This window comes from Zalophus californianus, chromosome 1 (genome assembly GCF_009762305.2).
Source record: "Zalophus californianus isolate mZalCal1 chromosome 1, mZalCal1.pri.v2, whole genome shotgun sequence".
In the NCBI taxonomy this organism is placed as follows: domain Eukaryota; kingdom Metazoa; phylum Chordata; class Mammalia; order Carnivora; family Otariidae; genus Zalophus; species Zalophus californianus.
Genome location: NC_045595.1, coordinates 13,329,010 through 13,465,476, shown reverse-complemented (window position 1 = coordinate 13,465,476; position 136,467 = coordinate 13,329,010). Strand labels below are relative to the sequence as shown.

At 54.7% G+C, this 136,467-nt stretch overlaps 7 protein-coding genes and 1 non-coding gene across 15 annotated transcripts in view; 2 read left to right on the top strand and 6 right to left on the bottom strand.

Annotated features, from left to right (window-relative positions):
- The window catches only part of SLC5A5 (solute carrier family 5 member 5), a 12,124-nt gene extending 5,658 nt beyond the window's left edge, over positions 1-6,466 (bottom strand). The window contains exons 1-10 of the mRNA XM_027585850.1: positions 6,110-6,466; positions 5,229-5,294; positions 4,836-4,887; positions 4,573-4,640; positions 3,638-3,792; positions 2,682-2,822; positions 2,471-2,600; positions 1,310-1,398; positions 468-580; positions 321-391 (exon numbers count right to left, since the gene is read on the bottom strand). Of these exons, the coding sequence (XP_027441651.1) occupies positions 321-391; positions 468-580; positions 1,310-1,398; positions 2,471-2,600; positions 2,682-2,822; positions 3,638-3,792; positions 4,573-4,640; positions 4,836-4,887; positions 5,229-5,294; positions 6,110-6,466 (1,242 nt within the window). The remainder of the gene's footprint in view (positions 1-320; positions 392-467; positions 581-1,309; positions 1,399-2,470; positions 2,601-2,681; positions 2,823-3,637; positions 3,793-4,572; positions 4,641-4,835; positions 4,888-5,228; positions 5,295-6,109) is intronic.
- Positions 6,467-12,802: 6,336 nt separating this feature from the next.
- Positions 12,803-16,274, bottom strand: RPL18A (ribosomal protein L18a). Its single transcript, XM_027583305.2, has 5 exons — positions 16,182-16,274; positions 14,696-14,875; positions 13,944-14,073; positions 13,178-13,287; positions 12,803-12,958 (listed from the first exon to the last, which is right to left on the bottom strand). The coding sequence occupies exons 1-5, from the start codon at positions 16,197-16,199 to the stop codon at positions 12,866-12,868; spliced, it is 531 nt and encodes a 176-aa protein (XP_027439106.1). The 5' UTR covers positions 16,200-16,274; the 3' UTR covers positions 12,803-12,865.
- LOC113919097 lies at positions 13,431-13,563 on the bottom strand. The gene has a single exon (XR_003518827.1). It is a non-coding gene; the product is annotated as a small nucleolar RNA SNORA68 (small nucleolar RNA).
- An 8,434-nt stretch (positions 16,275-24,708) lies between the features above and the next one.
- Positions 24,709-42,142, top strand: JAK3 (Janus kinase 3). 4 transcript variants are annotated; one of them, XM_027587168.1, is made up of 24 exons: positions 24,709-24,841; positions 27,549-27,741; positions 28,200-28,323; positions 28,613-28,745; positions 28,925-29,070; positions 29,457-29,751; positions 30,328-30,450; positions 30,549-30,706; positions 31,348-31,459; positions 31,702-31,888; positions 32,409-32,536; positions 32,755-32,886; positions 33,816-33,900; positions 34,675-34,802; positions 35,517-35,649; positions 35,725-35,876; positions 36,019-36,169; positions 36,831-36,970; positions 37,050-37,239; positions 37,686-37,810; positions 38,063-38,235; positions 38,820-38,937; positions 39,323-39,433; positions 40,812-40,948. In XM_027587168.1, the coding sequence occupies exons 2-24, from the start codon at positions 27,558-27,560 to the stop codon at positions 40,917-40,919; spliced, it is 3,336 nt and encodes a 1,111-aa protein (XP_027442969.1). In that variant the 5' UTR covers positions 24,709-24,841; positions 27,549-27,557; the 3' UTR covers positions 40,920-40,948. The 4 variants fall into 4 exon arrangements, with proteins under 4 accessions (XP_027442969.1, XP_027442970.1, XP_027442971.1 ...); XM_027587169.2 differs by having other exon boundaries at positions 24,771-24,841; positions 27,545-27,741; positions 40,812-42,142; XM_027587170.1 differs by having other exon boundaries at positions 24,771-24,841; positions 27,545-27,741; positions 28,634-28,745.
- A 2,454-nt stretch (positions 42,143-44,596) lies between these two features.
- INSL3 (insulin like 3) lies at positions 44,597-46,255 on the top strand. Its single transcript, XM_027586713.2, has 2 exons — positions 44,597-44,802; positions 45,742-46,255. The coding sequence occupies exons 1-2, from the start codon at positions 44,613-44,615 to the stop codon at positions 45,942-45,944; spliced, it is 393 nt and encodes a 130-aa protein (XP_027442514.1). The 5' UTR covers positions 44,597-44,612; the 3' UTR covers positions 45,945-46,255.
- Positions 46,256-48,560: 2,305 nt separating this feature from the next.
- On the bottom strand, positions 48,561-64,627 carry B3GNT3 (UDP-GlcNAc:betaGal beta-1,3-N-acetylglucosaminyltransferase 3). 3 transcript variants are annotated; one of them, XM_027585331.2, is made up of 4 exons: positions 64,500-64,627; positions 53,522-53,581; positions 51,545-52,137; positions 48,561-50,161 (listed from the first exon to the last, which is right to left on the bottom strand). In XM_027585331.2, the coding sequence occupies exons 3-4, from the start codon at positions 52,115-52,117 to the stop codon at positions 49,610-49,612; spliced, it is 1,125 nt and encodes a 374-aa protein (XP_027441132.1). In that variant the 5' UTR covers positions 52,118-52,137; positions 53,522-53,581; positions 64,500-64,627; the 3' UTR covers positions 48,561-49,609. The 3 variants fall into 3 exon arrangements, with proteins under 3 accessions (XP_027441132.1, XP_027441131.2, XP_027441133.1); XM_027585330.2 differs by having other exon boundaries at positions 64,532-64,604; XM_027585332.2 differs by lacking the exon at positions 64,500-64,627 and adding an exon at positions 63,538-63,631.
- Positions 64,628-78,971: 14,344 nt separating this feature from the next.
- On the bottom strand, positions 78,972-106,390 carry FCHO1 (FCH and mu domain containing endocytic adaptor 1). 2 transcript variants are annotated; one of them, XM_027587817.1, is made up of 30 exons: positions 106,343-106,390; positions 103,133-103,237; positions 101,407-101,526; positions 101,161-101,250; positions 100,654-100,724; positions 96,427-96,518; positions 95,332-95,406; positions 94,312-94,453; positions 92,414-92,566; positions 92,065-92,169; positions 90,510-90,608; positions 90,321-90,417; positions 88,842-88,886; positions 88,650-88,728; positions 88,128-88,152; positions 87,742-87,799; positions 87,120-87,298; positions 87,006-87,030; positions 86,564-86,615; positions 85,922-86,013; positions 85,286-85,561; positions 83,337-83,449; positions 83,136-83,223; positions 82,863-82,971; positions 82,013-82,168; positions 81,548-81,680; positions 80,892-81,091; positions 80,197-80,252; positions 79,660-79,824; positions 78,972-79,212 (listed from the first exon to the last, which is right to left on the bottom strand). In XM_027587817.1, exons 5-30 carry the CDS (start codon positions 100,678-100,680, stop codon positions 79,190-79,192), a joined length of 2,664 nt encoding a protein of 887 aa, XP_027443618.1. In that variant the 5' UTR covers positions 100,681-100,724; positions 101,161-101,250; positions 101,407-101,526; positions 103,133-103,237; positions 106,343-106,390; the 3' UTR covers positions 78,972-79,189. The 2 variants fall into 2 exon arrangements, with proteins under 2 accessions (XP_027443618.1, XP_027443620.1); XM_027587819.1 differs by lacking the exon at positions 85,286-85,561.
- Positions 106,391-116,590: 10,200 nt separating this feature from the next.
- On the bottom strand, positions 116,591-135,965 carry MAP1S (microtubule associated protein 1S). 2 transcript variants are annotated; one of them, XM_027586654.2, is made up of 7 exons: positions 135,324-135,740; positions 134,393-134,494; positions 132,878-132,960; positions 131,936-132,076; positions 128,976-131,328; positions 120,117-120,352; positions 116,591-119,424 (listed from the first exon to the last, which is right to left on the bottom strand). In XM_027586654.2, exons 1-7 carry the CDS (start codon positions 135,349-135,351, stop codon positions 119,269-119,271), a joined length of 3,099 nt encoding a protein of 1,032 aa, XP_027442455.1. In that variant the 5' UTR covers positions 135,352-135,740; the 3' UTR covers positions 116,591-119,268. The 2 variants fall into 2 exon arrangements, with proteins under 2 accessions (XP_027442455.1, XP_027442454.1); XM_027586653.2 differs by lacking the exon at positions 135,324-135,740 and adding an exon at positions 135,835-135,965 and having other exon boundaries at positions 116,592-119,424.
- Positions 135,966-136,467: the final 502 nt, after the last annotated feature.

Here is a 136,467-nt window from a genome sequence, read left to right as displayed (position 1 = left end):
TTTCCCTAAAAGGGACGGGACTCCCTGTCCCTGTGTCTCTCTCCCCTGTGTTGGAGGCAAAGACGCGGATTCTCTCTCCTGACAAATTCTGGTCCCACCTCTGAGCCACGGTGAGGCCCTCCCTGCCTCCAAGCCACCCGCCCCCCCCACCCCCCATCTCCATTGCCACCAGGCAGGTGGCTGCAGAAAGTATCAGGCTGGTGGCATCGGACAAAACCCAGTTCTGCCACGAAAAGTAGGACCCTCTCTGGGTTTCAGTTCAATGCAGACGTTGCCCCGTTTCTTGTGGAGATGGGGCTGGGTCAGGGCGGGGGGCTCACCTGGAGGACGCCTCCCCCCAGCAGTGAGGACAGAGCTGCCACGGTGAGACAGGCTGAGCCATAGATGAGTGCTGTTGCAGATGGGGGGTGGCATGGTCAGCGGGGAGATGCCGCCCTGCCCCCCCAACCCGAGTTCCTCCAACTCACAGAGCCCCTTGGAGACCATTACGAGTCTCTGGGGTGCGAGGCTGGGCAGCCGGGGTTTGATGAGGTCCTCCACGGTGACCGCAGCCATGGCATTAATGCTGGTGGAGGCGGTGCTGAGAGTGGGGTGGGGCGAGTGGTCAACAGGCCTCATCAAGGGACTGGCCACACCCCCCCCGGGGTCCACCTGCTGTGGGAGGCCCCAGCTGCTCATACCATCTGACTTGCCAGGACCCCACGCAGTCCAAGGGCAGAGGCATGGGTGACAGAATTCCCCAAGAGTGGAGAAGTCCACCACCCCACCATCCGCACCCCCAGATCTGAGACGCTCCCATGAGAGCAAGGACACCCCTGACCAAGGACACAAATGACACAATTTCTCATGACATAGCAATCATAGAGTGCCAAGAACTGCTTGGGACCCTGGTCACAGCAGGAGCAGGGATGTGCCAGAAGTCACAGAGTATTTGAAAACACTAGAATATGAGGCCCCTGAGGGCAGGAGTGGGGGACCACTTGGTCACAGCTGTGCCCTGGGATTTAGAACGGCAGTGCCTGCCACATATGCACATAGTAGGTGCTCAGTGCGTAGTAGGTGCTCAATAAACATTTGTTTGGGGGCAGAAGGCAGGAAAGAAAGAAGGGAGAGGGAAGTCGGGTGTGGCCCTGCCAGGTGTTAAGAAGGTGAAAACCCCACAGCTGGGGTCCTTGTCCCCAGGGCGTGCCTTCTGCTGGAGCCCACCTGAGCTGCCCACTGGGGACCAAGCAGGAACTGTAATGATGAACGTGCCCAGAACGTTCTATCCCACAAAGGGGCAGCTGGGTGAGCAAGGAGGGCTGCTTACCTGAGGGTGCCACTGTAGGCACAGGCCAGAAAGAGCCCAGGGACTCCAGGCAGGTCCTCGAAGATGTCCAGCACCAGCAAGGGCATGTACTGGCGGGGGTGGGGTGGGGTGGGGTGGGGGAGAGTCAGGGGTTGGCGTCCAGGACAGCAGCACCCCGAGCATGAGGGATTCTGTCTGTCCTCGCACTGCATGTCCCCAGGGCCCAGTGCAGACTGGGCTCACAGTGGGCACTGTGTGTGTGTTTGTTGATTGACTGTGTGCCCTGGGATCCCAGTGAGGCAGAGTCCCGCGTCATCTCTGCTTTACTGATGAGGACAGTAAAACTATAGGTGCAGCCCTTGGCTGAGGTTGCAGAGTCAGGTAGTCCAGGAGCTGACCCCAGCGGAGGACAGCAGATGGGACAGCCTTCCCTCTTCTGCCGATTCTGAACTGACTCTGAACCAGGCACGGCTGCTGGCCCTGGTGCTGCCCCTGCTCACATTTGACCTCAGGCAGTTGCTTCCCACCCACTCCAGCCCCAGTTTCCTCATCTGTAAAATGGGGGCCATGACAGCCTTGGCCTCATCACATGTTGAAGGGTTTTATGGGAGACTAACTGCTTGTGAAAGGAACAGCATAAGGCACAGAGCAGGTGCTTAGGTCATGAGAGCTGGTGATTATTTTTACCAACACTATCATTTCATGCTGAACCATGGTCCCATCTCCTCCTTAATATCCCTCAGGGAGGGCCCCTGGGTGGCTCAGTTGGTTGAGCGACTGCCTTCTGCTCAGGTCATGATCCTGGAGTCTCAGGATCTTGAGTCCCACATTGCGCTCAAGTCTGCTTCTCCCTCTGACCGTCCCCCCCTCATGCTCTCTCTCTCTCAAATAAAATCTTAAAAAAAGATATCCCTCAGGGAGTCTCTGACTCCAAATCTGAATGTGCCCCTCCCCTGCGCGCCCACTTCCCCTAAGGCTCCCCACTGCCTCCCAGCCTTGTCTTCCCTGCTCCTTCCAGATCCTCCTCTGTGCCAAGCTCTTTGCTGCCCCTGGACCTCTGAGGAGGCTGTTCTCTCTTCTAGGAATGCTGTTCCACCCTTGCTCCCAGAGGTTCATCCATGCATAAGTTCAGAATGGGGGTGGGGAGGGCAGGAGTGGCCTAGGAGCCTGGGCCAGACTTACCTGGTCTGGGGCAGAGATACGCCCTGCAAGGAGAGGGTCACAGTCTACATAGATCGTGAACATGATGATACCACAGCCAGCAGCACTGAGCACGATCAGGAACAGGCCCAGCTGGTTGATAAGCAAGGCCCTGGGGGGAGGGGCAGCCTCAGGCTGGGGAGGGGGGCAGCTGGTCCCAGAGGCCCCCACCCTGCCCCTCCTAAACACTCACAGCTTGGCCTGCTTCTCTGTGCGACAGGCCACATAGCGCTGCACCTGTGCTTGGTTCACACCATACATCGAGAGCCAGACCAATGTGCCACCCACCACAAGAGTCCAGAATGTGTAGCGGCTCCGCGGGTCCAGGTCAAACCTGGATAAGGGTGGGACAAGACAGGCATATGGGAATGCCACATTGACTTCACCCTCCCAAGGGCCCCAGATGGCCATTCTGAACCTTATGGGCCTTGAGGGGACTTTTGGGGTGGGTTTTGAAATGTGAGTAGGAGTTTGCCAGATCGAAAATTTATTTATTTACTGAGTCGTCCATGTATGCATTCAAAAACCTTTCTGGGGCACCTGGGTGGCTCAGTTGTTAAGCATCTGCCTTCCGCTCAGGTCATGATCTCTGGGTCCTGGGATCGAGCCCCGCATCGGGCTCCCTGCTCAGCGGGGAGTCTGCTTCTCCCTCCCCAGCTCCCCCTGCTTGTGTTCCCTGTCTCGCTGTTTCTGTCTCTCTCTCTCTCTGTCAAATAAATAAATAAAATCTTAAAAAAATAAACAATGGCTGAAAAATTCCCCAAATTGGGAAATATATGGAAATCTTGGGACATGAAGCTTAAAGTCCCCTGTAAGACTGAATCCAAAAAAGACTTCACCAAGACGCATTATAAAAAAAAAAAAAAAATTGTCAAAAATTTAAAAAAGACCAAAAAAAAAAAGTGTCTGTGCCCAGCTGGGACCTCAGAGAGTCGTCAGTCTCCAGTCTGGGCTGGGGGACATGGTGAGACAGATGGAGGGATGCGGGCTAGGGCAGTCTAGAGAGGGGAGGGACATGTTTGGTGTGTGGGGAGTCTGGGAAGTGAAGCAGGGAGGGCTTCCTGGAGCAGAAGCATTGGTTGGCTTCTCCCAGGGCAGAGGGATGTCAGTTCCACCTCTCTGTAGGACCCTCTCTACGGTTTTACTCACTCTATCTGGTTCATCCGGGAGTGGTTCTGGGCAATCTCAAACACGTGCCGGGGCCCACCCACCAGCATGATCCCTCGGGCCAGGACAGCCCAGAAGCCAGTTAGCATCACCACGACCTGGAACACATCAGTCCAGACCACAGCCTTCATGCCGCCCTGCAAGATGTGACAGACGGGGAGGCAGGGGGTCAGATAGGGATCTGTCTGAGGCTAACCCAGTTTAGCTTACAACAGTGGCTGGACTGGTGCCTCTCTCTGCCGGTTTCCTCATTCGGAAAATGGTGTTGTGAGGATTTAATTAGTTCGTATGAGGAAAATCTTTGCAGTAGCACCTACCACATACACGTTCAGTGAGTGAATGAGTGATGGCTGACAGCATTATCATTACTACTATGACGATTGTTCTTAGCTATTGCTTTTACCCTTCCAGCCTCCATACCGCTGCCTTCCCATGGGAGCCCCTTGATTTGCCTTTGGAGAAGCCCCTTCTCCCTCAAAGGCCATCCACTGGAAGCCAATCGACTCCCAGCTCCAGAAATAGCCAACCAGAGTATCTTCGCAGCCCCCCAAACTTCTGTGATTGGTTCATCCTGCACGCAAGACTGGGGCCAGCCAACCAGAACCCTCCTAGGACTTTTGCCAGCCCATCCTGAAATAGGAACTCACTTTCTGAGCTGATGGGACCCCAAGAGATGGGAGAGGGGCCCAGAAGACGCTGTTGTAGCCCCTGGGTCCAGCCAGTCCTGAAGCTAGCATATCCCTGGACTCTCAGCAATAAGCCTTTCAAATGACTTGTTATTAAGATGAGGAAACAGAGGTCCAGCTGAGATGCAGGTTTCCTCAGCAGAAAGGGCAAGTAAGGAGTGGATGGTGGCTTCAGGGTCTCCCTGACCCAGTGGGCATGGAGCCCCCACGTGGGGTGGGGGTGTCACTCACCACAGTCGTGTAGAAGGTACAGATGGCTCCAGTGGACAGGAGCGAGGCCCAGATGTGCAACCCAGTCACTGCACAAGGAAACCGCCCCACCATTATGCCTCCAGGCAGGGTGCAAACTTGGCCCCTAGTGTCTAGGGTCTCATCTCTTCGGGATTCTTCCCTCCCCAAGTCTCTCCTGGGGCTGCCCCTCCCCTCTCCTTCGGTCTAGTCTCAAAGCCTTTGCTCCCTCCCGGTCACCCTCCCGAGATCTCCCAGAGTCAAACCTTGATTCAGGATGAGGGCGGGGGCGTAGATCACGATGCCAGTATACAGCACCTATGGGTAGAGAGCCGGGACCAAGTGAGGCCCGCGGAGGACGGGGAAGGGGGTAGGAAGAGAATAGCGGTGGCGGAGCTTGCGGTGTCCGGCCAGTAGGGGATCCGGAGCTCGGTGGGGGCGGGGTCAGGCCGGGCGTATAGGGGCGGGTCTTTGGGCCGCAGGGGGCGGGGCCAGAAAGGTTGAGGATGGGCCTGAGAAGGGCCTTACAGGATGGGGGTGGGACCCTAAGGGCGGGGCCGTGACGGAAGGTGGGGCTGCGGGCGGGGCCGACGGAGACCCGGACCCGAGCTGGATCTGAGCCGGACCCTGAGGGCGAGGGCGGGGCCGAAGCCACTCACTGTGGCTACCAGGTACTGCAGGGTCCCGCAGAGCCGCACACTGCGGCTGAAGCGCAGCTCCAGGTACTGCAAGGAGGAGCCGAGGCTCGTGGTCACCTGGACAGGTACTACCCAGGAGATCGAGGCCTCTGGGGTACTTCACCCGCCCTCGTGGCTTCTGCCCTCCCTCCGGAGGCCAACTTCTCTCTTCACCCTTGTCGGTGGGGGGCCCCCGCCAAGCGCACAGATTCCGATCAGTGTGCACACATCTGTGCACACGCGCCATCCCCGCTCCTGGGCACACTTCGTGTGCCCAGGAAGACGGATCGGTCAAAGGTATACGTTCTTCCGCCCCCACTGGTGGCTCATTGGTCCCCGGGGCGGTGTCGCTCAGAGTCAACAAGCGGACTCTACACTGCCTGTGGCCAACTGTTCTTGGTCGCCTACTGTCTACCGGTCATGATTTTAATCACTTTACCCCCTGCCCTGGAGGGAAGTCCTCTTATTAGCCCAGTTTGACACTTGGGAGGCCCGAGCAGAGTAAGCGGGGAAGTCGGGTTTCGAACCGTTGGCCCACTGTCCGACGATCGCTCAGCTGTGCGCACGCCCAAGCATGTGGGGGGAGGGGGGCATGTTCGTGCCTGTCCACACTTGGTGCACACCTGGCTCCGCCTTGCGCGGGCTTCCACCGAGGAGAACCAGGACGGCGGCTCCTCTTCTTCCTGCCCCTCACCCCGCTGCCTGGGGCTACTTCCCAGAACCCTCCGCACCTGTCTAACTGTTAAAGCCCCAAGGAGCCCGCCGGCCGCCCCCTGTACAGCACGTCAAAGCCCCAGGACCTCCCCGCCACATCCCTGCGTTCTCAGCCAGGCAGGTCCTGCCTCCGGGCCTCTGCCCGGTACCTGGTAGGTGCTGGTGAGGCCCAGGCGGTAGAAGACCGGCATGAAGAGCTGGGCGGTGAGCAGGGAGTTGAGCAACTGTCCCAGGCACATCCAGAGGAACTTGAAGCCAAAGCGGTAGGCCTCGGCGGGCACGCCCAACACCTGTACCGCCGACATGAAGCTGGCGGCCAGCGAGAGGCCAACGGGCAGGGCGGCCAGGCGCCGGCCCCCGGTGAAGAAGTCCTCCGCGCTGCGCTGCCCGCCCCGCGCCAGCCCGACCCACAGCCCGATGCCTGTGGACACCAGCAGCATGAGGGCGAAGACCGCGTAATCCCAGGCTCCGAACGTGGCCCGCGCTCCTGCCTCGACGACCGCCATGAGGTGCAGGTGCGAGGGCCAAGCGCGTCCTCGGCCCTTCCAGCCACCCCGCGTGCCACCCCCACCCCCCCACCCCCGGTAAGGGAAACTGGCAGCGACCGAGGAGGCAGGGCTGCGTGGAGATGGGAGGATGCTTGGCCTCTGCAGCGAGGCCGCACACCTGTCTCCTGCGGCCCCTGGAGGGAGGGAGTGGAAGGGACTCGGGCCGGGGCTCCCTGGGCAAGGAATCTGTGGATCCTCGCTGCGGCGGTCTGCCTCCCTGTCCCTCCTCTTCGACGCGTCTTCCTCTGCCGTCTGTCCGTCGGTGCCCCTCGCCTCCCGCTCGGTAAGGCTGGCTCCTTGCAGCGGTGTGTCGGCCGCCCAGCCGTCGGTCTCTCTCCCTGGGAGCTGTGCTCGGCGCTCGGACCTCGACGGGAGGTCTCCGTAGGGCTTAAAGGGGTGGCTCCCGGCGACCGGCTGTGGATTTATTGGGCTCCCGGGTCCGCGAAACCCCGCCCCTGGAGTTGGGGGCGGGCAGGACCCGCACCCTTTCCGCCCGGGACTAGGTCAGATAGGCCAAGACCGGCCACGTGGGTGGCTGCTGGGGGTGGGGGTGGGGATGGGTGTGGCTCCCAAATACCCCCTCTTACTTCGGTGGCACTTTCCCCTCACCCCGAGCTGTTAATGTCTCCCGTTGACAGGTAGGGAACTGAGGCTCCGAGATGGCATATCACGCTCACCTGGGGCCACACGGCTGGAAGCCGAGCTTCAGCATTCAAATCCCCGCTGTGCTTTTGTACCTTAAGCTGAGGGGAGCTCACTCTCCCACAAGCCAGGGGTTCATTTTCTGGGTTGCCCTGCCGCTTGAGGAAAACTCGTTCTGCTTGAACGCCCCTCCCCCCAACTGGCACTTGCAACCATTCCCTTTCTTCAGAACCTAGCGGGAGGAAATCACCAAACCCCAGCCCCAGGCTAAGCTGAGTGGGAGACATTGGGGTTCAGGTCCTAAATGCAGACATACTTGGAGGAGTCTTTGCTTGTCATTGTACCTCAGTTTCCCTATCTGTAAATGGAGATAAAGTAGCCCCTGCCCCAAGGAATAAATCGAGCCTACATAATGCGAGCCTGGCACAGAAGGCCTTCATTCATTCGTGTCTTCATTCATTTGTTTCCTGTGCCAAACACTCATGGAGCGTCTGACCTGGGCGAGGTGTTAAATGTATAATGGAGGTCATGGGGGAGGGACTGTCAGGGGCCTCGAATCCGAATAAATGGGAGGCCCATGACTCCTTGGGAGGTAGTGTCTGACATGTCCCCCATCGCGCAAATGAGGAAATCCAGGTTGGGGAGGGGAAATCCCTTGCCTGGGGTCATGCCACCAAGAGACCCAGACACTGTCGTCTTGGGCCCTTTGCTGGTGGACTTGAGGGACTTTGGCCTCTGGAGGCTCTGACCTCTGGGTTCCAGTCCCGAAACGGGGTTCCCTCTTCCACAAGCGGGAGGGATCTAAGACCTCCGCCGGGTTGAACCCGAGGGCCCTGGAGTCCTGTCCAAGCCTCTGCCGCCTCCTGGTGGTCTCCGGCCAACTCGCGTCACTCCAGTTTGGTCCAGCATCTCCCTTGCCATCCTTTCGTGCCCCCTGCCACCCCACCCCCACCCCCACCCCCCGGCTCTCCCTCTCCGCGCGCTGGGCGGGGCCGGCCTGCACCCCCCCGCCCTCCCCCGGGACTGCGATAGGGCGGCTGACACGCGCCGTTGCCCGCCAATATGCGCTCCGCCACCCCGGCCAGGAGAGTGCGGAGAGGACCTGAGTTCCTTTTCCTTCCCCCGCCTTCATTTTTTTCCAGGCCCGGATGCGTGGCGCCCATCTGGATAATCTGATGGGAAAGGATAAATCCTGGAGGGGATCCCCTTCCCGAAAAGCCATGCAAGCGAATGCAAATATATGCAAATTGTTGCAGCGCGCACAAACCCGATCCTCCCTCCCCAGGGAGGTTCTGGGAGTGGTTGCCATCCCCACTGCCAGCCTGTCTCTTCCTCTGTGAGGTGGGAGGCTACAGACTGACGCTTGGGCTGAGGCCCGATCATTGAGCACCTACTGTGTGCAGGACCATGCACCCGCTGCTGGGGACACAGCAGGATCACAGGCACTTGACACTGACCGAGCCAGGAGGTGAACACACATTTCTGAAGCTGATGGTTGAGTGAAGCAAGGTCAGAGAAGGAGCTGGCCTGGGGGACGACTTTATGTGGGTCTCTGGGAGGGGAACTCTTGGAGGAGGTGAGTGCAGACCTGGCAGGGAGAGGAGGAGCCAAGCTTGGAGAGATGCAGGGGGAACAGCCAGGGCAAAGGCCCTGACGTCAAGTGGAGTGAGCAGAGCGAGTGAGGACAGCGAAGGCCACAAGAGACCTTGAGCCTTGGCCAAGGGTGGATTTTATTCAGAGGGAGCTGGGGGAGCACTGGAGAGTTTGGAGCCAGAGGGACCTAATGAGATTTATAGACTCTGAAAAGCCCGCCATGTCCATGGCAGCGACTGTGTGGTGGGAAGAAATGGGTGGATTCAGAATGTGTTCTGGAATTCCAGGATTTGACAGGAGGCCCAGAGTTGGGAACCCTGAGGGGTGGGTGGGACCCTCTTCTCTGGGGTTGGAGGGGTACAGGAAGTGGGTTGGGGAGATGCAGTGGTACCTTCCCTGCCTGTACAGTTCCCATATGGGCAGAGGGCAGGCAGGACCCCGTTGGTGAAGGGGGAGGGGCAGGGAGAGCCCTGACGGCCCGCAGCTGCAGTCTGAGCACCAAGGGCAGGAATGTCAGGATGCTGCATGGCTATTTGCTGTGCCCACCCCTGCCTGCTGCCCGGGCACCCCCAGGGCTCTCATGGCTCCCTGGTGACATGGCAGGGGTTGGGGTGAGAGGCTGTGAGCTACTCCGACTCCAGCATGACCTTCTGGGTGTCTGGCCTTGAACTTCTCCCTTGCACTCAGTACAAGCAAACCATTTTTTTTTTTAAGATTTTATTTATTTATTTGACAGACACAGTGAGAGAGGGAACACAAGCAGGGGGAGTGGGGGAGGGAGAAGCAGGCTTCCCGCGGAGCAGGGAGCCCGATGCGGGGCTCGATCCCAGGACCCCGGGATCATGACCTGCACCGAAGTCAGATGCTTAACCCACTGAGCCACCCAGGTGCCCCAAAAGCAAACCATTCTTACTAATGGTGCTGTAGCTTCCTGTGAGAATCCACCATTCTTAAGTCCTGAGGATCCCAACTGTGATTCTAGGATTCCATGATTCTCGGGTAGTCTCTCCTGGTTTCAGGATCCGGGTCAGGTCTTCTGAGGCCCCTGCCTGTCTTGTCTTGCCTTAGGGCCTGCCTGCCCTTGCCCAATGGTCCTGACTCAGGAGCCCCTGGGGTACAGGGAGGGGCAGCTTGTGATCTCTCCCCCAGGGCTCCCAGTCCTGCCGGGCATGGCACTCGGCACCTGAACAAACACAGGGACAAGGCCTGGGAGCACCCAGACAACCAGAGGGGTGTCAGTGATCCCGGAGGCAGGGGCCTCGTGGGCCTCACACTGAAGGGCTACCTTATCTCCAGTTTTTGTTGCTCTGCTTGGTTCACGCACCTCAACTATCTCTGCAGAGTGAGAGCTCAGCTCAGCAGTCCCCACCTCCAGCCAGCGCCCTGGCAACTGCTCTGTGCAGGGTTGTGGGGGGGAGATTCCCAGGTAGATGGTTACATGGTAGAGGGGTCCATGGGCGGGGTGGGTGGATGACTAGATGTAAGTTAGGGAGCCAGTGCTCACTCATCCTCAGTTCAAAGATGCCTCAATAACGGACTGACCCCACCCTTTGGCTGGTTGGGGCAGAGCCCTCCCACCTGGTTCCCAGGCTGTAACATAGATGAAGCCTTGATGAAGACCCAAGGTGTGGATGGGGGTGCACAGTGGGCCTTTTGTAGGGCCAGGGCCTTCCACTTTCCTGGTGACATATCCTATCTCTAGTTCATCTGAAGGCTTCCCACACCCAGAACCAACCCCACCTTACACAGGAAGAAACTAAAGCTGAGTGGGTAGTGACTTGCCCCAAGCACAACCATTAGGGCCCACCTCAGGGCCAAGTCACGAGAGTGACAACGAAAAGCCTCCATTACAGCCTAAGCAGGACTGGTGTTTCCTTCTCCCCTTTTCTCATCACATAGTCACAGGGTCAGATACCCAAAGTCCTTCTACCTTGCTGCTCCAATGTGTCTTCTTAATGGCCAAAGATGGCTGCTGGAGCACCAGACATTGTGCCTATATTCCAGCCAGATGGGTATTTCCTGGAAATGGCACACATTGCAACTGCTAGTATCACATGGTTACCCCTAAATGCAAAGAAGGCTGGGAAATGTATTTTTTTTGTGTGGGTGGCATCTAGATACGAAGATCCTATTACTGAGAAAGGAGTATTTGGGGGCAACTAGAAGCTTCTGCCTGAAGCCATAAAAGATTAATGATACCAACAAGGCAAAAAATTAAAAAATTCTAGCCTGGCCCCAAAATATACCTTAAAAAACGTCAAGTGCCCTGGAAGAAAAAATTTGCACCGTATTTGGGGGGAAACGTATTTTTTTTTGAGGTTTTTGCACCACATATGAAAGGAATTTTTACAAAATAATTTTAAAAATGACCAGCAGCCCCAGAAAGGAGCCGAGGCCAAATTGAGAGAAGTGCCTACTTCCTAAGAACAAAAGGCAAATAAAAATCCCCAAGATGGGATTTTTTTTTCAGCCATCGAAGTTTGCTTCTTATTAAATGCTATTGGGAGAGTAAATCAGTATGCTTACGGGGTGGTGGTAGGGATCTCGGCAGGGTGAAAAAATAAAAAACCTGGGTCCAGGAATGCCAGACCCAGGAAGGAACTGTCCTTCTGCCAGGTGGTATGAACAAAGGGAAGGATATTCATTGGCTGTCCCTACCCTTTTCTGGGTCTGACTTCTTGAACAGGTCCTGGGGCCAAGGAGGGACACAGAAAGGCCATTGTCACTGGAATACACGTGTGAATTACAAACTTCAGGGAAGCCAAACCAGTGATCTGGAACAGTCCAGCCAGAAGGCTCAGCCAGTGCGAAGGTGTGGAGGTGGGAAAGAACTGTTTCACAGCAGTAGGCAAAGCAGCCAATGCAGGTCCAGGAAGCCAGGTACCCTGTCCTCGGGTCTTTCTGGGGAAGTGGCTGGCTATGCCCCAGCTCTGCCTCAGGTACCTCTCCAAACACAGGTGGGGTCTGAAGTGACCTGGTTTTCTGGAAACCACTGAGACTGATCATGCCAACGAGCCACCCCCACCTCAAGTGGGGGAAGAGAGGCTATACCCTGGCCTGGGACACTCCAGGCCTGACTGCTCCCCAAACCCCCACTCCACGCTGCCTTCTTGCTCCCTGGTTTCTTCCCATTCCACAGCTCTCTGGAATAGAAGGCAGATCTCGACTGACCTTTTGCCCCCAGTGCCTACAGTTGTGACGCTCCAAGTATCGTCAACTGAGTAAACGTGCTGAGTGCCCTAACTTCCTGATGAAGACTCACTCAGTGGGCCAGGGCTGCCCAAGGTCACACGCCAAGGGCAGACGCTTCCCAAGATCTGCCCTCCTAGCTGTGCTTCATCCTGATTGAGGGGCTCAGCCAGGGTGGGATTAGCTTCATGCCTGGAATTCCCCGGGGCCTCAAGTGGTTTCCTGGAGACAGATACCCATGGTGAGCCCTTGACTCTCTGGGGCAGGATCAGGGTGTCCTTCAAGCCCCCCCACTCCCCCAAGGAGAAACCACCACAGCAGAGCAAGCTCATGGCCTTCTCCGGCGCCCCCTGGTGTCTGCTCCGAGGATCCTGGAACCAAAGACAGGTTCTGAGCCTGGAAGGGAAGAGGAGAAATCCCACAGGTGGACCAAAACCATCCCCATCATCCTGACTTCTAGGCATCTGATATCTGATGGCCACATCTTACCCAAAACATGGGGGCTGGGAGCAGGAAAGCCGGGGCCTCTGTCTAACAAGGAAGATGGGATAGGTTTAGGGGCCAAACCTTGTGGCCTGCAAGGCACCCCAAAGCTCACAGCAGAGGGCCACCTGATGGGGCTGAAAACCAGGCCTTCTGGCTCTAGGACCCTGCCCGTGACAGCCCCTTGCTGGATGAAGCCCTGGGGAGCTAAGTGGGCAGGAGAGAGCTTGGGGGTGTGGCCTTTGCCATTCCTGGGGCTCCCCTTCTGGAGAAATCAGGTGCCTGGGCCCCACTTTGAGAGAGGAGGACCCCTCCCCAAGCAGAGAACTCACAGCTTGGCTGAGCCCTTTTGAGTTCTGCAGGGCGTACAAAGAAAACAAGAGTGTCTGAGCACCTTGGTTTTCCCAAAGAGTTTATTTGAGCAGACTTGGAGACAGTGAGGCTCTGCATCTAAAAGAAGGTGTTGGGCCTCTTGGTGGTGAAGCGTGGCTTGTGCTGGCGACGCAGGACCCGGTGGGGCAGCGGGAACTTGATCTTGGAGTCCTGCAGTAAGGACGGGTGGGTGAGGGGGGTGGAAGCCTCTCAACCTTGTCTTCCAGGGGCCACTGAGGTGTGGCCACCCCCCACTGGGCTCCTGCGTCAAACCCAGTGCCTCCCTGTAGCTCCCGAGGCTGGGGGATAGAGGAGCAGCTGGGCCAGCTCCATGTTCCAGGGGAGCCCCCCTCAACCAAGCCCACCCAGCACGGCCCCCAGGGCACTCACGTGGAACTGCTTGACAGCTGGTCGGCGGCACTTGCTGGCTGCAATCTCCTCCACCTTCATGATCTGGATCGAGTGGGCCCGGGCACGGTGTCGGGCGCCCATGTCTCTGTCTGCAGGGAAGGAGGCAGGGCGAACGTGTACCCCGGGGTCTGGGCATTCCTCAAACCTCCCACCAAGTGCTGGTCTAGAGGAACCCCAACTTGGGGACTGGGTGGCCATAGTCTCTGGCCCCAGCAGGCACTGGCTTTATCAGGCATGTAGAACCTCCGAATTCACTTTGAGGGGCACGGCCACAGCCCCCCAAAGGCGACGAGATCCACTTGCTGTTAGCACCGTTGTTTAAACCGCTGCTATGAGAAACAGCAGTTCTTGGGTTGAGGTGCTTGGGTCTGGGCCCTGGCAGGTAACCTGCTCTAGGAGCACCCGGGGCTACTACCAGCACCAGATCCCCACAGACAAGGCCTGGGCTAGACTCTGGCTGGGAATTACACCTGCACAAGCGATGGACCCCAAAGGTCCACCTGCTGCCAGGTTCCAGAAAAAGATGCACCTGGAGCACCCTCTCCACTCCTGCCCCTATGCAAACACCTCTTCTGTGTCCCCCATTAGCACCCCTGGACTGACTCCCCACCCCCCCTAATCCCAGAAGCCTGTGGCATTTGCCCTGCCTCAGTCTGGGGGGAGAGGGGGGCGCAGGCCGACGGGGTTGCAGATGCCTGCAACAGGGGTCTAAGGGGGGGCCTGGGTGCAGGACCCGGCGGCTTACAGCACTGGGTGACGGCGCCCGCAGTGGTCAGGTCCCGGTACTCCCGGTACATGTTGTGGGTGCCGCTGCGCGAGTCATAGCGCAGCCAGATGCCAAAGTTCTTCACCCGCAAGGGGGACTTCTCAAACACCTAGGTGCCAAAGACACTGGCTGAAGCAAGGGTGGCGAGTGGGCTTCGACCTGGCTCCGACCCGGCTCCGACCCTTGCTGATCCTCTGCCTTCTTGCGCTCTCAGATTCGAGGACTGGGAAACGGGCGCAAGAGAGGCCTGGGGCAATCTGCTGTCCTGGACAAACTCCCACAGCAACAGTAGGGCGTACACAGCCGTCCAGGCCGGCACACTTCCCCCGTGTGGACCACCAGCTCAGCTCCTCCCAAACATTACTCTCCCAAGACTATCTGGGCCCCAAAGCAGCTGCCACCCAGTGCAGCAGAATGATGCAGAGCCCAGCGCCCATCACAGCAAACGTGCCCTGGTGATAGCACCTCTCCCCACTTCACACACGAGGCCAGGCGAAGGTGCTGGCCTCGGCCAAGGTGTCCAAGCATGCCAGCCACACACTTCCTGGGCCTTGGGCTCTCTCATTAGGAAAAGCGCACTGAGGTATCCATCCCATCCCAACCTAGGGCTTAATTACACAGGCGAACAAGGCAGGGGTTATGAAGTCTGGGAACTCTGTGGGGTGAGGAATGCCCCCACAGGAAGGTGTAAATCCACTCCAGAACCCCCCCTGTTCTCAGACTCCCCGTACCTGTCCACAGTAGACAATTTCCCCCGAAGATTTCTTCATCTTTTTCAGCTGAGACACAAAGTACCAGAAGCGGGATTTGGCGACGACGTGATTAGGTGCAAAGATTCGCATGCGATACAGGGGCGGAGTGCGACATTTGGGGGTGGGCAGGCAGCGCCCCACCACCTTGTACTCTCGCAGCTGAAACAGAAAGAGGGGTGAAGTGGGGCCCAACCCAGAGCCCTGAGGCAACTGTGAAGATTCCCCTTGCTCCCTTTCCCAAGCCTGGTGATAACTGGAATCAGGAGAGCGTAAACAGACTGTCCCATCACAGGGCATCCATGTGGGATCTGGTGACTGCACTGTCCCAGCCTTCCCAGAACAAGGATCGAGGGTGGGGAGGATTAAGATGCCTGGGTACCCTTTGCCTTGGCTCAGGAAAGCTGGGCAGGGCTGTCAATCTCGCTGTCCTTCCCTTTCTGTTTATAGTCATGTGAAAAAAGCCGAAGACTAAACGTTCAGGCTCCTTCCTCCACAACAACTTTGCAACTCACATCTTCCCAAAGTCCTCTTTCACTCTGGGGCCCTAAGACAGTGAGTGACCAGCCTAGGATCTCACAGCCCACCCCAGGCAGAACGAGAACAAGAATCCAGTTCCCTCCCCAGCCCTGCTGCCATGGGACCTGCAGCTGCTCCAGTATTCCCAGCAGCAGCCCAAAGGGGTTTGGACTTCCCAGTGGATTCTACCTGTTTACACAGATGCAAAAACAAAGATGTAAGCCAGGGCCAAACACTGCAATATAGTACAAAGAACCTGCCTTCGCAAATGACTCGCCATGTTACTAATATGAGGAGATAGCCCCAAATATCGTAAACTTGTCTCCTGCTCCCACCTCTCAATGGGACTAATCAGGCCCGCGGACCACCTGTTCAGGAGGGGACCGATGTAGCTGGCCCCTTTCCCAGCGTGGAAACAGGCTGGGGAGCTGTACAGGACCCACCCTGTTTCTCTCGAGGGCTTGTTCTTCCATCTCTGCGCCACAGCGCCCTCGGATTTTACCAAACATTAGTCACAGCGATAAAGTTCCCCGTGTCAGCTCAGATTTACGGTTTTCTTCTACTACTCACAACCCCGCCGAGGGAGAAGAAATATTAACGTTTCCTCCCACCATGTCCACTTTGCAAATGGGGAAACCGAGACTTGGAAGATCGACGAAGTCCCGTTGTTCGGAACGTCCAAGCCGCGCAACTTGTCCCTTCCCCTGGAAAGGAGACCCGGCCTCTCCGGCCCCCGCGATTTCCCAGCGGGCCGGGACCATGGCACCAGACTCTCCACGCGGCGCCCGCAATGGCCGCCATGTTGGCTGCACCTGGAGGCGATGGCGCGCGGTGGCGCGGGACCCAGCCAAGAGCGCGCTCCTGCTATGCGGCCCATGCCACCTGCCGGGACCCCCGATTCGATCTGCATTGCCCTCCCCGGCCCCCTGCCCAGCCGCGCTCGCCTTACTGTTCCCGAAGCCTTCATGGCGCACTCCCCGCTCTCGCCGCCACACGAGAAAGGAAGTAGCCGCCCTCGCGCAGCCGCTCACCAAGACTTCGTTGCCGGAAGTCCCGCCTCCTAGAGGCCGCACGCCCATTGGCTTCTCTTTCCGACGCTCAACAAGATTTGCCTTTTCATTGGCTCTAGGTCCATCCACCTTTCACAGCCCTTCCTTCCTCGGCGGCGAAACTACAACTCGCAAAAGGGAGTTCCACTAGCCCCTCCCTTTCCACCATGGCCGTAAGGGAGCGTCGTGCGCCGCACGCCGGGAGTTGTAGGCACCCCAGGAGGTCTGGGTGGTAGTTTGAGCTCCACTTCCAGGGGATGCTCGCGTGTAGAATTTGTTTATTTCCTTACTGCTTTATATTCCATGAAATGACTATTTTCTAGTGTAATATTTTAATTCTTTTAATGATTTTTTTCTATATATATTTAATATTTTTTCTTTTAAGATTTATTTTTTTAAGTAATCTTGACACCCAAGATCGGGTTTGAACTCACAACCCCGAGTTCAAGAGTCTCATGCTCCACCCATGAGCCCGCCAGGCCCCGGGACCCTACTATATTTTTTAAGTTATTTCCTTAGTGGTTGCTCTAGGGCTTAACACATACATCTTAATTTAGAATCTCCTTCAAATTTATGCTGCCTTAATTTTAATGAGATTTAGAAATGTTACTCCTATATAATTCATTTCCTCTGCCCCCTTTTGTCTCATTGTTATTATCGTGTTATTATTGTTATACATATTACATTTATATGTGTTACAAACCTAACAATACATTGTGGCAATTGTTACTTAAAATTGTAGGACTGTTAAAGAATGTGAGAAAATAGAGGAGGGCAAGTATGTGTTGTTCACAGAGTTTGTTATATTGATTTTCTCCGTTTGCATTTCTGGTTGTCTTCACTTGTTTTTGTGGATTAGTGTTACTACCTGGTGTCATTTCCTTATTCCTATACTTTGCTCACTTCCTTTGTAATATATATATATTTTCATACAATTGCTTCTTAAAACAGTTAAGAGACCAAAAAATGCATTTGTGCTGCCTTTTTTTTTTTTAAGATTTTATTTATTTCTTTATTTGACAGAGAGAGACACAGCGACAGAGGGAACACAAGGAGGGGAAGTGGGAGAGGGAGAAGCAGGCTTCCCGCGGAGCAGGAATCATGACCTGAGCCGAAGGCAGACGCTTAACGGCTGAGCCACCCAGGCGCCCTTGTGCTACCTTTTATAATTACAGAATTATCTTTGTGGTCTTTCATTTTTCATGAATGTTAGAATTAACGTCTAGGGTCTTTTCGCACTTAAAGAAGACGCGAGCCAAACATGGGCAGGAAATGAGTTAGTCAGTGCCTTCTTGAAAAATCGGAAAATTGATGGGAGAGGAGGATGAGGGATGGAGTGTAGTCAGGGGACCAGGCCTGCCTCCTCCCGGCTCTGGCCCCTTCCACGCTCAGGACAACCGGCAATAGGCGACTCCCTCCAAACGACACTGCCGCGAGTGTCCACCAGGCGGCAGAAGAGCTCTTGCCTTGGCTGCCGGGCTGCCGGGCTGCCGAGACGGGAGGCTGGTGCGGGTGCGGAAGGCACAAGTTCATAACCCACAAATAGTTCCCAGGCACATCATCTCTTTGGGCCTCAGTTTCCCCAACTGTCAGATGAGGCTGATAAGTCCCCAGCTCCTGGAGTTATGAGATTTAAATGGCGTATAATGTTTGGACTGGGGGAGGCAGGGGCCCTAGCCCTGGGGCTGTAGCGCCCCAGTGGGCTTGAACTGTTCCAGCTGGGCCTCAGTTTCCCCAGGCTGCAGTCAGGCAGTGGGAGAGTAGAAAGAGGTACGGGAAAACGAGAGCAGGCCCACCACACAAATCGAGCTTGGGAGGGCCAGAGAGGGGCGAGAGGAGGGGGAGCAGAAGGGAGAAGGGAGGGGTAGGGAGAGGGAAGGAAGGGCCCCAGGCCCAGCCCCAGCCTTGGAGCCAGGCGCTTGTATCTCCAAGGCCTGGGTCAGGGTGACACCCTCAGCTGGAGCTGAAGGAGGAACCCCCGGGCGAGGGGGGGGTGGGGTTGTCTAAAGATTGTTAAGAAACTTTTCCCCCCCTTTTTGGCTCTGCTTGGTGAGTGCTGCCCTGGCCCCTGCCACGCCCCTGACCCTCCCTCCCAGATGCTTGGCTCCTGGCTGCCTCCGCCTGGCCTCCAGCCAAGCAGGGAGCCCAGCTGGGTCAGCTGGTCTGGGCTAGGCCCTCTGTCACTCACTGTCATTCAGTCAGGCCGGCCACCCCGGGCTCCCCTGTCCTCCCAGTCTTTCTTGGACCTTGAAGGTGCCCTTTCTTAATCCAGGCTCCTGGGCCACACCCGGCCTCACCCCAGCTTGGATCACCACCCTGGTGGTCATGGCCTGAGCTGCCCTGCCTTCCCCATCTGGGCTACCAGCACCTCCATCTTTCCAGGGCTCCATGCACTGGCCCAAGATTCTGCTCCTGTCTCTTCATCCTGCAAACGCCCCCAAGACGCTCACTGCCCTGGACTCCAGATGCCACAAGGCCCCGGCCCTGGCCTCCTGCCCCTAATTGTTCCTGCTCCCAAATCGCCTAAGGCTCTTCCTCTGAATTCGATCATTCATTCATTCATTCATTCCAATCATTCATTCATTCATTCGAGTACCTCCATGTGCCAGGCACTGGGGACACACAGCAGTGATCAGGACAACCAAAAACTCCAGCCCGGCGAGAGCTGACATACTATTGGGAGAAATGGACAAAAACAAGAGAAATAAGAAGAATAGGCACCACAGCAGAATGTGAGAAAAATAAACAGGAGGGGGGGGTCTCTATAGGCTCCATGCGACTATTGTCCCCCATCCCCAGCCAGGGGCCAGACCCCATTTCCCTTTTCTCAGCCTAATTGGGGGAGAATCCTAGAGCATCGTGAGTAGGGGAAGCAAGCCAAGCTGGAGACTCTTCTTTCTCATCAGTGGCCCCTCCTGAGCCTGTTTCCCCCTCGCCCCCCACAGGGGGGCTCACAGTCCACGCCTCTGGGGTGGGTACAGGGATTAAATGGATTGCTCTGTGTGCAAAGCCATAGTGCATTTGTGAGAACTTGATGTGTTTGCTCTTCTCATGATCCATATGATTGCTTTGGTTCATGGTCAACTTCTGAACAGCCGCTCTTATTCCTATTTCCTCTCCCATCCCATGTTCTTACATATGTTCCCTTTTTTGATTAAACACTTACCTTTCAACACTATTAACAAATACAAAGTTCAACAGGCATGAAAATGTGAATGACAACTATCTCCCTCTTTTGCCTACCAGGGCTCCCAGGTGGCCACCACGGGAACAAGTTATATAATTATGTTTATGTTTCCCTGCAAAGGGTTTCCGCATCCTCAACATCTCTTTCTACACAAAGCAAAGCTTCCTGCCCAGGCAGGTGTGCGCCTTGCTGTTTCCTTCGCCAAGTATCCCGGAGGTCTTCCCACATTGTCGGCATTTTGCCGCCCTGTTCTTTTGCAAAGCTGCATAATATGCAGTGCTGAGAATGGCCAGAGTTTATACAGCAAACCCCCTGTGGCTGGGCATTCAGGTCATTTGCATCTGGTTGCTGTTACAAAGAATGCCATGGTGAATCCACAGCCCTGTAGAGTAGGTATTACTCCTGGGAGGTTGATTTGCTGGAAGGAGCCCTACTGGGTCCCAGGGCATTGCCTTCAGCTTCCGCCTGATTCTCTCTGTAGGGCTTGGCCATTTCCACCCCTGACGGCAGCAATGAGAATCAGTGCAGACCCCTGAGAATAAACTGAAGTCTTACACTTTTCATCTCTGTCAGTCTAACAGGTGGGAAACAGCCCCTTGTTATTCCATCCCACCCCCCACCTTTTCAACTTTTTTTTTTTTTAAGATTTTGTTTATTTTTATTTGAGAGAGAGAGAGCAGGTGCGCACAGGAGTGGGGAGGGGGGCAGAGGGAGAGAGAGAGAAGGCAGACCCCCCTGCTGAGCAGGGAGCCTGCCGAGGGACTTGATCCCAGGACCCCGGGATCAGGACCTGAGCTGAAGGCAGACGCTTAACTGACTGAGCCACCCAGGCGCCCCCCTTTTCACCTTTATTAAGTGTAATTGGGGTAGACTAAATTGCACATATGTTAAGTGCACGCCTAGTGCAGTTTTGACAAGTGTGTAAATCTGTGAGATCATGACCACAGTCAAGATGATGAACATATATCATCACCCCCACCAGTGTTGTCCTGCATCCCTTCACAGCGCCCCCCTTCTCTGCCCTTTTCATTGCCAGGCAACCTGATCTGCTTTCTGTCACTAAAAATAGTTTGCACGTTCCCGAATGTTATACTAAGCATTGAGCTTGGCTTCTTCCACTCAGCATGATGATTCTGAGATTGTTCCAAATTGTTGCATGTATCAGTAGTTCATTACCACTTTTTTCTTTTTTTTTTTTAAGATTTTATTTATTTATTTGAGAGAGAGAATTAGAGAGAGAGAGAGCATGAGAGGGGGAGGGTCAGAGGGAGAAGCAGACTCCCTGCCGAGCAGGGAGCCCGATGCGGGACTCGATCCCAGGACTCCAGGATCATGACCCGAGCTGAAGGCAGTCGCTTAACCAACTGAGCCACCCAGGCGCCCCTACCACTTTTTTTCTTTGAGGTGGGGGAGAGAGCGCGCATGCGCACTTGTGCATGCGTCGGTAGGGGAGAGGCACAGAGAGAGGGATAGAGAGATTCCCAAGCTGGCTCCACGCTCCGCACCCGCCCAATGCCAGGCTTCATCTCAGGACCCTGAGGTCATGACCTGAGCTGAAATCAAAATCTGGATGCTCGGGGCGCCTGGGTGGCTCAGTTGTTAAGCATCTGCCTTCAGCTCAGGTCATGATCCAGGGGTTCTGGGATCGAGCCCTGCATCAGGCTCCTTGGTCAGCAGGGAGCCTGCTTCTCCCTCTGCCTCTGCTGCTCCCCCTGCTTGTGTGCTCCCTCTCTGGCTGACAAATAAATAATAAAATCTTTTTTAAAAATGAGTTTGGTTATTCTAGGTCCTTTGTAATTCTATATAAATTTTAAAGTCAGTGCCAGTTTCTGCAAAAAAAAAAAAAAATCCTGCTGAATCAGAGATCAATTTGGGGAGAACTAACATCTTAACAACACTCAGTCGGCCAGTCTATGAACACGGTATATTTTTCAATTTATTTAGATCTTCATGAATTTTGCCCGGTAATATCTGTAGTTTTTAGTGCAGAGATCTTAGACTTCTTTTGATAGATTTACCCCTAGATATTTAATTTTTTTTGCTGCTGCAAATAGGATTTTTAAAACAATTTAAAAAAATATTTTTAATAAAAAAAATTGCATTCTCTCTCCCTCTCCCTCTCCCTCTTCCCCTACCCCCGCCCCACACACTCTCTCTCTTTCACTCTTTCTCTAAAATAAATAAATAAATCTAAAAAAAAAAAAACGCCAAAAAACAGAAAAAGATTCTCAGCCTCATTCGTATTAGGAGAAATATAAATTTCAAGCACGGTGAAACCATATGATCATTTCAAAGGGTATAGGAAAGATTTGACCAAATTCAACACCTATTCATAAAAACTTTTAGCAAAGTAGGTATAAATGTGAATGTCCTCAAACTGGTAAGAAGCATCTACAAAAAAAGCTATAGGTAATATTTTACTCAATGTCAAAGACTGAATTGTTTCCTGATGAGATTGGAAAGAATACCAGGATGTCCATTTACACTTCTATTCCACATCCCTCTGGCAGTCATAGTTATTACAATGACTACAATTTTTTTAATAAAAAATTTTTTAAATTACATTTTCCAGTTGTTTGCTATTATATAAAGATATATAGTACAGGGGCACTTGGGTGCTCAGTCGGTTAATCGTCTGCCTTCAGCTCAGGTCATGATCTCAGGGTCCTGGGATGGAGCCCGGCGTGGGGCTCCCTGCTCAGCGGGGGTCTGCTTCTCCCTCTCCCTCTGCCTACCTACCACTCTGCTTAGTATGCTCTCTCTCTCTGGTGAATAAATAAATAAAATCTTTTAAAAAAGAATATATAATATATAAGAATTCAGCTGTATTTTGTATATTAACTTTTTAACTTGTGAACTTGCTAAATAAATTTATTAGTTCTAGTAGTTACCATAGATTCCCTTGGATTTTTTACATATAAATAATCATATCATCTGCAAATAGGAAGAGTTTTACTTCCTCGTTCCCAATCTTTATACACTTTATTTATTTTTCTAGCCTCATTGCAATAACTATGACCTCCAGAGGGATGTGGAATGGAAGTGGTGAGAATGGACATCCTGGTATTCTTTCCAACCTCAGCAGGAAACAATTCAGTCTTTGACGTTGAGTAAAACATTACCTATAGCTTTTTTTGTAGATGCTTCTTATCAGTTTGAGGACATTCCCAGTTATACCTACTTTGCTAAAAGTTTTTATGAATAAGTGTTGAATTTGATCAAATCTTTCCTATATCCATTGAAATGATCATATGGTTTCACTGTGCTTGAAATTTACATTTCTCCTAATACGAATGAGGCTGAGAATCTTTTTCTGTTTTGGGTTTTGTTTTTTTTTTTAGATTTATTTATTTATTTTAGAGAAAGAGTGAAAGAGAGAGAGAGTGTGTGGCGCGGGGGTAGGGGCAGAGGGAGAGGGAGAGGGAGAGAGAATGCAAGCAGACTTCCACACTCAGTGTGGAGCCTGACACAAGGCTTGATCTCACAACCCTGAGATCATGACCTGAGCCAAAACCAAGAGTCAGACGCTTAACCGACTGCGCCACTCAGGCACCCCTCTTTTCCTGGGTTTAAGAACCATTCATATTTCATTTTCTGTGACTTCTGAGTTCATAGCCTGCTAAGTTATTGGCATTTTCTTATTGTTTTCTAGGAGGTGTTTGTATAATGAAGATATTTTATCCATGATATGAGTTCACATTCGTTTCCAGTTTCATTTGTTTATTCTTTGACTGCATTTATGGGCTTTTTGCCAGCAGAAAATTTGGGATGTTTATATCACTAAAGTTTCCAATTTGTTCTTTTTTATTTTTAATATTTATTTATTTATTTGAGAGAGAGAGAGAGCAGGGGGAAGGGACAGAGAGAACAGGAGAGGGAATCTCCGATAGATTCCATGCTGAGTGTAGAGCCTAACGTGGGGGTCGGTCCCAGGATCCCGAGGTTATGACCTGAGCCAAAACCAAGAGTCGGACACTCAACCGACTGAGCCATCCAGGTGCCCCTCCAGTTTGTTCTTGAGCAAGCTTTCTGGGCTCTGCCTCCCTGAAACTTCCTGACGGAGCCTTCACAGACCCCTCTCTGGGGCCAAGCGTGTTACCTTTGTCCTAACCCTGTTCCCTTCCTGCTCATTCTCAAAAATACCACAGTGACCATCATACTGGAGTTGTCAGGGGCCTAGAAACTCACTGTGCTTCCCGGAGGGCTGGGGTTCCACCTCAGGGCCAGGGATGGGAGTAACGTTTGCATTCCTCTCTGCTGAAGCCACACAGGAAGTAAAAGAGAAATGCTACAGCTAAGTCCCTATGCAGCACTTCCTGCCTCTAGCCGGCTGTGGCTCCAGCCGCGCCGAGGTTACACTTATCCCCTCCCTCCACCCACAAACCCCACTGATGCTTCCAAGCAAGTCTCAGAGCACTAGGTCCCTAACACCCTGCCCTTCAGAAACACTGTGACCTGGCCCAGTCTCCCAGCCTTTTCCAGGGCTGTTCCCTCTGCAGGAACTCCCCATACCTCCAGATCACTCTTTGGCTCATCCCACTTGTCCTTGGATTTCAGTATCAAAGCCATCTCCTCCAGGAAGCCCTCCCAGACTCAGGGCCTCTCCTAGCAGCCTGGCCCTGAGGGGTCACTGGGACAATTATTGGGTTTATTTTTTTTAAGTTTATTTATTTATTTAAGTAATCTCGATACCCAACGTGGGCCTTGAACTCACAACCTGGAGATGGAAAGTCGCATGCTCTTCTGACTGAGCCAGCCAGGCGCCCCTGGGTAATAGTTTAATATCATCTCCCCCACTAGACTGTCAGCTCCACTAGGCAGAGACTGGTCTGCTCTGGTAGGTGCCCCATAAGTGTCTGTGGGTGATCGAACTAAAGTCAACAAAATACATACATACCAAAGCCATTTTTGTGCCAGGACATGTGATGGGGTTACGGAGATGAAAGAGTCCTCTAAAATCTATCCCCCAAACTCTACTTTCTCGGGTAAGGGCACTGGGCTGGGTCTCGCCGGGATGCTGCCCTAGCCTCCTGCCTCCTCCACTCACGACAACTTCAGGGGCGTGAAAAAAATGATCAGACCTGACCCCTGCTCACCGCTCTACTCCCCCCCACTTTAGGTCCAGGGTTTCCAGCATTCTGGAAATGGTCCAAGGAGGGCCGCTGCCTGTGGAGGCTTCTGTAACATTCTGCCCCTCCGCAGCCAGGCCCTCTCCCCTCCCTGTCCCCATCCCCCACATGGCCATGACTTTCGGTAAGTGACAGCAGCTCAGGAAGCCCAGGGGCCCACACAGGAAGGAGCCGACTGGGACTTTCCTCCGGCTGCCGCCCGGCTCTGCCCTCCTGTCCTTAACCCAGGCTTCCCAGCTGCCAGGTAAGAGCTGGTGGGGCCACATGGCTCTGGGGGGGGGGGGTTGGGGGGTATGTGAAGGGCTGTGGCTGGCGACAAGGTAAGGCCTCTGAGGAAAGCTGCCAGACAGACAAGAGCTGGGAGGGGCTGGCTCTGTGGCCTCTGCTTTTTCTGCATAAAATGAGACCTCAAAGCCCCAGCTCTCCGGACCTGAGTGAATCACTGTGCCTTGGGCCTGGAGTTCATGCCCCTGGGGGCACAGTTCCCAGCCTCCACCCACCCAGGCCAGAGCTTAGGGTGACCAACCAACTGTAGGGAATGTGGGACTTAGGGTGTTAAAGTAGGGGCATTTTGGGGCGCCTGGGTGGCTCAGATGGTTAAGCGTCTGCCTTCAGCTCGGGTCATGATCCCAGGGTCCTGGGATCGAGCCCCACATCGGGCTCCCTGCTTGGTGGGGAGTTTGCTTCTCCCTCTCCCTCTACTGTTCCCCCTGCTTGTGCTCTCTCACTGTCTCTGTCAAATAAATAAATAAAATCTTTAAAAAATAATAACAGGGCGCCTGGGTGTCTCAGTCAGTTAAGCATCTGCCTTCGGCTCAGGTCATGATCCTGGAGTCCCGGGATCGAGTCCCACCTCGGGCTCCCTGCTCGGCAGGGAGTCCGCTTCTCCCTCTGACCCTCTTCCCTCTCGTGCTCCCTGTCTCTCATTCTCTCTCTCTCAAATAAATAAAATCTTTTTAAAAAAATAAATAAATAAAATAATAATAAAGCAGGGGCATTTTTCTGTGTCCCAAGCACCACCTCTGACTTTTTCTTTTTCTTTTCTCCTTCAATATTTAAAATATATATATATCTTTAAGATTGATTTTAAACAAAAGATACACATTGTGTGATTCCATTTACATAAAAGTGCAAAGACCATGATTAAGTCAACTATTAGAAATAGGACAGTGATCACCTCTGCAGGGAGTGACAGGGGCCCCAGGGCTCCTGGGACTGGGAATGTTCTGATTCCCGGTCTGGGAGCTGGTGACATGGGGGTGTCCCTAGGGGAAAATTCCCTTCCCCTCATGCCCTCCCTCCACCATAGGAACCACTAAACCACTGTGTCAAGGGACCTTCCTGTCTGGTTTAGCTGGCCTTTGTCAAGTGCTCGCTGGGCATGTCGCCAAGCATTGTGCCAGTTAGTGAGGATTAAAAACGTTGACAGCTTGGGCTCAGCTCAGCAAACCAAGGCAGATGGGGAGTCAGCCCATTTCACAGCTGAGAAAGTGGAGTCCCAGCTGTGGGAGTCCTGCCAGGGTCACAGAGCTTGAGTATGATGGGATTGGGATTTGAACCCAGAGCCTAAGGTCTTTCCCTATCCCAGCTCCAGGCTTATGGGCTGGGTATGCTAAAACCTCATTAATGCTATCCCTCCTTCACCTCCTACTATTATTCTGGAATGTGGTTTTTTTGTTTTTTGTTTATTTGTTTGAGAGAGAGTGAGTGCACAAGCAGGGGGGAGGGGCAGAAGGGAGAAGCAGATTCCCCTGCTGAGCAGGAAGCCTGACGCAGGTCTCGATCCCAGGACCCTGGAATCATGACCTGAGCCAAAGGCAGACGCTTAACCGACTGAACCACCCAGGTGCCCCTGGAACATGGTTTTTTACTCAATATTTTCTTTGTATCTTCCTTATTCAGGTCAATGTAAGTGGATCTTGTCCATCTACTACTCCTTTTTCCTGGCTGGCTCAAAGTCCAGCCCTTCCCTCTGCCTAGCCAGGGGTCCTGAATTCTGGTAATAAAGGGTGAGGGGCAATTTCCTCCTAGGCCCATTCCAGGGAGGGCTTCTTGCTACAGGAGCCTAAACAGTGGGAGTGATAAAGGGGACAGAGATGGTGATGGTGGTGGGCAGATAAGACACAGAGATCCCTACTGACTGAGTCATCAGTCTGGATCTAATGCATGCTGCAAGGCATACATCATACCAGCTAGAAAAGCTTCCAGCCCCAACCCCAGAAGAGCTTGAGTCTCCTAGACCTGCAGGAAGTGATGGGCCACCCATGTACACGAACCAGTATCTATCTGCTTCTTGGTCTGCAAATCTGTACATCTGTGATTGATTGCTCATGCCTGCCTGGGGCAGGGGCTCTGGAGTAATGTAGATAGACCGGGAGGCTGCAGATTGACTGGAGATGTCTGTCCTGGACTGACAAGAATACACACAAATTATGTGTGTCAACACAAATTAGAGTGTAGAATATCCTCCAGACCCCAGCATAGCCCTTACTGGGGGGGTTTATGGCTCCTCACCAGTCTTGCACACTCAGCTCCCCCCATCTCTCTTTCTCCAGCTCTCTCTCTTTTTTTAAATATTTTATTTATTTATTTGAGAGAGAGTGTGCTTGAGAGAGAGCGTGAGCAGGGGGAGAGGCAGAGGGAGAAGCAGACTCCACACTGAGTAGGAAGCCCGATGTGGGGCTTTCCATGGGGCTCGATCCCAGGACCCCAGGGTCATGACTTGAGCTGAAGGCAGACGCTTGACCAACTGAGCCACCCAGGTGCCCCTCTCCATCTGTCTTTCTCTTTCTGTGTGTCTCTGTTCCCCTCTCTTCCCTCTTTCACCAGCTTCAACCCTACCTCACCCTGCAGCATTTCTGTCCGCCCCCCCCCCCCCCCCACCTAGAAGCTTTGTAGTCTCTTTCCCTCTGGCCAGAACTGAGTGGCTGCCTCTCTTTGTGTCCAGACAGGCTATACCTATGGCACCTCCAAGCGAGGAGACACCCCTGATTCCTCAGCGTTCCTGCAGCCTCTCGTCTTCAGAAGCTGGTGCCCTGCACGTGCTGCTGCCCCCTCGGGGCCCTGGACCCCCACAGCGCCTATCTTTCTCCTTTGGGGATCATTCAGCTGAAGAGCTGTGTGTTTGGGCTGCTAAGGCCAGTGGTGAGTGGGTCCCTAGAAGACTGGGCCAAAGAGAGGAGTAGGGCTGTGGGAGGCCTAGATTGGGAGCTGGAATAGCTGTCAAGTGGAATCAGCATGGGAGCTGGGGCTTTGAGGGATGAATAAGAGTTTGGAAATGGAGGAAGATGCTCAGAGAAAGGCTGTGCAAAGACTGGGAGGCACATGAGGGCAAACAGTTGGTCATCCTTTGAGGTAAAGTGTACAGTGGAAGGAGCACTCTGGGGAGAAGGGCAGGGAGCCCCAGGAAGCAGGTGGTGTGTGGATTCTCTGCTAAGGGCAATGGGGAGCCCTGGAGTGTGTGTGAGCAGGGGTGGGACACAGTGTGAGAGCCCACGGTGAGAAAGAGCCCTGCAGGGCTGCATGGGGTTCGTAACCATGGCAGCCCTGCGAGGGACAAGATGGGGAAATTTAGGAAGGTGCTGATGGGGGCATCCCCTCAGGCATCCTGCCTGTGTACCACTCCCTCTTTGCTCTGGCCACGGAGGATCTGTCCTGCTGGTTCCCCCCAAGCCACGTCTTCTCCGTGGAGGACTCGGGCACCCAAGTCCTGGTCTACAGGCTCCGGTAGGAAGCACATCACTGCCACAGGCATGGGTTAAATGTTACCAAGAGGGGATGCCTTTTGTTGAGGGCAAGGGGAGTTTAAAACAACAGTGATCCTACAACCTTATCATCTCCCTGCACTTCCCGGTGGTGCCCCAGGGAGGATGTGATCACTGCTCATTGCACAGATGAAGAACTGAGGCCAGAGGGTGTGCGTTGCTTGCCCAAGGTCACGTAACAAGTCAGTGGTACAACTTGGGCTCTGTGAGGTCTGAGCACGGTCTTCCACCCCTCCCTACCCCTATTCCAGGCTTCTCCCCTTCCCCAACAGCTTTTACTTCCCCAACTGGTTTGGGCTAGAGAAGTGCCACCGCTTTGGGCTACGAAAGGACTTGGCCAGCGCCATCCTTGACCTACCAGTCCTGGAGCACCTCTTCGCCCAGGTAGGGGTCTGCATGGGGCTTAGCCCGGGGCTGGGGTCCACAGGGCAACATCAAGGCTCGCAGTTGGGCGGCCTTGGCTGACCCTCTCTGTGGCAGCCCAGGGTTGGGAATCAGCCCAAGGGTAGGGTGGTCTGCAGGGCAACATCAGGGCTCACGGTTGGGCTGTGACTGGCCCCCAGCACCGGAATGACCTGGTGAGTGGCCACCTCCCCGTGGGCCTCAGTCTCAAGGAGCAGGGTGAATGTCTCAGCCTGGCGGTGCTGGACCTGGCCCGGATGGCTCACGAGCAGGCTCAGCAGCCTGAGGAACTGCTGAAAACTGTCAGGTGAGGGCTTCCAGCTTGTGATACCCAGCGTCTATCTGAGAGTGAGCAAATGTGGCTCCACTGGGGCATCCCTAGAGCTCAGGCTCCCATGAGGTTCCCCACCTACAAGCCCGCAGTGTGTCCATGTGACCCAGGACCCCACCGAACCACTGAGGCTCCAGTCCCTGCCTCCCTCCTGCTGCTAAAGCCCTGTGTGTGTCTGTCTGTCTTGTGTACCCCAGTGGTCCTTCCCGCATGTGTGTCCTTGAGTGTCTCCGTGTGTGCTTCCTGCCCACCAGCTGAGGCCACACTTCAGCCCTTCAACTAAAATTCGGGTTTGTGTGTGTCCCTGTCCGTACCTGTGGAGATCCCTCCCCACAGTGAGGACTCGCTACCCTCACTCGTAGCTACAAGGTCTGCCTGCCCCCCGACCTGCGCGACCTGATCCAGGGCCTGAGCTTCGTGACGCGGAAGCGCATCCGCAGGACTGTGCGCAGGGCCCTGCGCCGCGTGACCGCCTGCCAGGCTGACAGGCACTCGCTCATGGCCAAGTACATCATGGACCTGGAGAGGCTCGACCCGGCCAGGGCGGTCGAGACCTTCCTCGTGAGCCTCCCCGGGGCTGCTGGTGGTCTGGATGCGCAGGGGCTGCTCCGAGTGGCTGGTGACACCGGCATTGCCTGGAGTCCAGGAGGACAAGAGGTGTGGGCGGCTGCTGGGCAGGGCCAACGGCGGGGGCGGGGCCTAGGAGGGAGGGGCAGGGGAGTGGGCGGGGCGAAGGAGGGGAGAGACAGGGTTCCGATAGGGGCCCGCTGAGAGGTGAGGCCGAGCGACGGGTGGGGGCGGGAGTGAAAAAAAATGGGCGGGACTTAGAGGGAGGGGACTGGTTGGGCGGGGGGCTCAGGGCGGGGCTACCTGAAGGTCGGGGGGAGGAGTCAGGACTGAGACGGGGCGGGGCTCCCGGCTGGACTGAGGGAGCCGCGGAGGTGGAGTGGAGCTAAGCGAGGGAGGGGCTCAGGGAAGGCATCGGCCGACCGAAGGAGATGGGGTTGAGCAGGGGTGGGATGAGAGACACTGGGGATGGGCTGGGGAGGGGTAGGATTGATAGAAGGGCCCGGGGTTTGGCAGGGCCGAGGTGGGAAGGGGCCGGGGTTGGGAGAGGCTTGGAGGGTCAGGGCTTAAGGCGTGGGTTGGTGGGGTCCAGGCTTCCAAGAGGGACTGGGGGCTCCGAGGGGACGCAACCGCCAGCTTCAGCTCCCCACCCCCCCTCGTTCCCAGGCCCTCCAGCCCTTCTGCGACTTTCCAGAAATTGTGGACATCAGCATCAAGCAGGCTCCGCGTGTTGGCCCGGCCGGGGAGCACCGCCTGGTCACCGTCACGAGGACAGACAACCAGATCCTGGTGAATGCTGGACCCTCTCCCCTCCCGCCTAACCCCGACTGCGGGGACGTGGGACTGTCGCCTTCGGGCGTAGCGGGCGCTGACGCGGATCCTCACAGGAGGCCGAGTTCCCGGGGCTGCCCGCCGCGTTGTCCTTCGTGGCGCTCGTCGACGGCTACTTCAGGCTGACCTCCGACTCCAGGCACTTCTTTTGCAAGGAGGTTGCGCCGCCGCGGCTGCTGGAGGAGGTGGCCGAGCAGTGCCACGGCCCCATCACGTACGTAAGGGTCCGCCCCCCATGCCTGCCCTCTGCGGCCAGAAGTCGGTTCGAATCTTGGGCACTCCCCTTCTCGCTGCCCCAGTGTCCTCCCCTCCCAGGAGGCTTGGAGAGGGGTCAAGTGAGCTGGAACAGCGCCTGGTGCATGGTTGGCGCCCAATGAGACTAGGCTCTCCCTTCTGCGGCTGTCCAGGGCAGTGGTTTCCCTCTCTCTGATTCCTCAGGGCGCCAGGGCCGATTCCTGGGGATGGATGGCACCAGGTTCCACCTGCAGCCTCTTCTTTAACCCCCTAGTAGAAGCCCTGATTTTTGGCTCATTTTTAAAAACAGGAAGGAGATGGGGCGCCTGGGTGGCTCATTCGTTAAGCGTCTGCCTTCGGCTGAGGTCATGATCCCAGGGTCCTGGGATCGAGCCCCGCATCAGGCTCCCTGCTCAGCCGGAAGCCTGCTTCTCCCTCTCCCACTCCCTCTGCTTGTGTTCCCTCTCTCGCTGTGTCTCTCTCTGTCAAATAAAAAATAGGAAGGAGAGAGGGAATGTTAGCTGGTGAGGGTCCCAGGGCTTCAGAGGAACTGGGAAGGTGAGAACCCAAGTCGGCCTCCATCTCCGTGTCTCTGTCCTTTCCTCCCACCTTTCTCCACAGCCTGGATTTTGCCATCAACAAGCTCAAGACTGGGGGCTCACTTCCCGGCTCCTACGTTCTCCGCCGCAGTCCCCAGGATTTTGATTGCTTCCTCCTCACTGTCTGTGTCCAGGTTGGTCCACCCCTAGGAGCCACGTGGGCAGGGAGGGCTTCCTGAAGGAGATGACATTTGAGCTGAGACCGAAAAGATGAATCAGTATTTGCTCCTGGAGGAAGCGGAGGGTAAAGGCATTCCCAGTGGAGGGAACGGCATATGCAAAGGCTTGGAGATTGGAATGAGCCTGTGGTGCTGGAGGAAGATGGGTGAGGGAAAAGTACTGCCCACTTCCACTCAGGGACCACTCCTCCTTGCAGACCCCCCTGGGTCCTGATTATAAGGGCTGCCTCATCCGGTGTGACCCCACGGGAACCTTCTCCCTGGCTGGCCTTGGCCGTCCCCATAGCAGTCTCCGAGAGCTCTTGGCAGCCTGCTGGGATGGCGGGCTGCATGTGGACGGGGTTGCGCTGAACCTCACCTTCTGCTGCACCCCCAAACCCAAAGGTGAGCCCACCCCCTCCCCTGAGTGGAGCAATCGAGCTGGGGACCTGCCTTGTGTGGCACGGGGCAGAGATTGCGGGTCGAGATGGGTTAGGGAAGAAAGGGTGATTTATGTGCTTGTGCAATAGATGCTATCTTGAGGCATGACGGAATCCAGCTGCAGCTGGATCTGAGAGATGTCACTGACTCTTAGACTCTCTCCATCTCTTGCCTCTTCCTCTGGGAGAATTTCACTCTCAGACAAACCCCTTGGATGGGACAACTCTGAGGTGTGAGTTCTTCAGAGTCTTCCAGAATCTCTAGCAGAACTGAGACTAGGTTGCCTGCTCATCGGTAACCGACCCCCCCCCCCCCCCCCCACCGACTGGGGCTTCCTAGAGTCTCCAATAAACCACATACCTTGGAGTCCTCACCTCAGGGTTGGCTTCTGGGAGAGACCCCAGATTAAGGCAGGGAGTGAGCAAACCTTAGGGGGCCTTCCACCTCTGACCTCTCTTTTTCTCCTGCCACCTCCTCCCCATAGAAAAGTCCAACCTGATTGTGGTGCGGAGGGGTTGCAGCACACCCACTTCATCCCCTGTTCAGCCCCAATCCCAATACCAGCTGAATCAGATGACGTTTCACAAGATCCCTGCTGACAGCCTGGAGTGGGTAAGCGGCCCCAGGAAATGGAGGGGGGACCTCAGTTGGGATTCAGACACTGGGTCCACATCGCACCCCATTTACATCTCTGCTGTGTGGCCTCGAACATGTGACATAATCTCCTTGTGCTTCTGTTTCATTATCTATAAAATGGGACCAGGGCCAGGGGCCAGGATCCCACCAGGAGCCCCCTGATCAGCCTCTCATGTTGCCCCCTCACCCTCCAGCATGAGAACCTGGGTCACGGGTCCTTCACCAAGATATACCGAGGTTGTCGCCACGAGGTCGTGGAGGGGGAGGCCCGGGAGACGGAGGTGCTGCTCAAAGTGATGGATGCCAAACATAAAAACTGCATGGAGGTGAGTATGATGGGGACCAAGACTTTGGGGTCAAGACTGGCTGGAGAAAGCGTTGTGTATTCAGGGAAATTTAAAAACACACAGGTCTTAAAACAACAGAAATGTAGCTGCAGCATCTCCAAACCATGAAATACAGAAGGGTCAGGGAATTTAGATGGAAACAGAAAGAGTACACCAAATAGAAGAAACAGCCAGTGCAAAGATCCTGGGGCAGGGTTGTGCCTGGCATGGTTTTGTTTTTTTTTTAATGATTTTATTTATTTACTTGAGAGGGGAGAGGAGGGAGCACAAGCAGGGGGAGGAGCCAAGGGAGAGGGAGAAGCAGATTCCCTGCTGAGCAGGGAGCCCAATGCAGGGCTCAATCCCAGGACCCTGGGATCATGACCCAAGCTGAAGGCAGACACTTAACTGACTGAGCCACCCAGGCGCCCCTGTGCCTGGCATGTTTAAGGAACAGTGAGGAGAGGGCGTCTGGCTGGCTCAGTTGGAAGAGCACATGACTCTTCATCTCAGGGTCGTGAGTTCGAGCCCCACATCGGGTGCTGAGATTACTTAAATAAATACAACCTAAAAAAAGTGAAGAAGGGCCACTGGGCTGGAGAGAAGTGAGCAAAGGAGAAGAGGGGAGTGATGTGGATGGAAGCATCAGCAAGGGTTCGGCCACCCAGGGAAGGCTTGAATCCTCCTTGAACCCCAAGTCTCCCACTTCTGTGTGAGGGACCCAAGGTAGATTACAGTGGGGACTTCCAGCCCCCATCCGAAAACCATGATAGAGTCCTGTGTATACCAGTGGTGGACTCCAAGGTCAAAGGAGGCTTGTGGTGAGGTGTCCTCCTGAGGCCGACTTGTGAGCAGCAAGTTTGGGGTGCTTGGTCTGACCCTGGAGCGGGAGGAACCCATGGACCTTCTCTCCCTTCTCCTCTCCCCAGTCATTTCTGGAAGCAGCGAGTTTGATGAGCCAAGTGTCATACCAGCATCTCGTGTTGCTCCATGGCGTGTGCATGGCCGGAGACAGTGAGACACAGCCCTCGCCCCTGCCCCCACCCTTCCTCAGGGAGACCGTCTATGGCAGCATTAGCGATACGAATCCAGAGCCCGCCCTGGCTGGGGCCCCGTGTCCCCCAGGGTCCCTCACCTTGTTACCTGTGTCCTTCATTTGTCACTTTTGGGGCAGCAGCTCCAAGCTCCCACCGATACTCAGCCCCACAGAATTATCTCAAGTCGGACAGGCCTGGGTTCCAATCCCACCTCGCTGTGTACCCCCTCTGTAGCTTTGCAAAGGCCAGGGTACCTCTCCAAGCTCCAGTTCCACCTGATTAGTACAGCAACTATTTATCGGGAGCCCGGGAGGGGCCAGGAGCTGCGCTCACAGTGTGGAACACGGCAGGCGGGGCAGTGGGATACATGATCGTGTGTGAGGGGGCGGCGCAGGCCACTGTGGGTGGTCAGAGGCCGCTAGCCCAGCTTGGAGGCTAGGCGATGATTCTGGATAGGCAAAGATAAGTTCTAGGCAGAGAAGGCAAAGATAAGCAGGAATTAGGGAAGAGGAGGAGAGGAGGCGGGATGTTCCAGACAGAACACGCAAAGGGCTGGAAGTGCCCTTCCAGGCATCTCGGGAAATGGTTGCCATAGGGGAAGTGAGGAGGAGGAGAGGTGAGCAGGGTAAGGATGGAGGGAACAGTCCAAACTGAGAGCCCCAGGGACCCCTGGGGGGGGTGGGGCAGAGCCTGTTCAACACCAGTGCAGTCCTGCCTCCCAGCCCTGCCCCTCCCTGCTGCCTGCTGCCAGGTATCATGGTACAGGAATTTGTACACCTGGGAGCGCTGGACACCTACCTGCGCAAGTCTGGCCACCTGGTGCCAGCCAGCTGGAAGCTGCAGGTGATCAAACAGCTGGCCTATGCCCTCAACTATCTGGTGAGTGCTCCTCTGCTTGCTCTACCCTCTATGCAGAGAATGGAGGGGCAATTCAGAGTGGGCTCTGTGGTATGTGTAGAAGTTTGGCAAGGATGCAAGGGGAGGGCATTTTAGGAAACAGCATACATACAAGCTCAGAGATGTAAGAGCGGGAGAAGGGAACAGGTGGTCATTGGTGGATTTCAGTGGGGAGTAGTGAGCCATGAGGCCAGGCAGGGGGAAGGCTTCCCAGAAGAAGGAACATGGGAGCTGGGCCTTGAGGGTTGAATAGAAGCTCATCAAGAGGAGAAAACAAGGAGGGTGTGTCAGGTTGAGGGCACAGCCTGGGCCAAGGCCTGCAGCTTAGAAGATGAGTTGCATGTCCTGGGATGCATTCAGCAGTTCAGTTGGCAGGAGACCAGGGTAGAGGTGTGGAAGAGAGAATGTCACAGGAAGAGTGAGCAAGTATCTCAAAGGGCCTTGAATGCTAGGCTGAGGACCTCTGATTTTATCCTAAAGGCAGTGGGGAGCCACAGGGTGGGTTTGAAGGGGAGGGACACAGGGCAGCACAGGGGGTGAACCAGAGGAGGCAAGACAGGCCAGTAGTCTATGGAAAGGTCTAGAAGTATGGTCTGAGCAGCCCCAGGTGGGCTTTGAAGGATGTGTAGTGGTTCTCCAGCCAGACTATTCATCCAGCAAACCCTCCCTGGCATTCTCTATGCCTGGCCCACCCAGGAAGACAAAGGCCTCCCCCATGGCAATGTCTCAGCCCGGAAGGTGCTCCTGGCTCGCGAAGGGGCTGATGGGAACCTGCCCTTCATCAAGCTGAGTGATCCTGGTGTCAGCCCCTCTGTGCTAAGCCGGGAGAGTAAGTCCGGAAGGGTGGAGGGAGGGGCCTAGTGGGGCAGGGAAGCAGACCCCTGACCCCAGCCCCACTCCCCAGTGCTCACTGACAGGATCCCCTGGGTGGCCCCCGAGTGTCTCCAGGAGGCCCGGACACTCGGCTTGGAAGCTGACAAGTGGGGTTTTGGTGCCACAGTCTGGGAGGTGTTCAGTGGGATCCCGATGCCCATCAGCACCCTGGATCCCGCCAAGGTCAGAGCACCCTCATTGGCCTCTAGAGTGCCCATTTGGGAGAAGGGTGGGCTGAGGTCCAGCTTGGGGAGGATGGGCTGGTCTAGGGTGGGGGGCTCCTGAGGGTGCACTGAGAATGACCAGCCACTCTTCTCAACTTCAGAAGCTCCAGTTTTACGAGGAGCGGCAGCAGCTGCCTGCCCCCAAGTGGATGGAGCTGGCCATACTGATCCAGCAGTGCATGGCCTATGAGCCAGGCCAGAGACCCTCCTTCCGTGCCATCATCCGTGACCTGAACAGCCTCATCACTTCAGGTGCCCACTGGGCCGGGCAGGGTGGGCAGCGCTGGCCTGTCATATTAGGCCCCGAGAGGGAAAAAAAAAATTGAAATTTGCATGCAGAGCCGGCCCTGTGTGCTTGGCAGGGTTGGAGTGGTTGGTGACTGTAACAGCTGAAGCTTGACCGCTGCTGTAACAAACAGACCCCCTTGGCTCCAGATCGAACGTGATGGATATTTACCTTTTATTCAGCGAGGGTGTCCAGGTCAACAGGCACCTCTCCCTTTGTGGCTCTACCCATCCCATGGCCTCAGGTCCCTGTGGCATCCTCTGCAGACAAGAGAGAGAGACTGTGGAGGGTCCCGTGCCAGGTTTCCATGGGCCAGGCCTGAAAGAGCCGCCAGCACTTCTCCCTCATCAGACTGAGCTCAGTCATGTACCACACTTCACAGTGGTGGAGTCTGGGAAATGCCCTTCTGTCTCCAAAGCTATATGTAGTTTGCACAGCATGCAGAGCACATAAGGGGTCTGCCTTTGCCCAGTTGGCCTCTTTTTCCAGCCTCCCCCCCCCCCCTGCAAAGTACCCATAGGCTTGTACGGAGAAGGTAAGCATGCAGATCGAAGTCCCCAAGCAAGTCAGCTTAGGAGGGGGACCCAAGGCCCAATGTGCCGGTCACTTACTACCTGTGCCCTACAGATTATGAGCTCCTCTCAGACCCCACGCCCGGTGCCTTGGCGCCCCGTGATGGGCTGTGGAATGGCGCCCAGCTCTACGCCTACCAGGACCCTACCATTTTTGAGGAGAGACACCTGAAGTACATCTCACAGCTGGGCAAGGTGAGGTGGGCTGGGCTGCGGTGGGCGGGGAGGTGCCCATGCACCCATGCACTTGGACACCAGCCCTGCTGTCCCCCAGGGCAACTTCGGCAGCGTGGAACTGTGCCGTTATGACCCTCTGGGTGACAACACGGGCGCCCTAGTGGCAGTGAAGCAGCTGCAGCACAGCGGGCCAGACCAGCAGAGGGACTTCCGGAGGGAGATCCAGATCCTCAAAGCCCTCCACAGCGACTTCATTGTCAAGTACCGTGGTGTCAGCTATGGCCCAGGTGAGCCACTTCCCAAACCGGTGCTCTTCAAATCACACGCCCTCATCCTCCTGCAGTAACATTTTAGGGTGGTCTGGGAACACCAGGAGGGGCGCTATTGATGCTCTTGCTTAATCCAGATTTGGATCCCCTAGGGTTCGAATTCCTGCTCTCTCCCTTAGCAGCTGGGAGACCTTGGGCAGGCGATTTAACCTCTCTGAGCATCGATTTCTCCACCTGAAAAAGGGGTCATTATCAAGTTTAAATGAATCAGTGTGTATTGTAGAAAGTACTCAAGAGCCATTGGCAAAAAGTGTCGTGGTTGCTGTTTCCATTTTACAGAAAGCAATATTGAGGCTGGGAGGGGCCCAGGGTCGTACTCTGATCTGTGAGGAAGAATCGGGAGGGGCAGCAGACAGAGTTGGGCCCTGTGGCGACCCCTCTCAGCCTCCCCTCACCTCACCTAGGCCGCCAGAGCCTGCGGCTGGTGATGGAGTACCTGCCCAGCGGCTGCCTGCGCGACTTCCTACAGCGGCACCGCGCGCGCCTCGACGCCAGCCGCCTGCTCCTCTACGCCTCGCAGATCTGCAAGGTGCGGGACGTGCCCCGGGACGCGGGGGCTGAAGTGGCTAAGTCTGGGCGGGAGTCTGCGTGGAGTCGCGGGGAAGGCTGAGGGTTGAAGTTTGGAGGTCCAGGTCAGGTTGGAGGAGCGGTTGAGTTAGGGCTGAGGTCAGGACTGGAGGGGTCCAGGATGGGTCCAGGACAGAGTTAGGCTTGGGGTCTGGGATGGGTTTGGGCTGGATTCCAGGTTATGCTGGAGTCCGTATCTCACGCGCGCCTGCAGGGCATGGAGTACCTGGGCTCCCGCCGCTGCGTGCACCGCGACCTGGCTGCGCGTAACATCCTGGTGGAGAGCGAGACGCACGTCAAGATCGCCGACTTTGGCCTCGCCAAGCTGCTGCCGCTCGACAAAGACTACTACGTGGTCCGCGAGCCCGGCCAGAGCCCCATCTTCTGGTGGGGACCCCGCCCTGGCCCACCTCTCCTACCCACTACTCTGGACCCTACCTCGCTCCCACTTCCGTGAGCCCGCCATGGCCCCGCCCTTCCCGCAGTCCTGACCCCGCCCCCTAGCGTTATGGCCCCGCCCCCTCAACATTGGCCCTGCCCTTGCCCCTACTGCTAGGGCCCTTCCTGACCCCGCCCAGGCCCCCCACTTCTCCCCACTAACCCCCGCCCCTCCTCCCCACTGTCCTGGGCCCGCCCCGGCCCCGCCCCTCCCGCAGCCCCAGCCCTTGCCGGGCCACGGCCTTCCTACCAGTGTGCAGTCCCTTCCCCACAGCCTGGTCCCACCCCGCTCCGCCCCTCGGCACTGGCCCCGCCCTCCAGAGCCACGGCTCCGCCCTGACCCCGCCCAGACCCTCCGCAGGGTTGGAGACTTACCCCATCCCACAGGCAGGGAAGCTCCGACCCCGGAGCTGGGACTGACCTTCTCACCTTCTCACCCACCCACCACTGACTAGTTCCCCCCGCCCAGGGTTGTTCCCTTTCCCGTACTCTGCCTCACTTTCGCATCCCAACATTTCCTTGTCCCCCTCCAGGTACGCCCCGGAGTCCCTCTCTGACAACATCTTCTCGCGCCAGTCCGACGTCTGGAGCTTCGGGGTCGTCCTGTACGAGCTTTTCACCTACGGCAACAAGAGTTGCAGCCCCTCAGCCGTGAGTCAGCACCCCTGGATTCCCCAGCACCCTCCTCTCCCCAAACACTTCCTGGCCAATCCCTGTCCCGTTTGTGCCCGAGTCCTTCTTTTGCTCAGTGTCACCTGGTCCCAGGATTATATAGGCCCTCTATAATGGGGAGGATCTCTCTTCACTAAGGCTGACCCCCATTACCACGGGCAGCCCGCTCCCCCTCCATCACGGATGACCCCTCCTCCTCCCTTACGCCTGGCCCCTCTCCCCACCGCGGATGACTCTCTCCCTCCCTTCACTATGGCTGCCCCCTGCCCCCCCACCCCTACCCCCTCCCCAGTCACTGGCGGCCCCTCCTCCCTCCTTCACGGATGGCACCTCTCCCACCTCGGGCGCTCCCTCTTGGCCCCAGGAGTTCCTGCGGATGATGGCATGTGATGGAGATGTCCCGGCCCTGTGCTGCCTCCTGGAGCTGCTGGCTGAGGGCCAGAGGCTGCCCGCGCCTCCTGCCTGCCCTGGTGAGGTGAGCACTGGAGGGCCTGCCTCAGTTTCCCACTCTGGATTTTCCTGGGCAAGCCAGTTGGCCCCTTTGGGTCTCCCCACCTCCTGTTGTCTCTTGATTGAGAGCATACCCTGGGGCATGAATCTGAAGGGCAGTTTGGCTTCTATTTTGCTGTTCTCTCCCTGTATGGCAAGTTGCAAACACTTTCAGAACCTCAGTTTGCCCATCTCAAAAATGGGAATAACAATGCCTTATGGGGTGGGGGAAGATTAGACAAGTTAACACCTCTCCAGTGCTCAGCTTCGGGTTCAGCACACTGTCAACACTCCATAAATGTTAACGACTCTTACAGTTTATCGTCACAACTTTTGTGGAAATGTCTAACATGAGGTTGGTCATTCATAAACTGATCTGCCCAGGGGCACTTGAGTGGCTCAGTCAGTTAAGCGAATGACTCTTGGTTTCCACTCGGGTCATGATCTCAGGGTGGTGAGATCAAGCCCCACATCAGGCGCTGCACTGGGTACGGAGTTTGCTTGAGATTCTCTCCTCGTCCCTCTCCTCTCCCATGCTCCTCCCCCCAGTGTGCTCTCTCTCTCAAATAAATAAAATCTTTAAAAAATAAATAAATAAATGTATCTGTCCAGGCCACAAATGTTTATTGAGTGTTGACTGTGTGCCGAGCTCTGTGCTGGGTGCTGAGGACCCAGCAGGGGACAGAACAGATACTCCCCTGTCCTCCTGGTAACCAGCAGAGGCTAACAAGAACATTCTGGTCTGGTCGTGATCGATGTCTAGAAAGAATTGAACAGGAGGAAAGGAGGGGGTGTGGTGGTGGTCAGGGGGGCCTTTCAGAGGGGGTGATCCTGAAGGAGGAGGAGGAGCCTACCCATGGGGAAAGCTGGGAGAGGGCATTCTCAGTGGCGGACACAGCGTGTGCAAAGGCCCTGAGGTGGGAATGAGTTTGATGCGTTTAAATAATGAGATGGGGGCAGATGGGGCTGCAGGGAACAAGAGAGGAGGAAGGAGACAGGGGAGGGCATGAGATTTTGTTCTAAGACCTGTAGGGAGCCATGGGAGGCTTTGGAGCAGGGGAGGGAGGGAATCTAATTTATATTTTCTTTTTTTTTTAAGATTTTATTTATTTGAGAAAGAGAATGAGATAGAGAGAGAGCATGAGAGGGGGGAGGGTCAGAGGGAGAAGCAGACTCCCTGCTGAGCAGGAAGACCGATGTGGGACTCGATCCCGGGACTCCAGGATCATGACCTGAGCTGAAGGCAGTAGCTTAACCAACTGAGCCACCCAGGCGCCCCTAATTTATATGTTCAAACTGTGAATAGGAGTCATGTCCTTCCTACCACTCATATGTGACCCTGTTGTCTCTTCCCACCTCCTCAGGTTCATGAGCTCATGAAGCTGTGCTGGGCCCCTAGCCCGCAAGACCGGCCAACATTCAGTGCCCTGGGCCCCCAGCTGGATGCACTATGGAGTGCAAGCCAGGGCTAGCAGAGAGTGTGAAACTCACGCCTTCCCTGCTTGTCTGGAGGGAGAAACGCATTCACTTCATTTTTATATCTCCTGCACACCTACCTCTGGGTTCTGGTCTTTGTGAACTGGCTGTGTGAGCTTGGGCAGGAGGTTGCCCCTCTCTGGGCTTCCTGCTTCACAGAGACCCCCCAGAGGGCAAATGACATTGCATTTGGGGGGCATCCCTGGCTTGTGGGGCAACAGAAGTTTTGTGGCCTCAGGAACTTGTAAAGATTCAAGATGAATGCCTTGGTGGGGCCTGCTGTGCCTTGACCCCAGAATCTAGGAGCCAAACTTAAGCCCCTCCCATCTTCCTATCCTCTCAGGGTTTGGCCCTGAGCTTCCTGTCTCAGTGAAGATCTTGCAGATCTTTAAATACATGATCTCAGGCCAACATCCCTCTTTTGCTGGAGGAAGCCACAGACAAAAGCAGCTGCCCTGGTTGGAAATTCACTTTCTGGGGGGGAGCCTGCGTGACTTTTTGGGCTCATGTGAGGGGCCAGGAGAGGCTGGGGTCCCAGTCCACCCTAATTGTACCAGAGCATCCTGGGCCTTCCATTTGCCAACTTGAATACTGGGACCCTTTCTATCCCGACCGGAGGGTCACTCAGTTGATGACGCTGGAGACTTACAGGAGCTTTTCAGTAGCTGAGGGAAGGAAAGGCATTCTTGGCAGAGGGAACAGCATGATGAGAGTGAAGAGGTTCAGAGTACAGAGGTTAAGAGCCCAGCTGTTGGAGCCCACGGTTCTGCCACTTAATCACCGAATGATGGTGGGCAACTTGCCTCCCCTACTGGGTCTCAGTTCCATCCCCTGTATAATGGGCAGATAAATGGTGCTGGCTTCTTGCTGTACACAGGCAGCTTCTGGAGGCTTGTGAGAAAGCATCTGGTGCAGGTTAAGCCAGCCCCTCCCTCCCAACCCCCCCCCCCCCGCCCACTCCTCACCTGCCTGCAGTCTTTTCTACCACTTCTGCCCCCTGGAAAACTCTTATTTATCTCTCGAAACCCCAGCTGTCACCTCCCTGCAGCCTTCCCTGGCATGTTCCTGCCACTCCTCACCTGCCATGTACTTACCTCTGACCCCAGGAGTGGGGTCTCTGTCCAGATCCCTCTCCTCTGACCTGGAGGCTCCCTGGGGGCTGGGATGGGTAGGTACAAAGGGGACTTTGGGAGCATTTGTTTAATGAATAAAGTTGGGTGGAAAGAATGGTGTGTTGCTGGACTTGGGTGATGGGGAATTTTGGGGGGGTGTAAGCTGGGGAGGAACGTAGTTAGGGCTGGGAGATGGAGATCCCCTGGGGGCCACAATGGGGGCCTCAAGGCAGGCTGGGGGAGGGGACACAGCAGGATGGGACATTGGCTGGGGTCCCGGAGGACAGAAGCCCTACCCCCAGCTCCAGCTGCTGGCCTTGGCTCTGTCCTAAGGAACTGATTACAGGCTCTTGGTGGGTGGAAGGAACAGGCTGCTCTGGGGGTGGGGGCGTGGGTCAGAGTGCAAGGTTGGGGTGGGAGGCTGTGGGGAGAGATCCAACATCAGCGGGGACCAAGCAAGTCTTCCTCGGGACTGCTGGACAGATATGAGGAATAACAGAGAGAAAGACAGAGACCGAAAGAGATAGAGAGCTTGAGAAGGAGAGACAGACTCAGAGAGACAGAGAGGGCAGGAGAGAGACAGTCTCCCTCTCTCTCACCTACTCTCTTAGCCCAGGGAAAGCCACCTGCTTTGGTGAAAAGCTGGAGGGGGCTGCTCTGAGGCTGAGCAAGAGAGGGTTTTCAGCTCAGGCTCTCCCTTGCCTTGGATGGAGTATCCTCCCTTCTCTCTGCGCGTTTCCCTCCTTGGTAAACTGAAGTCTACGGTGAGCAAACACAGCCAGCTTCATTCTGGGCCCTGCAGTCCCTGCCCCGCCCCAGGAGACCCTGATAGGGGAGAGACAGAGTCAGCCAACAGCCCCAGCCTCCTGTGACCATGGCAAGCGTGGTGACCCCCTCTCTGAGCCTCAGTTTCCTTACTGATACAGGAATAAGGACAAGATTCTGACTGCTCCTGGTCTCAGATGGCCGGCTGCCCGACCACCACCTTGTGGAATCATTCTCAGTTTATCTAGTTCACCTCTCTAAAATGGTGGTTGTTGTTGTGGTTGTGAAAAAGACCCCTCAGCCAGTGCTCCCCCTGGGGGAGGTACACCCAGGGCCCTGGCCCAGGCAGAGAGACCCTCACTGTTTTGTGGCGCCCTCAGCCTCTCAATAACCAGTGTTGAGTTTAAAACCACCGTTGTGGTTCTTACTATGATTGCAAGACCCCCTTCGGCACCGCCCATCATGAAACTTTGAAAAAGTAAAGGTTTATTACTCACAAAACCTCAGAGTTACACAGCCGACCTAGGGTTACCCATTGAGGTCACCGGTGGAAACAGGGAGCCAACTCGGGCTTGGGGCTCTGCTTTTATTGGGGTCCAGGGGTGTGGGCCTAGGGTTTCCCCAGCTCACTCTTTATTGGTGGATTTCAGATGCAGAGCGGGAATTTAATGTTCTGAGCTGGTCAGCACACGGCTCCCTTCCCTGGCCGCGGTGGCCCAAATCACCGGTGGCCCGAATCACCGCGTGTGGCTGCGGAGCGTCTCCCGCCGAGGACTCGGAGTTTCTCGCAGCTCTGGAGGCTGGAAGTCAGGGTGCCGGCAGGGCCGGGGTCTGGTCAGGAGGCTTCCTGGCTTGCACATGGCTGCCTTCTGGCCGGGTGCTCACATGGAGCGGGAGGGGCGTGGGGGCACGTTCTCTGACCTCCCCTTCTTAGGAGAACACTGACCCCATTGCGAGCCCCCACCTTCACTACCTGCTGATCTCCCGGAGCCCCCACGTCCAGAGACACTGTCACGACACCATCACGATGGGGAGTTGGGCTTAAACATAGGAGCTGAGGCGGGGGGGTCTGTATGGTTAGGGCTCAGCCTGTCAGTATCCAGCGTCTGGTTGGACTGGCCCCTGTGGTTGCACACCCTTCAGCAACACCCATCAGGAAACTGAAAAAAGTAAAGGTTTCTTAACGACAAGACCTGGAGCTCCCACAGCACCCCCAGGGCGGGCCACACAGTGAGAGGGTGGGAGGTTCCCTGGCTGGGCCTCTGCTTTTACTGGGGTCCAGGATGGGGGCGTGGGGTTCCCAGGGCTCATTGCTTATGGTAAAACTAAAACATAGGAGTGGGAATTTAAAGCGCCAGAAGGGAAAAAACAAGTGGCCCCAAAGGCCAGTTCTCAAAAGCAACCAAGAGCTCTCAAACAAGGCAGCCTGGGGTGGGGAGGGGGGGGCGGAGCACGGAGAGCTGGCAAATAGGTTTATTCCAGATAGCTACCTTTGAAACGGATGCCTGGGCAATCAAAGCTTAAGTCAGGCACGACAAAAAAGCCTGGCTCAGTGGGTGGAACATTCAAGTCATGGTCTCCGGTGCTGAGTTCGAGCCCCACCTGGAGCTTAGAGATTACGTAAAAAAAGAGAGAGAGAAAGAGAAAACCCAACTGCGGGGTTTACACTACACTTGCACTCAGTACTCACCCCGCCCTTGACCTTCTCCCTGAGCCGTCCGCGGAATGCTCTGTCCCCATCCAAGGTCCTCAGCTGGGGCGGGCTGGATGCCTATAAAAAGGAGTCCCCGCCGGGGCCGGCCTCCTGCCACCATGGACCCCCGCCCACTCACCTGGGCCCTGGTGCTGCTCGGCCCGGCTCTGGCGCTCGTCCTGGGCTCTGCGCCCACTCCGGAAGCGCGGGAGAAGTTGTGTGGCCACCATTTCGTGCGCGCCCTGGTGCGGTTGTGCGGGGGCCCACGCTGGTCCTCCGAAGACGGGCGGCGGGTGGCTGGCGGCGACCGTGAGTGGGGGCGGGCGGGGACTGCGCTCTGGGGTTTCTAGGTAGGCCAGGTGCGCGCGGCGCTGGTGGGCGTCGGGGCGGGCGGCTGGGTTTGCACGCACCTACCGGGGTCCCCTTGCCCGCGGCGCTAGTGTGTGCAAGCGCGCGAAGGATGCGTGCCCGGCCAGGCAAGAAATCAGTGCGTGGCGGGCGAGACAGTCTCGCAAGTGCACGGTGAGATCCTGCCTGAATTACATTTTATGTAAATTTTTATGTAAATATTTATTTTTTGCACTAATTTTTTATTTTTAAAAATATCGCATTAAAATATGATTGATCTTCATTGTTGAGTTTTTTGGCGCCCCCTTGCATTGTGCGTTGAGGGCCAGTGCTCACTCTTCTCGCCCTGCGCCCCGCCCTGGTGCTGAGGGTATAAAGCGGATGTGTATGCCCACGTGTCACACGTGTGTGTCCTATATGTATGAATCTTTGTGATACAGATGCAGCTGGATGTGCAGAGGTGTGCATGGGGGAGGGCTGGGAAGGGCTATGAGGGTATGTGCCTGTGTGTGTGTGTGTGTGTGTGTGTGTCCATGTGAGCCCACTGCCTGCACAGGTGTCACATGTCAGGTATACGTATATGTCATGTATGTGTCACATGTCACCGCTGCTGTCCTTGGCTTTGTAAAGTGTCTATGCGTCTGCGTGATAGGTGGCTTGTGGGAATGTACACAGCAGGGGACCTGAGTTTGGGTGTGGGTCGAGAGTGCACACGTCTGGATGGGGGAGTATATCTGTGCTCAGTAGACGGTAGGCATTTAATAGGTGCTCACTTTCTATTTGTGCACAAGATGAGCATTCGGTGGGTCCCTCAGCAGGACGTGAGCATGCAGGTGTGTGCGCATATTGGGGAGGGGTCCTCTAGGGTCCCCTGCCCATGCTGAAATTCTCTGTCCCCAGGTGAGCTGCTGCAGTGGCTGGAAGGACGACATCTCCATGGGCTGGTGGCCGAAGGGGACCCCATGCTGGTTCTCATTCCACAGCCCCTGCCCCAGGCCTCTCGCCATCACCACCGCCGGCGGGCAGCGGCCACCAACCCTGCCCACCACTGCTGCCTCAGCGGCTGCACCCGGCAGGACCTGCTGACCCTGTGTCCTCACTGAACCCCCCCCCCCCCAGTGTGGCCTCAGGGGATCCAGACCCCAGAGGGGTCTGGTCTGGTGAGCTCCTGAAGACACACAGCACCACAAAGCCCTGTCTGGGAGGATGGTGAGGATGACCTCCCTGTGTTCCCCACCTCCCCGAGGCCACCTTCCTCTGTGGGGCCAACTGCGAAAAAATCACACCTCCACCCTGGCTTGGAAGAGCCTTGGTTTCGCAGAGATGCCAGATACTCAGGGCCAAATGTCCTCCCCTCCGAGGAGCCCCAGGTGCCACCCCCCCTTGAGGTCTCCCCAGTGGTAAATAAATGAAGCTCCCGCAGAATCCAAAGCAGCTTTTTGCATTTTCTCAAGAAAAAGGGACACGGCTGCATCAGCCCTTGCGCGGGTTGCTCCCCGGCAGCTGTGGACCCCCCCACCACTTTCAGGAGCTTATTAGCAACTTGAGAGTCATCACGATACAAAGTGGGGAAACTGAGGCCAGGGGAGACGGCTACGTGCCAAGGTCAGACAGGCAGGGAATGGCCAAGTGCAGGATTCGAATTGAGGTCATCTGTCAAGACCCGTGGTGGGGGGCCTTAATGTTACTTAAAGTCCACGTGACAGCGGACAGACACACAGACATCACAATGAGTCACAGTGGACACTTACTGATCCAACTCTGACCATTTTTCTCACTTGCACCCTCCCTTCACCCTGAGATGGAACTTGCATTCTAGGACCTCCCGGGGCAAAAGGACCAAGCATTTGACTATGTGAGCCAGTCCATGTTGTTGCTTTCCTGAATCTGCTGTCACAAATTACCAGAAATTGGGAGTCCTAAGACAGAACTTTCTTTCCTTACAGTTCGAGAAGCCAGAGACAGAAGTCGAGGTGGGGCAGGGTTGTTTCCTTCTGTGAGGCTCTGAGGAAGAATCTGGTCTGTGTCTCTCTCCTGGCTTTTGGGTGGCTGCTGGCAACCCTTGACGTTCTTTGGCTTCCAGATGCAGGACTCCAAGCCCTGTCTCTGTCTTCATGTGGCGGCCTTTTCCTTGTCTCTGTGTGTTCATTTCTGTCTCTTGTAAAAACACTCTCATCGGATTTGGGGCCCACCCCACCCTAATCCAGAATGATCTCACCTTGATCCTTACCTTAATTATATCTGCAAAGACCCTATTTCTTTTTTTTTCCTAGGATTGATTTATTTATTTGAGAGAGAGAGAGAGCGAGCGAGCGAGCGAGCAGGGGGCCGGAGGGGCAGAGAGAATCTCAAGCGGATTCCCTGCTGAGAGCAGAGCCTGACTACGCGGGGCTCGATCTCACGACCCAGAGACCATGACCTGAGCCAAAATGAAGAGTCAGATGTTTAATCAACTGAGCCATCCAGCCATCCCAGCAAAGACCCTATTTCCAAATAAGGCCATATTCTAAGGTTCCAGGGGGACGCATACTGTTCAGTCCAGTGCGGCAGGGGGGCAGGACTCTCTGCCGGGGAGATGGTGATGGGGAGCTGCAGGTGTGTGAGCAGGGGCAGGCAGGATGACGTCAGACCTATGTTAGAACCCCCCACAGACCCCGTCTCACCCAGGCCTGCCTTCCCCTGCCTGGATGCTGCTTCAGCTTCCACCTCCCAACAACGCATACGGCAGGCACAGGGGTATTTAAAACTTAAAAACCAGTCATGTCATTTCCTTGCTCCAAAGGTGTCATCACTCTCAAAATATCTCCCTCTTTCCTCACCCCAGCCCACAAGTCCCCAGGTGGCCAGCCCCTGTGACTTCATGTCTCTCCTCCCTCCAGATCCTCTTTATTCACCAAGCTCCAGCCACGGCCTCTGCGCTGTAACTCGAACGCTCCCTGATTATCCCACCTCAGGGCCTTTGCACATGCCATGCCTTCTGCCTGGCACACCCTTCTCCTGGCTCTTCCCAAGGCCATGTCCTCTTTCTGCAGGCCCCACCTCCAATGTCACCTCCTCAGTCCCGGTCCCCGGATCTCTCAGCAAATAGTCTTTCCCATCACTGTGTCCGATTGCTTCGTTTTACTTCTCGAAGCTCTTACTGCTTCTGATAACATCCTATTTGACTGCTCACAGGCTTGTTTTCTCACTGTAAGGTGGGTATCTGCCATCCCAACGGGGCGGCTGGGAGCAGGAGTATAGGGCAAGGTGTGCAGCATACAGGAAGTGCCCAATAAATAGAGAAGGGAGAGGAGATGGGACAGAGGACAGCAAAGCCGCAGTCCTAGGTGGGAGAGGAGTCTGCCGAAGAGAGGGGAGGCTGGGTGGTGTGCTCAGAAGGAGTCTCGCCGGAAGCAAGAGGCCAAGGCAGGCCCACTGTCCCTCACAGCCAGGGGCAGTCTCACCCCCGTGCCTCTCTCTCCTGAGCATGTCATCAAGCTGGCAGTGAGACCCAGTCCCGGTGGGACATGATCTGAGGGCGATAGGGAACCATGGAAGGCGTGTGAGCAGGGGCAGGATGATGTCAGATCTGCCTGATAGAAACTCCTGCAGCCCCCCACCTCATCCATGCCATTGTTGTCGGTGCATATTTTCTACTGGAAATCAGACTTTTACTGATTGTCGACTGGTCTGAATTAAAACTTGTACATCCTGCGTGAAAAAAAAAAAAGAACCCCAGGTCTTCACAAAACATTTTATTCCCTGAGTACCCACTTCCCAGTGATCATTCTGCTGTCTGAGGCCCCCCCATCCCCATGTCCCAAGCACTACTCCAATGCCTGTGAAGCCCAGGCCGCAGACATCCACCCAGAGCCAGCAGGGTTGTGTGTGTGTGTCGGGGGGGGAGTCACCATTTTGCTCGGATCTCCCCAGTCTGAAAGACATACTGAGGTGGGGGCCGGTCCTGAGTCCCCAGAGCTCAGACACACCCAAGGACCTGACTCTCTTCCTTCTCTGGGCACTGGGGTGAGTGTGTGTGCTGACCTTGGGCCCAGTGAAGACCCTCCGGCCCCAGCATCATTCCCTGAATTCTTGGGGAGCACAAGTGTGGGGGGCTGGGCCCTGTCAGGAACTCCAGAAACTCTGAGCTGGCAACGCCTGAGTCGGACAGCCGCCTCCCTCCTCTGCGCCATGCTTCCACCATTAGAGCGCTGATTACCCCAAGCAGGGAGGGGGCAGCCCCACTCATGGCTTCTCTGGCCCCTTCCGCCGACTCAGGTGGGTGGAGACCGGGAGAGAGGCTGAGAAAAAAACTCCTTTCCCAGGCTGAAAAATACTGCATGGACCTAGAAGTTCCCAACTGACCTTGAACCATGGCTGGAACTCACCACTACAGGAGTATGATCAAGGAGGGGCTAGCCACCCTTTAAGGTCCAGCCCATGATCAAGGTCAGAGCTGGGAAATGGGACCTTCACTCAAATGGGATTGATGCAGAAGCAGCAACTGCAAGGCCAGCAGAGGGGCCTCTGCAATTAGCTGCCACGGAAAGAGACAGTCCCTTCAGCTGAGAGTCTAGGGAGGACAATGGAACATGGGTTCAAGTACCAGGTGAGTTTGGAAAGTCCAGGAGTTTGCCAGCTAGACTAGGCACGCATCAAACCCTCCCTGGCACTGCCCGATGCCTGAGCCGCTTAGGAGAATCAAGATTTCCCCTTCTGGGGAGGAAGACGCTGCCCCTTTCCACGGGGGTCGAGATCAGAGCCTGGAGGCTGGGGGCCCTGACCCCACCTAGTAGATCTGTGTCTGCTTGCCGCAGGTGAGGTTGGGCTGGCTCAGCGCATCCCACATGAGTAGCATCTCATACGGCAAGAAGCGGTGCACGAGCAGCAGCTCCCGGTAGAGGCAGGGGTCAAAGGAGGACGTGTGCGCCGAGGGGGCCCTAATACCAGCTGTGCGGATACCACTGTGGGAGGCGGGCTCCAGGCCTTCCTGCTTCAGGCACATACCCAGGAAGACATCGTCGATCGGGAAGAGGTCTAATGTGGCGGCAGCCCGGCGCAGGGCGGTGGCCGTGAAACGGGACAGTAGGAAGCCCCCACCCGCGCAGTAGGGTGGGTAGTGCTCCTCCTCCATCACCACCTTTGGCACATAGTACTTGCTCCAGGGAATCCGGATGGGGCCCACGTTGCGGATCAGCTGCCCCACAAAGAGGTGTTGGTCAGGATCGTGGTCCTGCAGGTAGGAGACCATGTTGTTGGTGTGTGCAAAGACATCATCGTCCCCATTGAGCACGAAGCTGGTATTGGTGCACCGAGTCTCCTGCCACTGTAGGAAGAGCACCTGCAGGCGAAGTGGACAGGGCACATGAGCTGGACGGCTGCGGCAATCGGCCTTGGGTTCCTGTGGGCCGCCCCAGCCCTGGGAGCCCAGATGAGGATATATCCCCTAGTCAGGCCAGCCTGGGTTTGAGGCCCCCCCCCCCGAGCCTCGGTTTCCAGCTTTCCAGACAGACCCCATCATCGGACCTGCCCCCGGGAGTGTTGGGGAATCTGTGGAGATGATGCTCTATAAAGCACCAAGAAGTGCTTGAACACTGTCCCACTGACATTTATTGCTATTCCTTCTGACTCCGCCTGGCCCAAGCACTGCTGTTAAATAATTACTTGTGTGACTGCTACTTAGCCTCTACCTTCCTTCCCCCAGACTCCGGGCTTCCCCCGGGTAGGGGCTGTGTCTCTCCTCCCTGTGTCATCTCCCCAGCACCCAGTGGGGGTCATCGCTTCATAGGTACCGGATTTCATGTTTGTCAAATGGACATTTATTACGTGCTTCTGTGCTCTGCATGAAGAACATGGCATTGCTGAGAGCTTCTGGCCGTCTACCCACCTCGGCTTTAGCTTCCCTCGTAATAACTTTGGCTGCATGCCCCGCACTGTGCTGAGTGCCTGCCCTGCCTGAATCTCTCGTGCAAGCTTAGGAGGCGGCTGTGGTCTTCAACCTCGTTTACAGATGAAGAAATAGAGGCTCTCCAGAAAAAGTGCCGGGACCAAGGTCACACGACAGAAAAGTAGAGCCCAGACTTCTCTGTGCCCACAACGCGCGGGACCCTGCACTGGGCCCGCCTCCAATGCCTGGGTGGGTCTCTGGAGCCTCCTATTCCGTATCTGTGCACGGGCAGGATTCCCTCCACTTCTTGTGGGTTCTTGCCCATCAAAAAGGTCTTTACTGAGCACCTACCACACAGACGTGGGCGTCATGCGGAGAGAGAATAAGAAAAAATAAACAAGATGTGTCCTGTCCGGGGCCCCTCCACCCCCACCGACCGCCACTGTCACGGGCGCTCCAGGTTGCCTCGGAAATATCCTCTCCCAGAATCCGGAATCTGCCCAGCAGCCCTCAGGGGCAGGTGGAGCCCGCTACATCCCATTTCCTTGCCGACCATGAAGCAGCAAGCCAGGAGAGGTAAATGATCATCTGAGCCCGAACTCAAACCCGAGTCACAGGCTCTGAGAGCCAGGCTTGTAACCTCAGGCCGCCCCCCAGCCCCCACCCTTTCTCCCTGCCTCCCCTCGAGAAGACTTGAGATCACCGCGGGGGCAGTGGAGGGAGTGGGGTGGGATGGGTGGGGACTTCTGGTTGCCTGGGCGCCGTCAGAGGAGGTGATGGTGAGTAGGCAGGGAGGATGGGTGGCCCTGATCGGGGAACCCCCTCTTGCCCGCCCACCTGTTTGAGCGTGAGGTTGAAGAAGGAGTCATAGAAGTCCCACTGCAGGATGTCACCGTGCACCTGTGCCTCCATTGCCAGCAGCCGGTTGACCTTGCGGGCCTCCAGGGGGTTAGGGGCCGTGCCCACCAGGAAGAGGCGACGCAGCTGGACGCCCTTCACCTGGCGCTCGCGGCCCCAAGTGCGCCGCACCAGCTCCCGGCGCTCGTAATTGCTGGGCGAGGACTTGATGACCAGCAGCAGGAAGAGGGGCGGCGCGCACTTGCTCGGTGGCACGTCTTGTAAGAGCGGGAAGTCGCGACAGTGTTTATACAGCAGGAAGTCGCGGACCTGTTGGGGCTGTGCCTCGAAGCCCGGCAGGGCGGCCACTGAGGTGTTGGCCCGGCAGGGGGTGGGCAGTGGGCGGGAGGGCTGGGCCGGCCAGGCCAGAGCCTCGGGGTGGCCCTGGGGCTCCTCCAGGCTCTGGAAGGTGGGTGGTGACACGTGCTGACTGAAGAGGAGGAGGAGGAGGGTGCAGATGCTCAGGGCTACAGCCAGGCCCACCTCGGTCCGCAGGGGCCGGCGACACCTCATCCTGGTCGGCCTGGTGGTTCCTGCCAAGAGTCACGGGCACTGAAGGGACGGGCTGGGCCGAGCACTTTCCCTGAGCTACCTGCGGACCCCGACACCCGGCGGCAGCCCCGTAGGTGCTCAGGTTGGTACAAGATTGAAATGCTCCCCTCCCCCCCCCCCCCCCCCCCCCCCGCCTATCCCCCCGCACCACCCACCTCCTCCGGAACCTCAGCCCCTGTTGGCTCTGACAGTTGCCCGGGCCCTGCTGGCGATTAAATCCTTACACAGAGGACTGAGGCAGGGAGATGCCAATGTGAGCCTCCCAGACTCCGTGTGCCCAGAATCTGCCCTTTCAATCTGGTCCTCCTCATGTCCCTGCGTCCAAGATGGCCCAGGAGCCTCCCCGAGGGAGGCCAAGAGCTGCCTCTTTAACACTGAGAGCTACTGGGGTCTTTCCTGCTTCCCTTTTCCCCTGCCCCTCCAGGAAGCTCCGAGCTTCTGGCATTCTGATCCAAACGATCGCCCGTTCTTCTTGACTACTTTTAATGGTCCTGTCACCTGAGCATGGCTCCTGGCTCCTCACAGATCCCTGAGGCCCAGCACGTTTCAAACAGAGCTACCTTCCTTGCTAAATTCCTATTCTTCCTTTATAACCCATCTTAAATGATGCATCCTCTGGGAAGTTTTCTTTAGGCCCTCAGGAACGCTCCTGGTTCTATTTGGCACCTCTAGCTCTGTCCACCCCTCTGGCCCAGTCTTGATCCCATGGGGGTGTCTGTGTGTAGCTTTGTCTTTCTAAGACTGGGGGCTTCTTGAGGGTCCGTGCATTACCCAGCATGAGGCAGACACATGGAAGAGGCAGGGAGTGTTTGAACAAATAAAATTTATGAATAAAAGTAAATTCTTTAAGGTTTTCTCTGGCAAACTCGTATTCATCCTTCAAAACCCCAGCTCTCATGTCGCCTCCTCCTAGAAGCTTTCCTTCCCCGTATCCAGGCAGAGCCCTTGGTCTCCCTTCTAGGTCCCTTTCCCGGGCTTTGCTGGATTCCCTTAATGACCTTTTGTCTGGAGAGGTAGTGTCTACACTGTTTCTCAGCTCTGCATTTGAAGGTCTATTTTCCAGTGCAGCATGAAAGTACTGGATTAGACCCAAGGCAGGACTTAACCATTCTCAAACACTTATTGACTCACCCAGAGATATGCAGACTCTAGAGCCCAACTCCTGGGCTTAAATCACAATTCCATCACTTTCTAGCTGTGTGCCCTCCATACCCTGGGCCTCGATTTCCTCAGCTATAAAAGGGGGCATCTGGGCAATCTCCAACTCCTAGGATTGTGCAAGCATGAAGGGAGCTGCCAGCACATGGCACCGAGTGGGCATTCAACGGTTCTTTGTGGAATGAATATGTGAAGTTCAGGACTTACCTGGGGCTGCCGTGGGATGTCTGTGCTGTTCCGGGGCCTTTCTGTTCTTCCTGCTGGCACCTGGAAAACGTGAGTCAGTCAGTGGGTTCATGAAAGGCTCCCTCTGCCCCAAGCGACTGCACCCAGCTACTGCCTGGAAGCAAGGAAGAGAATGGCTTCCCATTTCTATCCAGAGGCAGGAACAGGGCTTTCCTCCTGGACCCACGAGGCCATTTCCCCAATGTGCCTGTTGCTGTCGCTGCACACTACCTGGCCAAGCCTCTCCAGCGAGCTGTCGCCCAGAAACAGAGCCCACAGGTTCTGCTGCGTGACCCTGGAAAAGAAGTTTGACCTCTCTGTGCCGCCACATAAACCAGGGAGAATTAACCCCATATAAGAGTGTTGTTGTGGGGACTTTAGCCTCAAACACACTGGGCACGATCCTCCCTCAGGCCTTTTGCACAGGTTCTTCCCTTGGCCTGGAATATTCTTCCCCAGAGGTACACGTGGTTCCCTCCCTCACTTCTTGTCTTTCCTCCAATGTCCCTTTCTCAGGAAGGACTCCTCAGGACACAGTGTCTCTCCCATCCCCTGATGCCCCGATCCCCAAGCCTGTTTTATTTTTTTTTTCTCCCACAGCACTTTTCACCTCCTAAAATACACGATACAACTTCTAACATGTCTTGTTTCGCCTTCATCTCCCCCACAAGAACTTGAGCTCCATGCCACCAGTCTTGTTCACCATGTTAGTCCCAGCCCCCAGAACTGTGCTTGGTGCACAGAAGGCACTAAACGTGCATCGAATGACTGCTGAACGGATGCTGGGTTTCCGCGGACACTGGGATACCTAAATGTTTCCACGCTGGAAGCCACACCCTGGAGGGGGGAACAAACACTAATTAAAACCTCACTGAAATGATACGAGGTGATGAAAGCCACAGGAGGAAATGGGGTCAGGTGGCAGGTTTGGATTTCGAGGTCTGGATGACATTTAAGGTGGATGTGAATGGCACAGAAGAGCCAGTAAGGCTGAGGTCTGGGTGAAAGGTTCCAGGGGAGGGACCGCAGGTGCAATGAGCCCGGAGCCTAAGCGGCTTCAGAACGCTGTATGCAGGCGACATAGAGCTGTCTTGGTGCTGTGGCATCCCACCGTGGGGCTTCGGCTGCCAGAGGACAGGTCTGGGAGACCCAAAAAGGCAAATAATCTTGGCGTGAAACTGTGTGCTGGTGAATGTGATACAAGAATGCACTGAATCCTAGAAGGACATTTTCCTGAGCCGAAGAGAGGCTGAGTCCAGGATGGACGGAAGGAAAGGAGTGCTCCCGGGCAAACCTGGCAGATCCCTGAGCTTCAAGGTTAGGGAAACAACGCACGAGCTGTAACAGAAAAGACCACGTGACCACAAAGGAAATCAGACTAGAAATGCCACTGTGTTCTCCTGGGCCACACCTATGGCCAGAGACCCACAGATCCCGGAAAACAATGGCACACTTCAGAACCCAACTCCTGGGCAAGAGACACTCTCATGAAGGATCTGTAAAATTTTATGAGAGCGTGCGCGCGTGCCGGAGCAGGGGGAGAGGCAGAGGGAGAGGGACAAGCGGACTCCCTGCTGAGTGTTCAGCCCTGATCCTGAGATCATGACCTGAGCCGAAGGCAAAGGCTTAAACTACTGAGCCACCCAGGCACCCCAGGGCCCATAAAATATTATTTTATTTTTTAAAGATTTTATTTATTTATTTGAGAGAGAGAATGAGAGAGAGACAGAGAGCACATGAGAGGGGGGAGGGTCAGAGGGAGAAGCAGACTCCCCGCTGAGCAGGGAGCCTGATGTGGGACTCGATCCCAGGACTCCAGGGCCATGACCTGAGCCGAAGGCAGTCGCTTAACCTACTGAGCCACCCAGGCGCCCCAGGACCCATAAAATTTTAGAGAGTGATTCACCCTCCTCCCCATCTGCAGTTTGGAGCCTAAATCAGGGATCTTCAAACAGGTGATTCTGTCCCCTAAGAAACACCTGGCAACGTCCAGCGACAGGCAGTCAGGATTCGGGCAGGGCGGACGTAAGTTACCGCTAATGGCATTAAGTGGGTGGAGGCCAGCGATTCTGCTTAAATTAACATCGTAAAGGACACAGGATGGCCCCACCTCAGGATAATCCAGGCCCAAATGTCAACTTTGTCAAGCTTGAAATATCCGGGTCTAAACCAAGACAGCAATCCGGAAGAGAGAAGATGGAAGGGAAGAGGAGAAGAGGAAAATCAGGATTGAACAAAAGCCCTTGATATGGATTTGTAAAAAATTCCCCATGTGACGTATTTATGAGATTTATTATTTTTATATTACTTAAAAATATTCATTAAACATCTATCACAGGGCGCCTGGGTGGCTCAGTTGGTTAAGCGACTGTCTTCGGCTCAGGTCATGATCCTGGAGTCCCGGGGATCCAGTCCTGCATCGGGCTCCCTGCTCGGCGGGGAGTCTGCTTCCCCTTCGGACCCTCTCCCCTCTCATGCTCTATCTCATTCTATCTCTCAAATAAATAAAAAATCTTAAAAAAAATCTATCATTATTATTTTTAAATATTTTATTTGCCAGAGAGAGAGAGGGAGAGGGAAAGAGAGCACACAGCAGGGGGAGCGGCAGGCTCCCCACCGAGCAGGGAGCCCGACACAGAACTTGATCCCAGGACCCTGAGATCATGACCTGAGGCAAAGGCAGACACCCAACCGACTGAGCCACCCAGGCGCCCCTAAACATCTATTAAATAGAAAATTAAACCTAAGTAGCCAAGGACCAGTTCACTGGAAATGTGTTTTATAAGCTCCAAACAAGGGTTTCAGAACAAAGGAAGATACTTCAGCAAATACGAATCTTTACAACTCACCCAAACTTGGGCTTTGGTGGGGGGGGGGGGGAAGCACGAGAAGAACTGAAATGACTAAATGGCTCTTACCAGGGTGTCAGGGCCAAACAGAACCTCTTGGTGTGCCATTTGGTTTTAATTAGTTCCATTAATGGCCATTCTTTTTCTTGCATTTTTCTTTCTTGTTTATTTATAAGAACTCTTTGTATATGGAACACTGGCTACCAGCATTCCCAACTTTTTCTCCCCAGGTCTCAGGTTTCTCTAAATGGAGGGATTCTGGGGTGCCTGGGTGGCTCAGTTGGTTAAGCGTCTGCTTTCAGCTCAGGTCATGATCCCAGGGTCCTAGGACAGAGCCCTGCGTTGGGCTCCCTGCTCAGCAAGGAGTCTGCTTCTCCCTCTCCCTCTGTGTTGTCTCACTCTAACAAATCAATAAATCTGAAAAGACAAAAAAATTAAGTGCAAGGATGTTGCTACTCTACCCTCCCAGCCCCCTGAGGTTCCTGATTAGGGTCTGAGAGCTCAAGTCAGGGGCAGGGGAGGAAGATTCACTTCTCCTCCTCCCTATACTAGACCTCTATGGATGCATCCAAGATCCCCTTCCCTTTACTATCCACCAAGGCCCTTCCTAACTCATAGCCCCTTAAACCCTCAAGCAGGTAATGTCGCTATTCTCGTAACATCTCACACTGGACAGGCATAAGAACGAACTACTGGGAGGGCCCTGGGTGGCTCAGTTGGTCGGATGTCTGATTTCGGCTCAGCTCATCATCTCAGGGTCCTGGGATCGAATTCCACGGGCTGCCTGCTCAGCAGGGAGCCTGCTCCTCCCTCTCCCACTCCCCCTGCCTGTGTACTTGCACTCTCTCTCTCTCTGGCAAATAAATAAGTAAAGTCTTTTAAAAAATTAAATTAAAAAAAAAAGAAAGAAAGAAAGAACTTCTGAGCCTCCCAGTTGGCAAGGCTGAGAGTGCTGAGCATTTATTGGTCAAATAAACCTTGGTGGGTATATCTGTGGGCTGCACCCCAGGCCCCAGGTAGCCACCAATCTGTCCTTCTGGTTTTTACTACCTGAAGGGGCAGGGTCTTGGAGGCTCAGCTCCACCATGGAGGGAAAGCTTCTTGGTATTACTTCCTCCAAGCAACTGAGCAACAGCTAGTGACTCTGGGGCCTTTGCTGGGTGGGCTAAGTGGTAGACGAGAAGCCCCTCACAGGCCTGGGTCTGATTCCCTGACCCCTATCCAAGATTCTGCTGTCCGCCCTCCCCAGTTCTCACTGGACGGAATGGCTGGATTTGCAGAAGCTCTAACAGCTGCTCACTCGGTGAAGTCTGTGGGTTTTGAATAACTCTGGGGGAACCACCACCCCAGAGTGGAGCTCAGAGTTACTCCAGGGTGGCCCAGTGGGTGCCTCACATCACCACAGAAACGACCTGCCTGTCTCCCGGTCCTTCAGTCCTGAGACGGGTCTCAGCAGCTCTTCTCCCAAAAAATACATTATGAAAACTACTCATTCATTCATTCATTCATTCATTCAACAAATAGGTCTGGGGGACCTGAGAAGCCTCGACCCTGGGCCTGGCCCCCCAGAAGCTCCCAATCTGGGGGAGACCAATCCAGACACCCATGGGATCAGGGCTGGGCCAGAAGAAGGGACCAGGACATTGAAGCTGAGGCTTTGAGGGATGCAGAGGAGCTCACCAGGGTGGGGCGGGGGGGAGTTCAGGTAGAGGAAAGAGCAAATGCAAAGGCATGGAGGGAAAGCAAATAAGGCCTATTCAAGGAATCATCTGTAGTTTATTTTGCTGAAAAGCAGAATTTGGAGAGGGGGCGATTTTTGAGGCTAGGAAGTGGCCAGTAAAGACCTTGAACTCCAGACTGAGAAAGGCTTAGCTTGACCTTGGCTCATCATACTGGCTCTTTCGGTGCCCCCCAGAATCCCTGCGTACAGATGGGGATACTGAGACTCAGCCTAAAGCAGATTGGAACCCAGGGCCCCGATGGGTGGGATCCGTCGGTCTATCTTATCCTTCCCGTGATGTGGAGTTTCTGGGGGATTCCTCATCCAGAACTCAGACCCTTCCAGAATCTGTCACAAGGAACCACACACTTAAACATCTGACAAAAGACAGAGAACCGGGGCCCAGGTCAGCCAACATTCCGTTGCTGGGCCACCCGGGGGCAGACGGGTGAGTGAATCTATGAACAGGCATGACCAAATCAGCCCCTCCCTGACAACCTTAATACAGGAAGAGGTGATTAGTTTAGTAGGAACATGATAAACACTGTTGGAAAGGAAGGGTCCAGGGGTGGTGGGGGAATACCTGACCAGCCTGGGGACATCCTGAAGGATGATGAGGAATCACCTGGCCAGAGCGCTGGCGGAAGGACATTCTAGGCAGGGGGCACAGCAGGTTCAAAGGCCCAGAAGAGCGTAGTTGTAAAGGGCCAGACCACAAATATAAGGCGCTGAAGGCAGAGGGGGGCCAGTGTGGCTGGAGCAGGGGGACGAGAGGGAGACGATGCGGGTTGCCTGACCCATGCCAGGTGGGGAGGAAATGGGGCAGGCCATGAAGAACCTCTTACGTTGCATGTGAGAAGGACTGCGAGCCCTGGAAGGCGCGTAAACAGGGGAGGGAAAAGATAAATTTATGCTTTTAAGAAGCCCCCCTGTGGCCACTGAGGGGATAAGGACCATCAGGGCAAGAGTGGAGGCCGGGGCAGTAACCAGGCAGAAGAATCTGGGGGCCTGGACAGGAGCTGGTCAACGAGGTGCAGGGAAATGGGTGGGTTCGGGAAATATAATGAAGGGAGTCGTCGATGTTTGAAGCCTGGTGGGGATGGAGAAGGAAGGACCGGGAGGAACAGCCCGAGAAGCCTGTGAGCCTTTCACATGGGGTGTTATGGGGCAGTGGGTGACCCAGGTGTGGTGTCCAGGCAAGAGCTGTGGGGGCACAATGGCAAGGGAACCCGGAAGGCCCAACAGGTGTTTAATGCATGAGCACATCCTTATACTGCTTGCACGTGGCAGGCTCTCCTCCATGTTTCTCCATCCAGATCAGACATAGTGGCTATGGACAGAGTCACAGCTCAGTGACATCCGGGCTGACTCTCAGGGACCCTCACTACCAGGCCAGCTGATCCTGTTCCTGGCTGTTTGCTCTCCATACACTGGTGCGATTTCACCATCACCTAGAGCCTGCTTCCTCTAACATACACATAAAAGCCATTTGTCTCATTACATTCAAGACCCAAGAGCCCCTCCCCATAGGCTGTGGCTGCCAGGTGTGGGACCTCTCAGCCCCTGCTTCCCCACCCCCAATGACCTCTGGCCCAGCTGGTCTGCTCCAGCCACCACAGCCTTTTCAGCTTCTTTCAGCCCTGCCACAGGGCCTTTGCACCTGCCGGACTCCTGCTCTTCCCCCTGGTTCTCTCCACTTGGGACTCCTGCTCTTCCCCCTGATTCTCTTTGATCTTTAGGCTCAGCCCAATGTTGCCTTTTTATTTTTTTTTCAAGATTTATTTATTTGAGGGAGAGAGAGCACGTGCACATACATGTGTGAGCATGTGGGGGGAGGAGCAGAGGGAGAGAGCATCTCAAGCAGACTCCCCCCCCCCCCCCCGGAGCACAGAGCCCGCGGGGCTCAATCTCACGAGGAGAGCTGAAACCACGAGTCAGCAGCTCAACAGACTGTGCCCCCCAGGCGCCTCCCAACATTGCCTTTTTAGAAGGGCCTCAATCTCCCGGCTAAAACACCCTGCCCCAGCTCTGATTTTCTCTGCAGCTCTCATCACCCACCACTGCACACTGGAAATCCACTCACTTCTCTCCTGTTTATCTCCCCCACCAGCCTGGAGCCCTGGAGGTGGGGCCAGGGACTTGTCCCCAACAGCTGTGTCCCTGTGTGACACTTGCTGGTGCTTGTTGAACAGGGAAACATGCTAACGATGACCCACATATTAGCGATTTCCTCGTGCCTCATTTCAGCCCAAACCCACTGCCAATGACAGCTGCTGCCGACCCGTCTGGGGCCCCGCAGGCCTTGGAAGATGCTGGCCATTCAGCCATGGTAACTTAGCAAGTGCCTGCTGCAGCAGAGACAGGACCAGGAGGTACTAATACCCTAAATAGCCAAATATCCACAGCACTGAAATACTCCCGATGCATTAAATGAGCAAGAAGCCTAACGTCAGTAAATGCTGTTAATGGCCTGCTAAATATGCAGGACGCACCCAGAAGTTATATGAAGTATTTGTACAGCAACAATGAGGAGCTGCAAGGCACATTTGTGATGCATAAATGAGTATTATCACAATGAAGGTGAACAAGCCACTAGACCTCCCCGAGACACCAACATACTGTCCCTGACCATCCACCATTCGTTGCAAATACACGGTACTAAAAATTAAGGATTCCCTGAATTTTCTTTTTTTAAAAGATTCTATTTATTTGAGAGAGAGAGCAGAGCGAGAGAACGCGCAAGGGCGGGGGAAGGGGTAGAGGGAGAGGGAGCCTGATGTGGGGCTTGATCCCAGGACCCTGGGATCATGACCTGAGCCAAATCAGATGCTCCACCGACTGAGCCAGCCAGGCTCCCCAGATTCACTGAATATTAACGAGGCACTAGAGGTACAGAAGGGGCCAAGCACTCAACAGAAGTAATTCAGGACCCCCATTAGGGACAGAATTCTGGTCTACATCTTGTGCCTACGCGCGCCCCCCGCCCCCGACAACCAAGGCCTGGCAAGTCCCCAGGCAAATGTGGCTCCAGGTACCTCTGTCCTCCTCACCCTGTTCTTGTCACCATTCCTCAGGAGTCCAGGGAGGCAGAGAGGCTGAGACACATGGGGGTGTGAGAACGCGGGGCGGTCCAGGTGGCGAGTCCTGCTCATACCCTCAGGGGCCCGGATGTGCCCCCACCCGCTCTGTGCTACCATGAGCCCATAGCGGGCCTGCCTGATGCGGACTTGGAGGCTCCCATCAAGTCAAGGTTGATTCCCTGCAGGACGCTCCCACTTTCCAGATGAGGAAGCGAGGCTCAGAGAATGTGAGTCCTGAGTCACTCTCCTGGCCTGTTAGACACAGGCCCACCCGTGCCCCTCCCTACCCGACTTCCAGCTTCAGTGACCCACAGGCCTGGGGACCCCAACGGGCCCAGTCACTGGGTCTCGGTTTCGGAATTGGGAAAATGAGGGCTCACATCCCCTTGCCCGGCAGCTGGGAAGACTGAGAGCTGATGCCCTTGAAGCCGCTGCGGTGGCTCCCGGGAGGTGCCCTGACCTGCCTACTGACCATCAGTGGGCCTGTGGCAAGGTGGGCCCCCCTCTGGGCCACAGCATCCTCATCTGCAAAGCTGGATGGGGTCAGTGGCCAGCTCCTGATTCACTTCCAGCAGGTGCTGAACATCAGCATCACTGCGGTCTTCGTGGCTCTGCACTTCCCAACAGCCCTCAGCTGGGATTTCAAAAAGGGGCAAGCATGGAACATTCTGGGACCTCCAAAAGGCAAGGTGAGGGCTGGGGGTGACAGGAGAAGCCCATTTGTGTGCATGACGACCTGAGTCCCGCCCGAGAAAGGCCATAGGACCAAACACCGGCCTTTTCTCCAAAGCACACACTGATGAAGCGCCCAGGGTGACAGTATTAACACATCAGTGTCAGCAACCACTGTCATGTGCATGGTCTCAACTGCTCTGAGCCAGCACTGAGCACTTAGACCCTCGTGTGCGCCCTGGTCTGGGTTCTAGCACGCAGCCTAGAACATCTGCAAGAAAGGCCTGTGCTCCCAGGGCTGATGTACTAACGCGGGGGCGGTGGGGACAGAGAGGCAGTGAACCTGACAGTTTTGGGGAGAAGAGCAAGTTCCAGGACAGAAGAGACTCCATGGTGGGAGTCGGGGGTGCTTGCAGGAGATGGTGTGAACCCCTGGCCTGAGGATGAGCCCTGTGACTCACTGAGCCTTTGGGGGGGGTGTGTGTGGGGGGGTAGGGGCCGGTTTCCAGTTACGAGGTGGGAGAGCTGAGTGCAGAAAGGGGGAGCCCCCCCCCTACCACAGGTCCCACAGCCAACCAAGGCCAAGAGTGCTTGCTAGGATTTGAAACCCAACCTGCTGGACCCGAGGGTGACCCCTCACTGGCTCGTAGCAGATAGGCCTGCCAGTAATGATGGGCTGATCTCTTCGGGGAAGAATCAAGTTTCTTTTGTAAATGGAAGGAAACAAACAAACAGGGAAAGTCCCGGTTAAGGTAATTCCTTTCGCTCGCTCTGGCCACAGCCCGGCCAGACCCTGTGTATAAGCAAGCTGATTTTACACAAGCATAGGCTCTGGGGCTCCCGGGCTGTGGAAGAAGGTGGGGTGGGGTGAGGACGGAAGTGACCCATGCCCTTTGGACCTTTGATTTCTCTATCTCCCAGGGCTCAAGTTTGATTCATTTGGAGGCTCTGCCCTCAGGGAACCTCCTCAGAAACTAAAACTGCTCAGGGTACCTGGGATGGGTCCAGCTGGGGATGTGCAGCTGCATGAAGGCCCCTAACTGAATGCTGGGCCTGACCCTATCTGAGCCTCAAGAGGGCCTCTCTGGATTCATTTCCTAGCTGGAGGAACGGAGGTCTCCTGGGCCCTGCCTCTGGGGGGCGCCTGAAAGACCCCCACACCTTCATGCTGCTCAGAGCCCCCCTCCAGGCCTTGCGCTGGAGCCCTGCTGCCTTCATGACATTATTTCCCTCATGCAAAGATAAATACCACGAATGAGAACACAATGAGCTGCATAATCAGGACTGAAGTTAACACAGCAGTCCTGTGTGTGGCCTTTCGGCCATCTGCTCCTCTACCCACCGCACCTGCGCCGGAAGGTAGGGCTTTGTTAGCCTCGTTTTTATGGATAGGGAAACTGAGGCACAGAGAGCTCATCCAAGGAACTTATTCAAGGGAGGTTAAGTGGGAGCCCAATCCCTGCCTTTAACCACCACCTGGGGGGGGGGCTTCCTTTAGTTTGCTATGTTGGTAGTGAGCTCCCCATCATGAGGAGGAAGCCATCAAGCCAGGCCAGACTCTCAGCAGGAGGGACCACAGTGGGTCTGCTCCCTGACTCACGGGGGTGGGGACAAGTCGCTGCCCTACTCTGGGCCTGAGACAGTGGCAGGAAGAGAAGCCACCCAGGGACATTTTACCTTCTTCACAAGGGCTGACCCAGCCCAGCCCCAGGGTTCCTGGGTCAAAGAAGCCTGTCTGAAGCTCATGCTCCAAGGCCCCTTCTTGGTTCCCCCACACCCAGTACCTAGCAGGAATCGCCATACCCTAGGTGGGACGGGTGGACGTCAGGGCTGGACAGGGATGAACAAACAATCTGGTCACCTAGGTCAAGTGGGGGGGCTCAGCTGCCTGACGCACGGTCCACACCTCTAACCCCCCTCCCCCCCATAAAAACTTCCACTGGCTGAACAACCCAGGCATCCTCATGGAAGCTGGGTCACTGTCCTAGTCAGGGAGGGGAAACTGAGGCGTGTTCAAAAACCAGGAGCACCCTGCCCGAGCCACACAGCCCGGCATCAGCTGAACAGGGAGACAACTGAACCCCAGGGGAAGCCAAGAGCTGAGGTCCCCAGGCAGGAACGTTGGCCCACCGCCGGGCAAGGCTGGGGGTCAGCAGTGGTCCCCCGAAGAAAATACAAAACCCAACCTGGGGAGATCCGGGTGCTGCGCCTGCCAGATTCTCCCAATCAGGGCGCTAACCATCTCCGCCCCAACACCAGTAATAGTAACGGCCAGAGCGCAGAGAGCGCCCTCCACTTCTCCATCCCGATTCCGCCCTAGCCTGGGAGGTGGGCTAGTGGGGTGGGGACAGGGGTCCAGGCACGCCTCGCTGTGTCCATCGCTGCGACGGGGCAGTGCCGGGAGCGACTTCCTTCCCCGGCCGGGTTCGAGCCGGCCTTGGAAACGCTGGCGACTACTATTACCGACGGCGGAGGGCAACGGGGTTATTGAGACCCGGCGCTCCAGGATCTCCCAGCATCTTGAGGGTAAACGCGGTGGAGACCCGGCTCCAGGGACCTGCCGGGGCTTCCCTAGACCCCCGATCCTCCCCTCCCCACCACGGGGATCCGCCAGATCCTCAGGAGCCCCCAACACTCACCCCAGACAACAGCCCAGCCTCCGACCTCTCACCTCCTCTGGGCTGCGAGCAGGCGGAAAGAGTTTCACCTGAGCGTGAGCCCCCGCCCATCCCCACCCAGGTCAGGCTCCTTCCTGCCTCCTCCCGGCCTCACCTCCCTCCAGGCCCCTCTCTCCCAGCCCCGCCCAGTCGAAGTTCATCTCGTCCCTCTTCTTCCCTTCTAGACCCCGCCCCCTTCGCCTCTGCGGGCCAGCTCCCACCGCAACCTTCCTTTTCTAGCACGCTGGAGCCTCGTGGGGCTCTCCACCCCACTTGGGGCCCGCCCAGAAGCCGGGGCGTGACCTCCCCGCGGCTGGAGATGGGCGAACTGCGCCTTCCCAGCCCCTGGCGCGGGTCCCTTTGCATGTTTGATGAAATGATACTGAAAGGGGGACAGGGAGGCAGGTTGAATCCAGGGGCTCTTCAGATCTCTGCAAGGGATTCGAAGATTCCAGAACGCGAAAACCTGTCCTGAGCCCACAGCCCTCAGGATGGGAAAGATTCTGGAAGTTGGAAGTCAGATTTGAAGCTTTTGGGGGTTGGGGTTATTGAAGATTCGGATCCTGCCCCGTGTTGCCTCTGAGTCTCTAGAGATCTCTAGCCTGGATGTGTTGGGGTCGGGAGGTCTGGGGTGGGGGAGATCCAGGTCCATAGGTGTGAGCCAGGTGATGGTTCTAGTTACCCCTCACCTCCTCTCCCATCCTTACTTCCTCCAGAGGAAAGGGGGCGGGTCCTGAGTGTGCCTCAGGTTCTTCCTGTGTAAAATGGAGGACCTAAGCCCTGGCGTCTCCAGTTGGGAGAAGTCAGGGGAGCAGGGTCAACACAGAGAAAGTGCACGGTCTACACTCTGCGGGTATGAAGGGCGATTACATCAAATGTCACTGCGCCAAACGTGGGCATTTCAGGCCCAAGTGGCGCAAGCGCACACACTTTCTTGCCACAAAAAACGCTCAACTTTGGAGCCTATTGAAGCCAGATGCCCCCCTGGAGGGGGCCACTGCTCAGGCTTCAGCTTAAGTTTCTCCCTGCCTTGGGGCCCCAGGGCTCCCCTGAATTCATGGGGGCTGGAACCAACTGTCTGATCTGCAGGGAGTGGCCCCTGTCATCCTCTCCACAATAGACACTTCTTGCCACCGTTTTCCCTGGAAACTTACACAGCTCTAATCATGTATTCAGAGTGGCGGTGGAGGAAGTGAGCTGGGGCACACCCAGCGCTGCTCACCGGGGGAAACTGAGGCCCACCAGGTCAGAAGGTGGAAGCATGGAGACAGCAGAGGTGGCTCCAAAACCTTCCAGGGCAGATTGTGGTGCTAGAGGGCCTGGGTTCAAATTCCATCTAGAAGTATCTTATGATACTTGTACAAGCGCGTTCATAGCAGGACTATTCATCATAGCCAAAAGGTGGAAACAACCCAAGTGCCCATCAATAGATGAATGGATGAACAAATGTGTGTACTCTGTGAAAATTAACAGAAGAAAACCTCAGGGCGCCTGGGTGGCTCAGTCGGTTAAGCGTCTGCCTTCCGTTCAGGTCATGATCCCAGAGTCCTGGGATGGAGACCCGCATCAGGCTCCCTGCTCAGTGGGGAGTCTGCTTCTCCCTCTCCCTCTGCCCTTCCCCCTGCTCATGCTTGTGCTGTCTCTCTCTCTCTCTGAAATAAATAAAATCTAAAAAAGACCCACAAAGGAAAGCCTCACTAAAGTGGAGTCAGGAAGGAAGAGGCATACCACTCTACGTCAATTACAGAGGAAGTGAATTCCAAACTCCCGCAGAGGATCCATCAACAGGAAAGAATTATCAATGACATTTCTCCAAAGGGGAAAAGGTGGACATGGCATCTCCCACAAGAAAAGGGTAGTTACCCCTGGAACTCAGCCAATAAACCATCATCACCCTGAACTCTTCCTTCTCTCTGATAGACGTTAGTTCAAAGCAACCCCTCCCAACTTCCTTCTCCATAAAATAACATACCTCTCCTTTGTTTATTGGACATGCCTATGGTTTTGCTGTAGGCTGCATGTCCCAAATTGTAGTTCCTCTGCTATTCACGAATAAATCCATTTTGCTGGTAAAATAACTGGCCCGTTTTATTTTTAAGATTAACATTACTTGGTGATCAGAAGTGGGATCCAGAGAAGACTCCCAGCAACTCTGAGGCTAGTGAGCAAAGCAGTTCCGGGAACGCACAGAGCAAATGAGCAAAGTGCTTTCTTCCTTACCGTGGAGGGTAAGTCTCTCCTTGATTTCAAGCTCTAACTCCCTTTGTGTTCTGAGCTCTCCAGGTTTTTATTTAGGATCTGTTTTAAGGCTTTGTCCTTTCTGAGAGTACTCATTTGGCCTTTGGTCTGTATCCTTTCTGGGACCAGACTGTTTCTATTGGAACTGACTCCTTTGGGCTGACTTCTTTTTGTAACTGGACTGCCCCCCGCCACAACTGTGCTGGCCTTCGCTGGAACCGGGCCATTCCTGTTGCAACTGTGCTGTCTAGCAAGTTTTTCTTCTCACTCTAGGGGAAAACCTCTAAGAAATGGGATCTTAGTCATCGAGATGCCTTGAGCTCCCCCTCCACGCCCCCCTTCCTGGGACCCCGGCTGGTTTTATGTTTAAAAATGGCGGTCTTTCCTCTTGCACATTTCCAACTAAATGGGCTCTAAAGCGAAGGACGTAATTTAGAATTGGCCATTATGGGGCAGCTTTGATCTCCCCAAACTTACTTTTCTCAAAGCTGAATTGGACAGTCGTGGCTCTAAAATTGGCAAAACTGGGGCACCTGGGTGGCGCAGTCAGTTAAGCGTCTGCCTTCGGCTCAGGTCACGATCCCAGGGTCCTGGGATCGAGCTCGGCATTGGGCTCCCTGCTCAGCGGGGAGCCTGCTTCTCCCTCTCCCTCTGCTAGCCGCTCCCCCTGCTTGTGCTCTCAATCTCTCTCTCTAATACATAAATAAAATCTTTTAAAAATAAAATAAAATTGGCAAAACTGAATGGGATGCCTAATTTAATTGGTATTTTGAAGGTTTCAAACGTTATCGGGAATCTAAAAGTTGCCTTTTTGCCAACTACTATTTTTTTTTTTAAAGATTTTATTTATTTGAGAGAGAAAGGGAGCACACGATGGGGGGAGCGGCAGAGGGAGAAGCAGACTCTCTCCTGAGCAGGGACCCCCCCCAATCCCGGGACTCCCCCATCCCAGGACCCCCAGATGACAACTTGAGCCCAAGGCAGACACTCAACCAACTGAGCCACCCAGGAGCCCCCAAAATGCGATTTCTCAACTAACTGGGGCAAACAAGCAATTGAAAGGAGTCAAAATGGCTTCGGAGGCCTCTGTCTCCAAACACCCAGCAGCACCTGATGCTCAGTGCTCACTTTCGGTGCCAGCATCCTCCTTCCTTTTGCACTGCCTCCTGCTCCCTGGGCCCATTCTGATTCTCTTCTTCTTCTTTTTTTTTTTTTCAAGATTTTTTATTTATCTATTTGACAGAGAGAGACACAGCGAGAGAGCAAACACAAGCAGGGGGAGTGGGAGAGGGAGAAGCAGGCTTCCCATGGAGGAGGGAGCCCGATGCGGGGCTCGATCCCAGGACCCCAGGATCATGACCTGAACTGAAGGCAGATGCCCAACGACTGAGCCACCCAGGGGCCCCCTGATTCTCTTCCAACAAGCCACCTGCGTGTTGATGAGGGCCAGGCCAAACACCGGGTAAACTAGCCGGCTGGGGACAACCTGAAAGGAATTTAGAGAAACAGACCCCTCACTTTTGGCAAGATGCTAGAACGCTTGCTGGAAATCTCCACTGAGCAATTCTGGTAGCTTTTGGAACAAAGTTCAGGTTTGCACACAAAAGCCTGGTGAACTGGTTCATGACCATTAGAATCAATTTCAAATTGTCTTTAATGAAAATTCTGGGGGCACCTGTGTGGCTCAGTGTGTTAAGTGTCTGCCTTGGAGTCAGGTCATGATCTCTGGCTTCTGGGACCCAAATCTGGCTTCCTGGTTCGGTGGGGAGTCTGCTTCTCCCTCTCCTCTGCCCCCCACCCTCCCCAGGCTCATGCTCACACTCTCTCTCACTTTCTCAAATAAATAAATAAAATCTTAAAAAAAATGAAGAAAATTCTGGTCTTCCTTTATTTTATTTTTTTAAAGATTTTTATTTATTTGTCAGAGAGAGAGAGAGCACAAGCAGGGGGAACAGTAGAGGGAGAGGGAGAAGCAGGCTCCTCACTGAGCCAGGAGCCCAATGTGGGACTCGATCCCAGGACCCCGGGATCATGACCTGAGCCGAAGGCAGACACTTAACGACTGAACCACCCAGGCGTCCCTCTGGTCTTCCTTTAGATGTTGAATCCACCTGGGTAGCATTTAACTCTTTGTTTATTAATGGGCTGAACCAAGAACTTTCTCCTTTTAGTTAAAAGGACCAGATTTAGTTAATTTGGCAAACCAGCTCGCTCACATCCTAGATCAGTCACCTGGAGGAAAGTCCGTTAATTCTCAATTTTCAACTCCCGCAAAGGAAGGCCCCCCAACCCCAACTCCCCTATTTTCTATTATTGCCAACATTAGAAAAAGGATTGTTACCAGTGTAAGTGCCCCAAGTGCCTTCAGCCCCCAGCCAGCCTTTCTGATGCCCTTCTGATTCCCAGTGGCAGGGCTCTTCCCCTCTTAATTGGTTCAGAGAAACCCCTCTCCAGTTTGGAGTGCATCTTTCTGTGTCCTTATTGACGCCAAAGTTACAGTCTCCGAACTCACCCCCACTGGTATCCAGCAGACCCTGCCTCAGAGGACTAAAGCAGTTCCAAGAGTGGGGAGGGGAGAGGCTCTAACAGACCTCAACGGGCTCCCGGCTCTAAACATAGTTCCTCCATCTAGTCCCTTGGAGAGACACGTACACTTTTCCCCCTACTTCCTCCGCCCCTATTCATTTATTGGGCCAAGATTCCTTGGAAAAATGTCACGCTGGAATTTCTTTCTTCCGAAAGGGGGGAATTCATTCTAGCATTTGACAGTAGTAATCAAAATAGCCAACCAGGTGAACTAAATAAATGATCTTTGACATTTTTTTAAAGATTTTATCTATTTATTTGACAGAGAGAGATGGCGAGAGAGGGAACACAAGCAGGGGGAGTGGGAGAGGGAGAAGCAGGCTTCTGGCTGAGCAGGGAGCCCCAACATGGGGCTCCATCCCAGGACCCCGGGATCATGACCTGAGCTGACCTGAGCAGACATTTAACGACTGAGCCACCCAGGTGCCCTGCCTTTTTTTTTTTTTTTTTTAAGATTTATTTATTTATTTTAGGGGGGAAGGGGCAGAGGGAGAGGGAGAGAGAATCTCAAGCAGACTCCTGCTGTGCACGGAGCCCCTTGCGGGGCTTGATCTCAAGACCGAACCACCCAGGTGCCCCAAAGCAACCTTACCTTGACAATAGTCAGACCTCCAAGGTCCTGTAGACCCCGCTTTCAGCATACAGAAATTCTTTAGAAACTTATGTTATCTCTACCACCCCCCCACCCCTGTGTCCACAAACTTAAAAGCATAGAATCCGTCACTCCTCACCATCCCAGTGCAGCTCTTTCTGCCCACGGGTCTTGTCCTCGTGCTTTAATAAAAACACCTTTTTGTGGGCCGTTTGGGTGGCTCAGTCGGTTAAGCGTCTGCCTTTGGCTCGGGGCATAATCCCAGGGTCCTGGGATCGAGCCCTGAATCTCGGGCTCCCTGCTCAGCTGGGAGCCTGCTTCTTCCTCTCCCGCTCCCCCGCTTCTGCTCTCTCTCTCTGTCAAATAAATAAATAAAATCTTAAAAACAAAACAAAAGCACCTTTTCTGCACCAGAAATGATGTAGGAAGGATGTTAGGGTTCAAGGCCGACGGTCAAGAAAGAATTCTTGAGTTGTCTTTGGTGTAAAAAGGTGATTTGATTAAAGCACCGGGACGGGACCCGTGGGCCCCAGGGTGGTGAGGGGTGGCTGATTATATACTATGGGGTTGGGGGAGGTAAGGAAAAAGGGAGGTTTCGAGAAAGAGCTTTCATATATTAAAGAAGACTCACAGGATACCAGAGGCCTTGCTATTGTCAAGTTAAGGTTGTTTACCCCTCTAGTAAAGCATTAACAGTAAGATAGTTGGGAGCTTCCTGGAGGAAGGTTACATTCCTCCTATCACATGTCCTTATCAATGGTGGCAGGTTTAAAAGAAATTTAATTTTATTTACATTTCCTTCTGCCTCAGCCTCCCTCAATTTTATGGAGGGGAGGGTGATGTTAGCGCTTCAGGAAACTGAGTTAGGGGTCTCTGGAAGTTAGGCTATTGATAAGAAAGCTTCTTCCTTGTAAATCACTAGGACATTTGTAAACTGAGGGAGACTCAGGTCTTGCAGGATTGTGATCTCTACTTGCCTTCTGTTCCCTCATCAAAAACATCTCAAGAATTCTTTCTTGTCCTTTTGCCCTGGGACCCAAACTTCAAATCACATCATGATCCCTCAGCACACCGTGGCTCCCCATCCCCCATTCTCAACATCTTTTCACACCGAAAGCCAATTTTTCTCTGAAATTGACTTTTTAGAATTGCGGGTGATACTTTTTGCTTTCACTTGGGAAGAATGGAAATACACCTGGACAGAAATGCCCCATTGTTTCACAGAGAAAGCTTCTTACTTAGCACCAACCTTGGCAGCTGCTTTGGATGACATCAGGGTTTCTGCAGGTTCTATTTTGTTACAATATGCCCATGACTTGTTGCCCTGCCTCCCTTCTCAAACCTCTTCGCAGGAAGACAGCATCCACCTGTTAATATGTTTGACCTTAAAGGGACATAAAGTCTCCGGAGGAGGGCGCCTGGGTGGCTCAGTCGTTAAGCGTCTGCCTTCGGCTCAGGTCATGATCCCAGGGTCCTGGGATCGAGTCCCGCATCAGGCTCCCTGCTCAGGGGGGGAGCCTGCTTCTCCCTCTGCTTCTCTCTCTGTCTCTCTCATGAACAAATAAATAAAAATCTTAAAAAAAAAAGTCTCCGGAGGAAAAATTGCTCTTTGCCACACTCAAGTTCAACACTCAGGGTACTTGATCTGGGAACGAGGACTTCCTCTGGATCCAGGTGGACTTCAAGGCATCCTGACTTTCCCAAAACCTAAAACTAAGTGCCAGTTACGAGGCTTTCTTGGACTGGCTGGCTATTGTCAGAATTGGATTCCAGTCTTCTCTCTCAGGGCTCAATCTCTCTCTGCTTTATTAAAATATGATAGCCGTGGGGCACCTGGGTGGCTCAGTCGGTTGAGCAGCTGCCTTCAGCTCAGGTCATGATCCCGGGGTCCTGGGATTGAGCCCCCTCATTGACCTTCCTGCTCAGTGGGGTACCTGCTTCTCCTTCTCCCGCTCCCCCTGCTTGTGCTCTCTCTCTCTCTCTCTCTCTCTCTCTCTCTCTCTCGTCAAATAAATAAATAAATACAATCTTTAAAAGAAAATAAAATATGATAGCCCTAACCCTATTGTTTAGAAAGATGGGGGTGACACAGTCTTTGAGGCTTTAAAGAAAAGCCTAATTATCTACTTCAGTTTTTGCCTCTTTGCATGTGAAGGGAATGCTCTTGGTATGCTCATCCAACAGTACGGGTGACACAGTTCTGGAATGTTGGTGAGGTCCGGAGCCGATGGCCAAGAGAGAATTCTTGAGACATCTTTGGTGCAAAGAGGTGATTTTATTAAAGCATGGGGACAGGACCCGTGGGCAGAAAGGGCTGCTGCATGGGGCGCTGTGAGGGGTGGCTGATTATATACTTGGGAGCTGGGGGAGGTCAGGAAACAGGGAGGTTTTCAAAAGGACTTTTATATGCTAAAGAAGACTCTCTGGATCCTGGGGGCCTGGCCATTGTCAAGCTCAGGTTGTTTTTCCCTCTAGTAAAGCCTGGACAGTAAGACAGTTGGGAGCTTCTGGAGGAAAGTGTTAGTTAACTCTTTGTTTTCCCTGTCCTTAGTTTTAGGGCAGCCTGGAGTGCCTGAGGAATGTCACACAGATCCCACCTGGGAGTGGGAGGGGTCGCGGAGTGTCAGCTCATGCTTTGCCCTCAGCTCGCCTTCTGTTCCCTCATCGAGGGGATCATCATCCACCCAGGGGGTGTTATAGCTGATGGCTGTACCCTCGGGACGTCCCCCCTGGCCGCAGAGCCATTCCTGCCACTGCCCTTTGAGTTAGGGCCACTAAGGAAATTGTCTCTTGGGGGTACATCCGTGTATTTTGGCCAAAGGCAAAACTGCAAACATTTATATCCATACATATGTCAGTACGCCTTTGAGGTAGCCCATAACTTTGGGGTGTTCTGGAACCAGCAAAGTTCCCTTACTTCCAACAGGAATAAAATTAAACACAGCTCCTACGTCCATCAAATGTATTAGATGTCATACTTTTGCCGGTTGCTCCAGCCATTATTAAGATTCCCGGGTATTGGGCGCCTGGGTGGCTCAGTCGTTAAGCGTCTGCCTTCAGTTCAGGTCATGATCCCAGGGTCCTGGGATCGAGTCCCACATCGGGCTCCCTGCTCAGCGGGAAGCCTGCTTCTCCCTCTCCCACTCCCCCTGCTTGTGTTCCTGCTCTCGCTGTGTCTCTCTGTCAAATAAATAAATAAAATCTTAAAAAAAAAAAAAAAGATTCCCGGGTAGTCCAGACTTGACTCCCTGGAGGCCAGAATAAACCACTTTGCTGATATTTCTGCCCCGAATGCTGCTCTCCAGGAAGCCAATCGCCAAACTTCTGTCATGGTCCAAAGGGATGCTCTCCCAAATGATAATTTGGAAAAAAACAAAAACAAAAACTGAACAGAGACATCCAATAATTGGCCCCAGGAAAGGAAAAGCAATATTGGAAATCTAATAATTGTTGGTTTGATAAATAGAGAGAACTCTGGTTTGGACCAAATAACAATCTGGCCCTACCAGAAATTCGACAAGTCCCACTACTTACCAGTGTATATGCATTTTAAACCATTGTCCACTGACACAATGAGAGCATCCCTGAACCAGTGTTGGTGGGAAAATAGTAATAAGGCCACAACGAGTGCCTACTTTGCTCGTCTCACCTGTTCCGAGTACAGTCCTGGGAAACCTGTTTGCACAAATAGATTTCCTGTAGCTTCCTTGTCTCATGGGTGTAAATACGTTTTAGGCGTGGTTTGTATATTTCTCACCGGACCGAAGCTTTCCCTTGGAGACAGGCCACTGTCTCTTCTGTGGCCAAAATCGGTTTAGAAAAGATTATCTCTTCCTGGAACTCCTCTGGAACTTCATAGCGATTCATAGGGACCCATTTTAACCAGTTGGGGGCTTTGACAAGTCTGCTGTTGGGCTGGTTTTACTTTCATGGGGGCATACCGTCCCCAATTCTCAGGGTTAGTCTAGCACACTGACAGCATCATTAAGGCTCAACTTAAGGGTCGCCTGGCTGGCTCCGTCGGTAAAGCATACGACTCTTGATCTCAGGGTTGTGAGTTCAAGCCCCACGTTGGCCGTAGAGCTTACTTAAAAAAAAAAAAAAAGACTCCATTTAGGACACAGAATTTGTAGGGACCCTCCAAATGCCTCGGCCGAAAGCCTGGCCATTGGTCTTTTGAAATCTCAGTTGCAGCCCCTTCAGAACTCCTAGACTCTCACCCCTTGAGGTAGTCATAAGATGTCCGAAGCACTTGACTCCTACCTCTTTTGCCCTACAGTTGATAAAGGAGATAGACTTCAATATTGTAAAGACCTAATTGCTTTGATGAAAAATAACCATGCTAGGGGCACCTGGGTGGCTCGGTAGGTTAAGCATCTGACTCTTGGTTTCGGCTCAGGTCATGATCTCTCAGGGTCATGGGATCCAGCCTGAGTTGGGGTCTGCACTGAGCGTGGATCCTCCTTGAGATTCTCTCTCTTCCTCTGACCCTCCTCCCCTGCTCCTGCACGCTCTCGCTCTTAAAAAAAAAAAAAAAAGCTTTAGCCGAACAATCTTTCCACTCCCTCTGGTGGGCGAGGGGTGGGGTGGGGCTATGACCTTAAGCATCACACCTTGCATGCTGGTGATTTCATCTAGTGGAAAAGACCCCTCCAGAAAGGCTCCCTTCAACCTCACTGGAAAGGCCCTCCTCGGGCGCCGCCAGCCACCCTTCATGCCACCAAACTCCAGAGAACAGACTCGTGGATTCACATGACACATCTAAAGAAAGCACCACACCCTGGCCGGGTCTGCATGCCATCTGGTGACGCTGACATGTAAGTAAAAATTTCTCAGAACTGACGCAGATGACATCTGCCAAGGCAGCTTCCCCAAGATATCCGGAACAGGCCTGTATCCTTTTCCTCACTGTTGTTTCTTTCTTTCATGGAGAGACAGTGCCCTCGTCTGCATTTCTGAAGCCCTTGCGGAAGAGGGGAAACCTCTTCTTTTGAATATGGACCTTCAGAAATGGTTTCATTATGATCCAGTGACAAATTAAGTTTTCACTTTCTTTTTCTTTTTCTTTGTTTAGATTTTATTTATTCATTCAAGAGAGAGAGCGAGAGAGAGAGAGAGAGAGAGAGAGAGAGAGCACAGAAGGAGAGTGAGGGGGGGAAGCAGGCTCCCCCCTGAGCAGGGAGCCCCATGCGGGACTCGATCCCAGGACTCCGGGATCATTACCTGAGCCACCCAGGCACCCCTCAATTGCTTTTTCTGAGGGGTTAGAAGGTTCAGAATTCACCAAAATCTTTTCTTTCATGTGAACTCTTAACTGACTTCACCGTGTCAGAACTTGCAAACTTGCAGGCTGTATTATTCCCGAGCATTTGTTTCCAAACAGTTCTTTGGAGGTAACTGTTTGAAGTGTTGCTGTTTTGCCAAAAGTTCATTAGCTACTGCCTCTTGTTTATGCCTGCACCATATCTTCCCAAAAGCATACCCCCAATTTTCCCCAAATAATTCCTTCAGGGCACTCCTGTGGTATTTACGATTCTGCTGTCATGGCCCCTTTAAGCAGGGACTTCCAGGAGGCAGACCTGACTCTGGGTTTGCCTCCATAGAGAGAACTTTTATCCCCTGCCTGAATTAGTGATAAGAAATATTTTTAGTTGGCGATTCTCAGATCTAGGGTCCCGGTTTAGAACCGTCACGGTTTGGAGTTGTTATGTTACTTTTGATTTCTGTAATTGCTGCCTTTGTAAAAATGACGTACCCAATAAGGAGATGATCTCCAGTGCTTACGATCTTGATAAATATGGGCTACATGTGGGAAGTGCCTGAGTGTTCTCCCCAGACCCACCCTTGCTGCTCCAATGTGATCTCAGTAGGTTTCCATTCTGTTTATTTGCCCTTTGAGCAGTTATGGGGCATGACATCCAGGAAAGAGCCTTCCTGACATCAAGAGACACAAAGTCAATGGATTAAGAAAACCTGACTTTTGTTTTCAGATTTATTTTTTGAGAGAGAGAGAGAGAGAGAGAGAGAGAGAGTGTGGTGAGGGGGAGAAGGGCAGAGGGAGAGAGAGAAGCAGATCCCCCTCTGAGCACACAGCCTGATGCAGGGCTCGATCTCATGACCCCGAGATCATGACCTGAGCTGAAATCAAGAGTTGGATGCTTAACCGACCGAGCCACCCAGGCGCCCCAAGAAAACCCAACTCTTGATCAGCGATGCCTTTGGAGAAAGAGCTTGATCCAAATGGGGAAATGTGAAAATTGATAGAGAAACCTCACAAAAAGTAGAGTGGGGGAGCCCTACCTCTCAAAGTCAATTACAAGAAGTGTCAATTACAGCCCCAACAGAAGAACCCTCAACAAGAAAGAATCATCAACTAGAGACCCCAACAGGAAACAATGGACATGGCATCTCCTACAAGAAACTGACTATCCCAGCAACTTAGCCAATGAGAAACCATCATCACCCTGAACTCCTGCTTCTCCCCAATGAACTTTAGTTCAAGACAAGCCCTCCCAACTTCCTCCTTCTCCATAAAATAACGTACCTCTCCTTTGTTTATTGGACATGCCTATGATTTGGCCGCAGCCGGCATGTCCCAAATTGTGGTTCCTTTGCTATTCGTGAATGAATCCATTTTGCTGGTAAAATAACTGGCTGTTTAATTTTAAGGTTAACGACGCCTACAATGGAATATTGCTGGGCCATAACGGGGAATAAAGCACTGACATGCTACACCATGGATGAACCTCAAAAACATGGTGAGTACAAGAAGCCAGACACAAAAGGTCACATGGTGCATGATTCCATTTATATGAAATGTCCAGGACAGGTGAGTCTGTAGAGATAGGAAGCAGATTGGTGGTTGCCAGGGGCTGGGGGAGAGGAAAAGGGGAGTGACAGCTAATGGGGAAGGGGTCTCCTTTTGGGGTGATGGGAATGTTCTGGAACTAGATAGAGGTGGTGGCTGCGCAACATGGTGAATGTGCTATCTGCCACTGAATTGTTCACTTTCAATGGTTCATTTCTTGTTATTTTAACTGAATTTCCTCTCAATTAAAAAAAGAAAACCCGAGGAGGTCATTCGTCAACTGGGGGTGGCCTCTGAGGCAAGTGACCTAATCACTTTGTGCCTCAAACGGAGGTTTGGGGGCCTCCCAGGCATAGGAGAGCAGGGCATTGTAAGCCACCACAGGACACCCTGCCCATCCACAATTGGCCAGTTAAACGGGTGTCCCGCCCTCTCTGTTGGGACTCCCCCCTTCCTGGGAATCATCCTCCGGAGATAGGCACAAGTCACACCAGCTCTGGAAGCCCTGGCCCTTAGAAGGCCCCAGCCAGGAAATGCCCTCTGTGTTTTAAATGTACCTAGGGGCGCCTGGGTGGCTCAGTCCTTAAGCGTCTGCCTTCGGCTCAGGTCATGATCCCTGGGATCGAGCCCTGCATCGGGCTCCCTGCTCGGCGGGAAGCCTGCTTCTCCCTCTGCCACTCCCCCTGCTCATGTTCCCTCTCTCATTGTCTCTCTCTCTCTGTCAAATCAATCAATCAATCAATCAATCTTTAATAAATAAACAAATAAATAAATGTACCTAACCTCACCTGTGACCCAAAGAAAGCCAAATTAAAGCCCCTAGGATGTGGCGGCCAATAAGACTGTGTCCTGTCGTCCAGTGGCCTGTGGCTGCGAGGTGGCACCCCTGCCACTCAGCCACATAGGGCCAGTACAGGGACCATCTGGGAGGCATGGAGCGCACGCGCGCGCGCGCACGCATACACACACACACACACACACACACACACACAGACACACACGTGCAGACTTAGAATGGAAGGCACACTCCCACTGGCTCAGATATTTGATTCCGGCCCCTAATGGGCCCACGATCTGATGTTGCAGCTGAGGAGCTAAGTCCTGGCGCCGTACCTGTTCGAGGCAGGAAAGTGAGCGCGCTGGGGCCCTCGCTGCTGGGACTGCCCCCATTTGTTCATGAAGGCATGTTGATGGTGCGCTACAGATGCTCCCCAGGCGTCTTCCAGCTAGAGGATTTCCCCCCATTTCGCAGATGAGGAAACTGAGGCATAGCCAGGCCCTTCCCCTGACCCCCCCCCCCCCCGCCATGCCCTTTTGTCTTTGGAGGAGAGTAAGAGGATTAGAGTGAAGGTCAAGTCCTGCTTCCTGCTTCCCCGGCTCCATCCGGTGCCGGCTTGGTCCTCGGGATCTGTGTGGGCACAGGGTCCTCACGTGTCCATCGGGATCCAGGGCTGTCCACTGAGCTCAAACCTGCTTCCCACCAGAGTGTGCGGGTTACCTCACCTGTCCTGGGCTACACTCAGGCCACCCCTTGCCCACGTACACCACCCCCCACCCTGGCTTCCCGCTGCTGGGGTGCTCCTTCTGTATTAGGTTCTCTCCAAAGTGTGCAACTTCCCGACAGCCCCCCAAGTGAGGTGGGTTGCAGAAGCCGAGAGGAAGCTGAGGCCAGGGAGGTTACGTCACTCGCTCAAAGTCACACACAGCCCTTGGTGGCCAAGCAGGCTCTAAACCCAGGCCTTTTGGCTTCATAGCTTCATGGCTTCCAAGAGCCCTGTCCTGCTCACAGCCATGTCCCAGCTGCCTGGCATCCAGTAGGTAGTCAATCAATGTTTGTGGATTGACTAATGGATTCCTCTCAGAACTCACAACTCCCCATTCCTTTGCTTGGGATGCCCAACCCCATCTTGCAAACTCCTATTCATACTTCAGAGCCCCATTCATAAAGCCCTCTCCTTAGGAAGAGTCTGAATCCCCCTCTGGGTTGCTCTAGTCCTTGCCCCTTCCACCAGCTCCTCACAGAGCTCAGATGTCCATGGAGCTTGGGGTGTCCATGTCTGGCTTTTTCTCCCCCCTGGTGCCACCTTGCACAGGCTGGGTGGGGGGAGGGTGGGGACGATGGGGAACATTAAGGATATTACATCTTCCCCACCCATCCATCTTCCCTTCCTCTCCTCTCTGGCGCCGTGAATTTCCTGGAGCAAGAAAAGGCTTATTTATTTTATTAGAAAATAAAGTTTATTCAAAGAACATTAAAAGTCCAAGGGCCTGCATGGGAATTGGCTTGAGCAAAAGGGAATCTCCGGCTCAGCCAGGCTGGGTGTGGGGCTCCTCTCCACGGAGCGGGGCCCCGAGGGAGGCCAGGGTGGGATCCCAGGGTCCGGCAGGAAGGCAGGGATCAGTCAGCGAGCACCAGGACACAGTGCAGAGCTGGGGGCCTCTGCAGGCTCAGCAGCTCACCAGGTACATCCCTGTGGGGGTGGCGCCGTGAACGGGGAGGAAGGGAGGGCTGTCCCTTGCCCGACCCTGGGATCTCCCAATCCGCCCCCAAACACCCCTGTAACTCACTGTTCCCACTGCCCCATGGGCCCCAACAGCCCCTTGCGGCAGCAGGAGAATGGGGTGGGGGCAGTGTGGCCGTGCGGCTTCTGGCTCCCTGCCTTGGGTCCTCGCAAGGATGCCCTACAGGGGCCCTTCGACCTCCCACTGCGGCCCTGACTGACCCTCCCCACTTGCGCCCACCATCCTGGGCCTCCAGGGTCCAACCCCCACCAACCTTTCCAAACACACCCCAGATGCCCCTGCCCCCCCCCCCCCGGCACCCCGGCAGAAGCAGGGGGTGGGGCTCAGGGCCTGGCATGGTCCTGGCCTCAGGGGTGGGCAGCGGCAGGGTCGGGGGGGGGGGGGGAGGAGAGTACCTGTGGCAAACCTCCTTTTTATAAGCGACATGCGGTAGCCACTGCCCACCAACTCCAGGTCCACGCCCGACAGAGTGGTCCCCTCACTGGTGAACTGAGCAGCCACAGGGCTGGGTGTGCTGGAGCCTGAGCATGGCTCCCAGCTGGCAGATAGGTGGCCAGAGCCTGGGGAGGCCTGGGGTCAGCCGTGCCCCAGCCTCGGCCCCCATCCTGTTGGGACCTGGGCTCTTCCCAAGCCCTTAGATCTGTGACCTCTATCTGTCTCTTCTGACCTCCTCTTGTGCCCCTGCACCCTTTTCCTTTGGCCCCTCAGGGCTATGTGTAAATTGCAAAGGAGTCCTGCCTCAGGGCCTTTGTACTTGCTATGGCTGCCCCCCCCCGCCCCGCCCCCAGGTCCTCTCCCACAGCTTTGTCAAAGCCCTTTTAAGCTTTCCTCCCTGTCTATACTTCTCCCCAGCACATCCCCAATTCTCCCCCATTTTAAACAAGCCCCTCCCACCCGAACCCCCTGCGATCTCATGCACAACCCTAACTCACCCCCTGCTTCAGACACATCTGGCAGCTTCCAAAGGAGGCGCTTCTCCTCCAGATTCCTGATATCAAGAAAAGCTTGGTCAGGTCTCTCCCAGAGAGGACATTGGGAGCCGAGGGTCCCAGCTCGGTCACCTCTCAGCTCCATGACCCCAGCAAGCCAGGTCCTCTCCCATGCCTCAGTTTCCCCATCTGTAAAATGGACGTGGGGTATGGAGCAGCTGGCCCCTGAGCACCCCACAGCCTTTGCAGCATTTTTAGTCCTTCAAGTCTGGCTTCTTCATGGCAGGTTCTACCTTTTGTACAAAACAAAGGCAACATTGTGAGGTGACTAAGAGCCCAGGGCAGAGAGTGGGCAGCTGGGTTCAAATCCTGGTGTGACGGCCGATAAGTGACTTAGCCTCGCTCTGCCCCCGTCCGCCCTCCACAAAGGGGAATGATGGCGGTCCACACCTCAAGGGATTGCTAGAAGCCCTGAGCCAGTCCATGTATATAGAGCACGTGGACCACGCCCGACACACAGGAAGCTCTTGGTGTCCGATATTATTGTTGCTAATAACGTCACCCTTAGCTCTAAGCAAGGGATGCTCATGCTGAATGGTCGGACCTATGGTGGACCCTTTAGCTGCTGCATCAAGGAGAGGTCTGGGAGGGCTCTAGGGTCACCGCCGAGCCTCCTTTGGCCTCCCGCACGCCCTCACCAGGTGGCGGCGGGCTGTGGGCGGATGTTGGTCACAGGCTCCCCCACAGGCAGTAGGATCTGGACGTCGGTGAGTGGTGTGGGCACAGCCGTGGCGCCGGGCCGGTAGCTGTATTCCACCGAGACCTGAGTGAGGGTCGCCCCGCACCGCCAGTGGGCGCTCAGCTGTAGGGGCACAGACTGGGGACCCGGGCGGGAGAACTAGGAGGAGCGAGAACAGGAGAGGGGACACAGCTTAGGCCACCCTTCCTGCCACACCACACACTATTCAACACCCCCCCGCCCCCGTCCCAGACCCTGCCCCGCAGTCTCTCAGACCCGACTCAGCACTGCCTATAACCGCCCCACAGAGCCTCTTCTTCCTCAGAGATCGTTTCGATCAGTCTGTGTGACACCACCGTTTCCAGCAGAGGGCAAGAGAGTGCCTCATTCTGACAGAGTTGCGGCCAGGGCGCCGGCACAGGCTCCTGGGATGGGGCCTCTCCTAATTTACACAATGGTGCCACCTGCCCCCCAACTGCCTACCCCCCACCCAGCTCACTCTGCTCTCTTTATCCCTGGCCTTCACGTCCGTGGCCTGCTCACCCTGCCCAGCCCCAAGCCCTTCCCCGCACCCTCTGCCCTGTGTCCCCCCCCCCCCCCCCCCGCCCGGCCCACCTGGTACCGCAGCAGCACTAGATTGTAGTAGGAGGCGGCCGGATTCTGCTCTGCCTGGCGCTGCAGGGCCTCGGTCAGAGCCGCCATGTTGAGCCAGAAGTCTTTGGTCTCAGGGTCGCTCTGGGAGGGGTCACTACAGAGACCAGGAATAATCACCCCAAACCTTGGGAGACACCTTCCCAAGGCCCTCAGCGTCCAACCTACCCCAAGGGCTTCCTGCAGAGGCAGATTCCCTGGCTCCCCTCGGGCCCAGTCAAGCATGGGCCCCCGGAGGTGGGGGGGTGTGGGGGGACACGGAGAAGAAAAGAACAATGGGGAACAGTGAGGTCCGGAAGGGAGAGTGATTTGCCCAGGGCCGCAGAGCAAATTCCAGGAGGCAGAGCCCGAATTCACAGGCGGGGAGCTCCTGGACCCCACCAGCCTCTGGGACCCCCTGCCTCTGATCCCCCACCCGTCCTCCAGTACCTGAAGAGCAGGTCGGCATTGGGCTGGAAGTGCTCAATGGCGGACGTGTGCACGAGGCGGAAGCTGAGGACAGGTGGGGGCGGGGTCCCACTGAACACACGCACGATGCCAGCCGGGAAGGTCATGGTCAGCTCCCCAGTTACTCGAGCCAGGCAGCTGGGGTGGGGGCGGTGAGGAGACTGGGTGTTGGCTCGGGGCTCTCCCGGCCCCACTGCAGCTTGCGGCTCCCCAAGTCCCTCAGAAGAAGCGAGGCCCTGACTGTGCCCAGCGTCCTCCCTCCCAACGTCAGCTCCCTGTGTCCTTGCCTGGACAGCAATCCAGGCACCAGGAAGAAACCACACTGGGCTGAGGGAGGCAGGAACGTCCCCCTCCCTAGCTCTCTTTACCCCTAGGCCACCAGGAAGCTCGAAGCAAGACATTCAGTTATGGAACTGTCCTCACCTTGGGTTTCGGGCCTAATAGTCTCCCATTTGTGGTTTGATCTTAAGGTCTTCCCTGCTGGGCACTGCCCCCAGATTATTCCTGGCCCCTCAACTCCTCCTTCACCCAGTCTTCCAAGGGCCTGGCGTCTGGTCCCGCTCCCTTCGGTGTGAGGCCCAGAGCAGCCTCAGAAGAGCTGCTAACCTGTGGCCACAACGAGGCCTCCCCCTTGCTCTAACACCCTCCGTGGTTCCCACTGCCCTCAGGACAGGGGCCTGGTTGCTTGGCTCAGAGATCGAGGCCCTTCCACAGTAAAGCAGATCAAGGAACACACCTGAAGGCTGTTTCTCCTGAAACCTAGACCCAGAGGCCCCAAGAGAGTCCTGTTTGTCCCTGACCTCGTTGGCACTGTCCCCCCATCACTGCGTACCTGGGGCTGTGGCCTCGAAAGTAGGCGTGGACATATTCGGTGAAGGCGGTAGCTACAGGCAGGGCATCCTGGGAGCCCAGGACCACAGGGCTGGGTCCCCGGGAGACTCCTGGGGGGGGGGGGGGCGGGAGGGAATGGGGACAGACCGAGTGGGCACAGGTCCCAGACTCCAGAACCCACTTTCTGCCAACGCCTCACTCAGCCACCCAACCCGGGGCCAGAGAGGGTGAGCGCGAGGCCCAGAGAGGGGCCCGGGGCCTCCCCACACCATACCATGTGCCGTCTGTGATGGGAAGCCGGGCCGGTCCGAAAGGGTGCTGGCGGTGGAGGAGCCCAGCGGGGAGGGACTCAGAGACCGGGACTGCGGAGGGAGACAGGCCAGGCTCTGACGGCCCAGGAGCAGCACCCTGACGCTGCCCGCCCCCCAGCAGAGGCGCCCCCCAGCCCCGCTCCTGCCGCGTCCCGTCACCCTACCAGGTCGCCGTTGCTGCGCGCGAGGGGGCAGGACACCTTCCTGGTGCGGGCTCTCCGGGGGGGCGCTGCCAGGCCGTCTCTGGCTGCAGGGTCAGCAGGCCCGGGCATCGGGTCTGGGGAGGGAGGGAGACAGCTGCACAGCCGGGATGCTGCCACGGGCCTCTCGGCCCCCCCCCGCCCCCGCCCAGAGAAGGAACTTCCCCCCAAAACTGGGAGTCGGGCTTATTTGGGGGAGACCCCCTGGGTCTGAAGTCTCGGGGCTGCAGAGAAAGTGCCGGACAGGACTGCAGAGGCTATCCACAGCCCTGAGCCTCCCAGACACTGGACTGATGGCCCAGTAAGGGGTTACTGGGGATACGTGAGCAAGGGCTGGATGTTCCGGATGCTCGGGAGGCAGGCATGGCTCCAGGGGTGAGGGGTGGGGGGACTGGCAGAGGATTTTTATCCAACATCAGTGATTCTGTGACCTTCATCCTCTCCGAGTATGAGTATGATGTAGCCTCCGGCTCTGGCCTGCGTCTGAGTCTCACCCGCGAAGGTCACTAATCACTGCCTAACACTCAGGTGCCCTGTCTGCTCCATCTACAGCTGCCTGCTCACCCCCCGCCTACACCCCAGGTGTGCTCCCCTCTACCCCAGGGCTTCTCAACAGCACTGCTGACACCGGGGGCCCGAGCAATCTCTGGGGCGGGGGTCGTCCTGTGCACTGTGGGGTGCTGACCAGCATCCCTGGCCTCCACCAGCCAGGTGTCTGTAGCACCCATCCCTCTAGTGGTGACAAGCTAAGATCAGCGGTGACATTGCCAAGTGTCCCCTAGGGGGCAGAACCGGCCTGGTGGAGAACCCCAGTTCTATAGGGAAGCTCAGACAACCCCACCTGACTAGTCTCCACACATGCTCGACACTCACATCCCTGGCAACTCCCTTGATCCAGCTCCAAACAGGCTCTTTCTCTAATCAAGGATGGTGCCAAGCCCCCCTGTCGCCACTGCTGGGGACCTCATGGCGTCACAGCCCTCTGATTCAGGCCCCCTCCCCCACTGGCCTCTTCCTCCCAACCTGCAGCCCTGTCCCAGCTCACCCTGGGCCCTCCCCTCTCCCAGGCGGCCTCACCTCCTGCTTCACGCAGCTGCCCATGGGGTGCTCCAATCTGGCCTCCCCCGCAAACTCAGGGTCCACTGGCCACCTGACATCTAAAGGCCCAGTCTCAACATGCCCCCACTCCAGCTACTTCCGTCCCATATTCCCTGCCCCTTCTGGCCCTCCCTGGAAGAATGCCCAGCTGCCCTCCTGCGCTCCACCCCGACCCCTCTGCTCTCTCCCAATGTGTCTGCGTGCCCGCTTCTCCCCACTGTTACCCCATCACCCCTTCCCCAGACTCACTCACCTCACCTCCCTGGTCTCCAGCTCCCACCCCCAGGTGGACAGAGGGCGCCCATAATCTGAGTCACGTGCCGCCCTTGCTTTGCTCACAGCCCTCCCCCCGCCGTGGCTCAGGCCTGGCTAGGGTAAAACTCACATCATTCCCAGAGACTACCAGGCCCTGCTCGGACCCATCTCCCTCCTCTCCCTCCTTTTCCTTGTCATCACTCTGTTTCAGCTTCACCCGCCTCCCAGCGGTTCCTCAGAGGGCCTTGTCAGCTACCACCCCAGGGCCTTTGTACAGGATGTGCTCTAGGCTGGAAAGACCCTGCCCCCCATGTCCAAACGGCTCTTTCCTCACCTCCATCAACTCTTAGCTCAGAGGTCACCTCCTCAGGGAGGTTCCAACCTTCTGAACCCTCACCAGGCACCTGACACCTCCACCTTGTTAAATATCCATTTCATTATTGTCCCTGCAAGGGTGAGGGTTCTGGGCTGTGTCCCCAGCACCCCATTCAGGCCCTGGCCACAGTAGGTGCTCAGTCTTCCCCACCCAGGGCTCTGATAACTCTGACTCCTGGACTCACCTCCTCCAGCCACAGCCTCCAGCCCCCAGGGACCCGGGGATGGGGCGAGGGGCTGTGGCGAGTCCGACGCTGGCAGGGGCCGTGTCCCCCTCGACTCGGAGGCCGGCGCCCTATAGCTAGGTGGGCTCTGTGGGGTGCCCGGGCGGGGGACCCAGGAATCCGGGGAGGGGCCAGGCGCCACGTGGGATGGCGAGTCCAGGCCGGAGTCCTCCACATTCTCGGGCGACGAGGAGGAGAAAGGTGAGGGGCTGGAGGTGAAGCCGAGGCTGCTGGAGCCTGGAGGGGGGGCGGGGTGTGTGTGTGTGTGCCAGCTTCAGACCCCGCCCACATGGAGGCCCCATCCTTCCTCCTGCGGGCCACGCCCACTCAAAGCCTCGCCCACCCATCAGGCCACGCCCTCTGGTCGCTTCCATCTCCGCGGAAGCTCCGCCCACCCACCCACTGTCACCTACTCTACTACAGGGGCCTCGCCCACTCACGCTGCGGCCCCGCCCACCACCCCATTGACCAGTGACCCACACAGGACCCCCAAATGCTCCCTCCAGCCTGGCCCACCCTCCCACCTACCCTTGCAATGGCCCCACCCAGCCTCCTGCTAGCCAAGCCTGTGCCCCTGAAGCCCCCTACCGCCATCACCTGTAAAGTCTTCGTGGTCAAAGGCCGACTCTAGGGGTGGCCCGAAGAGGTTCTTGGAGAACTGCTCATCTGACTGCAGCTTCTCTGCACAGCTGTGGACGAAGTGTACAGGAGGGATGGCTTCTATCGTTCCTATGCCTCCTCCCTCCTCAGGGCCTTTGCACTGGCTGGTCTTGGTCCTGAGCTCTCATTTTCCCCGGCTCTCCCTGAGGCCACATCCTGCTCTCTTCAAGTCTCAACTCAAAGTCCCCCACCCCCACCCCCACCCCAGAGCAGCCTCCACCTTCTCAACTGAAGCTGCCCACTGGCATCTTCCCCCACATTGCCTGCTTTGTTTCTTCATGGCACCTGGAAGTATGGAACATGCTCTAACTTATTTGCTGTTCCTAAAATCTGAGCCACTAGAATGCAAATTTGAGAAGGAAGACCTGTCTTGGTCATCCGTCTCTGAACTCAGAATAGCACGAGTACACAGCAGGTGCTCAATAAATGTTCATTGAATGAATGACTAAGTGATTCCTCAAAAACAGCATGCCCTCAGCTCCCTGCCAGGCTGAGAGAAGGGGGATGGAAAGAGGAGTTGGGGGCGGCCCCCACCCCCCACTCAATGTTGGCCGGATGTCCCACCGCGGTAGGACCTACCTGCTGGCTCTTGGGGCAGATCGAGGCCTCTGTGGTTTCCCAGCAGCGTCCCCTACAAGAGATGCACCTCCCTGAGCCTTCCTGTCACCCTGCCTACCATTCCCCTCCCCCCCCACCCCCCAGCCACAGAACAAGAGACTAAGGCTTAGGGCGATCCAGCCAGTTGCCCGAGGTGACCAGCAAGTCGGGCAGAGAGGGATTTGAGCCTGAGCCAACCTGTCTCCAGGTTTTGGCTTCTTTCCCGGCTCGGCTCCTTCCTTCAGCTCTCATTTAATTCTCCTAATACCCCATTTTATAGAAGAGACTGAGGGTCAGAGTGGATAAGCAGCCTGTCGCAAGTCACACAGCAGAGCTGGGATTCAAACCCACACTCACACTCCAGGCCCAGCCTCCCCTCCACGTGCTCCTCCCCAAACTGAAGACCCCTTAACAGGCTGCTCACGTGCAGAATGGCGTTTCATGGTGCCCTGTGGACAAAGTGGGTGGCATCAGGCCGGGTGCATCCCGCCAGCCCCTCCCCCCCGCTCCCCCCCAGAATACCCCTCCTACGCCTCACCCCTGGGGCAGGAGGAAGGATGAGGCTGCCAGCTGTGGCCCTGAGTTGGGCAGCAGCCACCTCGGGGCTGCAGGCGGGGGCCCGGGCAGGGGCAGGCTTGATATGCACATAGAACTTGCGGGGCTCCTCATCATCGAAGTCCGAGTCACTGGAGGAAAAGCGGGAGGGCTCCGCCGTGCGTGCGTCACAGTCAAGGGGCCAAGCGGATCCCAGCATGGGGGTCTCCCTCGGCTCAGCCCTCAAATCCGCCCCTTCCCGCTCACACCTTTCGAGGCCCTACACGAGCCCATCTCTCCCCACTTGCCATCCTGGCCTTGCCACTCTTTTTGCTCCAAGTCTTTGCATGAGCATGCCCAGCCCTCACTAGCAAACTCTCATTCAGATGCTAAACCCCAACGCTGGTGTGCCCTCCTCCAGGAAGCCCTCCGGGCTCCTCCTCGCTCCCTCTTGCTCGGCCCTGACACCACAGGGCAGGTGTCTTTATTTGAATCTGCTCTGTCTACACCGCAAGCTCCCTGCAGAATGGACACAGAGAGGGTCGCTATTAGTGGAGGGATCACTGGGGGCAAAGCTTTGTCCTTGCTGTGCCAACAGTTGCCCCCAGGGGGCACCAGGAGGATATTGTTCTGGGTTGCATCAGGCCGGACAGTGAAACCTTCTTCATCCACCTCTGGACACGTCTAGGGGGACAAGCAGTGAGTCAGGCTCCCCGCTACTAAACCTCCCCCTCTCCCCCTGCCACGCCCCCTCCCACCTCTGGGCCCTGACTCAGACCTAAAAACAGCCCCCAACGGCAATAATAGTATTGCCTGCCTTGAGGTGGTGAGACTGACGGGCAAACTGAGGCTAAGTAGGGACATCAGTCCCTCCCACGTGGCCCACAGGAATTTGCAGCTGAGATGAGACTGAGCCCCTTGAGCTCCAGGCTTGGCTTCCAGGCTTAGGGGCCGAGGTGGGATTGAACCCCTCCCGCTTGCAGCCCGGCCCAGCCCCTCCCGTGGTACTCACCCCTGAATCGGGCTCCAGGGAATCTCTGGGGGTGGAGAAAGAGATGCTCATGTCTGCTCTCCCACCTCATCTGCACGCCCCCAACCCCCAACAATGGACATGGCACCTGGGGGTGGCCCCTGGGCTGCGATGTTGTCCTGAGCTAGTCCCCTGGGTGATGGGGCCCAGGGGTTTGCCTGGGGCTGGGGGCCGTGAGTCTGGACTTAGCTGAGCTCAGGGTGTTCTCAAACAGCATGGCAGGGGAGGAAGGAGCCCTGGAGCTAGTCTGAAGGGCTGGCTTGAAAAGGTAGGGAATGTAGGGGCTAGCCTCGGCAGGGAAATGATAGGGCTAGCCTTGGCAAAGGAAGAATTTTGGGCTAGGTTGGGCAGTGGGAATACTGAGCTAGCCTGGGAGAGAGGTTCTCCTGGGCTAGCCTGGAAGAGGAATTCTCAGCAGGGAACTTCTGGGAGAGGACAGCCTGGGAAAGGGGGAAGGATCCCGGGCTAGCCTAGGCCAGGCCTGGGCAGGGGGTGCGTCCTCACACAGCTGCAGGTGGCTCCCGCTCCCGCCGGCTCAGTCCCGGGAGGCGAAAGGCCTTGGCTCCCCGCAAACGTTTCATTGCTGAGAACAGATGGGGGGGTGCAGCTGAGCCCTGGGGGTGCCCCCTTCCCCTTCAGATCTGCCTCGCTCATCCCCACCGTCCAGCCTGGGCATCCAGGCCCAGACGTACTTGCCTTCCTGCAGGGCAGCCGCACTGTACGCCTCAAAGTCCAAAGGCCCTGAGATAGAAGAGAGTGAGAACCTCAGCCTGGCTGGGAGACCGGGCCTGGGAAGGAGAGCAGTACGCCCTTGGACTCACAATGGCACCTGGGTCTGAGTTCAAGGCCAGTGAGGGTCCAGTGCACAAGCCGAGATGCTAAACAAGCCCCAGAGATGGTCATGAGGGGGATGGGCCAGGGGTTCTTGTCCCCTCTTGGGATGGACTGGAGGGGGTGATGCCTGAGTTACTTTTTTTACTTCCAGCATTTCTCACAGGTACTTGAGTGGGTCAGGGGTTGGACCATGAGTCTGTGCGGTAGGCTGAACCTCAAGTACCAAGATGACGAGCGGGGACTCTCTTCAAAGGTGATGGGGAACCATGGAGGGTATATGAGCAGGAGCAGGGTATGACAGATCCGTGGCCAGTTTAGAGCAAGAGTGGGGCCATACACCAGAAGATATGGCCTGAGCCAGGGCTGAGTTATAGAGACAGGAGGGATTAAGGACAGTTGTTAGTGGTTGACTTGGGGACATAAACTGTATACCAGCATTTATTGAATATCTACTGTATGCTAGGCACACACTTTGCCCTTTACCTGCATCAAATTACTGAACATTCATAACTTCATCAGGTGGGGATTATCATCATCCCCACTTTAGAGATGAAGAAATTGAGACTCACAGAAGTCAAGACAAACATCCAAGGTCACACAGCAAGCAATGAAGAAAAGACCCAGACTCAGATCTGACCCCAAAAGTTTTGTTCTCAACCCTTCCCCAACCCCTCATCTGGACATTTTTTTCAAATTGGTCCTTTGCTCAACAATCCTCAATGGCTCCCTTAGGCCCTCAGGGTAAAGTATGAAGAGTTGGGTCTGGCCTTCAAGGCCTCTCTAGTATCTGGTTGTAAGAGATTTACATATAAGATGGGGCACCAGGGGACCCCAGGCTGGCTGAGTTGGAAGAGAACATGACTCTTGATCTTGGGGTCATGAGTTGGAGTCCCACATTGGGTGTAGAGATTACTTAAATATACTTAAAAACAAAAAACAAAAAACAAAAACGATGGGACAGCAAATCCCTTTCCCGTGTGGGCTGCGGAATTAGATTTGTCATCAGCCCATTTTTCTCATGAGGACACCAAGGTGCAGGAAGGTTCAGTGCCCTGCCTCTTGAGTATCGTCCTTTTTTTTCTTCTTCTAAGATTTAATTTATTTATTTGACACAGAGAGAGAGAGAGGGAAAACAAGCAGGGGAGCAGCATAGGGAGAGGGAGAAGCAGGCTCCCCACCGAGCAGGGAGCCCACCACGGGGCTCAATCCCAGGACCCCCAGCATCATGACCTGAGCCGAAGGCAGACACTTAACCGACTGAGCCACCCAGGCGCCCTGAGTCTTGTTCTTTCTCCGCAGCTGCGGCCCCTGAGTCTGACCCCCACAGATGTCCCAACTCACCAGGCTTCTCCCGGCCTGTGCCCTTGCTCTCTGCAAACTTTCTCAGGAGCATCTCCACACTGACGTTCTCTATGTTCTGCTTAAACTCCTCATGTACCTGGACCAGGTGAATGAAGTGTGTAAGTGGGCACAGCCAGGGCCCCTTGCCTGGAACCCTTTGCTTTGCTTCCCACCCCTGGCGCCACTCACCTGCCCAATCTGCACATGGGTGTCTTCCACCGAGTGGGCATAGGAGCCTAGCAGTGCCTTCATGTGCCGCAGGTGGCTCTCCTCCATGGCTTGGAAGCGCTGAGCCGGGAAGCGAGAGGAAAATGGGAAGATGGAGGTCACAAGGAGTGGCCAGGTGATCCAGCCTGACCAATCAGAGTATTCTAGCCCCCTGGCCTCAGTGACTGGTGTGGGGAAGACCCAAGGAGCGTCTTCCCTGGGACTTTTGCTAAAACTATGGGAAATGAGACACTTTTATACCCTGAGTCAATGAACTGGTGGGATTCATATGGGGCTCCTGGTGACCAAATTTGCTGGACACACACACACACACACACACACACACACACACACACACACACACACAGGAGGGCATCTCTACTTGAGAGTGAAGCCCCCAGGGAGAAAAACAGACTCAAAAAGCAGAGAGGCACAACTTCCTGCCAACATTTGAGTACCTGGATCCAGCCATGCCTGAAACTCTCCCCTCAAACTTTTCAGTTTCCTGAGCCTATAAATCAATCTTCCTTGTCAATTTGAATGAAGGTTTCTTTTTTTTTTTTTTAAAGATTGTATTTATTTGAGAGAGAGAGAGAGACAGCTAGAGAGGGAACACAAGCAGAGGGAGTGGGAGAGGGAGAAGCAGGCCCCCCACCGAGCGGGGAGCCCAATGCGGGGCTCGATCCCAGGACCCCCGGGATCATGACCCAAACCGAAGGCAGACGCTTAACCGACTGAGCCACCCAGGCGCCCCTGAATGAAGGTTTCTATCATTTGCAACTTTCTATCACTTGCAAAGTCAGGAAAAAAATCTGATTCCTAATCCTGAGATTCCAATCTGCTTTTTTATACATTTGGGTAGACAGAGTCCCAGAGAAGTACAGTGTCTCATAAAGAGGTTACATAGCTGGTGAAGAATGGAGGCTGGAGCAGAACCCAGGTCTTTCAGCCACCATGAGCTGTTAGTAGACTCTTGGCTTCTAAATCCTGCCTTGCCCTGTTCAAAATCCTTGTCAGTAATAATAGAAATAGGGGCGCCTGGGTCACTTGGTCAGTTCAGCAGCAGATTCTTGAGTTCGGCTCAGGTCATGATCTCAGGGATGTGAGATCGAGCCTTGCGTCAGGCTCTGCACTGAGTGTGGAGGTGGCTTGAGATTCTTTCCCTCCCTCTCCCTTTGCCCCTCCCTGCCTCAAATAAATAAATAAATAAATCTTTAAATAATAATACTGTCTAGAGTGGTTTCTATGCACCTGGCACTAGCCTGAAAACTTCCCATGTAGGGACTCATTTAATCTTCACAAAAACTCTACGAGGCAGGTACTAACTCTGTTCCCATTTTGAGGCACAAAAAGGCTTTGGCTTTTGAAATAATAATGCCAACAACAATCCCAATAGCTAACTGGCTCTAGAATCCCATGGCTTGTGATTCTAAGGCTCTTGGGAGTCGAGGGTTTCAGAGATTCTGGACTTCTGAGGCCTGTAGATCCTGGGCCAAGGACTGTGTGGGTCTCCAAGGTCCCAATGCCTGGTTCTTACCAGAGCTGAGTCCAGCATCTTCTGCTCAAAGTCAGCGCGGGCTGAGTTGTACTTCTCCACCAAGCGACGCAGGTTCTCTGCCGCCTTCTTTGTCTTCGTCTCTGCCTATGAGGCACAGGGAGGGGATGGGGGCGGGAGGGGACACACAGGGCATTTCTTCCCCCGGGGGCTCATCTTCCAGCAGGTAGACTCCTTGGGGCACCCAGGGTGTGATGACCACGGAAGGTTTGATGACCAGTGCTCTGGGATATGTTTTCATACTCCCATCAGGCAGTCCTGCTGCCCCTCGGTGCATTGCTTGGACCTGTGAGGGCTCACGGCAGCTGGGGCCCTATGACTGGGGGCCCACCTTGTCCATCTCCTTCTGGCTGGTGCTCTCCCTCCGCAGCCGCTCCTGGTCCATGCAGCGGTTCAGGTAGTTCTCGCGGGACTTGGGCAGGAGCTGGCTGACACCTGCGAGGACCTGCACAGCGTCCAGGGTGCCCACGGCTTCCTCTTTACACTGCAGGGGTGGGGAAGGGGGAGTGTGGGTAGCATGTGAAGCCCCCGCCCGGGTGCAGGACCCGAGCAGATCGCAGGGGCACAACGTGAAATTCCCAGCTTCCCAAACACTCTGTGGGGTTCCTGGTCCCATGGAGTACCTTTTATGAGTATTCTATTAATTTCAAAAATTTTAACTTTTTAAAGAGGGAATATTTACACAGGGTTCCTATTGTAAGAAGTTTTAAGGGGGAAGCTCAGGAAAAAAACCTCCCACTGTCTGATCCCCAGCCTCCCAGGCCTCTGCCTCGGAGTTGATAGGTCTCCAGAAATAATCGGCACATAGACCAGCAAATGTGTTTGTTCTAGCCCATTTTTTTAAATGACAAATAGGCACAATCTCTGTTTAACTCACAGCTTTTTCGGGTTAATAATCTATTCCCAAAATTATTCTGTATCAACCCACAGAAAACTTCCTTGTCCCCCAGTTTTTTAAGTAGGCTTCACATTGGGCACCCCCCCTTGTCCCCCAGTTTAAAAAAATCATGGTGGGGCGCCAGGGTGGCTCAGTCAATTAAGCATCTGACTCTTAATTTTGGTTCAGGTCATGATCTCAGGGTTGTAAGATCGAGTCCCATGTGGGGCTCTGCACTGGGTGTGAGCCTGCTTAAAATGCTCTCTCACCTTCTGCCCCTCCAAGCCCCTCTCCCTCTCTTCAAAAAACAAAAACAAAACCAAAACAACTCTTGGTAAAACACACATAACAGAAAATCTACCACCTTAGCCATTTTTTTTTTTAAATAGGCTCCACGCCTAGCATGGAGCCCAATGTGGGGCTCGAACTCATGACCCTGAGATCAAGACCTGAGCTGAGATCAAGAGTCAGATGTACAAATGACTGAGCCACCCAGGTACCCCCTTTGTCCCCAAGTTTAAAAAAAAAAAACATGGTAAAACACACATAACAGAAAATCTACCATCTTAGCCTTTTTTTTTTTAAATAGGCTCCACGCCCAGTGTGGAGCCCAACATGGGGCTCAAATCTTGACCCTGAGATCAAGACCTGAGCTGAGATCAAGAGTCGGATGCGTAACTGACTGAGCCACCCAGGCGCCCCTACCATCTTAGCCATTTTTAAGTGTACAGTATTAACTACTAACAACTCCCTTTTTATTTTTATTTTTTTTAAAGATTTTTTTTATTTGAGAGAGAGAAAGAGAACGAGCAGGGGGAGGGGCAGAGGGAGAAGCAGACTCCCCGCTGAGCAGGGAGCCCGATGCGGGACTCGATCCTAGGACCCTGGGATCATGACCTGAGCTGAAGGTAGACGCTTAACCGACTGAGCCACCCAGGCGCCCCCAACTCCCTTTTTAAACAGGAGTGGGTTAGGTCTGGGGCCAATAAAACTTTATTTATTGGCACTGAAATCCAAAGGTCATAATTATCACCTGTCATGAAATCTTCTTTTGATCCCTGCCCCCCCCCCAGTTTAAAAATGTAAAAACCATTCTTAGCTCTCAGGCTCTACAACACCAGTCTGGATTTGGTCCATAGCCCATAGTTTGCAGAGCCCTGGTCCAGAGTTCTGAGTCCGAAACTGGCCAGTGCTCAGGTCTATGGGAGTCTGGGTTTGGTGTTGTGGAACTGACAGAATTCTCAGAGGTACACGCCAGGAGTGGGGGGTTCAAAAGCCCCAGAAATTCTGGGATCTTTCCAGCCACTGCCATCCCCCCTCCGCCTGGCTGTGTAGTGCCCACCAGCACACACCTTTTTGTGCATCTTGAGCTGCTCCTCGCCGTAGCGGAGCACGTCCTTGATGAGGTCCTGCAGCTTTCGTGTTAGCTCCAGGTGGCAGAGCGCCAGCTTGTCTGAGGAGACGCGGAAGACCTCCCAGAGCGGGGCGAAGGTCCTAGAAACAGGCCACACTCAGGGTCCAGCAGGCCCAACACCCCCCCCCCCGGGATCCCCTCAGACAGCAGGCACCTACTGTGTGCCGGGCCCTGCTAAGCACCTGCACCACAACTACAAGGCAGGCCTGGGACAGATGGGGAAACGGAGGCATAGGAGGCTCCACAGCTCACCCAAGGCCCCTTAGGAAATGAATATCAGAGCTGGAATTTAAACCCAGGCCCTGAGGCCCTAGAGTCCTCACTCTGGACTCCAGGCCCTAGCTGATACTCAAGGGCACCCAGGCCCTGCAGCCACGCCAGTCTCTTTGCTCTTCCTTGAACATACAGAATCTATGGTTGCCTCTGGGCCTTTGCACTGGCTGAGCTGCCTCCCAGCGTCTCCGACCCAGATACCCCTGTAGCTGGCGCCATCTCATTATTAAGGTCTCAGCTCATGGCAGCCATGCCAGAGGAAGCACCTGACCTCTCACGCTCTTATTTCATCCCCTTCCTAGAGCCTTCCACCCCGGGAAAGGGCTTTTGTTCATGTTTGCAGTTAACATCTGTTTTGCCACACACCGCACAGGTGACATGGCATGACCATGGCATGAAGGTGACTGGGGGCTTTATTTTGTCTTGATTGCTGCTGGGTCCCGAGTACCTAGAATGGTGCCCGGCACACGACAGGTACTCAGTAAATATGCATTGAATGAATGATTGAGGTAGTAAGTGAATGAATGAATTACATTCCTCGGTCCAATTAGCCGCTAAAGGAGGGGAGGGTGACTCCCTAGTCGACATATCACTTGTGTGAAGAGATGTCCACTAAGGGGAGGCTCTTGATACCCCAGGACCCTTCCGCCTTGGGGACCCCCCGCCTCTGCTCCAGCCCACTCACCCCACGGGGGTCCCATTGCTGGCCAGCTTGGAAAGTTTCGCCATCGCCTTTGAGTAGGTCTCCTCGATGGTGGCCCTGAGTAGAACAGAGGAAAGATGCAGAAGGTTCTGGGCATCCTTGGGAGACGCTCCATCCCCCTGGGCCTCAGTTTCCCCATCTCAATATCTGAGCAGTAGCTCTCAAGGAGGATGGTAGAGTCCCCAGGCCGGGAGAGGCATTTTGGAAAATCACGGGCGCAGGTAAGTAATATGTTTTAAAAACGAGAGTGGTAGGAACAGCCATAGTAGCACCGGCTCAAAAACAATTTGAGCACATACTATAAATGCTTTATACGCCTTGTCTCGTTTAATTGCAGGAGGCGAACTCCTATTTCCTTTCTCCCTCTGGACAGACACTGTTAAATGCCTACTTAATATCCACTCACATTTTCGCCCAGATTAACAGAACTTCGATTTTTGTTCGGGGCAGCAATGTGCCCAGTTACAACCGGCTACCCACGGAGGCATTTTGTGATAGAGGCACCCACAGGGCACCACAGGCAATCGCGGATGGACCCAGGAGCTTAAGGCCCTCAAAGTAAAGAATGCCCCTGTCCCGAACAGCTTGGACGGGTCTCGCTGCACAGCCACAGAGAAAAACCTGGTTATAATCTTTTGAACTCCGCTCAGATTTAACGGGCGTTCAGCTAGTGAACGGCTGGGCAGCAGAAGGCTGTCTTGCAATTTGAATTTGTTATGTTTTCTGGGATATGGATGTCAGAGCATTTACATGCCGAAACGCAGGTTACTTCATCATACATGTGTTTTATCATACTCAGTGCATGAGACTGAGTTTTCAAAATTCCCCTTGTAAGTAGGTCATATCATCATCTCTTCAGGAGGAGGCGTCAGAAACCTGGGAATGGGTGACAGGCGGGCATAGGGGCTGTGTTGAGAACCGCTGGTTTCGAGGACTTTCCAGCAGGTTGGGCGTGGCGGGGCCGTAGTGGGATGTGCCGGGGAGAGGTGGGGCGGAGCCAGGGCGGGGCCACGAGGTAGGGGAGGCTGCATGGACTGCGGGGCGTGGCCAGGGGTGGGCGGGGCGTGGGGACCTCACCTCTCCCGGATGAAGTCGGCCAGCTCCTTGGTGGAGATGGGCCCTTGCTTCACGCCGTGGTACAGAACCTCGAAGCCGTGGTTCTTCTCACCCTGCAGGGGATGGGGGCGGAGACTGAGTCAAGGGGTGGAGGAGACATTACGGTTGCCTAGCAACGGGGGCGTGGCCAGAGGAGCCAACCAGCAGAAGCCCAACCCCTTGGCAGCAGTGATTGCTTCAGGCCTGAGCCAATCAGCCTGTGGCCTATCCCCTAGGTCACAAGGATTGGTTCATGGGTCTTATGTTGGCCCAATCAGAGAGCAGCCTGGTTGGTTTTGTCCCATGGCTGAGGGGAAGATGTTCTCTTACGCCTGTTGTCTCTCTTTGTGTCTCCGTCTTCCTCTGTTTCTCTGTCTCTCTGCCTCTGTTTCTGCCTCATCAATCTCTTCCCCTGTTTTTCTGTCTGTGCCTTTCCATAATGAGTAATTATGTGGGCACGGGAGATATTGGAAGCGAAGTGGAAACCTTGAGATTTGGAAAGAAGCTGAACCTGACAGAGTCTGAATAAAAAGTGTGTTGAGTCGAGTTACTGGATCAAACCAAGCCTGAAAGCCCCATTTCCCTACAATGTTTCACCTTAGTGAGCCAATATAACCCCCTGTTGCTTAAGTCGCTGTTTTCTGTTCCCTTCAACATGGAAACACCCTCTCTGAGACCCCAGAGTACAGTCTGGGTCTGATGCCTCTCTCAGGACCCAGCAATGTCCAGTACAGGGTGGGGCCAAAAAGGGCATTTGAGTTTGTTGAATAAATGAACAAATGAGTTATTCTGCTGTTACCTGGAGCTGGTAGGAACAGTGCCTCTACTCGGGTGCCTCTTTCCTCCCAGTTCTGGGGTCACCATGGTGGGGGATGCCAGGGCTGTGCTGTGTGATCTGGGCAAGGCACTGTCCCTCTCTGAACTATTAGTGGCTCCTTGTTAAGATGGGACAGGGAAGTCATCCACCTTGTGTATGAGGATGAAGTAAACACCAAGGTGATCCACATCAGGGTTCCCCAAATCCCCAAAGGGAACCCTAGTTTTTTCTAATTCGTGGTATTAGTTAACATTTTGCATTGAGTTTGCTCGTTTTTTCTCCAAATACGTTCACTTAAAGAGGCAAATTTTACCATTATTCTAACTGGGAGCCCTGGACCCCATGCCATAATGAAAGGAATAGGAAAAAATAAGGCAATAACTGTTTTTATCCCAGCGAGATCCTGTGACATGTGAAGAGCATCATGTCCAAACACTGAGCTGTTGATCAAAAAGGGAAATCAGCTGGGGTCTGAGGAACTGGAGACATTTTAGCACCAAACTGGGCCTTGTGAGTAGGGCCGAAAGAAGAAGATTGTGGAGCGATCTGGCATTATTTAACTCCCAACACAAATCACTGAAGTGATCCCTCTGGAAGCAGGTCCTGCGTTAACAGTGGTTTCTTCAATCTCCTCCAACCTGGGGAGTTTACCCTCCCACTTACCTGGAAACCGGAAGGCTGAAGCCAGAAGTCACAACCAGATAACCCCTCTTGCTGCATAAATGGAGAAACTGAGGCCGAGACGGGCAGACCCAACACAGTCTGATGCTCAAATCTCCCAATGGTCGCTCCTCATTCTAGAATTGTTGATAGCTCCCTATTTCCCACCAGCTGCTTAAATGCAAAGCCCTTAGCTCAAAATTGTCTTTCCAACCTTATCCCCCAGCGTCCTCTTGGCCTCGCCAGTAAAATGGTAAGCGGTGCAAAGACACGCTCTGCCTTCCTACCACCGCACCTTTGCCTAGGCTGTTCCTGCAGCCCAGTCCCGGCTCAGCAGGCTGCATCTCTTTCCACCCATCCAAATCCTTCTACTTCTCAAGGATCATTTCCAGGCCCAACCCCTTCAGGAACCTTCTCAGACCCTCACTTCCCTGAATGTTCAACGTTGCTCCCTCCAGTTTCCCAGGAATATGTGTCAGAGCCTCCTTTTATGCACTGGGTCACTCTGAGCTGGTGACTTCACCTCTCTGGGCCTCAGTCTCCTCATCTGACAAATGGGGACAATGGCAGCACCCACCTCCCAAGGGTCTTGGTGAGATGGGGCTGGGACAGTGCTGAACACAGGGCTTCCTGCGCAGTGGTGAGGGCTCAGCAAACAGGCCCAGCAGTCCCTGCCTGCCCCACCCAGGGGATCCTGGGGTAAGGCTGCACCAGGCACTGCCACCCAGGCCAGCATCTGGGGCTGACTTGGAGCCAACCACTGGACCGTTTCCCAGACCTGGCAAGGCCCCCAGTAGTATTTGCCTCTCTCTGGCTGTGCTGGCAGTGAGGGTCCTAGGAGGGACTGTCTTGGGCCTGTGTCTCTTATCAGAACCTCTGGACTCCAGTCTCGCCCCTATGCCAACCCCAGAGGGATCTTTCTAACACAGCTTGATCGTATCCCTCTCCTGCTCATACTTTGCCCATGGCTCCCCAGTGCCCTCGATGCCTCCAGGCTGCCTTGGCCCAGCGGGACTCGGGCATCCCTATCCGGCTTGATCTCCCCTAACTGGAGCCTCCTTCAGGCCAGCCAGGGCACCAGTGCCACCCAACTAAGAGCCACCGATACAAACAATTGATTAAAAGAAACATTGCCAGTGACAGACATCCCAGGGTACTCCCTGAGACCTAGAGAGGCAGGAATTTCATCCCCTTTCCCAGATGGGAAAACTGAGGCTTGCCGACACAAAATCACTTGCCTGAGGGCTCCCAGCAGAGCCCAAATCAAATACTGAACTCAAAACCCTTATCCACTCTGTACCAGGCTATCTTTGGGTGGGGAGTGTCTCGGGGGTGGCTTCTATTTTCTCTCTGCTGATGTGAATTTTCTGCAGCAAGCTTGCATGCCTCATGCAATTAAAAAAAATTTAAAATAAATGTAGGTGCCTCATGCCATTAAACAGACTTTTAAAATAAATGTAGGTGCTGTTGTCAGGGTTCCAAAACGTGGGCAATGACTGATCATTGAACAGTTAACCCCCTTACATAGAGGCACCAAAAGGGGCTCAGAGAGGAGCAGCCCCTTGCTGGGGTCACATAGCCATTCAGAGACAAATCCAGGGAATCTGACCCTTGGGCAGAAGGTAGAGGTCAGGCCCCATCCCCCCTCTGCCCTCTCCCCACACCCCCTCCCTGCAGGTGGCAAGGGGGTGAGGCCCCTTTAAGAAAACAAGTGGCAGTAAGAGGAGCCCCAGCTGGGGAGGGAGAATGGGAGGGAACGGGCCTGTTGCCAGGGGCAACCAGTTGCCTAGCAACAGGCTTCCTCTCAGCAAGCTCAGGGCCCTACTGGGGAAGGGGCTTTCAGCCCTGGTCCTTCCTGGACTCTTCTGTTCATACATCTTCTGTGGCTCCCCATTAGCATGTGCCTGTAAGAGACGTCTTGTGCCCTCAACTGGTCACCCGTGTCACACTTCTGGGCTTTCCGCTCAGGCTGTTCCCCCTGCCTGGAATGCCCTTCTTACATCTTAGAAAATCTCAGCCCTCAAAGCCCACAGGGAACATGGCTCCATGTCCTGACCTCTCCTCTGGCTGCCCCCAAGGCTGGGCCCAGCCCTGACCCTGAAGGGCTGAAGATTTCTGGCTGGCTCTATGTCTCCCAGATTGTGAGCTCCTTGAGGTCAGAACCAGGATGAAGCCTCCTGGAGGCCTCAGCCCCTTCCACAGTTGGTTGGGTGTGGAGTGGTGGTGGCAGGGAGGGAGGGAGGGAATGAATGAATGAAAATAAATTTGTCTCAGCCCTCTTGGGTCACAGTATGTGGTCCCCAACCCGGAAGGCAGAAGGGTGAGGGTGCCACTACGGGCCAAGTCAAGAAACCCCCCAACTCTCCAGGATCGGAAAGATGTGGAAATTCCCTGGCTGAAATGACCCTGGATCCTGGAAGTTCAGTCTGGCCCCGGGTTCGAGCCCCGACGCTGCATTTTCTCACCAGGCAATTTGAGATAAAAGAATCCTACTCTGGGCCTTAGATCTCCTTGTTGTTCAAGCTGTGACTTGCCCATGGTCACAAAGCCCATGAAGTCGGAGGGTGTAGATTCAAAGCCCAGCCTGACTCCTCCCACTTTAACTTCTATGAGTCACCCGCAGACCCTCCACCTATCCAAGGCTCTGCCCATAAGCCGCCAAGTCCCCCCATCTCCATAAAAGGCCCCACAGCCCTTCCAGGAGTCCGCATCAAAATAAAAGTGGGTCTTACCCAAAAATGTTCCCCAAAATACGACATCCTGATGCCCTCTGTGGAGACCCCTGCAGGCTCCTGTTTAGTGCCTGTCCAAAGAGAGAAGCAAATCTGAGCTGTAAAGCCATGGCCAGCTTGGGCCTAAGGAGGGGAAATTCCAATTGTCCTCCCCGTGGAGGAGGAAGAGAGAGGATGGAGGAACCAAAAGCGTGGGAGCATGCCAGGGCCCCTGAGATGATTCATCCCCAGGCCTGGCCCCCAAGTAGCCCCCGTTCTAGGGGGCCAGATCTGGATATAGATGCCCCAAGTCCTGTGGGGTCAGAGCTGGACTGGAGAGAGGGATAGGGACTGGGGAGCCTAGTCTAGAGGAAGGGGCATGGGAGTTGGGGCTTTCAAGCACAAATAAGAGTTCACTGGGGGGGGCAGGGTACTGGATGAGCTCCAGCCTAAGCAGAAAATCTCAGGGCCATTTCACAGATGGGAAAACCGAGGTTCCCCCACCCCCATAGAGGGGAAGCCACTTGCCAAGGTCACAGAGCCAGGAAATGACAGTAGATTTGCACCCTGGGCCAGCTGAATCAAGACCTAAGCACTCAGCTCCACGCTGGGCAGCTCCTGTGGGAAAGGGTCTGCTGAGAGATGGACACTGGGACTGTGATCGGCCACATGGGGGTCGGGGTCCCTGAAGTGTCCCCAAGGATCCCTTGGGGTCTCCCAAATCCCTCTACAACAGTTCCCACCCCATGCACACTCCTGGAATGGAGAGCTCACCCCTCACCACGATGACCCAGTTGGCAGTGGTGTCCCCATGAGTCCCAACCCTGACTCCCAGAAGCCAGTGGTCACCTGGTGTCTCAGTCACTAGCCAGCTCTGTGCCTCAGTTTCCCCATCTGAAAAACAAGAAGGAATGCCTAGAAGGGGTCTTGCTGGGGGAGTCCAGGCCTCCCTGCAGAAGGGGCTGGGCCAAGCCGCCTGGCAAGGGAGGGACACTTGGTGTCCTTGGCACGTTCTCGAGGCTGGTCTTGTCACAGGAGCCCGCAGGCCTCATCCATAATTCATGACCCCTCGGGCAGCTCAGCAGCAGCTGGGAGCCCAAGAGGCACAGGGGCAGCTGGGACAGGGCTTCTGACCACAAATGGGAAAGCTCCTCGGGCCTCACAAGGAAAGGACCAAGCAAGGACCTCGGACAAGGCTGCCTTCATTGAGCCTCAGTTTACCTAATCTTGAAAGTGAATTTAATTTGAACCATTATCCTCTGGCCCCAGGTTCCCTGACTTCTGTAAGTTACCCAGCAGCCACCATGTGCCCATGTAGCAAGGACAATGCCAGGGACTGTGAGATTATTCAGTCCTGAGTCTGGTCCCTGAGGAGCCCCCGGTCTAGGGGTATAGAGCTGGATGCAGACACAGCAGTCCTGCAGGCTCAGGGCTGGGCCAAATGGAAGAAGTGACTGTGGGAGCCTTGACAGAAGGAGGCGGCGTGGGAGTTGGGGGGTTGAAGCATGAATAGGAGTTCACCAGGCAAAAAAATTATTCGATTCCACAAATACTCCCAATGACCACCCTGTACTGGGTAATGCCGGGGCCCCTAAGAAAACTGTCACTGGCGCTGTCCCTGAGGAAACCCAGTCTGGAGTGGGGGCGGGGGGCATGCTGGGCTGACATCCCAAGGGGGAAAAGCCCTCAATTCCCATCTCATGTCTTCATTTCTGGCCAGGATTTAGGCCCTGAGAATCTCCAAATCCCTTAGAGCTGTGCTGACTGATAAGGGAACGACTAATCTCATGTGGTGCTTTAATTTTAAACTAAGTAAAATTAAATACCATTAACCCCCCAGCTCCTCAGTTGGGCCAACCTTGCCCCAGGGCTCAGTAGCCACAGGGGGCTGGTGGCCGCCATATTGGACAGCACAGGTAGAGAAAGTTCTGCTATAAGATGCTTCTTAGAGGATCTGAGGAGCCACTGGGCCCAAGTTCCCCAGAAACCGAGGATCTCACTACTGTTTTCACAACAATGGTTAGATGGCCCCTCCCCCCACAATATACCGAAGGCCAGTATGTGAGTCTCGCTGTACCCAACCCCCCAGCAGGTACCGGCTCATTCAACCTTCACAGCCACACGATGGGGCCCAGTCCCACCTTTACAGATGAGGAAACTGAGGCACAGAGAAGTAACTCACTGTCCCGGGGTCACTGTGATTTTGTCCCTGGCATGTCTGCCAAAGAACTCCTGTTTGGAACCACCACATGTGGTTCTGGGTCTCCAGGTCCCCTCTACTGCCCCACCACTCAGAACTGTAATGGAGCGCAGGGGGGGCAGAGTGAGGGTCCCCCCCCCACCCCCCGCAGGTTCCTGCCCGGCCCAGGAAATGACACCTGCTTCTTCTCTCGGAAACCCTAGGCCAGGCGGCGGGGGGGGGGGGGGGGGGGGGGGCCCTTCTGTTCCTGAGAGGGGTGAGGAAGGGCAACGGGGGCCTCCAGACAGGGTTCGAACTCACCGGACAGGGCAGCGAGTGGGGCTGGGGACCCTGACAGACACGGTGGGCACCAGGAGATGGCCACGCGGCTCCTGCCGCTTCCGTCAGCACCAACCAAGCAGAGGCCTGTGTGCGAGGGGGACAGGAAGCTCACCCTGCCCCGCCTACCGCCCAACTGCCACCTCACCTCCCCCACCAGGCCAGCACCCCTGGGACTTCCCTGGAACAGGGCCGGCCATGGATGGGTAAACTGAGGCACCTGAACCTGGGGCTCCCAGCCTGGGGCTGTTATTACCCAGCAAATAATAATCATGACCACAATGGTGAAATAATAGCAGGCCCCACATTGCATCTGTCCCAGGCTAAGCTCTTCCACATCTCACCACCCCGGGGTGGGCTAATGATTCCTGCTTCACAGAGGGGGAACCAAGGCTCAGAGAGGAGAGCGTACAGGCTCATGTCTGTACAGCCGAGACTCAAACCCAGGGCCGCATGAAAACTTTCATGGGCCCCTTCCTTTAATTAAAAAAAGAAGAAGAAGAAGAAGAAGAATTTAAACTATATGTTACAAATTGCATTGGCACAGAGATGACTATATTAATATTATGTATTAAAATGTATTCCTTAACCCCCAAAGCTCATCTTTTTCCCTTCTGATTTTGAAAGAAGTTAAAACCTCTTCATGGGCCTCCATGGGAAAGTATTGCGTCCAAGACACAGAAGTCTCTGTATCTGATGGAGAAAATGGCTTTGCTCGAACCCAGGGCTCTTGCTCGAACCTCCAGAGCACCAGGGCAGAGCACAAAGACGGACAGGGACTTGCCCAAGGTCACACAGCAGGCTGTCAGCTGACCAGGATGCCCGCCATCCTCTGGCTGCCCAAAGCAGAGAAGAGTCCTCCAGGGGGTGCCTGACACCAGCCCCAGGCGCCGCTGCGTGGAGATCCTGCTTCCCCGGCACCAAATCCCAAAAACCTACAGCTCTGCACTGGGTGGAGCGTGTGAGCAGGCCCAGGAGCTAACAGAACAGGACAGGCTGGAGTCAGCAAAGAAGGCAGCGCTCACTGGCTCTAAGCCACCTGTCCAGAGCCCCTGACCTCGTGCTGTGACCTTGGGCCCACCCTGACCTCGGTGCCTCCAGGGTCCCAGGGAACAGTCCCTGACATTGTGCTCCCCCCAGACTCCAGTTTGTGCACAGTGCGGCCAGTTTGAGACTTTTCTCCTTCCCAGTGACTAGCCAGCCTCTTGGCCGTGCTGTTTCAATGACCTGTCCTGTCATGAGCCTCCTCCCTTCTAGGCCCAGCCACCAGGGACCTTTACACAATCTGGCTTGATTCTCACAGTGGCGCTTCGAGGCAGTGTCTCATCTTGGCCATCACCCCAATGGGGAAACTGAGGCACGTGCCCCATGTCACCCAGCGACCAGGCTGTCAAGCTCAGGAATTTTTTGGTCCTCCCCCACTAGTCTCCTCCCTCTTTGTCATCTATTTGGCAAACACTTATTGAGCACCAACTGTGTACCTAACTGCCGGGCTCTAGAGGTCCAGCTGGCAAACCTGGCAGACTCCTCTCTCTCCTCCCTGCTCCTGGTCAGCTGTGACCCCATTTATGATCACTAATATTGTAATTAGTATTATAATGACCATGTCTGCATTTACAGGGCTCCCATCTTCCCACGTCTCCTCTGATCTTCTGAGGGGGATCCAGCCCATTCCATAGAAGAATACACCAAGGCCCTGGGGGCAAAGCCACACACGGGGAGAATCAGTTTGAACGTGGGGGTGTTGGACGACTCCCAGCCCCGAGCTCACCCCTGTGCCCACCGCAGTCAGGGGACAGGCTGGCCTGGTGGCTTCTACCTCCTCCTACCCGCGACCCCACCCAGGAACTGGCTCGTCCCTGGCGTGGGTGACAATATATGGGTCAGGGTGTGGTCCCATCGTGTGCCAGGCACTGGCAGTCCCACCAGTAAGACCAGGGTGGTGGAGCCCCCATTCCAACCATTGCAGCTTGGTAATGTGTTTTACTGTCTGGGAGAATAGCCTTTCCAGCAAGGCCAGAGTGACCACGAATCCATTTTGCAGTGCAGTAAACTGAGGCTCGGAGGCCAGCGAGTCATGTCAGGTGGTCTCCAAACCCACTGCCCTCTCACCCCCAAACCACTGACATCTTAAGCGAAGGGGCGGGAGTTATCGTTTGGCATATGATGGGGTGTGTGGGTTTCAGAGTCTGTAGAATTCGGCTTCTGAAGCCCTCATCCCCATTTTCAAAGGACAAAACCAAGGCTCACAGAGGTGCTGTCACCTGCCCAAGGTCACCAGGGAGGCAGGTCCATCAAAGCGGCCTCCTGGTCCCCACTGCGGCTGGGGCAGGCAACTCCCAGATTCGAGGCAGATGGAGGGGCCGCCCACCCCACAGCCCTCCTCCGCACCCCACTCGCAGTCAGCCTCCGGCAAGATCCTAATTTACCTCGATTTATTTTAATCCCCGAGAACAGATGCTGCTGCCCACCCCCCACTGAGGCAGGGACCACCCCCAAGTCCATGCTCCAGGCCCTTTCAGGCCTGGCCTGGCCAGTCCCTGCTAGGCAAGGGGCCCCACACTGGCCCCCTCCCCAGAATTCCCACTTTGGGGGTCCCTGCTGAGGATGCCGGTGAAACGCCCCCCACCTCATCCTTGCGGTAGGAGACTTGGATAGAGCAGTCTACAGGAGGGGCCCGGGGGCCCCCAGCTTCCTCCTCCAGGCCTATCAGGGTACACAGTGGAGAAAAAGGGAAGGGGGTTCTTCCATCTCGGTCCTCAGGGGTCTGCAGACCAGAGCTGGGAAGAGGGAAATTGAGAGTGGTCTTCACTTCGGTTGTCCTGGGTCCCAGGCTGGAGGGAGAGCGGCACCCCCATCTTTGCAGCTCTGGAACCTACACCCAGATCCAGGCTTAGAATAAAGGGATTTGGGGAGGGGTCTCACGTCATAGCCACCCTCCTGCACGCTCCGGTTCTAGGCCAGAAGACGGGGGACTTGGAGAGGGGTCCCTATCTCCCTCCATAGACCCCCGAGGATGGCCACGGAGAGGCGGGGGGGGGGGGGCCCACCGCGCAGCCCCCGACCCCAGTTAGCCATCCCTCATGCCCGGCCGCGCCTTTGCCCCCAGTGGCCTCCGGGGCTACTGGGCGCGGTGCGCACGAGGCGCTGCGCGGGCCAGGGGATTCGGGGGGTCCCGGGGACAGCACTCACCTCCGGAGCTCTGGCCGAGCCCCGCGCCCGCCGCCACCTGCGGCTCGGTCTCTGACACCCGAGCCCGCCCCGCCCCTACCTCCGCGGCTGCAGCGCGGCAGCCGCCTGGCTCCGCCTCCGGGGCGTGGCGTTGAGAGTCCCCACCCACAAGACGGCTCCCGGAGTCGGGGGCGGGCTTGGAGTCCGCGCGGCCCGCCATTGGGCCATTTAGGCGGCCAGCTCCGTCAGTCCCGCGAGCTGATTGGCTGATCCAGAGACGAGCTCCTTTTTTATTACCCCCCTTCCACCACCCGCAATGTATTTGCATAAGTTAAAGCAACAGGCTCCTCTCGCGCTACCTGAGACCCAAGGGGTGGGGGCAGGGGTGATCACAGTTTATTGAGGTCCCACCGTGTGCCAGGCACTGAACTGGGCTCATGTGCTGTCCCCCACAAACTTGTGGGCGGGACGTTATTGAATCCCATTTTACAGCTGGAGAAACAGACTCTGCGAAGACAAGAACTTGCCAGGAGGCCACACAGCAAGTCCGCATCCTTTTTTAAAAAAGATTATTTATTTATTTATTTGACAGAGAGAGAGAGAACACAAGCAGGGGGAGCGGCAGGCAGAGGGAGAGGGAGAAGCAGTCTCCCCACTGAGCAGGGGGAGCCAGATGTGGGGCTCGATGTGGGGCTCGATCCCAGGACCCCGGGATCATGACCTGAGCCGAAGGCAGTCACCTAACCAACTGAGCCACCCAGGCGCCCTGCAAGTCTGCATCCTTGAGGGCAGTTTCGGGATCTGGCCCCAGGACTGGGAAGGACTATCCCCAAGAATGCTGTCTTGTCACAAATCAGACAGGCTTCTGTCTCCCTCACCTGGACCCCCATAAAATGAGATTTACACAATGCTCCTGCCACTCAACCCTCCATTGGAACACTGGGGTGACCTCTCCGGTCCCAGGCCTGCTTCCCCACCGGCGTCCATTGTTCAGTAAGGGCAGCCCGGGAGCACGGGCCAGTGCCCCTGGAATCCCACAGTCTTCTCTTCCCATCCTCCACGTTGGTTCTCCTGGCGCCGTGTCTCTGTAACTCCCCACTTCATCCATTTTCCTGTATCCCGCCCCCCCCCCCCCCCCCCCCCCCCCCGCGGCCTGAGGCCAGGCCTGGAGGCTGCCTTGGCTCCCTACTTGGGCCTCTTGTGGCTTCCACCCCTGCCCAGAACAGTCCCTGCTCTCCCATGGCAGCTACACGTTTTTTGTTTTTAAAGATTTTATTTATTTATTTGAGAGAGAGTACATGAGAGGGGGGAGGGTCAGAGGGAGAAGCAGACTCCCTGCCGAGCAGGGAGCTCGATGCGGGACTCGATCCCGGGACTCCAGGATCATGACCTGAGCCGAAGGCAGTCGCTTAACCAACTGAGCCACCCAGGCGCCCTTGTTTTGTTTTTCTTAATAAACGGTTTGTTTTAGAGCTGTTTTTGATTTACAGAATTATTATGAAGACAGTACAGAGTTCCTGTGTATCCTACACCTAACTTCCCCTATTATTAACACCTTACATTAATATGGTACATTTGTCACAATTAGTGAACCGATACCGGGACATTATTTTATTTATTTTTTAAAGGATTTTTATTTATTTATTTGGCAGAGAGAGAGAGAGAGAGCACAAGCAGGGGGAGCGGCAGGCAGAGGGAGACGGAGAAGCAGGCTCCCCGCTGAGCAAGGACCTGGTTTCGGGACTTGATCCCAGGACCCTGAGATTATGATCTGAGCCGAAGGCAGACGCTTAACCGACTGAGCCACCCAGGCATCCCACATTATTTATTTTTTTAAGATTATTTATTTATTTACTTGAGAGAGTGAGAGAGAGAGCACAGGAGCAGGGGCAGAGGGAGAGGGAGAAGCAGACTCCCCGCGGAGCAGGGAGCCCGATGCAGGGCTGGATCCCAGGACCCTGAGATCATGATCTGAGCCAAAGGCAGATGCTTAACCAACTGAGCCACCCAGGCGCCCCCAGGACATTATTATTAACTAAAGTCCATGCATTATTCAAATTTTCTCCGTTTTCCCTAATATCCTTTCTCTGTCTCAGGACTTGATGTTACATATAGTCCTCACACCTCCTGAGACTCCTCTGGGCTGAGACAGTTTCTCAGACTTTCTTGTTTTGATGACCTGGGCAGTGTATAGGAGAACTGGTCAGGTGTGTTGTGGGAAATTCCCCCAGTTGTGATTTGTCTGGTGTTTTTTCAAGGTTGGCCTGGGAGTGACAACTTTGGGGAGGACCACAGAGGTGAAGCGCCCTGCTCGTCACACCAAGTCCACAGGACATGCCATCAGCGTGATTCTTCACTGTGATGTTGACCTGGATCACCTGGCTGAGCTGGCCTTGTCGGGTGTCTCCACTGCGAAGTTACTCTCCCCCCTCCCCCCGGCACCCCCCCTCCTCCGTTGGTGCTGTGCCCTGCGGAAGAAAGTTGCCATGCGCAGCCCACACCTACAGGGTGGGGGGAGTCACTCTTCCTTCCTGCACAAATTATTTTGAATTCCTTTCTTCTCCCTGTTTCTCTATTCAATCATCCACATCAGTATGGACTTATGGATATTTATTTTATACTTTGGGTTAAAATCCAATACTATTTCATTGATTTTCCTGCTCAAACGGTTTCAGCTTTGGCCATCGGAGGCTCACTCGGTTGGTTCTCAGGGCTCTTTGACACTCCCCCATCACATCCATGGTTTCCCCCTCTTAGCACCTCCTTACTCTGTCCCTACAAAATGCTTCATGCTCATCTCCTATATTTCCTGCCCCGGTCCTAGAATCAACCTTTTCTTCAAGGAGCTGCCCTGGGTGCCTCTTGCTGGAGAATACAGTAGTCTCCCCTTTTGCCCAGTGTGGTGGTCTGTGATCAACCGCACTCCAGAAGCAGACGATAGCCCTTCTGACATATGGCCAGAAGGTCAACAGCAGCCTCACGCTACGTCACAAAGCCTGCGTCATTCACCTTGCTTCATGTCCTCACGTAGGCATTTTATCATCTCCCATCTTCACAAGAAGGGCGAGTACAGGACAAGATGAGAATGTAAGAAATAGGCCACATTCACATAATTTCTATTATATTGTCATAATGTGCCTAATTTATAAGTTATACTTTAGCATAGCTATGTGTGTATAGGAAAAATCATGGTATAGATATAGGGTTTGGTACTGTCTGTGGTTTCAGGCATCCACTGGGGATCTTTTTTTTTTTAAGATTTTATTTATTTATTTGAGAGAGAGAGAGAGCACAAGCAGGGTGAGGGTCAGAAGGAGAAGTAGACTCCCTGCTGAGCAGGGAGCCCAATGTGGGACTCCATCCCGGGACTCTGGGATCATGACCTAAGCCGGAGGCAGACACGTAATGACTGCGCCACCCAGACGCCCATTCACCAGGGATCTTGGAACGTTTTCCCCACAGATAAGAGGGGCACTGCTGTACTAACACAAACGGAGATCTGGGCACGAGGGGTGCTGCTTCCTACTGGGGGGTCATTGCTTCTAGGCCCTCACAGCTGACAGAGCAAGGACACAAAATGTGTGTATTACCTGTTTATTGACACAGACCTGTAAATATCTCCATGTGTAACTGTCCGCGTCTGTATTAAGTTACACATGAATTCATGCAGACGTCTCCGCATCTCATCCATTAGCAAATGGATTCTTCTAGTCTCCCCTCGCCTGTCTATAACCTCCCACTCCAATAGTGAGAAACCTGGCTCCCACCCTCCACCCCCCATTTGCTTAATTGTTCCATTCCAGCGTACACGTATGGTGGCTCCAGGATGTTCACCTGTGCCCATAGTGAGGGTTTCAGACAGGGACGGGTCACCTTCCTCTCCAGCTCCAAACCCTCCTCTAGGGCTCAGCATCCTCAGTAAAGACCCCACACCCTCCCCACAGTCCTCCGGGCCTGTGCAGCAGGACCCTGTCTACAACCCTGTCCTCGCCTCTCCCTGCCCACTCACTGCTGTCCTGACAAAATCAATCCCACCTCAGGGCCTTTGCTCCTGCTGCTGTTCCCTTGCCTGCAGGGCTCTCCTCCTAGCTCTACATCTGACTGGTAATTCAGCTCTTAGTTCCTACTGGAAGCCCTGGTCAGGCTTCCTTCCAGCCCTACGCTGACCCCCCAGGGTTAGGGCATTGCGTTGGGCTCAGCCCTCCCCCAACAGGGTGGAAGCTTTGTGGGGGCCCTGGAACCACTCATCTGGGCCAAGTGCCCATACACTCCCCATGCACACCTCCCCCAAGCCCCAGCCAGGGTGAAGGGGTTGGGAGCGGTTATTCTTATTTTATAGGATAGGGGACTGAGGCTTGGGGACAGGAAGGTACTTTCTGAAGTCACACACCAAAGACACGTCAGAGACAAAACTTAATCAGGTGCACTGGTGCCAAAGCACTCACGTGCCTTGACCTTGGATCCTAAAACAATGTTGTGGGGGTGGGGAGGCCTGGATGCAGAACTGGCTGCTGGGAAGGAAACCTGGGGGTCCGGTCACTGCCAATACAGCCTGAGGCCACCTGGAGGTTCAGGCCAATTTTCTTATTTCTGAGATAGGGGAAGCGAGGGTCAGGGGCCCACAGAGAGGTTAAGTAACATCCCCAAGGTCACCAGCAGCGCCACCATTTCCTGAGCACCTACTATGTGCCGGGTGGGGCTAAGGCACACACTGTGTGTAGATGGGCGGCTGCCTTGTCCTGTCCTGGCAGCAACCCAGACTACAGACTAGAAGGAAACAGAGGAGAGTGACTTGCTGGTGGACAGGGGGGCATTTTAATGGGAGCGCGTCAGGGAGAGCCAGAGGAGGGGCTGGGGTGGGGTAGGCCAGGACCGGAAGGAGCACAGGGAGGGCTTCTAGAGGAGGGGCCCTAGCAGGTGGGGCTTGGAAGATGATTGCTTATTGCCCTGCTCTTCCTGGGAGAGGTAATCCCACCCTCCTCCACCATTATCTCCTAAGAGCCCACATCTTCCCAGAAAGTATCCCAGCACTCCCCCTCCCTGCCCCCACCCTTGAAGGGGAAGTCCCAGCTGCTCAGTGGAGTGTCCCGGCAGGCCGCTGTAGGGCCAGCCCCACCCCACAGCCTCCCCTTGGGGAGCTTCAGTATTACCAGTCTTCTCTTGGTTCCTTTATTTTTTTTTTTTAAAGATTTTATTTATTTGAGAGAGAGAGAATGAGAGACAGAGAGCACGAGAGGGAAGAGGGTGAGAGGGAGAAGCAGACCCCCTGCTGAGCAGGGAGTCCGATGCGGGACTCGATCCCGGGACTCCAGGATCATGACCCGAGCTGAAGGCAGTCGCTTCACCAACTGAGCCACCCAGGCGCCCTTCTCTTGGTTCCTTTAAAAGACCAAGCCTGGGCCTCTGTGGGTCCCTCTGCCAGGTGTGTTCTCCCTCTTCCCCAGTGTGGCTTAATCCTCCACTTCCTCATGGGGCCTTCTATCACCCCCAAGCGGCATGTGGGTCTACCTACCCCTCCACACCCAGCTCTGTGGCTTGTTGTATCCTCCTGCGTCTGACCCCCTCCATTTGCCAGTTTGCCCTGTGAGGATAGCATCCAGTATCTGCTGGCTGATGCATGGCCGGATGGTGGCACCCCAGGGAGAGGACAGCTTGGGTGCAGAGGCCTGGAGGTGTGATATAGATGTTGCAGGAACATGGAAAAATCAGGGGGCAGCTGTGGCTCAGGCTCAGGGTGAGTATCAGGGAGGGGCTGCCCATGAGCCGGCTGCGCAGAGTGGGTGCCCGGGCCAAGGTCGCATAGCCAGCTCCTGGCGCATGCTCCAGTCAGGGCCCCCAGGTGCTTTGGCTGCTGCCGGGATATTTTTAGTGCGCACTCAGGCAGAGGCTGGGCCAGACAGCTGTCAGGAGGGATTGGGGGAGAGGGAGGAAGTAGACACAGAAAGAGAGAAAAGAGAAAGCAGGGGAGAAGGAGAGGGGGGAGACCCCAGGCCCCAAGCCCTTCCAGCTGTAGATGCCCTAGACCAGGAGCTGGCGACCCAAAGGCCCAGAGTTCAAATCGAGCCTACAGCCTCTTTGTGCAGTCTTATTGGAATACAGTCTTGTCCATTTGTGTTCAGCTCCAACGGCAGAGTTGAGTTGTTGAACAGAGACCACAGGACCCGTAACACTGAAAAAATTTACTATCTGGCTCTACAGAAAAAGTTTGCCAACCTCTGGCTAAGACAAAACTGTCTTTGCTGGGGGCACTTGTCAGTGATCAGTTGATTCTCACCACTATTTCTGATTCTTCTCCCTCTAGGTACAAGGGAGGAGTGTACCTCTCAGCTCTTGAATCAGGCAGAGTCATGTGACCTGCTTTGGTCAATGAAATGAGAGAAGGGGGATGTCACTTCCTGGTAGTTAGCCCTTAGGAACCCATGCTTGATTCACCAGGCTCCCTTCCCACCTCGTCACCTGATGTTCTAGGTGGTAGGAGTCCTGCAATGCTGAGCTGAGTGAGGGTGTTGAAAAACACAGCAACATCAGAAATCTGAAGGTCAGGGAAAGATCCACCAAGTATTAAGGGCAAAAGCCCAGACTCCTCCCCCACCCCCCGCCCAGTTTATTAAAATAAAAATACAAAGTGGAGTTCTTTCTAGGAATGTAAGTATAGAACAGTGTTAGAAAACCTACTAATAGTGTAAAAAAAAAAAAAAAAAAAAGATAAACTTATCCTCCAGTGGTTCTTAACTTTATTTTGAGGCTCCATTATTAGATGTAAAGAAGCTTAGACTCTCCTTGGTGAATTAAAAGCTCTAATTTGAGGGGTGCCTGGGTGGCTCAGTCCGTTAGGTGGCTGCTTTCGGCTCTGGTCATGATCTCAGGGTCATGGGATTGAGCCCCATGTGGGGCTCCATGCTCAGTGGGGAGTCTGCTTCTCCCTCTGCCCTTCTCCTTCCCCCCGCTTGTGCTGTCTCTCAAATAAAATCTTTAAAAAAAATAAAAACTCTAATTTGATATTCCTTATTTCTACAAATATACAAAAATAAAACTTTATTAATGTGAGTATATCAGCTTTCTTTCTTTAATATTTGTCAGGTTTATTTTTTCTCATCCTTTAAAATTTTCAGCATCTAAGATAAATGTGTAGAAATTTCTTGTAGGTAGCTTAAACATTTGAATTGAAAAAAGGTAACAGTCTATCTTTTGTCCTTTAACTTGACCATTTACATTTATTGTAATTGCTGGCAAATTATATGTATTTCCATGATTTTATTTTGGGCTACTTGAACCTCCTTTGCTATGGAAGAATTATTTTGGATTATTTCTTTTTCATTCCAATTTTTGCCCCTTACTAGTTTGGAAGTTATAGACTAGTTTTATTCTCCTAGTATTTACAGTAACTATTAATATTTTCTATACCACTCAACCAAGTAATATGTCCCACTCCCCTCAAACGATACAGCGATACCTCAGAGATACTGTGGGTTCAGTTCCAAACCATCACCACAATAAAGCAAATATTCCAATAAAGCCAATCAAATGAACTTTGTGGTCTCACAGTGCCTGTAAAAGTTATATCTGCACCATACTGTAGTCTATGAAGCATAAAAAATGCACATACCTTAATTAAAACTGTCTTTTATTGCTAAAAAATGATAAACATCATTTGAGTTTTCAAAGTTGTAACCACTGATCACAGATCACCGTGACAAATATAGTAAGAGTTGGAAATATTGCCAAGAATTACCAAAATGTGACAAAGAGACACAAAGTGAGCAGATGCTGTTGCAAAAATGGTGCTGATAGACTTGTTTAATGCAGAGTTGCCTTCACTTTGTAGAAACGCAGTAAAATGAGGCATGCCTCTACAAAGATTTAAAAACCTTACTCCATTCAACTATTTTTTGCCATTGTTGTCAAATTTGAGAATTTAATCCTACACATTGGACCTTACAATTCTTGCTAATGAAGGTGATGTTCTTTCAGTTGCACTTCTCACCTTTTTGCTCACTGCCTCCTCCTGCGTGTCCGCACTCTTACCTGGTTCATTTTCTTTCTGCCCAAAACAGTTCCCTTAGAGTTTTGTTCAACGAGGGGCTTCACTTCTCTATCCTTCTCAAAAGATATTTCTGTTGGGTGAGCATCTCATCTCTGGGCTGCTGCTTTCTCTCAGAGCCTTGAAGGTGGTGCCCCTGTGGGTCCTGAGTTCCAGGCCGTGGGACTGAGAAGTTGGCTCTCCAACATCGTTATTGCTTTCCATGCTGACTGTAGTTTTCAGCCCCGAATCAGCTGTTTTTTTAATACACCTTGCTTGGGATGTGGTTGGCTTTCTGAGTCCTGGTGAATTGGTGTTTCTCATCAGTTCTGGAAAGTTCTCCACCTCATCCTCTTCAGTGTGCCTCTGCTCTCTCTCCATCCCTTAACCTCCCTTCTCCTCCCATGTTTGGGAAATTCACTGCACTCCATCTTCTAGCTCACCAGTTTTCTCTTTGGCTAGCTGAAATCCACTGTTAGCTGTGTCCAGTGTTCGAAATCTCCACCATTTGCCAATTTCTTAGTTCTATTTGGCTCTTCTACATATGCCCTGCTCCTTGTTCACACTTCAGGATTAAACACACCAATTCTGGGTCTGACGATGCCAACACTGGAAGTCTCTGCTTCTTTTGTGTCCCTTGGCTCCCAAGCACAAGGACAGGTTGTGAGTTTTGATGCCGCTCATACACAGTTCCTGGGATGGGACTGGGGGAGTTCTTCAAGGCTAGGGTTGAAGGCTCATCCAGCAGACCTCCAGGGTCATCACCACCCTGGGCAGCTTTAAACCATTTCGTCCACTGGAGGCCTCTGGCCACCCAAGTAATGCTGGAGTTGCAGACTCGAGTAAGGTCACCATTCACCAGACTAGATTCTCCCCCCTCTTCCTCCCAACAGCCAGGCTAGAGATAATCAAGTTTCCTTTCCATGCCTGGGGAAATCTTATTTTGATTTTGACTTCACCCTCTGAGGTCTTAACAGAGCCACCCTAGTGAAGGCCCGTGAAAACAGAAGACCAAACCCACCTTGTCTAACACAAAAGCTGCTTCCTTCCTGGGGCTCCTGCCTAAGCTGACATTCTGGCCTCTGGTTGCTCACAGACACAGTAATCAGGATTTAACTCATTTTTACATAGTAATTTTCGCTCTTCTTCTTGGAGGATCAGTTTGAGAATCTAGTCTACTATCTGGCCAAAAGCAGAAGTTTATACTTTTTTTTTTTTTTTAAGATTTTATTTTTAAAGTAATCTCCACACCCAACATGGGGCTCAAACTCACGACCCCAAGATCAAGAGCCGCATGCTCTGAGCCAGCCAGGCGCCCCTGTAACATTTCTTACAGCATGTGTTTGGGCCCCCTCCATGAAGATTCTAGAACTCCCAAGAGGAATGAGCTTGTGAAAACAGCTGGGAATTTGTGAAGGGAAAAAATAAAATTTAAGGAGAAAGAACCTGCTGAGCAGCTATTAAGACACACAGGACCACACCAAAGCAATAGCCAGGAGAGGACCAGAAAAGCCGGTGATGGATTAGAGCAGATGCAGAAACAGAGGCCAACACACTAGGGTCTTATTTAGGGAGGAGGGAGTATATGAAATCTGTACCCGGCCTGGGGAAAATCGGCTGGCCCTTTGGGCCTGGCCACCCCTCCACTTCTCTTCATCTCTAAATAAGGCCTAGATGGATAAAAATAAAACTTAAAATTATAAGCAGAGAGAAAAAAACCATGGGAGAATTTGTGTCAGCTGCGAGAAAGGCCTCTCAAAACACAAAAGACGTTTAAAAACTGTGGTTTGAAAACCGTAAAAATAAAATGTTTACAGAAAAAGCCATCATGAAATTGAGAGCTCAATCTGGTAAAAAAGCTTACCACAAAAAGCTTAATGGTTAAGATGGTAAATTTTGTTTTATGTCGTTTAGCACAATTAAAAATTTTTTAAAGTGTATTTTTTTAAAAGATTTTTATTTATTTATTTGCGACAGAGAGAATGAGAGAGAGAGCACAAGAGGGGGGTGGGTCAGAGGGAGAAGCAGGCTCTCCGCCGAGCAGGGAGCCCCATGCGGGACTCGATCCAGGGACTCCTGGATCATGACCTGAGCCGAAGGCAGTCGCTTAACCAACTGAGCCACCCAGGCGCCCTGTATTTTTTTTTTAAAGATTTATTTGTCAGAGAGAGCACACGTGCACTCGCACAAGCGGGGGTGCGGGGGGGAGCTGCAGGCAGAGGGAGAAGCAGGGAGCCCGATGCAGGACTCAGTGCCATCACCTGATGTATAGATCTGACCTGAGCCGAAGGTAGACGCCTATCCGACTGAGCCACCCAGGCACCCCTAAAAAGTGTATTTAAAAAGTAAAATTATGATGTATAACTGAAAAAAAGATGCCCATGTAATAGAACAGTCGAAGCAGCCCATTACAGATAAAATACATTTTAGAAAACCTCCCTAGTAATAAAACAAATGAAATGAGAATGGGAGGTGGCACCTGTCACTCGGCATTTGGCCAAAGTGAAACCTTGGGCCGTGTGGCCTCCTGTATACACAGTGACCCACCCTAACGCCCGGGGCTGAGAAGCCCACCCTTACCTGGCAACAGGAAAAAGCGGGCAAGGGGCCACAGCCTGCATGCCCGGCAGCGGAAGTGGGGGGGCCGGCTGTCCCCACACCACACACCATGCCCAGCGAAACACCAGCACTCCCCTTCCCTGTGAGCGGTGGGAGGCGGGTGCAGCGACAACCAAGTGGGCGCAGGGTCGCAGATCCAGGTCCCAGGTGCTGAGCAGCTCCCCCAGACTGCTGCTCCCCTGTTCCCGGGGCCGTTGTGTGCTGAGCTGGGCCCCGGCCCCACTCACAGCGCCCTGGTGGGTCCCATCCCTGTGGGTCCCGGACGGGCTCTCCTGATGTCCGTCTGCACTTCCCAACAGCCTGGCCCCGTCAAGCCCCAACATCCCACATGAAGACAGCCCGACACCAGTTCGGTGGCGCCCACAGGAAGCAGTCAGGTCCCCCACACCAACCCTTTGTAGCCATCTCCCTGCCTGCTGCCGCTGACAGCTCTGGACTGAACTGTGTGCCCCCTGGGTGTTTTTTCTTCTTGTAATTTAAGTGTCTGACTTAAGCTTTGATTGCCCAGGCATCCGCTTCAAAGGTAGCTATCTGGAATAAACCTATCTGCCAGCCACACCGCTTGATAAACAGCCAGCTCTCCGGCCCCCCCGCCCCCCAGGCTGCCTTGTTTGAGAGCTCTTGGTTGCTTTTGAGAACTGGCCTTTGGGGCCACTTGTTTTTTCCCTTCTGGCGCTTTAAATTCCCACTCCTATGTTTTAGTTTTACCATAAGCAATGAGCCCTGGGAACCCCACGCCCCCATCCTGGACCCCAGTAAAAGCAGAGGCCCAGCCAGGGAACCTCCCACCCCCTCACTGTGTGGCCCGCCCTGGGGGTGCTGTGGGAGCTCCAGGTCTTGTTGGTAAGAAACCTTTACTTTTTTCAGTTTCCTGATGGGTGTTGCCGAAGGGTGTGCAACCACAGGGGCCAGTCCAACCAGACGCTGGACACTGACAGGCTGAGCCCTAACCATACAGACCCCCCGCCTCAACTCCTATGTTTAAGCCCAACTCCCCATCGTGATGGTGTCGTGACAGTGTCTCTGGACGTGGGGACTCCGGGAGATTAGCAGGTAGTGAAGGGGGGGCTCACAATGGGGTCAGTGCTCTCCTAAGAAGGGGAGGTCAGAGAACGTGCCCCCACGCCCCTCCCGCTCCATGTGAGCACCCGGCCAGAAGGCAGCCATGTGCAAGCCAGGAAGCCTCCTGACCAGACCCCGGCCCTGCCGGCACCCTGACTTCCAGCCTCCAGAGCTGCGAGAAACTCCGAGTCCTCGGCGGGAGACGCTCCGCAGCCACACGCAGTGATTCAGGCCACCGCGGCCAGGGAAGGGAGCCGTGTGCCCACCAGCTCCTCTGGGGCCACCGTCACAAAGTACCCCAAACAACGGTTCACTCTCACACACTTCTGGAGGCTGACTCTGAAATCAAGTTGCCAGCGGGGTTGCTTCCTTCAGAAAGTTCTAGGGGAGGACCACTCCTCACCCCTCCCAGCTTCTGGAGGCTCCAGTGCTCCTCGGCTTGTGGCCCCATCGCCCCAATCTCTGCCTCCATCTCCACACGGCCTTCCTCTCTCAATGTCACCTCTTTTGTCTCTTATAAGGACACCTGTCATTGGGTTTAGGGCCCATCCAGATAATCCCAAGATCCCTCACTTAATTCCATCTCTCTACTCGGTGACACTCCCAGACATCGGGTGACAGGACAGATGTATGCTTTCTGGGTCGCCATCCACGCCAGGGCACGTGGCATATCCTTGAATGTGCACACATGCAGAGTGCAGGGAAGGGGGGTCTTCAGAAACTGACGTTTTGTGACCACTGGGTTTCCGATTCTTCTTTAAGACCTCTCTGTAGCATGGGACTCCCGGCCAGGAGCATCAGTCATCTCCAGAAACGGAGAGGAATCTGTTTTCCAGCTTTGGAGCACAGAGCCTGGGGTTCCAATCTCACCTTGGTCATGGACTGGTGTGTGGTGGGGGTCCAGCGGCTGCCCGGGGGAACCAGCTTCCCCACGGGGAAAATCAGCTCCTCAAGGTCAGCAGCACGAACAGCTGCCGGTGGTCCCTGCCAGAGAGGCACACCCTCCCCCGGGGCCGGGGGTTCCCATCCGCCACACGGAGGCCAGAGCGTGCCTCCCCCCGAACTGGGGGCCGGCACAGTGATGACAACAGCCCCGGACGTTGCCAAGTCTCCTGTCAGCAGAAGGAATGGAGGCCACGGCCGAGTGGGGTACCTGGTTTATTTCTGATGCAGGGGAGTCTCAGGCAGCAGCCGACTCCGGGCTGGGGCGGGGGGGGTGGGGTGGGGGCGGGAGGCTGGCCTGGAGCTAGAACTCCACCTTGCAGGCGGGGAAGGCCTCGTCCTGCATGGACACGGTGCTGTTGCTGCCCAGCACGGTGATGCCCAGCGCCTGGTGCCGCGCATGCGTCTCCTCGTACCACTCATGCAGCGCCAGGGAATCAAAGGTGGGGATCAGGGTCACCTGCAGGTGGGACAGACGGCCTGACGGTGAGGGGGAGGGGGTCCCCTCTACCCTCCCGGCCCCGCCCCCAACTCCACTCCCAGCATCTCTAGGCCCTTCTCCTGAACACATCTGCTCGGCTTCCCTTCTCTCCCGCCTGGACGTCTGTAGCTGGGGGCCAGCTCATCCCCGAAGCCCCTTCTCTTCCCCACAGCACCCAGGGGAAGGGAGCCTCTCACAGCACAGGAGAGCAGGACTCCCTCTGGCTCCTCCCCTGCACATGCCAGGCTTGATCTCCCGCCGGCCGGCCCACACGCAGCACGGGTGGCCAGGGACCTGGAATCTGCTGCTTCTACCCAAACTTGCCTCACGCTCCAAGGCTCTGCTTCCAGGCCTCCTCTGGGGACAACCCCAGCCCACAGGCTCAATTCTCCCCTTTGTCAGCTGCACTGACACCTCGCCTCTTCCTCCTGGCCCATCACACCAGTCCTGCCCAGCACATGCACCCAGGCTGCTGCAGACAGACGAAGTGGACACCTCTGCGTATGCCTTTGTTTCCATGGCCTTGGGGACACAGCTTAGCCTCTCTGAGCCCTGCTGCCTCTGTGGGTGGGTGAAGGTCGCACATAAGAGGACGTTCAACAGGAAGGTATCAGGAGGTGTGGGTCCCACCTTGTGCCAAGACTGCCTGAGGCCCTGGGGTGGTCACGCACCTGGAGGTCACGGTCCCACTGCTGTTTGCCAGCCAGCAGTGCGTCCAGGACGGCCCGCATGCCCTCTTCCTTGCGCTGGTCCTGGCCACTGATGACATAGCAGAGTGCACGCACCCGCCGGAAGAACTCCTCGTCCACCAGCCGGGCGCTGCTCCCGCTGGGCAGGTAGGCTAGGTCGAGGTAGACAGGGGAGCCGGGAGGGGCTGCTGACCCCCCCGGTCGGCTGCCAGCTGACCCTGTGGGCAAGAAGGATGGCGTCAGTCCCGAGCTCCTGGGACCAGGAAGGGGCCGAGACCCAGGGCCCAGGAAGGGGTTCCCAGCTCTGACTACACCCCTCCAAGTGGTTATAGTTGACAAGCTCTCCGGGGTGTGGGCAGTTATTCAGTGAACTATACAGATACCCCTGGTCATATCTTCAGTGGCCTGGACCCTCCCTGGCTAGTCCCTGGACACAGACATACCCAGGGCCAGAGGTAAGGAAGGTAGGAAGGGGCAATCAGGGAGGGCTTCCTGCAAGAGGAGGTTTTTAGAGCTTCAGCTCCCAAAGCGATCGGTACCTAGAACAATCTGCTGCCTCTGCAGCATCCATCTGTTCTACTCATGGGGCATTTATCGAGCCCTCCTGGGCATTAGGCACTGGGGACACAGCAGTAAGTGAGAGAGACAAAAATCCCTGCTGCCAAGGGCAATGGGGAAACAGAGTTGGTGTGGTAGGGACAGAATTGCAAGAGGGAGACCCAGGATGTGGCACAGCTCTCAGAGCCTCATGCATGGCCTTGAATCCAGAGCCTATGCAAAGGGGGATGAGGCCACCAGTCCCAGGTGTGTCTCATAATCAACTGATTGAAGACATACCTGGATCTTAGGTCTAGGAATCCCAGCCAGATGCTGGGCATCTTATGATCATAAACATTGCCCAGCTCAGGGTGTGGGTCCAGAGGGCTGCCGGGGCATATGTAGAATGAATGAATCCCCCAGCTCTAGGCAAGTGGCATCCTTCACTCATAGCTGGGAACAGCAGTGGTGAGGATCTTAAAAGACTCAGGAAGAGAAAGCCACCGTGGCTATGGAAGGCGCAAGGGAGACAGGAGCCGCAGAGGCGCAACAGGGAAGGGAAGATGAGGGGAGCGTGGGCAGGAAGACAGGGGTAGAGCAGGGACCGGCAGCACGGTCGGCTTTTGTAAACGTAGTTCTACAAGAATGCCCGTTTGGTTACATCCTAAGCTGCTGTTCTGCCACAGTGCAGAGTTGAGTCCTTGGGACAGAGGCCATCTGGCCTGCAAAGCTGAAAATGTTTATCTTCTGCTCTTCTGAGACACAGTTTGCTGACACTAGCACAGAGGGTCAGTCTGTCCGAGGCAGCAGGAGAAGGAGACCCCAAGTGGCCAAATGCCCTGGCAGAAAGAGCCTCGGATGACTCCCAGCCTCCGGGTGCCAGCCCTGCCCCACAGGCCTGGGTAGCACCTGCCACCGTGCTGGGGATCCCTGACCCCATCCGGTGCCTCCCTTGGAATGTGCCCAAGAAGGTTAAGAAGTGGCAGCTCAGGTGGGCACTGAGGCTAGGAACCAATGACAGGCCATGGGGCGAGAGAAGCCAGAACTACGGTCAGGGCCACCCAGGTACCCAGAACAGGTGAGCAAGCACTCAGGAAACGAGCTCAAGTTATGATCACTGCTAACCATCATCGCTGCTCTCCCACCAGCCCCCTGGTACTTCTAGGCCTGCACTGCCCTCCACAGTGTCACCAACCACTGCAACACGGCAGGTATGAGCTGAGACTGAGACGAGCAGGGGTTGCAAAACACATGCAAGGCACCCAGGACTTTTTTTTTTTTTTTAAAGATTTATATATTTATTTCAGAGAGAGCAAGAGCACAAGCATGAGTCGGGGGGGGGTGGCAGGCCGAGGGAGAAGCAGCCCCCCACCGCTGAGCAAGGAGCCCAATGCGGGGCTCAATCCCAGGATCCCAGGATCATGACCTGAGCCCAAGGCAGACACCGAACCGACTGAGCCACCTGGGTGCCCCCAGGCATCCAGGACTTAAGTGTGGCAACGAGAAGCAGAACTAGCTAGTAATTTTTCATATCGATGATGTGTTGGAATAGTCTGATATGGTAGCACGCAGGACAGAGTGAATTCAGCAGGATTCGGGGATGAGGGTGCAGCAGGAAGCACCAGGAATCTGCCTTACCTAGACGACAGGACAGTCGTGCTGGCAGCCCGCCCCCCCAACTTAAGGGAGACTGAAAGGACTGGGAACATTTTTTCACCCTTTCTCCCTCCCACCTCCCTTCATTTTTCGCTTTTTCCCCCTTTTGGGAGCCAGACGTGTAAGGACTAGGCCACTCAAAAGCCACTGTACCGAAGCACTGTATCGTACACCTGAAACTAATGTAACACTGTATGTTAACTATACTGGAATTAAATAAAAACCTTAAGGAAGGGGTGCCTGGGTGGCTCAGTCGTTAAGCATCTGCCTTCGGCTCAGGTCATGATCCCAGGGTCCTGGGATTGAGCCCCGCATCGGGCTCCCTGCTCGGCGGGAAGCCTGCTTCTCCCTCTCCCTCTCCCACCCCCGCTTGTGTTCCCTCTCTCGCTGTGTCTCTCTGTCAAATAAATAAAATCTTTAAAAAAAACAAAAACAAAAAACCTTAAGGAAAAGAAAAAAGTCACTGCATATACAGGAGATTTAAGGTAGTCACCACACACATGGCAAAAAGGTACAGGTTCAGACAGGACTTGAGAAGACCCTCAGTTTCCTTCCTTCTTTCTTTTTTTTTTTTTTAAGATTTTATTTATTTGACTGAGAGAGACAGAGAGAGCACAAGCAGGGGGAGTGGCAGGCAGAGGGAGAGGGAGAAGCAGGCTCCCTGCAGAGCAGGGGGAGCCTGATGTGGGACTCGATCCCAGGACCCCAGGATCATGACCTGGGCTGAAGGCAGTCGCTTAACCAACTGAGCCACCCAGGCGCCCGACCCTCAGTGTCTACCTCAGACTGACCCCCAGCAGAGAAGCAGCAATTAACCAGAGAAGCCACACAAACCTCCCCTGGGGAAGGGGGAGATTTGGATTTCCAGAGTTAACACATTATTAAATTTGAATGTCCAATTTTCAACAACAGCAACAATCAAAAGGCATACAAAGAAAAAGGAAAAGTACAGCTTATTCAAAGGAAAAAAAGAAAAAAAAAATCAACAGAAACCAGAAAGGCCTGACGGTGGGCTTACTGGACAAAAACTGTGTAAGACAATGGTCTTAAAGATGCTCACAGAAAGAAAGATGTGCAAGAGAACGCTGCATGAACAAAACAGAAATGTCACTAAGGATGTAGAACACATAGAAATAAACCCAAAAGAAATTCTGCAGCTGAAAAGTACAGTAACTGAAATGAAAATTCACCAGAGGAATTCATGATTTGAACAGTGATTTTTGATGATAGGGTGATGGCAATTACCGCGTGTGAGGAACACGGAGAGATGACTGACGACAGTGAACAGCGGCCTAAGGGACTTGTAGGGCAAAGGCCCATGCGCACACGGAGGCCCAGGGGAGTGAAGGGCAGAACGACTACTTGAAGAAATAATGGCCCCAAACTTTCCATATTTGATGAAAGGTGTTAGTATGAACGTCCAAAAAGCTCAACAAATTCCCAGTGGGACGACCTCAAAGAGACCCAGTGAGACCCACTATAATCCGACTGCTGAAAGACAAAGAGAGAATCTCTTTGAGAGAAAGCAGAGATAAAGGGAAAGTTGATAGCTATAAATATTTTATATTAAAAAAAGAACATCTCAACGTGACAACTCTTCAACCTAAGGAGCTAGAAAAAGAACAAAAGGAAATCCAAAGCCAGCAGAAAAAAGGAAATAATAAAGAGCAGAGATTTTTAAAAATTGAGACTAGAAAAACACAAAAGATAATCAATAAAACCGCAAGTTGGTTCTTCAAAGCAATTAACAAACTTGACAGCCCTTTAGCTAGACTAAGGAAAAAAAGAGAAGACTCAAATAACTAAGTTCAGAAGTAAGAGTGGGGACACTATTACCAACTCTACGGACACAGAAAGCATTATGAGAGTACTGTGAACAGCTGTACAACCACCGAACTCGATGACCCAGAAAAAACACACAGGTTCCTAGAAACACAAAATCTACCAAGACCCAAATCACAAAGAAACAGAAAAGCTGAACAGATTCATTGTTAGTAAGGAGATTGAATCAGTAATTAAAACCCTCCTCAGCTTCATTAAGTTTCCACCAAACATTCATTTTATTTACTTATTTTAAAGATTTTATTTATTTATTTATTTGACAGAGAGAGACACAGCGAGAGAGGGAACACAAGCAGGGGGAGCAGGAGAGGGAGAAGCAGGCTTCCCGCCGAGCAGGGAGCCCGATGTAGGGCTCGATCCCAGGACCCTGGGACCACGACCTGAGCCGAAGGCAGATGCTCAATGACTGAGCCACCCAGGCGCCCCTCCACCAAACATTTAAAGAAGAACTAACACTGATCCTTCTCAAACTTTTCCAAAAACACTGAAGAGCAGGGAACACATCCTAACTCATTCTGAGGCTAGTGTTGCCCTGAGGCCAAGGTCAGACAAACACACTAGGAAGAAAACTACAAACCAATATCCCTTATGAACCTTGATGCAAAAATCTTCAACAAATATTAGCAAGCCAAATTCAGCAGCATAGTAAAAGGATCAGACACTATGATCAAGTGGGATTTATCCCTGGGATGTATGGTTCAACATACCAAAAAAAAAAAAAGAGTCAATATAGGCCCACATTGGGTATACAGATTACTTAAAAATAAAAAAAAATTTTTTGAAACATTTTACTTATTTATTTATTTGAGAGACAGCAAGTGTGAGAGAGCACAGCGGGGGGGAGCAGTAGAGGGAGAGGGAGAAGCAGGCTCCTTGCTAAGCAGGCAGCCCGATGCGGGGCTCAATCCCAGGACTCTGGGATCATGACCCGAGCCAAAGGCAGATGCTTAACTGACTGAGACACCCAGGTGCCCCTTAAAAATAAAATCTTAAAAAAAGAGAAAAATCAACACAATACACCACATTAACAAAATGAAGGATAAAAAAAATAATCATTTCAATTGTTACAGAAAAGGCATTAGACAAAATTCAACACTCTTTCATGATTAAAAACCCTCTAAATAAAAAGATTAAAAAAAAAAAACCCTCTGGGCGCCTGTGTAGCTCAGTCGGTTAGGCATCTGCCTTTGGCTCAGGTCATGATCCCAGGGTCTTGGGATCAAGCCCCACATCAGGCTCCCTGCTCAGCGGGAAGCCTGCTTCTCCCTCTCCCACTCCCCCCGCTTGTGTTCCTGTTCTCGCTCGCTCTCTCTGTCAAATAAATAATAAATAAAATCTTACAAAAACCCTCCCAAACCCTCAACAAATTAGGAGTAGCAAAAAACTGCCTCAACATAATACAAGCCATACATGAGAAACCCACAGCTCACATCGCACTTGGTGGTGAAAGACTATAAGCTTTATTCCTAAGAGCAGGGACAAGGCAAGAAATGTTGGCTTTTGCCACTTCTAGTCAACACAGTACTAGAAATGCTAGCCATGGCAATCAGGCAAGAAAACGAAAAGGCACTGGATCGGAAAAGAAAAAATTAAAAGTTATCTCTGATCACAGAGGATATGCTCTTAGTATAGAAAACTCAAATAATGCGCGCGTGCGCACAAACACACCATCCGCTAGAATAAACAAATCCAGCAAAGTAGCTGGATACAAAATAAACACACACAAATCAGTTATGCTCCTGTATGCTAATAGTGAACAACTTGAAAAGGAAATTAAGAAAACAATTCCATTTACAATAGCATCAAAAAAGAATAACTTAGAAATTAACCAAGAAAATAAAATATACAAGAACTACAAAACACTTCTTAAATAAATGAAAAAAGACATAGAAATTCACAGAAAGACATCCCATGTTTGTGGACTGGAGGACTAAATACCCACTGAGCTGTTGGCACTACCTGAAACGACCTAGAGAGTCAATGCTGTCACGGTCAAAGTGCCAGTAATGGCTTTTTGCAGAAACAGAAAAATCTATCCTAAAATTCCTATGGAATCTCAAAGGATTCCGGAAGGCAAGACACTGAAGAACCAAGTTGGGAGGCCTCACGCTTCCTGATTTGTAAACTCACGACAAAGGGATACTAATCAGGACAGAGTGGTACTGACATAAAGACAGATATGTAACAGGCCAAGGGAACAGAGAGCCCAGAAATAAAACCTTCACATATATGGTAAAATGATGTTTGACAAGGATGCCAAGACTGGTGCTAGGAAAACTGGATGTCCACATGCAAAAAAATGAAGTTGAGCCCTTATTTAGCACCACAGGCAAAAATTAACTCAATTCATCAAGGAGCAAAATATATAGAACTAAAACCATAAAACTCTTAGAACAAAACAAAAGCTTCACAACATTGGATTTGGCAATGATTTTTTGGATAGGACACCAAAAGCACAGGAAAAAAAAAAAAAGGCAAACAGGACTTTGTGAAAATTACAAACTTTTGTGCAAAGAACACTATCAACAAAATAAAAAAGCAACACACAGAATGGGAGAAAATATTTGCAAATCGTATTAACTGATAAAGGATTACTACCTGGAATATATACAGAACTCTCATAACCCAACAACAAAAAGACAACCGGATTCAAAAAGGGGCAAAGACCTGAATAGACATTTCTCCAAAAAAGATATATAAATGGCCAACAGTACATGAAAAGATGCTCACTAATGAGGGAAATGCAAATCAAAACCACCATGAAATACCACCTCACACCCATCATGTGGCCACTATCAAAAAAAAAAAAATCAGAAAACAGTGTTGGCGAAGATGTGGAGAAATCGGAACGTTTTTGCACTGTTGGTGGGAGTACAGGGTGCAGCCGCTGTGGAACAGTATGGCAGTTCCTCGAAAAAAAATCAAAAATAGAATTACCATCTGATCCAGCAATCCTTCTGGGAATATACCCAAAAGAGTTGAAAGCTAGATCTCCAAAAGATATTTGTCCAACCGTGTTCACAGCAACATGATTCAACAGTAGTCCAAAAGGTAGAAACAACCCAAGTGTCCATCAACGGGTGAATGCATAAGCAAAATACGGTGCATCCACACAATGGAGTATTAGTCAACCTTAAAAAGGAAGGAAATTCTTAAACAAAAAGTGGGGGGGGCGGGGAGGAGAAAATTATGACCCAGACTACAGCACGGATGAGCCAGGGAGACATTCTACTAAGTGAAATAAGACAAATACAGTATGATTTTACTTACACAGGTCCCTAGCATCATCAGGGTCCTAGAAACAGAAAGTGGAATGGTGTGTGCTGGGGATTGGGAGAGGAGGAACGGGAGTTAGTGTTTAATGGGGACAAAGTTTGAGTTTTGCAAGATAAAAGGAAGCCTGCACAGGGATGGCGGTGATGGCTGCACAACGTGAATGTGCTTAACGCTGAACTGTGTGCTTAGGAACGGCCACGGTGACGACATGTCGTGTACATTTCATCACAACTAAGGAAAACCGGGAGAAAAGTTACCACAGCATACCCGAGACTGCTAGCCTCAGAGTCGGCTTACAGGGTGGCCCCTGGCTGGAGTCTGGGGGACTTAGATCTCAGAAAGGTCCCCACTGCCTGCGCAAGGGTGCCTCGCTGCTCGCTGCCCCCACCCCAGGTCCTGCAGCGCTGCGGCTCCTGCTGAAGCCCTGCTTCCCCCTCTCTGAGAATCCTGGAATTTGGGTGCATGTCAGGCAGAGGGGGCCAACGTGCCCAGCCCCCACTAGAAAACCTGGGCACACCAGTCTCTAATGAGCCTCCCTGGGAGGCGCCACCTCCCATGGGTCATCGCGGTTCGCCACTCCGGCATTAAGGTACATGATGTGACTACGCTGGGAGACGGCTCTAGAAGCCTGTGCCTGGATTCCCTCTAGGGACTCCCCGCCCCTGCCGCACCCCAAGCCTCTTGCCCTCACTGATTCTGTTCTGTATGTTTTCGCTCTAATACAGTTCAGCCACAAGGACGACAGTATACCTAGTCCTCCCAGCCCAGCATCCAACCTGGTGGTGGTGGGCTTGGGAACCTCCACACAAAGGGGTTAAATATACTATTAAAATTAATTACACAGTGGCGCCGGGGTGGCTCAGTCATTGAGCGTCTGCCTTTGGCTCAGGTCATGTCATGATCCCAGGGTGCTGGGATCGAGCCCCGCATCGGGCTCCCTGCTTGGTGGGAAGCCTGCTTCTCCCTCTCCCACTCCCCCTGCTTGTGTTCCCTCTCTCGCTGTGTCTCTGTCAAATAAATAAATAAATAAAAATCTTAAAAAAAAAAATAAAGTAGGGACGCCTGGGTGGCTCAGTCGTTAAGCGTCTGCCTTCGGCTCAGGTCATGATCCCGGGGTCCTGGGATCGAGCCCCGCATCGGGCTCCCTGCTCTGCGGGGAAGCCTGCTTCTCCCTCTCCCACTCCCCCTGCTGTGTTCCCTCTCTCGCTGTGTCTCTGTCATATAAATAAATAAATAAAATCTTTAAAAAAATAAAGTAAATAAAATAAAATTAATTTCACCTGTTTCTTCTTACGTACTGTGGCCCCAGCAAGTTCAGGAGAACAGATATGCTCACTTTATGTTTCCCCCAACGGCACTGCTTGAATGCCTCGGAATTACAAATGCCTGAATGGTGAACCAGAACTTCCGTTTTATATGAGAAACTGAGGCCCAGAGAGGGTGGCAGGTGTGGCTGAGGCCACACAGCAAGTAGGGAAGAAAGACTTGGGCCAGTAACCCACTGCAGGACTCCAGCTCCCGGGTACTTACCAGAGGGGCCCCGAGCGGTCGTCTTGGGGACTGAGGACTTTCTGGACAAAGGTACCCGACCTCCCTTGTCGCTGGGCTCACTCCGGGTGCTGAGCGGCCGACCGGCCCGGTCTCCTCCAGCCAGTCCCCTGGTTTTGGCAGTGGTCGCTGGAGTGGCTTTGGCGGCGGCAGCGCTGGGGTTAGGGCGGGCCAGGGACTTCCGGGTACGGCTGAGGCCCGCCGTCAGCCGGGCCTGCTCAGGGGGCAGCATCTCGGGGTCCACCATGCAGATGCTGGGTGGGGTGGGCAGCGGTGGGGGGAACTTGAGGGCCTCGGGCAGGGGGTCGCGGCGAGGGACCCCAAAGCCCTCCATGTCCTCGTCTGAGTCCGCAGGGCCGGGGGCGGCAGGCAGGGGGTCTGAGTCAGACAGGGTGGGCAGGGACTCGCTGACGGATGTGGGCGGTGTCTCCTCAGCCCCTGGAGCGTCTGCCCGCTCCTGGGACCGAGCACTGCTATCGGAGCTGCCAGGGGATGCAAGTGCTGGTGCCATGGGCACAGCCTTTCGGTGCTCAAACTCGCAGGGTGACACCAGGCAGAGGTCCACATCGTGTGGGGAGGCCGATCGCCGGACCCGGGGGCCACGAAGTGGGAGGCTCAGCCCCGCTTCGCCCGTGGTGGCAGGTGGCGGCGGCAGCACCTGCTCGAAGGAGACGGACAGGGACTCGTCTACCTCCGTGGAGTGTGGGGAGCCCACCTCAGCGGGCAGCGAGGGCGTGGTCACTGTGGGTGAGGCATCTGGCCCGGCCTCCCCGCCGCGCAGCGGGCTCAGCGACAGCCGCCCGCTGCCCTCAGTCGGGCCCTGCTGGGCTCCGGTAGGCGAGGGTGTACGTGGCCGGGGGGTGCCGGCATCCAAAAGCAGTTCCAGCGCCTTCTCCTCCAAGGTGCCGCCATCCTCCCCGGCCGGGCTTAGCCCCAGCTCCAGGCTGCTCTCCTGGCTGGGTGTGTCCACCAGCTGGGGGACTGGGGAACTACAGGCCTCTGCTGGGGGGCTGGCCTCTCCACACCGGAAGCTAGGGGGGCTGCGGGGCCCATTCTCCGCCGGCGGGACCCCTGGGCGGGGGATATTGGGTGCTCTGCGGGGCCTGGGGGCGGCCGGGGCACCCGCCTTCTTCACACTCACTGAAGAAGAGGCCGCCCGGCGTACCTCCCGGGGCTGGGTCCGAAGGGCGCTTGGCTTGGGGTCCTTCTTCACCTCCCGGGGGACCCTGGCTTCTTTCTCAGCCCTGCGGGGGGCCTCAACCCGAGGCGGGTCCTTCCGGGCCAGCCCGGGGCGCTCCTGGGCCGGCCTGCTGGGTGCTGTTGTCCGGCCTTCTCTTCTCGAGCTGTCCCGGGAGCCCACGCTTTCCTTGCTCTCGGCTCGTCGAGGCCCCACCAAGTCCTGGGGGGTCACCACGGGCTCCCGCAAGAAGCCCAAGTGCTGCAGGCGGACCAGGCCGTCCAGAAGGCGGGCGGGCGGAGTGCAGCCAGGGAACAGCACGCGCACCACCTTCTCCGTGGGGCCCGCGGGGTGCCACACCAGCAGGGCGCACACAGAGGCCAGCGGGCGGTCGGCAGCGGCCGCGGGCGGGTGCAGCACGTACATGTCCAGCCGGCCCACACCCATCTTCTGGAAGAGCACGGTGGGCTCGGCCGGGAGCGGCCCGCGGTTCAGAGTCAGTGGTGTGATGCCCAGCCGGGCCAGGAGGCTCAGGGCCAGCTCCGCCTCGTCCTCGCCGCTCATGAGGCGCGAGGCGGCAACGCGGGCGTTGAGGAACACAACCCCCAGGTTGGGGGAGATGAGCCGGCGAAGCCGGTCGTCCCCGGACCCCCCACCGGCCGCCGCCTCCTCGCGCTCTGCCAGCTTGCGCCGCAGGAGACTGTTGAGGCCTGGGAGGCTGTCGGCGCCCGCATGGGTCACCAGCACGGCGTCCACCCGATCCAGGTGCCGCACCAGCTTCCAAAAGCTTGACTTGGGGTTGGAACCACCATTGACCAGCACGGTGAAACCATTGACGGCGAAGAAGGCGGCGTCGCCGAGGCCGCCAGGGAAGATGTAGCAGCAGGGCCGGGCGAGCCTGAGGAAGCCCACGGACGCCGGCGGCTCGAGCAGCTCAAAGGGAGATGGTGGCTCCAGCGATTCCGCCACATACTCCAGGAACTCGCGCAAGCCCTCGGACGCCGGCAGCTGCATGGGCGGGTTCCACCGCAGCCGGAGCGTGCTGTGGAGGCCAAGCCCTTCAGGCGCCAGCTGGGCCCAGTCGCCGAAGGTCGGGCAGGTGATGGTGAGCTTGGGAAGGTCTGCAGGTGGGGGTGTGGATGCCAGGAGATCCCGGATCTGCAGAAGGCGGTCATGGTTAGAAGCCTCCGGGGCCTGGGAGAGTCCCTTGCTCAACCCCTGGCACCCTTAGGACAAAACCCAGCCCTCCCCATAGTCCACAGAGACGTATGGTCCTGCCTCACCACCTGCTTCCCTCCCCCACCCTTTCTCTTACTCTCCCTGCCCCAGGGCCTTTACACTTGCTGTTCTCTTCCCACAGCACAGCTCCCTCCAGGGAAGACCTTCTGCGTCCCCTGCCTCCGCATCTGGTTCTTATCTCACCCACCACTGCATCACTCTCGTAAATGTGAAAAGGTGGTTTACCAGAGTTTTGCTCATTTGCCCCACCCAGTCTAAGGACTCTAGAAAGGACCCTGCCCTGCTGGGACCTAGAACCTGGGGTGCCACTTGAAGTCTCTGGGAGGTCTGCTGATCTACAGACCTAGCCTCAAACCACATGCTGCAGTGGGCAAGGGAACTGAGCCCCAACAACAGAAGGGACTGTTCCACAGAGGAGGGGATGGGACGTGGTGGGGGGGGGGCAGGTCACTAGGGCCACACAGCCCGATGGGGACAAGCCAGGATTCAGAGCCAGGGGAAGCAGGATGAGGAGGAGGAGACTTACCTCTCTGTCCCCTAGGACCTGGAGGAAGTGGCGGGGCGAGAAGCCCCCTGTCTGGAGTAGCAGCTCCCCTGTCTCTTCCAAGCAGGGCCCAGCCAGTACCAGCAGCTTGTGAGGGGCAGGGTCAAGCAGAAGATTCCGGAGCTGGGGAAGGGGAGACGGTTAAAGCCCCTACTCTGTGCAGTGACAAAGCCTGCACCCCCCCTTGGAATGGCCTCCAACCCCAAATCTACATATAACCACCCCAGCCCACTACTCAACAGGAGGCTGGAAGGCTACCCTTTGGGCCCTGAGCCCTGCACCCCACCCCAGACAAACTCCTGCTGCTCAACCTAAAGCCAGGCTCCAGTGCCTCCTCTTCCTAGAAGCTCACATTTCTGGACTCCCTCCAGCCCACCTGTCTCTCCGGCCCAGCCTCAATGCCATGGGGAGGAGGGTATCTGCGTCTGGCTCTATCACCTTCAGAGTTCCCCGAGGAAACAAAATGGAGCATTTTTGATCAGAGGAATCAACCTGTACAAGGGTCTCTAGAGGGGTGTCCTGGGGCCCTATCTTGTTCACCTTTCCCATGGATAACTGGGAGAAAAACACATATGTCCACAAATTACAAGTGTTAAGAAGTCAATTTAGACAACTCCTGGAGCCCAGTCAGGAGGGAGGCACAAGACGCAAACACCAGTCAAGTCCCACCTTCCTGACATTCCCTGCTCCGTTCCTTCCTCCCAAACTCCAGTCTTTCCAGACTTTACCCGCTCCCACCATCACCCCTGAGGAGGAAATAAGCTGCAGCCAAGGCCATCTGGGGAGGCCTCCTAAAGGAGGGGGCGATGCTAGTGGGTGTCAAGAGGATTTCAAACAGCACAAAGCTAGGGAGGCAGGAAGGCAAGGCTTGGGAGGGTGCCGGTCCCAGCAGCCTGCTCCCTCCAGGAGAGGACTATTCCCTACCTCGTCACACAGGGACTTGTCTGATGGGTTCAGGAGGACCAGGGTCTCCAGGGTGTCTCCACGGTGGTGAAGGCTCCGCTGGCCTGTAGGGGAATCGGGTGCAGTGAGTGTGGGGCTGGGCCATGTGCACGGGGCCGGGCTGTCCCAGTGTCGAACCCTGCCTCCCTATGTGACTCCAGGCAGCCACAAGCCCCTCCAGGACTCTGCTTCCCAGGAACCGCAGCCAGGGGTCATCTGAGGATCAACACGGTAGAGCTGCAGGTCAGGATGAGGCAAGAACAGGAAACCTGCCTTGGCAAGCCTCACACTGGAAAGAGCAGTGACAACAGACCTCCAACAGGCTCGCAGGCCCCAAATTCACAGCAGTCAGCCCTATGGCAGATGCCACCGTCACCCCCATTTTATAGGCAAGAAGCCTGAGCCCAGGGAGGGCCAACAAGGTACATCAGGAAGAGGTCAGACGTGGGCAAGGACTCCGAGGCAGGACTGTATGAGGATCAGGAAGTGGCAGGTGAGGCCAGAAAGAGGGAAGCATGGGGGGCAGAGAGGCCTCCTGGGCCACAAAGAGGGGAGTGGGAGTGATTCTGGAATCTGAACCCTGGTCTGCCCCCCAGAGCCCAGATGTTTCAAAAATGGAGCCCCAGGCCTGAGGCTGGGGACCTTTTGGCACTGGTCAACCTTTTATCCATTTATCACATGCTTATTATCATGTACGGATATTGCCCCATTCCGGTGGGGAAACCAAGGCAAACAGAGAGGAAGTAGCTGCTACCGTCACACAGAGCAGATGGGATTTCCAGCCCCCGCCCCCTCACTCCTGTGAGGGGTCAGGAAGCCACCAGGAACAGCTAGGACAATTAGATGAAGGGCCCTTCCTTCCCCTCCTGCAGCAGCCTGGGGCTGACTCAACAGGCTGGCTGAGGCAAGAGGGGCTGCGGCTGACACCTGGAACCTGCCCAGCAGCTGCTCCGTGCAGTGGGTCACCCAGGCATCCCGAACCCTTCCTCGATCTTGCTCCTTTCCCAGCTCCCCATCTACTGAGCACCTACTGTGCACCCAGCCCTGTACGGGGCTCACAGCCATGAGCCAGACACAGTCCCTGCTACAGAGGGCCCACCCTCCACCCTTCAGGCCCACTCAGCAGCCCCTCACTTTCCAAATATCTTCACTTTGCCTGGGCCCTTCCCTCCACTTGACACACCAGTCCCAGATGCCTCTCATCCAAAGAACCCACTCTTGGAGGTCGCCCTGTCCCCCACCCCTCAGCTGCCTCATCGGCAAAATGCGAACAAAAATACGAGTTCCTGCCTCGTGTATAGCTGATGACCAAGGGAGTTAGCACTGGGTCAGGGCCCGCCCCTGCTCCAACGCTGTAGACCGCCAGCCATATTATTATCGTTGTTTACAGCGATACCTGCCCCCCCATGCCTGGCACATAGCAGGCACTCAGAGAACACCTGCCCAGTGAATGAGTGGAAGGGGAGCAGCTGAGGCATGCAGGGTCTCCAGTCTCACCTTTCACGATGCTGGAGAAGGTGGCGGAGTGCCGGGACACGAAAACCTTGAGCTGCTCATCAAGGCTGCAAATGCCAGGGTCAATGTCCCAAGACCGGATACCTGTTGGTGGGCAGCGGGGCAGGAGAAGTGAGGTGGGGAATCAGCTGGGCTCCTCTGTCCCCAGAATAGTTCAATAACAAGCATCTGGCAGGTAGGAGCAATCCCAAGCCCCTCCCCTCAACCTGCCCCCCAGTGCAACAGCCTGGAGATGAGACTCAGAACCACCCAAAGTGCCCTTGGATCTCTCTGCATCTGCGTCAAGGAACCCAAAGCATAACTCGGCATTTCACAGAGAAGACTCAACATCAACAAGAAAGCTCCCACCTCCTAAACAGTCATCTCGACCCCTCCATCATCTCCCCCACCCCCATCACTGGTCTCTCAGCTCCTCCACCCAGTCAGGGCCAAACATGCTCCCACCTCCTGGCCTTTGCGCCAGCGACTCCCATTTTCAGGATGCCCTTCCCTCTGCCTCTCTAACCTCAGGTCCTCAGCCCTTTGCATCCTTCTGAGCACTTCTGACAGCAGGTGAGTTTAAAACTTGTTCCATCTCCTCGCCCACTTTGGGTCCAACCCCCTACCAGACTGTTGGCCCTGTGAGAGCAGAGCTGAACCTGCCTGTGGTCCCCACACTATCCCTGCGCATGGGGCGGTGGGGAGGGGGCCAGGAGGAGCCAGGCACAGACGACGACATTCCCAAGCGCAAGAATAGAAGTGTGCGCTGCCTTCCTATTTTTAATACAGGCGCCAGACCGCAGGCCCTGCCCATCTGATAGGGGGTAGGGGGGAAATGAATGGCCTCCAAACACGGTGTGGGGTGCACCACACCCGCCGGTTCCACCGTGCCAAGTGGCTGCAGGTGAACCTTGCAGGTGCACCTATGACTCACCTCCCCAGATGCCAAATCCCCTGGGCATGCCACGCCCGCCCACACCCCAATTAGCAAGCTCCCTGTGAAGCAACGGAAAGTGGGCCCCGGGGCTCCAAGCCCAGCCTCCCCACCCCTGCTCCTTCTTGCAGGACGTCTAGGCTGCTAAGACCGGGGAATTCGAGGCGACCCCACCCTCCCCCCGGCGGGCCCGGCGGGCGGGAAGAGGAGCCGTCGTCTGTGTTGCCCAATCACGCGGGTCCTAAAGCCCGGGCCCGTGTCCCGTCCCTGGGCTGCACCCCGGTCGGGGCGGGGCAGCCCAACCCAGGCCCGGGCGCCGCCTCCCCCGTGGGCACCCAAGGCTTCAGCCCATGCCGTGCGCCTAACGGTGAGGAAGACCGAGCCTCCCGGCCCCAGGATCCCGCCGCCCCCCCCCCCCGCCCCCAACCCGGCCGCCCCACCCCCCGGCCCTCGGGCCGAGACGCGCGGCCGCGCCCGCCTCCCGCACCCCGCGCCCCCAGGCCGGCCCGACCTCGTTCGAGCTCCTCCAACACATAGGTAAGCAGCCCCGAGCACCCGCACTCGCCGCCCACCACGAGCAGCAGCGAGCTCGGCGCCTGGGGCGCCCCGGGGCCCGCCGCCGCTGCCGCCGCCATCTTCGCGCCGCACTGACGCTCCGAGCGCCCACCCCGCTGGCCCCGCCCCTTAAAGGGGCCGAACCGGAAGAACTGAAGACCCCGCCCGGAAGCCCCCTCGCCCCTAGAACTTGCACTTTCGGCCCTTTCGGGTCTTGGAAGCTGGGGACGGGAGCACCGCGGTGGTTGGCAGATTCTTGGTTCTCCACTTTGGCCACCCCCTCCCAAAAGATCATTCCCTCGTCCGTCCATCCATCCATCCATCCATCCATCCATCCATTCATTCAACAAGCTTTGACTGCATGCCTACCACGTGCTCCCTGGGAACTCATCGCATCACAGTAGGCCCAGTCAGAACCGGGTCCACATGCTTCTAGCTCCTTGGGTCAGGGCTTGAACAGAGAAAAGAAAGGTATCTTATAGCTAGGGCTTTAAGGGATGTGTAGGAGTTTGCCAGGTATGAGTGGTGGGGCAAGAGCATTTGAAGCAGTCGTTAGAGCATGTGTAAAGTTTTAAAGGTAGGAAAGTAC

What these genes read in the sequence shown, in the direction of transcription:
- RPL18A (XM_027583305.2), bottom strand. An exon ending in GGGCGCCGTCACCCAGTGCT is followed by an intron (nt 13,288 to 13,943) that starts GTAAGCCGCCGG and finishes CCTTCCCTGCAG; the next exon opens with ACAGAGACATGGGCGCCCGA. An exon ending in CAGCTGTCAAGCAGTTCCAC is followed by an intron (nt 12,959 to 13,177) that starts GTGAGTGCCCTG and finishes TCCTTACTGCAG; the next exon opens with GACTCCAAGATCAAGTTCCC.
- JAK3 (XM_027587169.2), top strand. Translation starts at nt 27,558, where the DNA reads ATGGCACCTCCAAGCGAGGAGACACCCCTGATTCCTCAGCGTTCCTGC. An exon ending in CTGCACCCCCAAACCCAAAG is followed by an intron (nt 31,889 to 32,408) that starts GTGAGCCCACCC and finishes TCCTCCCCATAG; the next exon opens with AAAAGTCCAACCTGATTGTG. An exon ending in CTCCTGCCTGCCCTGGTGAG is followed by an intron (nt 39,434 to 40,811) that starts GTGAGCACTGGA and finishes CCACCTCCTCAG; the next exon opens with GTTCATGAGCTCATGAAGCT.
- INSL3 (XM_027586713.2), top strand. Translation starts at nt 44,613, where the DNA reads ATGGACCCCCGCCCACTCACCTGGGCCCTGGTGCTGCTCGGCCCGGCT. An exon ending in GCGGGTGGCTGGCGGCGACC is followed by an intron (nt 44,803 to 45,741) that starts GTGAGTGGGGGC and finishes CTCTGTCCCCAG; the next exon opens with GTGAGCTGCTGCAGTGGCTG.
- B3GNT3 (XM_027585330.2), bottom strand. Translation starts at nt 64,589, where the DNA reads ATGGGCGGGGGCTCACGCTCAGGTGAAACTCTTTCCGCCTGCTCGCAG. An exon ending in ACATCCCACGGCAGCCCCAG is followed by an intron (nt 52,138 to 53,521) that starts GTAAGTCCTGAA and finishes GACTCTTGGCAG; the next exon opens with GAACCACCAGGCCGACCAGG. An exon ending in TCAACCTCACGCTCAAACAG is followed by an intron (nt 50,162 to 51,544) that starts GTGGGCGGGCAA and finishes CTTCGCCTGCAG; the next exon opens with GTGCTCTTCCTACAGTGGCA.
- FCHO1 (XM_027587817.1), bottom strand. Translation starts at nt 100,680, where the DNA reads ATGTCGTATTTTGGGGAACATTTTTGG. An exon ending in AGCAATGGGACCCCCGTGGG is followed by an intron (nt 94,454 to 95,331) that starts GTGAGTGGGCTG and finishes GCCTGTTTCTAG; the next exon opens with GACCTTCGCCCCGCTCTGGG. An exon ending in AGATGCTGGACTCAGCTCTG is followed by an intron (nt 90,609 to 92,064) that starts GTAAGAACCAGG and finishes TTCCCGGCTCAG; the next exon opens with CGCTTCCAAGCCATGGAGGA.
- MAP1S (XM_027586653.2), bottom strand. Translation starts at nt 135,958, where the DNA reads ATGGCGGCGGCAGCGGCGGCGGGCCCCGGGGCGCCCCAGGCGCCGAGC. An exon ending in ACAAGTCCCTGTGTGACGAG is followed by an intron (nt 132,077 to 132,877) that starts GTAGGGAATAGT and finishes CCCCTTCCCCAG; the next exon opens with CTCCGGAATCTTCTGCTTGA. An exon ending in AGGTCCTAGGGGACAGAGAG is followed by an intron (nt 131,329 to 131,935) that starts GTAAGTCTCCTC and finishes CGCCTTCTGCAG; the next exon opens with ATCCGGGATCTCCTGGCATC.